Below are 128205 nucleotides of genomic sequence, written 5' to 3'. Positions count from 1 at the left end.
GAAAACTTGAGAGCACTAAAGAGCACAGCAAACCTTGAGCACTTGAGTTTGGCTGAAACCGTGTGTTTCGCATTTGTTACTCTTGGAGCTTTGGCTCCTAGATGGCTAAGTGTTGCCCGGCGAGCACCCAATTGTGTGGCTATCGCGAGAAGTTTGTAAGGGTCGGTTTTCACCTCCGCAAGGAAAGAGAATCAAGATAGTGGAAGGTCAAGGTGTGCTTGTGTAGCATCTTGGCGGGGAGGCTTCGCGGAGCTCCTCAATGGAGAGTAGGATTCACTGAGCTTGTGTTGCACATGCAGCGAATCCGAATTTTGGTAAAAGTTCTTGTGTCAATTATGTTCGATTTTATCGTGTGGATTTGAGAAGCTCTCAATTAAACATTTGTGTTCTTGGAGAGATTGTTGTTTTTTAATTTTGTATGGACCTATCCAGAAGCTCCACTTAGCCTACTCTACATCTAGGGTTTGAACTTGTATCCATTTACTCGCACTAGATTTATTGTCTTCACTCTGCTCTATGTGAACCCGAAGGTTCCAGTTTGTGCAACCCAGAAGTTCCGAGTTTATCTACTGCCCTGCTTAAATTTGGAAGTCCAGATTTGCTAATGCGGAAGTTCCGGGTTTGGAAGGCAGCAAATTTTATCCGCTGCTTTGGAGTGAAAATTTGTAGATGCGTCTATTCACCTCCCCTCTAGGCGACATTACTGTGGGCCCTATAGAAACAGTGGAGGCCCTAAGCTGCTACTTACTTCGAACAATCTTATGAGCAGGTCTCTCCCTTGGATGAAATAATTTGAAAAAACAACACTAATCTGCAGTGGTGATTGAGCATACAAAAGCCTCGCTCAAACAAAAATAATTCAAACCCCCTAGTACTATCTAAAATCCATATTATAGCTCATGCCATCCATTTTCAGGTTTTGCCATCTCTTACTCTGTAATCTTTTGAACAAACTATGGAAATTACTATAGCTACGGTCACTGGAAAGCTAACGGATACATTTTCTTTTGGATTTACCCTGCTCGCCATGGCTCCTGTAGCAAAGTGTTGGATGCTGGTTCCAGTGCTAGTGCCTAGCGCAACCATGGTGCAAGTGAGTTGATGGACGGCTAGCGCACCTAGATTTCCAGCGCTTGGCCTCTAGCTATTTGTGTGACGCTAGGGTGGCCTTCCGCTGAGATGACAGTCAGGTCAACAGGGCGCCGCACGCATAGAATAAATGGAAGGGGATGGATTGATTTAAATGTTTTTAGTCAGTGTTGGTTGATCCTTTGCTCCTCTGCATAACATGTCCTGGGCTAGCCTTGCAGGCTTCACTTTTCTTCATCCCCCTTCCTCATCGAGAGTCACTACTAAAGAAAATATTTATAGGGCAGGTAAAACAACATTTACAGGGGTGGGTAGATTGCTTGCCTCTCCTTTTAGCAGTTACAAATAGAGCATTTGAAAGGGCGGATCAAGACTCGTCCCTGAAAATAGGTGGCGGATCTAGGATGTAAATCTAGGGGGCTTATTTTCCTCCACCTCTTCCTCCTTCCTCTATTTTTCTTCTTCTTCTTCTTCTTCTTCTTCTTCTTCTTCTTCTTCTTCTTATTCTTCTTCTTCTTCTTCTTCCTCTTCTTCATTCATGTTTGAAAATTGTTGAGGGGCTTCATGGGCTGCAGAGGGGTAGTGGTGGCTACAGCCCTCCCCCCTTCCCCCTGGATCCGCCCTTGCCTGAAAATGTATTCGCGCCAAATTTTTAAATTTTTTGGTTCATGCTAATACTAATATATTTAAAGTTCATATAAGATCACATACTCAAACTAAATATATATTAGAAGAATTAGTAGTCCATACATCAATACTTAAGATCTCTAATATAATAAGCATCGCAAGTTCATACATCAATACTTAATGTTCTCAAATATAACAAACAACATAAGTCACATCTCACTACGTTAGATTTAGAACATAGTTAACATATCTCATTTTGTAGTCTAGCAACTCATCAATATAAACTAGAACATGAATAAGTGCACTCTCCTACACTTCCAAAAGATGACCAAGTATTTTTCCATAGTGCCGTTTAGCCCGTTTACATGCCGAGTAAATGCTAAACAATGCATGGTTAGCCGTGTATGTTTAATCAACCATTTATCCTGTTCAATAACCATTTAACCCAATTAAATGGTCGTTTAGTCCAAATAAGTAGCTAAATGATAGGTGACCGACTGTTTAGCATTTACCGTTTAGGCTAACACTGATTGTAGTAGAGTATGGCTCCACATGAAAGTGATATGTTTCTGCCACTTGTCATCTATAGTGCGGTCAATCTCTGAAGTGTGCCAAAGACACCTTATCATCTCAAGGGCTTGAGATAGAATAACATCAAAGCTCAATGACACAAGACTTTTCATAGACATATTCTCCAAGAGATGAAAATAACATGATTAATTAAAAAAATTGTAGCACATTGAAAATTCTATAAGACAAAAATAACCTGATTACTCAATTAAATACTCCATATCATATTATTGTGATTCTGCTATAGCAAACCTCTCATTGATCATGGTAATGTTTTCTTCATTCTCTTTAAGCGCATTTATGTGATAGTATTAAAAGTGTGGTACGAAATACCCATGCTTCATAAGCTGTGCTAGGTACGCTTGAATGGTGGATCTTTAATAAGTGCATTTTACATGTGCTGATGCACTGGTTACCACAATTTGAACCATACTGGACCACTCTCCTCATGGACATATCTTTTAAAAAATAGTAAATTGTATAAAGTTTTATGCACCAATTCAAATATCGTTGAGTGCACCACAAGAATTGTATCATCTAATGCTTCTTCTACTTCAGTAATCCGTCCAACAAGATTGAGAGCCTACATTAGATGTAGATCAAATTCAATTATCCAATATAAAAAATAATTACAATAAGATAAGAATGTTAGTATTAGGGGTGTTGTTCTGCTGACGCTAAATGGCCTCAAGTGGGGAAAATTATTTGGAAAGTGAGCACCTCAAGGCCGAGCCAAAATTAATAGGAGTGTCGCTGAACCAGCATCCACCATCACAGCCGTGACGGCTGCCACGTCCTCCCCCACGGCCACCACGGTTTGACATGACTAGATCTAAATTTCTACATATGAATTCCTAGGTAAAAAATTCTAGAAAAATGATAATGAGCACTACTCATCACTAACTATAACTTTCTAGTCTAATGCACTAATCATCACTAATTACCACTACTCAAGAATTTCTAGGAAAAATTCTAATGAACGCTACTCATCACTAATCACAACTTTCTAGTTTAATATACTAGTCACCACTAATAAAGAAGAATTTCTAGGAAAAATTCTAATGAACACTAATGCCACTAATTACAAAAACTAGTCTAATGTATTAATCACCACTAATCGAGAATTTGTAGGAAAAATTCTAATGAACACTAATGCCACTAATCAGGAATTTTTAGGAAAACATACTCACCTTGACAGCGTTGGAAGGGGATGACGAGGAGGGCCATGGTGCAACAGTGGCACGTCAAGGCGTTAGGGCGTTGAGCCATTTCATAGGAGGAGGCACGGGTGTGGGGGGAAGAGAGGGTGGCATCAGAGGAAGAGACGATGGCTAGGGAGGACTAAGAGATGGGCTAGGAAAGGCGGAGCGGGCCGGGGGAGTAGAGGCATGGGGAGGGGGTGACGAGAAGGGGACGCGGGGAGGGCGACACAACGTGGAAGGAACGGTTGCATGGAGAAGCGGCGTTAGAGGAGGCGCGGAGAAGGGGCAGCGATGAGGGGGTGGCGGCGCGCAGAAGTGTGCGCCTGTCAAAAATTTAGCGATGTTTCATTTAAACGCACGTGGAGACTGTTTCACTCCTGCGTGAGGGATAGGGTGGTGTTTACTTAGAAGGATTTGCAGTGGCATGTGACATTTTTACCCGTCCCTACAAATGTATTTCCAGGACTGGTGATATTTCCACCCGCCCCTACAAATATATTATATTTTCAGGGGCAAGTGACATTTCCATCCGCCCCTACAAATACATTTACAAAAGCGTGTGACATTATATAGAACTCATTTATACCATAAAATATAGCAAATCAGTTTAAAAATAATTCAAACTCATGTACTACAACTTTTATGTATGACATGACATGTATGGTGTATATGAGAAGAAATAGTTCTAGTGTGTATAAACTTCAAAGTTTACCTTAAGTTATGTGACACAACGTGAGAGATGTACTCATGTATGAACAATGTGTAGTCTAATCTTTGTAAAATGATTTTAATATTTTATTACAAGATTATGCACCTATAGAAAAAAGTCCAAGCCAATTTATGGAATTTTTCTGATGATATTTAGATATTATTAGTATTATTTGCAATAAAGATGTAACTTTGAGTTTCAATAACACATAACAAACAATGGAACCGTTCATCTATTTTCAGGATATGAGCTAAACTAATACATATTTTCTTAAATATATATTTTTCTAATATATTTTTGAATATGATTTGATATACCTACAGTTCAAATTGAAATTATTTTCACTAAAAATTCATGTAAGTAAAATAAAATAGCAAATAAGTTCAAAAAGTTATTGAAACTTACACATAATAACTTCTATTTAGTATATTAGATGTAAAAATATGTTTGGGATATATGAGAAAAAATATGTAGTTGTTTCAAAAAATAAATTTTAATTGTTTTCCATGGACGAACTGATTTCCAGAGGTGGTCCATAGTTTGAGCCGTCTCTGGAGATCGTTGTACTAACTTGGGGCGGGTCATGTTTTAATCCGCCTTGCAGTTCACCTCTTCACCCACCCCTGTAAACCTATATGTAAAGACGGATTGGGTGCTACTGTGCCATCATTGTAATTGGGTGCCAATGAACTTCTCAACCACGCCTTAAAAAAAACAGAACACTTTTACAAACTATTTTCTATAGTAGTGAGGCGAGACCTCCACTAAAGTGGTAGTAACTCTTTCATGCATTGATACCACACCGCCGGGTGGCAATGCCTGACAGCCTTTGCGCTAGGGCATACAGAGAAGAGTAGAGAGGGGGATCTCGTCGCTAGCATTATGTGTGGTGGCTGCGCTACCTTGCTGTGAGCTTGTGAGGACTGCTGAAGCGGTCAAATTGATAAGCTAATTATTACTCCGAGTATTTCACCAAACAGCTAATATGCATAGAATAAACTACCGTTTAGCATCAATACTTTCAAATAAGGTGATATCCAAACTTTACAATAAGCAATGTATTTGCAGCAATAGCTCACTAATTACACATCAGTACCCAATCATAAAATCATCAACATATATATCCAAGAACTTACATATGCCACATGTGCCAACTATACACCATCCAACATGAGAAATATCACAAGTGGCAAGCAAGATAGTGAGCAATGAACACATATGGCAAGAGAAATACAAGACGAATAAAGAGTAGACACCAGGATTTTTATAGAAGCCTCTTGCGGGAAAAAACTATGGACACCAACGAGCAAGCAATCCACCACTATAATAAAGGTGAAAGATACAAGAGGTGGGAGCCAACAAGGTTGGTGAGGCTCCAAATCCTCTCATAAATTTAACTCTTTAATGGACAGATTTGGTAGATCGAAGCCTTCCCTCTCATCTCCTAATCCTATGAATCCTTGTTTGACAAACCATAGTCTTCCTAGTGCAAGGTTTGGCTCGCTTCGTATTTGGACCACTACTTCACCTTCAATTTGGTGCCTTCCCTCTCATCTCCTAATCATATCTCTTCCTTGACAACGAACAAGTAAAGAAACAGATGAGCCTTGGTTGGTTTTGGGGCTGAATTATGACGATTTTACAACCATTTAAGCCTATTGTAGAATAGTGCAAACATTCCTATTTCAGCCTATTATATGCCTAATCACTATTTTGCACCCTGTATTAGCCAAAAAATAATGCACAAATGGTGAAAAATGGAGGTGCATATTCTGATCACACTTGCTCTATTAATTGGTGGGTCCACGTGGATGCAAAACCTTATACTCCTAATACGAGATAGCTAGTCACGGTTGGCCAAAAAAGAGAAATCTGCCTATGAGTAGTAGCGGGTTACGGGTCTGAGATGAACAGTTGCAACCCACACTATTGACACACAAATTTCTTTTTTTATTACATCTTGTATAAGTTTCCGTTGCATCTTAATTTTTGCATGATGGTAGAATGTGATATGAACTATCCATTCATATTTTTTAGAATTATTTTAAGTAATGTAGATGCACAAATTTGAAATGGTAATACGATGACACCCTAGCTAAGTGCTTGTAACACTGGAGATGTTCTCCGCCTCGTCCATATATATCGCGTGACCGACCTAGCACTGCCCAATCTTGTTCCGTTACGATTACCAACAACCCTTGGGATCCATGGGGGCTCGGCAACAGAATCCCGGCGCCGTGTGGAACTACTCCGGATAAAGATGTGCGCGTCGGTCCGCGAGCCGCAGCTCCTGGCGGCGGCGGCGGCGGCGGCGGACGATGGGTGCTGGCAGGGCCCCGCCGCGGCCGAGACGAAGCGGCTGCTGCGCCTCGCCGGACCGATGGTCGCCAGCTGCTTCCTGCAGAACGCCGTCAACATAATGTCCCTCATGTTCGTCGGCCACCTTGGCAAGCTAAATCTCTCCGGCGCCTCCCTCGCCATCTCCATCACCAGTGCCACCGGCCTCAACATCATCGTATGTACTGTACGCCGCCCTTGCTTGTATCGAGCGTCATCTACTACCAGAAGTTCATTCTGATAATTCTTGCTTCGATCGCATGGCTGTCGTCGCATCGCATCCAGACCGGTATGGCGACTGCGCTGGACACCCTCTGCGGCCAGGCGTTCGGCGCGCGGCAGTACCACCTGCTCGGCGTCTACAAGCAGCGCGCCATGCTGGTGATCGGGCTCACCTGCGTCCCCTTCGCCCTCGTCTGGGCGTACACCGGCCAGATCCTGGTATTCCTTGGCCAGGACCGCGCCGTCGCCGCGGAGGCCGGCGCCTACGCGCGGTGGCTCATCCCGTCCATCTTTGTGAACGTGCCGCTGCAGTGCCACATCCGGTTCCTGCAGACGCAGAGCCTCGTCCTGCCCGTCATGGCGAGCTCGGGCGCCACGACGCTCTGCCACGCCGCCGTGTGCTGGGCGCTGGTGTACAAGGCCGGCATGGGGAGCAAGGGCGCCGCGCTCAGCAACGCCATCTCCTACTCCGTCAACCTGGTGATACTGGCCGTGTACGTCAGGCTGTCGAGCGCCTGCAGGCGTACATGGAACGGCTTCTCCGTCGAGGCGTTTAAGGAGCTGCGGCCTTTCGCAGCTCTCGCCGTGCCATCTGGGTTCATGATATGGTAAGGTCATTAAGATGATCGACGACTCTCAATCATCTGATATTATCCTGTCCAGGATTCTGGATCTGATCTACTTTCTTTGATTTGGACGACACGACACACCTGGTGACAATGGTGCACGACCATGCATCCCTTGATAGAAACAATGTCTGATAGATTCTTTCTTGGTTGCAGCTTGGAGTTTTGGGCTTTCGAAGTCATCGTGCTGCTGTCTGGTCTCCTGCCGAATCCTCAGCTACAGACTTCAGTGCTGTCAATTTGGTATAGTCACATGTACATCAACCTGCAGGGGGAAAAAAAGACACGCTTCCATCTAGCAGCTAACCAACTGATGCATGTTTCTCAATTCTGCAGCCTTAACAGTACGATTCTGCTATTCATGATACCATTGGGGCTTAGTTACTCCGTTAGGTGACTGGTTGCCTGTCCCAATTACAGTTTACCACATATATATACAAGCATTTACATTCCTGTCATTTTGATCGGCCCATTGTCTTGTTCTTCAATTCCCTGCAGCACGCGTGTTTCGAACGAACTTGGTGCTGGGCAGCCTCAGCCAGCAAAGTTGGCGGCGAGGGTAGTCATGTGCATGGCCTTATCTTCAGGATTCGTTCTGACCTTGGCCATGGCCCTGCTACGCAACGTTTGGGGACACATGTACAGCAGTGATCGTGAAGTCGTGGCGTACTTCGCTAGGATGCTCCCGGTTGTTGGAATATCTTTCTTCATGGATAGCATTCACGGCACTCTCTCAGGTGGCCGGCCAAATCTGATACTATACTAGCTGAATACATCAGGAGTAAGTTTGGGGAATCCGAGTAGTAATCTTGTGTGTTTCAACTTCCCAGGCGTGCTCACAGGCTGCGGCAAGCAAAAGATCGGCGCAGCCATTAATCTCGGGGCGTTCTACTTGGTAGGCATTCCGATGGCCGCGGTGCTTGCGTTTGTCTTCCATATGAATGGGAAGGTATGTATGTCCTTGCTCAACATCTCATCTTCAAACCTAGCACAAGAACTTCTTTGAACCAAGATATAATATTGACATTACTAATACAAATGGTCATCACCAAAACAGCTCAAAAGTCATAATTTCCACCACTGATAATTATCCGTGATAGAAAATCGCTATTTGTCGTGACTCAAGATTAAACAGAGAGGGCTAAAATTTTCCGATAGACATCATCCCAAAATTAGCAAAAGAAAGAACCTTCTAGACCAAGGCTGCACCGTGCTACTCACCCGGTCAAGTCACAAACCACAGGTTTTTTATGATTCGAACTAATGCCATCGCATAATCCCTAGTATCATCGCTGCTATAAATAATTGCCAATAGCAATGGGATCTTTATTCTTTGTGACATATGTGGCTCCAAATTTTATTTGACTGTGCATCTAAATGACTTCAACTAAACAGTTATGAACTACATAGATCTTGTCGATCAATGGCTACAATATCCATATAGAAGTTTCTTCATCCTACTAATAAAGAACCCCTGAGAGATGAAGTACCCAGTCTAGTATTTTTGCAATACTCCTTTGGTTCAAAAGTATAAGACATGCACATTTGAAAATTTAAACTACACAATCTTTGGACAACAGTTTGTCCAAAGACATAAAAGATTTATGCTACAAAAGTGTTTAAATTGAATAAGTATTTAGAAATGCTTTCTAATGATGATCCAACTTTTGTTGACACAAAAGGTATACTATAAGGGAAATCAGCAGTTAAAAATCTGATTTTGAAGAGTGTAATGTGCTTCTAACAGGGCCTTTGGCTTGGCATCGTCTGCGGCAGCCTCACCAAGGTTCTCCTGTTCGCATCTATTGCGTGGTTCACAGACTGGAACAAGGAAGTAAGTAGAGTACACCGTGAAAGTTCTATCGATCACCATGCTCCTCTAGACTAGCCAGGGTGATATATTCTCATTCCTCTTGCAATTTCAGGCAGTCAAGGCAAAGGACAGGGTGTTCGGCTCATCTCTACCAGTGTCATGAATTGAAACTCGAAGCACCACGGTAGTTGTTGCAGCCAACTGTAAAACATACATGGCATGGTGGCAAAAAAAAATGTGGCTTTTGTTGTAACAATGAAACCATGCCAACCGCTTTTAACTACCAGTTTTGCTTTGTTTGGAGGACATGTCTACATTACATTTAACATTCCTCCAATCCTATACCAGTATTTCTCATTTTCCGAGGGGTTGGGCTATGTATGGAGATGTGATCTAGTGCTAGGTCACAAATCCTGACAGCTTAGACAACAATATGTTGTGTTTTATAGCTTAGTACAAATGAATTCGTTTTCAATGAACTCCAAGTATCTATAGGTAGTAATACTATGTTTGGACAAACTTAGCGGTTGAGTGCAACTACAGCACCATGAGGAGGACAAAGAATTGATGGAGATTTATTAGTAGAATTGGTTTCTGACAATAAGTTGTATCAGGGACGGAGTAGTAGGGGGCCAAGGTGGACCATGACCGCCTCAAGCTCCATGTGTACGTGTATTTTTCATGTTAAATTGCTTCGGAGGTTACTATTTGTCCATGCATTACACAAAATGACTACTTTAATCTATATATGTTATTTGTTCTGGTTGCGAAACGGAATGTACGAAGGGAGCTTCGAGAGGAGCTGGCTAGGACAAAGCAGGTTAATTTGATAAAGGTGGCGGCCCACCCGGACACAAATTTTCCTTTTATCTTTGTGTCTTTTTGTGTGGGTTTGTCTGCAACTTCCTCCCAAGTAGGGGATCCAATATACTGGAGGAGTCTCATCTAACTGCACATCAGTCTACTGAGATAAATAGATAGAGCTGTACCTATATCTTATCACGATCAATATTTGGTTCACAATCTACTATTATTTTGTGTGTCACGTTTAATGTTTCATTTTCACCAAACAATCATTTATTCCTGATGTTCAACCATTTGTTTGTAGGAGCCAACAAGTTCCAGATTGATTAAAAAATTATTCGTAGAAAATATTATCCAAACACAGTCTAGTGTGGTCTTATTTTAATAATCCTATCATAAAGAAATATAATGGTGCAATCAAAATTCAATTTAAATGCTCGGTTTAAAAGTTATAGCTTTTTTATTTCAAATCTACATGTGTGGAGTGATGTTATCAATGTTCATATCACGACGACCCAAAACCAGTTGGATCACTGGTGTGCTTTAAAAAGGAACTATTAGAAGGTACCGCCCATCGCAAATCATGTGATGGTGATTCCTTCATGTGCCAACTGATTTTTTTTATCACCTTATGTGACATATAACCGTGCCCAGAAAAGAAAGAGTGTTCTTCGTTACCTTGTTACTTTTTTCCTTGGCTAAGGCTCCAAGTGAGTTGGTCATAGTTTTTTCTTCGTCGTGTTTCTTTCTACTTTTCTATTTATTTCATTCCAATGATTTGACTTTTGTTTGCTTCTTCCTTCTAATTCTCTTTCTCTCTCTGTAAATATTTATTTATTTCTTTTCTCTTCCTTTCTTTTTTTTGTTTTTCCTTTAAAACCTTCGTTAGATATTCTATACCTCTCTATTTTCTATATAATATGATGAATCTCTACAGTGGAATTATTTGATCGCATTGAGGAATGATCGTGCTTCATGTATATTAAATTGTTTGCTTCCACACTGATTAGCTGTTATTAAACTGATTTAATTTTTAATTTATCTACTAACTTATGCACCATGCGGATACATTTTGTAATAATATTTTGTTGTGGACGCATTTATTTTCTTGTAGAGTAATTTGTTTGCGATGTTAAACTATTTCTTTTACTATGTAGATTAAATTGTTCGCGCACTAGAATAATTGGTTTGCGGTATGAATTCGTTTGTTCTCCAGGTACAATAACTTATTCGTGTGTGGACCAATTTTATTCACTTTGTAGATAAATTTATTTACAATGTTAAATTATTTATTTCATATCGTAGACTATACTGTTCAAGTGGGTCATCGTGCTGAATTCTTTGGTTCTTTCAGACGAGTGAGACAATCAATAAAGGTCGCCATGAATGAAACTGTACTAATTAAGGCTGGCACTAAGGCCACGTGACATGCAAATTTCTTTTTTTATTTTGATCGGTTGTCATGGGAAAAAAATCTACGATTGTGTGTAATGAGGCCAGATGTATATAATAAAAATAACCTAAGAGAATAGACAATAATGATCTTTTTTCAGAGGAATAAAAGGTAAACAATCAACAAAAGCATGCGCGTCACCTGCTGGTCCTGGCTTGCCTGTTGTTCATTGATGGATCCGGCACACGGAGGGTTGGTTGCAGGAGGCCTAACCCCGCCTCGCGAACAGCAGTTGATTACCTGGGCAGCCCCAGGCCCAATCCGACAGGAACGGCAGAAATGGTACCCTCAGCACGCGCTCGGGGAACGAGAGCATGCGCTGGTGTATGTAACTTGATACAAGTTAACCAGAAAGAAATTAAAGAACAGTCATGGAATGCAAGAACAAAGCACACGCGAGGCTGATGTGGAAACTTATTGTGTTGGGCCATTGGTATCGTCCTGCAAGAAGCGAAGACGAAGGCTGGCACCAGAAGAGAACAGTAGGAGGTGAAGGACACAGCCGCCAGGGACGACACGTGCCACCATATGAGAAGGGCCTGATCGAGGAAGAAGAAGAAGGGAGGCAAACCTTCCATCGGAGCCTGAAACCATGGAGGCCGCCGCGAATGGACGGCATATCCACCACGAGCAGCTGAGGCGGGAGAAGCTCATCATCGACACGGATCCCGGCGTCGGTGCGTACCTTGTCCTTCATCCCCTTCGGTTTCTTCAGTTCAACCAACAACTTCCTCCTTGGTTTTCTTTACTTACTCGTCGGCTCGTCGCAACATGGTGATGAGTACGTGCACAGCAGGCACAATCAACAACTAATGCTAGCCCACTTGGTTTCTTCATCCTTACTTACTTACACTAGCAATTTTGCTTCGTTCATCTCTTAAACTGGCAGTGCGAGAAGGCAGGTCATCCTGAGATTCCAGTAGCAAAGGGAAGCTCTGAGCCTCTCAAGGTATTGTTTTACAGTCATACTACCTGTTCCGCATTTTGATCGAACATTCCTTGGAAGCAGTTGCTAACTCAGGGAATTATGTGGCTATTCTGGACGTGTTGGTAGTTATACTGTTCTTTGTCCAACACTTGATTCAAAAATCATTGGAAACTAGACACTCTATTATAATACGTAAAGTTCTCTTCAGATTGTTCACGGTCGCTGAAATCATTTTGTACTGTGAATAGGGAGGAAAGCCGCATGTTGCCGACTTCGTTCATGGATCAGATGGTCTTGGGAACATAGAGCTTCCTGATCCAAGTATCAAGAAAGTTGAGCAGAGGGCTGATGAGTCCCTGGTTGATAAGGTCTCACAGTTTCCTGGAGAGGTCTCTGTACTTGCCTTGGGCCCTCTGACGAACGTAGCATTGGTACACTACTCTTTCTCTGACAGCGTGGTGTTTCAATGTTATATGCATGGTATATATGACTAGGTGCTGACTCTGGTGATTATGCTACAATGTTTCTCAGGCCATCAAGAGAGATCCCTCCTTTGTGAAAAATGTTAAAGAGGATTGTTGTGCTAGGTGGAGCTTTCTCCGCGGCAGGAAACGCCACCCCTGCAGCTGAAGCAAATGTAATGCTAAGGACTTGGTGTGCTGCAAGAAATCTGTTTGGCCAGTAATTTGTGGACCTAATGCTACTTTCTGCAGATCTATAACGACTCCGAGGCTGCCGATTTAGTCTTCACTTGTGGTGGAGACATATACGTGGTTGGCCTCAACATGACAATGCAAGTCATTTCTACCATGGTTTTAGATCGCCGGCTAAAGCGTTTAGTGGTAAAGCTGCCGTTACGGTATTTAGTGGGCGATAGAATTCTTCTATTACTAACAAAAATAATCATCAAAATACTAAACTAAATTTACCAAGTTACTAAACAATGGTCAGTAATAGCTCGCCGATTAGTGAATTACTGAAAACTTGTTCAGTAATTCTGCTCAGTTTAGCTATTGGTGTAGAATAAACTGCTACACCTAAGGTGTAGAATAGCATATGGGTATATATATTGATCAGAAATTACTTAGGATATTCTACCGAAATGATCAGCAAGTATATATGGTTAGCATGCAATTCTGGAAGCAAATATTCTGCATGAGACCGGGTGCTGCACAGAACCGACACTATTCCCTAGGAGGAAAAATGGAAAACTCTAGGCGCCATGATCTTCCATAGCTCTCGCCCTCCGGGATTGCTAGTTTGTCCATGGAAGGATGCTCGATAAGCGGAGGATGTGTACCGCTGGCACTGGAATAAGGACCATTGCGAGTCTGCCTGGTCCTAGTTCAGTAGTATATACAGATGCTCGATAAGCAAGCAAGGTTCTTAGGTACCGAAGGAAAGCCCCGCCAAAACCACACGTGCAAGAATCCACAGTGAACATTCTTAAGGTATAAGAAATACCATCCCAACAAACATTTTTAAGCCCCTTTATCGATGAAGTAGTTGGCCTAAGATACGGATAAATTTCTTTGATCTGTCACTAAATTAGTGTACCGCTAACTATTCTAGCTAGCAGGCTTATTCTTGCTCTGTTTCGTTTTGGAGTAATCGGAGCAGTGCATGACTAGTTTCGACTTTGTGGAAAACTATCACGACAACTCGGAATCATTTGAGAGGATGATTCACCTTCGAGTGATCCCTTCTCAACGACGTTTTCGACACCGATCACAAACCCAGTCGAACACACAATGTGTTAACCTTTAGCTGTAGCAACTATGGCTGAGAAGGCGATTTGTGAGTTCTTCGATCGCTCCCTCCATCTCCAATCTCCATATCACCGGACCCAACTTGAGCACTGGGGATAGAAACTTCTAACTCAACTTGAGCGGAATATGCATTCATGAATGGGAATGGTCCATGATTTCAGGTTGCAACACCAATTACTGTCCACATCGTTGTATAAGGACCCGCAGTATTAACTGATCGACCAACAGAAATTTCCCCTCTCTCTCTATCCTTTATCCTTTTTACAGAGCCTGCACCATTCACATTGGCTGGCAATGTACCAGTGCACTGGTCCATAATATGAGCATACTATGGTGCAGAAATTTGATGTCAATTCTGCACCACATATTCCAACAGCCACGGGCCGTCCAGTATCACAGCACTTCTAGTAAAAGAAACAAATGTGCAGGTCCAATATTTTTTTTTGGCGACCGTGCCTAAGCGCGTTTTTCATCAAGAGGAGGAGAAGAGTTTACAAACTTGAGGAGGATCGCGATAGCGAACTCCTCGAGAAAACCGGAAAAAACAGTCTTAAGCTGTTACATGGGGAAACGCTTGCGACCTAGTATCAGCTGCTATCGGAAACAGCCTTTTGTAAGCAAATAAAGGTGCAGGCCCAACTCCGGAAGCATCTCCAACAAACCACTTGCAATGTACTCTATTCTTACCAAAACATTTATTGCCTCTCTATTTAAACTCGATCAGATCCACCCACAAGCACACACGAGCCTAGTCAACTTAACTTAGGAATTGAAGCGCATATGCAAGCACCAGTAATGGCGAAGCCGCAGCCACACGTCGTGGTGGCGCCGCACCCGAGCTTGGGCCATGTCAACCCAGCGCTGCAGCTGGCCCAGATGCTTCACCACCATGGCGTCTTCGTCACCTTCGTCAGCACGGAGCACAACCACCGCCGCAGCGCGCTGGCCGCCGATGGCCTGTCGAGCCGGCGAGACGGGCCGCCGTCGTTCCGGTTCGAGACCATACCGGACGGGCTGCTCGACGCCGACCGCGGCGGCAGCACGCCGCTGGAGCACGACCGCGCCCTGTCACAGGCCACCAGCGAGCGGGGCGCGGCGCCGCTGAGGGAGCTCGTCGCGCGGCTCCGGGACGGGAGTAAGCCGGCGGGGCGTGCCGCCCGTGACGTGCGTGATCCCGACGGCGCTGATGAGCTTCGCGCTGGACGTGGCGCGGGAGCTCCAAGTCCCGAGCATGGTGCTCTGGGTATGCGCCGCCGCGTCGCTCTCGTGCCAGATGAGGCTCCGTGAACTTAGGGAGAGGGGCTACCTGCCACTCAAAGGTCGTAACCGCGCGGCGATGCATCTTTTAATTTAAAAAACGGATGCTGTCAATTTTAATTTAATTTTTCACCTTTAATTAGGGTGGAGATGATTATTGTATGATTACAGATGCGAGTTGCTTGACGAACGGCCACCTGGAGAAAACGATCATCGACTGGATCCCGGGCGTGCCGCCGATCTGCCTCGGCGACGTCTCCAGCTTCGTTCGCACCACCGACCCGGACGACTTCAGCCTCTGGTTCAACGACACGGAGGCCAACAGCTGCACCAAAGCCGGGGCCCTCATCCTCAACACCTTCGACGGCCTCGACGCCGCCGGCCTCGCCGCCCTCCGCGCCGAGTACCCGCGCATCTACGCCATCGGGCCACTGGGTCTGCTCCTCCGCCGCCACCTCCACGCCGACGCCGACGACCCGATCGGCCTGCTGAACCCATGGAAGCAGGACACCGCGTGCCTCGCCTGGCTGGACGCGCAAGCGCCGGGCTCCGTCGTGTACGCCAACTTCGGCAGCCTCGTCGCGCTCACCGCCGGGCAGCTGGCCGAGTTCGCGTGGGGCCTAGCGGCGACGGGGCGCCCGTTCCTGTGGGTCGTCCGGGACGACCTCGTCCCCGGCGGCCCGGCCGCGCTGCCGCCGGCGTTCCTCTCCCGGACGGCGGGGCAGTGCTGCTACGTGGCCACCTGGTGCCCGCAGGAGCGCGTGCTGCGCCACCCCGCGGTAGGGTGCTTCCTGACGCACAACGGCGGCAACTCCACGTTGGAGGCCCTGGCCGCCGGCGTGCCGGTGGTGTGCTGGCCCAAGTTCGCGGACGGGTACACCAACAGCAAGTACGCATGCGAGGTGTGGGGTGTCGGGCTCCGCCTGGACGCCGAGGTGAGGAGGGAGCAGGTCGCAGGGCGCATCAGGTCCGTGATGGAGAGCGAGGGCATCCGGGCGTGCGCGGCGAGATGGAAGGCGGAGGCGGACAAGGCCGTGTGCCCTGGCGGGTCGTCATACGAGAGCTTGCTGGCCATGGTGAAAGCGCTCGGAGTCGGCGGCTCACTGGACACCTGAAATTACAGTACCGACCTTCAAACAATCTTTTCTGCCCTACTAGCTTGTGATGAACAAGACAAGAGGGCTTCCATTGGCCAGGTGGAACGGAAGGCGAGTAATAAAAAGAGCAGTATATCCTGTCTGCTAATAAAGCCTAAATAAGGAGAAACCAGTTCATACCTCGTCAATCATATTGGTGTCTAATTATATTTGTATCCATGTATTATCCGCTCCACTCTGAATCCATAAAAAAATGGATTGGAATACGGGGAAGGTGTTATCCGGTCCAATCCGTTTGCATCCATCCCCATTAGTGCCTACTACCTCTGTTTCAAATTGTAGGTCGTTTTGGGAAATGTATATATATAGATTTGTTATGCATCTAGGTATATCTAGATACATAACAAAATTTATGTATCTAAATTTACCAAAACGACCTACAATTTGGAATGGAGACAGTAATTACCATGATATTTAAAGCAAAATCATTTGAACTCTGCAACTGCAATGAAGTGCCTTGGGTGGGCATTCAGGCTACCAAGTTATGTATATATATATATATATATATTGTAACATTCCGAAATTTTTGGAATATTATAGTTGTGTAAAATTTTGGGTTTTTAAAAACTTTCTGTGAAAGTGTTTAGCTATATATTAATTGTTGGATATTCTTGAACGGGTTCCAAGTTTGTTTGAATTAAATTGTATGGAATTTGAATTTGAAAGGGCTATTCAAATTCAAATTCAAACCCTATCTTTACTTAAACCACCTTGGGCCGAAACCCAACATGTGCACAGCCCACCGGCCCATGAGAACACGGCCAGCCTGTCAGGGATAGATCCCCTGGGTACCACAAGAAAGATACCTGTGAGGAAAAAGAAGTCTGATTTCTACTAGGATTCTACTGTAATCCTATTAGGACTCATACCTTTAATCCTACTAGAACTCCTACCTTGTAATCCTACTAGGAACCCCGTCCCCTGGGATATATAAGGGAGGGCAGTGATACCTAGATAGGCAGAGAACCAACAGAGAGCGGCCAATAGACAACTCAACGCCCAAGCGCAGAGCGCAATATACAGCTTCCCAAAATAAGACGTAGGGTATTATGCTACTCTAACGGCCCGAACCTGTCTAAATTTGTGTCTTGTGTCTTTACGTTCACCTTCAAGTTCTAGATCCGACGATCCCTCACCAAATAATCACCTACCTTAGGGTATCCCTAGGTAGGCCGACGGTAAAAACACCGACAGCTGGCGCCCACCGCGGGGCTGATCGTCGCGATCATTGGGCGAATTTGAAGGACCTCTTAATCAACATCAATCCACTCAAGGTGGCGGATTGCTACTTCGTACATATGCATCGGTGGATCGATTCATCGAGTTCGAGATCGGATCCTTCAGCAAACGGCTACATCGACCTCGACTACTCGGCTTGACTTCACCTCACGCTGCAATGTCGATGCACCGCGGCCGCCGACCTCGACGACCCGGTTCAACTTCGGCTTGTGCCGCAACGTCCGCGCGCAGCAAAGATAAGTTCGACTACTTTGACTTCACGAGGACGATCGGCGGCCCGCCGACGACCACATCAACTACTCGTCTCGACTTGAAAACTAGTCGGAATCGACTCCGACTAGTCAAGCTTCATCAACAAACCGTCGCAGCTCCATCAATGAGCTCCACGGCTTCGTCGATATTCGTCCACAAATCAAGCTAAGTGACTTATACCTTTTTCGACTTATTCTTCACAAGACGGCTACCTATCTGTGTATGTCTCTCGACGGGCATTGATACCCTCCAGAGCTGCACTTCGCCGACTACTTATCCGTGTACGACTCTCGATGGGCATTAAAACCCTCCAGAGCTACACTTCAACGACTGCTTTTTGCGCAACGCGCATTCATTCTGTCACAATGTCGACTACTTTTGCGCACTGCGCATCCTCTTTGTCGCATGACGACTACTTTCTGCTCGTTGTCTCCTCTTAACGGTCGCTAATCTACTCGAGTAGCAAATGCCTTAATCCGTGAAACCCTGAGTCTCCATTCATGACCTAAGGGACCCGTCCTGTATGAACGAAGGCAAGAGACCTAAGCGACTTGTACATGCTATGGGCGAAGGCTAAACTGGGACCGGGTGAACGTAAAGGGTGGACTACTCGGGAGATTTAAATGGCCTAAAAAAGAGCTTGACATAGCAACTTTTACACCGAATAAATTTTGGTGTCTTCATATTATTACTGAGTACTATTCGGTATCTTCGCATTATGCTACATAATGTATGCATTGTCTTTTTTCAGATCAAGCTTCGGCAACAACCCTCCAGGCAGCACAGCGTGCCATCACAGTTCCGCTAGTTAATAGGCTCGGGGGCTGGGCGATGCACATTACTCGACATGGCTCCTTCGGCTCTCCTGGCTCATAAGCTCGGGGGCTGGACGCTGCAAAACTACTCGAAGACGACTCATACGAAGACTAAGAGTGTAGAAGAAACCCTAAGTTACCGCGCGGTTAAATAAACCAGCGGGAGGCTTAATTTCACTATGTAGAAGGCAAAGAGTTTTTCTTGGGATTTCAGAGTAACACCAATGCCACGATTCTTGGATCCTTTTTCCAAACCTAAGGGTTTTGGATTCAACGCTCGGGGGCTGCAGGATATGTGTCATCGACTATTTATTTTTCGAATATATTCGAAGAGTAAGCAAGGAAGATTCAAGACTAATGTGACCCTCAACCTAATTCTTCGATTCAACCTAAGGCTCGGGGGCTACTCCATATGAAGTGCGATTTTCTATCGCACCCCATACAAAAGAAGACTTGAAGCTATTCGGGGCATGAGCACCTCATAGCCTCGATGCAACCAAGGAAGTACTCGAAGAAGACCTTCAAGATGGAGTTTCAGAAGAAGTCGAAGACTACTTCAGAAGTACTCGAAATGCCAGCAGTACTCGGTTATGAAGAGCTCGGGGGCTTGTCAGGGATAGATTCCCTGGGTACCACAAGGAAGGTACGCGTGAGGAAAAAGAAGTCTGATTCCTACTAAGATTCTAGTGTAACCTATTAGGACTCATAGCTTGTAATCCTACTAGAACTCCTACCTTGTAATACTACTAGGAACCCCGTCCCCTAGGATATATTAGGGAGGGCAGGGATACCTAGATAGGCAGAGAACCAACAGAGAGCGGCCAACAGGCAACTCAACGCCCAAGCGCAAGGCGTAATATACAGCTCCCCAAAACAGGACTGTAACATCCCATGTTAGTATTAATAGGGTTTGATTAGCAAATTTGTGAATTTCAAAAACTTTTGCGGATAAACTTGTTTTGGAGTTGCTATTGGGTTTTTCTTGATTGGAATCTTCCATTTGCTATTACAAATGTGTGGGATTTGAATTTGTTTAGGCCAAACAAATTCAAATCCAATCTTTAACTTCTAAAACCCCTAGTGGGCCACCAGCCCAACCGCTCTTTCCCTTCTTTTTCTTTTCCCCGCACGCGAACCAGCCCGAGCAACCCGGCCCAGCCCATCGTCGCGACCCATCTCGCCTCCGCCACGTCTTCCTCCGCCCGGGGCAGCTGACGTGCGGGCCCCACCCGTCAGCTTTCCCCTTCCTCTCGCCGCGCGCCCTCTCCTGGCTCGCGTCGCCCGTGTCGCCGATCGCCGCCGCTCCACGACAGAGCCCCTAACCGCCCGCTTCCCTTTCCTCTTTTCCTCCCCCGGCCGCGGCCCCGCTCCTTGCGTCACCTGCCATGCGCGCGCCCCTGTCCCCGCTCCGCGACAGCCGCCGCAACCGCCCGCGCGCGCTCCCCTTTTCCCCCGCGCCTCGGCCGCCCGCGCAGCCGAGCCCTAACCCTAGCCGCGTCGTGGAGCCGCCACGCGTCCCAGCACGGACGCCCAAAAGCTCCCGCCGCCGCCGATCCCGAGCCCTAGGGCCGCCCCATAAGAAGCCCCTCGGCCACCACCTCGAAACCCTAGCCGCCTACGCCATTCCCCCTTTCCGCCATCGCACCCGAGGAGAAGAGAGAGGAGAGGAGGAGAAGGAGGAGAGGAGCCCGAGGACGACTCCACCGACACCGCCCGGAGCCGCGCGAGGAGGAGGACGACGCCGCACCGGAGCTTCACCGAGCCGGCGCCCCGAACGTCTCCACCGGCGCTGCGGTTCTTCCTGCACGGCTACAACCCGCCGGCCTCGACCCGCCACCGCACCAGCCCTTTCCCCTTCAGCCCCTCCGGTGAGGATCACTGCCGCCGTCCCCTTCTTTCCCCTGCTGCCGGCGTGCGCCACTGGCCGCCGATGAACCCACCGTAGCACGGCCGTAGGAATCCTAGCCCCCTCCGGCCGCCGTGCCATCTGTTTCTGCAGGAGCCCGACGCGTCGCCTTGCACCCCGCAACCGCCGTCGCCCTTCCGCCGCCGCCGTCGTGCTGCGGGCCCGGAATGCCGGTGCCCCGCGCACGGCACGGCCACGCCGCGGCCCTGGGCAGCCAGGCTCCGCGCGCGTGCGTGCGCACCCACACCGCAGGGCCGAGCCACGTCCACCCTCGCCACACCTGCACCACGGCCTCGCTGTGCACGTCCACCCCGCGACGCGACCGCGACGTCGCGTTCGCGTCGCGGCCATGCCTTTGCGGCATATTCCCGAGCACACTTCGGGCGCTCTCACCCGCGCACACACGCACACACGCACACGCGTCTGCCACACCGAACCCGAGCCCCGCCACACCGGATCCCACCATGACCGACACCTGGGCCCGTCCTGTCAGAGATAAGAAGGAGAACGACGCCGCCGGCCCGCGAGGAGGAGAAGACGAAGGGGCAGCCCAGCCAGAGGAGAAGAAGAAGAGAAGGCCCAGCCCAAGGAGGAGAGGAAGCCGGCCCGCAGAGGAATCAAGCCGAGCCGAGTCAGCCGCACGCCCAGCCAGCCCACCTGCCGAGCCGGCCTGCTGAGCCGCAGACCGAGCTGACACCGCGAGCCTAGCCGAGCTTAGCTGGGCCTCGAGCCGGCCCATCACCGCTTTTGGCCCAAAACCAACCCAGACCGAACCCCTTTTTCCTTTCCCTGTTCTGACCTGACCCGTGGGGCCCGTCTGTCAGCCTCGTGCTGAGGCTGACCAGTGGGCCCCTTGACCGCTGACCCCGCCTTGACCGTTGACCGTTGACCGGTCAACGTTGACCGGTCAACGCTGACGTCAGCAGGGCCCATTGCTGACGTCATCATCCAGGACCCCCCTATGCTGACGTCATGCTGACGTCAGCATGCCACGTGGCACGCCCTGGTGCTGCCACGAGTCCCTGTTTTCAGGCCTTCTTTTCTGAAAATCTTTTATTAATTTCAGAAATAGGTTTTTCCTTAGAAAATTCATAATAAATTATCCGGACCTCCGAAAATTATGAAACCAGTTTCATAATTCTTCTAAAATCATGAACCACCTGTTAGAATAGGTGTTGTGGTGATTTGGATCTTGTTTGCAACCTTTTGTGCACTTTTGCACTTTGGTCCCTACTCTTACTCGTATTTACGAATAGGACCCGTCCGCGAGGAGCTGACCGACGACCAGGACTACCCGGAGGCTCAGGAAGACTTCGAGGAGACGCCAGGTTCACGCCCATCTACGAATTGAACTCCTACTTAGGCATTTGCCTGTAGAAATGCTATTGCTATATGTATATACTTGTATCGAGATAAACCTGCATGGCCCCTTTTATGTACCATACTCCCTGCCAACCTATCTTACTTGTTTAATATATATGCCTTGTAAATCCTTGTTTGCGTATGTGTGGGATATGGATGGATAGTCTTGGCGTGTGTGAAGTGGTTCTCTTCAGGAGTCGGTGATTAGGGCTTAGCCGGGAGTGGGCAACCTAGCTCGACCGTGGATCGAGGGCTTGGGGTGTGTATCTTGGCACACCCTATGGAGTACCTGTGGCGGGTACAGTATTGGCTATGTGACTGAGGTGTGTGAGGCACCCGTTATGGGTGCGGTTGCGGACCACCGTGGTGGATACGCCTTTGACGGAGACGCCCGCTCCGGCAGATAAGGACCGGGTGAGAGTAACCATGACTTGTGGGACTTTGCAAGCGTGCACACCACTTACCCATTATGAGGGTGGGCCCGGTCCGGACTTAGCAAGCGTGGTACCAAGCCGGTAGGAGGATCGAGTATCGGTGCAGGGGAAGGAGGTGCTGACCTCACGTTCCTCGAGACGCATGGGAGGCTTCACAGTCCCGGGGCGACCTCTCGCGGGAGGATGCGCCCAAGACCCGGGAAAGCCGGATGGTGCCGTGGCTCCTATTTCCGTTTCGTAGACCGGTGTTTCGTATACTAGTCGGCTGATCTCCGGCTAGTGTCGATTCGAGTGGGACCAGGTGTACAACCCCTGCAGGGTGAAAACTATACGTATAGCCGCGTCCTCGGTTATGGACATCCCTACTTCTCTGTTGCTCTTATTAGTTAGTGCTACTCATGATCTCTACCTCCCTCTAGAATATTGTCCTGCCAGGGGGCAGTTGAGATGCGAGGAGAGTGAGTCCTCGCATCGACTTGGTGGTGTTGGAAGGTGTGCGTGACCGGGAGTCCGGAATGCCGGAAGAGCCCGAGTCGGAACAGAAAGGAGATGTGTATTCTTATATATATATATATATATATATATATATATATATATATATATATATATATATATATATATATATATATATATATATTGCATGCATAGGAAAACCCCAGCTTTACCGTTTGAACTCTGTTACATCCGTAGTATAGAACACCTAAAGCTTGCATACGGATGGTGACGTGAACCTATCCCATTCCTTGGGGATAGCCTGGTACGATGCAGGATCCGACCCGGAATTCGACCCCAACGACGACGGATGGTACGACTGAGGCCCGAGCTACGCTCATGTCGCCTGTGGAGGTGGATCCCAAAGATGGAGGACGGCCGAAGATCTAGCTACCGCTATGCGCCTTCTGCTTGTTCGATTTAGCCGAAAGGCTTGTAATAATTCCGTACTACAGATCCTCTGGATTTATGTAATAATTAAACCCGTGATTGACCTCTTAATGAGTATGACTGTGATATTATGCCTGAAATGAGTTCTGTATGTGATAGCGCTTGATCTAGGGACTATCACGACGATACAGGGAGTCGGATTCCTCGATTTGGGAATCCGGTTCATTTCAGTTGGTATCAGAGCCATGCTTGACCGTAGCACGAGCCTTAGACATGGTCGGTAGACCTAGGGAAGTCTATACGATTCTATCCACTTATTATAATACCTTGGACTATTTTTCGTTGACCCCTTGACCCAGTTTACCTCCACTCTTGAGTTACTCTCTTACCTACGCTGACTCAATTCTCGCGTTCCTACGCAGGGTAGCAACCGCGATGGCAACTACGATGGAGAGCATGACCCACGACCTCGAGCTGTACGAGGAGTACCACCAGAGAGGCGTCTTCAGGTGGTTTGAGCGTGTGGTGGAGCACATCGGCATCGACCTAGCCTACATCAAGCTTTCCCTAAAGTCGACCACTGCTCCTCCATACTACTCCAAGATGGCCACGCTCGTCGTCTTGCCAGACCCCGCAGTGCCCGCCTTCGAGGGTAGGATGGTCCACAACTTCGGCGTACTCACCGAGACCGCTGTCCAGTCAGCCGCTCGGAAGATGACGATGGAGCTGCTCGCTCAGTTCTGGCAGACCAAGTTCGCCGACTCCTCTTTCCGCCTGCTACCTCGGTCTGTCCTGCCCAATGAGGATCCCGAGGCCGTCTACCTGGAGATGTACTCTGCCCCGGTTCAGGAGACCGGAGGGGACCAGCCCATGATCCACACCACCGGCTCTTACCTCTACGACCTGGACCACCTAGCTGTGAACCTCTCTTCGGAGAGCGACCAGCTACACCTGGGCTTCTACAACAGTGTGAGGCACATCCACATCCTGCAGCACGAGATTCAGGGGTGGAACCAGCTCTACACCACAGCTCAGAGAGAGGCCCGCCGCAACCAGCGGAACTACATGGAGGCGCATTTGATGTGTCAGGCAGAGACCCAGCGGAGGACGGCCGCCGAGGCCAAGCTACTCCAGACCGAGACCGAGCTCCAGAAGCTCCGGGAGGAGAAGGCCGAGTGGAAGCTCAAGGAGAAGGACTACCTCGACACCATCAGCAAGCTCAAGGACCGAGCCACCGACAGTGAGGCAGAGTGCCGCCAGCTGCAGACTCAGGTGGACGACCAGCAGGACTTCATGACCCTGCACGGTTACTTCGAGGCCAGGACCGAGGACCGGGTGAAGGAGCTGGAGACCCGGCTGGAGAGGAACAAGAAGAACATCGCCTTGCTGACCTGCACCGCCGTGTACCTCCGCGACAAGGCCGCACGCGCCTTACAGACGTGGGAGATTTCCGACTCCATCCGCGTCGATGAGATCCACGAGTTGAGGGACCAGCTACCCGAGGAGAGACAGCCCCTTGTGAGGAAGGAGGATTTCAAGCTCATTCCCACGGAGCTTCGCCTGCACCTGTGCCCTCACGAGGAGATGCCGCCCGCGATCGAGACCGAGGAGGTGGTGGAGGCCGTCGCCGCCATCGACGCCATCTTCCCGGAGGACTACCCGGAGGAGTACAAGCGTGTGCTGTCCTACAAGAAGCCGTGCATCACCTTCTATTAGGGCGTGAGTTAGGGTCTTAGGTAGGAGTAGATGTAGGGAAGGTAGCCGCCGATGGTTCATTCCGGCGAGAGTTTCTCATGAGTCGAGTTTTGGGCCGATGACATGTTCCCGGCTAGCGTCCTATGATGTCACGAGTCTAGGTAGACCCGATAGGAGTCACCACTCTTTTGTAAACATTCACGATGTATTCTTAGAGTGTGAGTTGGGGGCGTTATCTTGAAGGCTTTTGTGTTGACCTCGAGATAACACCGGTGATTCCTTGTACTACCTAATTGATGTCTGAATGGATGAATGTTATGACTCTTTATTCTCGCATTATTTTGTTCGACAATTGCCTTCGTTTTGAAATATTATTGCCGTTATTCTTGCATCTTTTTCGGATAATTGGCATGTTTGCCCATGTGTGAATTCTTTTATTTTGGGTGGTGAGTGCCGGCGTTTACGCAAGAGAATTTCCCCCTTCACCCTACACAGGAAATGTCGATCCGGAGATCCGACCGCTTGATGGCTCGTTTTGAGCAAGCCGCCCAGGAGGAAGCCGCAGCCGAGGCACGCGGACGAGGCCGCCTATTTGGCCGTGGGCGTGGACGTGCTGCCCCAGCACGTGCCCCGGCAGCAGGGCGTGGAAGAGGCAGAGGACCTGCCGCGGGTGCCGCACCCCGCGCCTTTGGGGAGGCACGCCGTGGAGACGCGGCCGATGAGGAGGAGGTTGATGAGGAGATCGACGCTGAGCCAGCACAGCAGCCGCCGCCGCCACCGCCGACACTCGCAGAGATCATGGACAGGCAGACGTAGCTACTTCAGCGTCTGGCTGAGTCAGTTGACCAGAGAAACCACGGGGCCAACCGCCATGGCCCGCCTGAAGAAGACCTCCAGCGCAAGATCGAGAGGTTCATCCGCCTGAAGGCCCAGACTTTCAGCTACGCCGAGGACCCCTTGGAAGCCGATGACTGGCTAAGGGTGATCGAGACCAAGTTGGACCTCACCAACTGCACCGACGAGGAGTGCGTCGCACTCGCCGTCCACCAGCTTGAGTGTACCGCCAAGTCGTGGTGGGACAGTTACTGCGACTCCCACCATGACCCAGCACACATCTAGTGGGAGGAGTTTGCCAGGGCATTCCGTGAGCAGCACGTGCCCCGGCAAGTGATGATCCAGAAGGCTCAGGAGTTCCGTACCATGACCCAGGGTACGATGAGGGTGGAGGAGTACGAGCGTCACTTCACCAAGATGATGAGGTACGCTGCAGACGACACCAACACCGAGGAGAAGAAGCAGTTCTGGTTTCTTCGAGGGCTACACCACGGCATCCGTCAGATCGTGACGGGATGCGAGTACCCATCCCTCCGCAGCTTGGTCAACCGTGCCATTGCTGTGGAGAAGGAGAGACTAGGATGGGAAGACCGTCAGCGCAACAAGAAACGCCAGACCGACCACCAGGTACGAGACCGGCCCTTCCAGAAGGCAAGGAACGCGCCACCTCTGCCACCGAGGAGCGGTTTCCGTTCTGGCTCCAGTCAGCCGAGCAGGAACTTCGGTGGGGGAGGCAACCACTACTCCGGCAACAGGACCCACGGAGGACAGAACCAGGGAGGAGGCAACTACCACCGCCAGCAGCCGGCACAGAGGACCAACAGTGGCTCGACGCCGTTTGTTTGCTTCACCTGCAACAAACCGGGCCACAAGTCCTACGAGTGCCCCGAGAAGAAGACCTCGACTCCAGCTCGCGCGCCTGGCTCCACCGGCAGGCCCGCTCAAGCTCCGCGCTCCGCAGACCGTGGCCGCCTCACCCACCTGACAGAGGAGGAAGCCCGGGATGCCCCCGACGTCGTGACAGGTGAGTATCTTATCAACGGCTCTAAAGCCTTGGTGTTGTTTGACTCTGGAGCCACTTGCTCCTACATCTCTTCCAAGTGTGTTGCACAAAAATCCCTTCCGATGACCCCGAGAAGCCATCCTATCATCACTAGCTCCCCGCTGGGGGATCATAGGTGCACATTAGCATGTAAAGGAGTGAAAATCATGATTCAGGGACTGCCATTCACAGCTGATCTGATAGTACTGCCGTCAGAAGGGATAGATGTTATTTTGGGAATGGATTGGTTGACAGCACATAAGGGTGTCATATCTTGCTCGCCCAGGTTGGTGACCCTGGAACACCCTAGTGGGAAGAAAATCGAGGTGGAACCGTTGAAGTCCCGAGATGTACCTCAGGTGTACAATCTGAACAGCTTGGAGAAGAGGACACTCGGGGATGTACCAGTGATTCGCGAGTATCCTGACGTATTTCCCGAGGAGCTGCCAGGTCTACCACCGGACAGGGATGTCGAGTTCGTGATTGACCTTGTGCCAGGAACGGCACCGATCGCGAAGCGACCCTACCGCATGTCCGCGGAAGAACTCACCGAGCTGAAGAATCAGTTGAAGGACCTGCTGGATAAACAGTACATCAGGCCTAGTGCATCGCCATGGGGATCCCCCGTGTTGTTCGTAAGGAAGAAGGATGGAACCATGAGGTTATGCATCGACTACCGATCGTTGAATGCCGTGACAATCAAGAACAAGTACCCATTGCCCAGAATCGATGATCTGCTTGACCAGTTGAGAAAGGCCAAATTCTTCAGCAAGATCGATCTGAGATCCGGATACCATCAGATGAAGATCCGGGAGAGCGATATCCCGAAGACAGCGTTCGTGACCAGATATGGCCAGTACGAGTTCACCGTAGTATCTTTCGGACTGACCAATGCACCCGCCTACTTCATGAATATGATGAACAAGGTGTTCATGGAAGAACTGGACAAGTTCGTTGTAGTCTTCATCGACGACATCCTAATTTACTCCGAGACAGCCGAAGAACACGCTGAGCATCTGAGGATAGTACTCGAAAGGTTGAGACAGAACCAGCTGTATGCCAAGTTCAGTAAATGCGAGTTTTGGCTAGAAAAGGTTGCCTTCCTAGGCCACGTGTTGACTGCTGATGGGGTTGCTGTAGATCCCGAGAAGATCGAAGCAGTGTCCGAGTGGCAGCAGCTGAAGAGCGTTACCGACATCCGAAGCTTCCTGGGTTTGGCAGGCTACTACCGGCGATTTATCGAGAACTTTTCCAAGATTGCCAAGCCTATGACCGAGCTACTCAAGAACAACGTACCGTTCGTATGGTCATCCAAGTGCGAAGCCAGCTTTCAAGAGCTCAAGTCCCGACTCACCACGACTCCAGTCCTCACCCTTCCGGACATCCGAAAGGACTTCGTCGTCTATTGTGACGCTTCTCGTCAAGGCCTGGGTTGTGTGCTGATGCAAGATGGCAAAGTTGTGGCGTATGCCTCCCGACAGTTGAGGAAACACGAAGAGAACTACCCCACCCACGACCTTGAACTCGCAGCGGTAGTGCACGCCTTGAAGATTTGGAGGCACTACCTCATTGGCAACAAGTGCGATATCTATACCGACCACAAGAGCCTAAAGTATTTCTTCACTCAGGCAGAGTTGAATATGAGGCAGAGGAGATGGTTAGAGCTGATCAAGGACTACGACCTGAACATTCAGTATCACCCCGGCAAGGCTAACGTCGTAGCGGACGCCTTGAGCAGGAAGCCCTATTGCAGCAATCTGCTGGTTCGAGAGGAACAGCCTGCTCTGTGCGATGAACTCGAGAGACTGAAGTTAGAAATAGTAGAACAAGGGCACCTGAACACAATGATAGTCAAGTACGATCTGGAAGATCGAATCAGGCAAGCACAGCGACGATGCCCGGAACTTCAGAAGCTCAAGCGAGCAATGCGAGACGGGAAAGCGACCGACTACCGGGTCGACGACCAAGGGACCATATGGCTGAAAGATCGCATATGTGTACCCCAGGATCAAGGGATCCGTGCCGAGATTCTGGATGAAGCGCATAACTCCAAGTACGCCATACACCCGGGATGTACCAAGATGTACCAAGACCTAAAGGACCGTTTCTGGTGGAGCGACATGAGAACGGACATAGCCGAATTCGTGGCTAAGTGTGATATCTGTAGAAGGATCAAGGCAGAACACCAGCGCCCTGCCGGTCTGCTGAAACCACTTGATATTCCCGTATGGAAGTGGGACGACATTTGCATGGACTTCATAACAGGGTTACCCCAGACTCTGAAGGGCAATGACTCCATTTGGGTAATTGTTGATCGCCTAACCAAAGTGGCACATTTTATCCCCGTCAAGACCACGTACCCCGTGAGCCGATTATCCGAATTGTACATAGAGAACATTCTGAAACTCCACGGGGCACCACGAAGCATAGTATCGGATCGAGGCCCTCAATTCACCGCAAAGTTCTGGCAGAGTTTGCACAAATCCCTAGGGACTCAGCTAGATTACAGCACCGCCTTTCACCCCCAAACCGATGGGCAGACCGAGAGAGTGAACCAGATACTCGAGGACTTGCTTAGAGCATGTGTGCTAGCCTACGGGAGTGATTGGGAGAAGAGTTTGCCCTATACCGAGTTCACGTACAACAACAGCCATCAGGCCAGTTTGCGAATGTCACCTTTCGAGGCACTTTATGGCAGAAAATGCAGAACACCGCTGATGTGGTCAGAAACCGGAGAGAGATCGTATTTTGGTCCAGACTCTATAGTAGAGGCTGAGGAGAATGTCGCCAAGATCAGGGAGAACCTGAAGATAGCGCAGAGCAGACAGAAGAGCTACGCCGACAAGAGGAGGAGAGACCTCTCGTTCGAGGTCGGAGACCACGTATACCTGAAGGTGTCACCACTCCGAGGCACCAAGAGGTTTCATGTCAATGGGAAGCTAGCCCCGAGGTTCGTTGGACCGTATCCGATCATTCAAAGGATCGGAGGGTTGGCGTACAAACTAAAGCTACCAGAAGAACTTGCTGGAGTACATCCGGTTTTCCACGTATCTCAGTTACGCAAATGCTTACGAGTACCGGATGAGACAATACCCCCAGAGGCAGTGGACTTGCAAGAAACGCTCGAGTATGTAGAGTATCCCGTGAAGATTCTAGCCCGGGCAGATAAGGAGACTAGAAGGACCTCCATTCCCTACTGCAAGGTTCTTTGGAGCAATCACACTGAACGGGAAGCCACTTGGGAGAAGGAGTCCGATCTGAAAGAGAAATACCCACACCTTTTCGAGGACCAGGTAAACCTCTAATCTCGGGGAAGAGATTCTTGTGAGGGGGGGAGTCTGTAACATCCCATGTTAGTATTAATAGGGTTTGATTAGCAAATTTGTGAATTTCAAAAACTTTTGCGGATAAACTTGTTTTGGAGTTGCTATTGGGTTTTTCTTGATTGGAATCTTCCATTTGCTATTACAAATGTGTGGGATTTGAATTTGTTTAGGCCAAACAAATTCAAATCCAATCTTTAACTTCTAAAACCCCTAGTGGGCCACCAGCCCAACCGCTCTTTCCCTTCTTTTTCTTTTCCCCGCACGCGAACCAGCCCGAGCAACCCGGCCCAGCCCATCGTCGCGACCCATCTCGCCTCCGCCACGTCTTCCTCCACCCGGGGCAGCTGACGGGCGGGCCCCACCCGTCAGCTTTTCCCTTCCTCTCGCCCGCGCCCTCTCCTGGCTCGCGTCGCCCGCGTCGCCGATCGCCGCCGCTCCACGACAGAGCCCCTAACCGCCCGCTTCCCTTTCCTCTTTTCCTCCCCCGGCCGCGGCCCCGCTCCTTGCGTCACCTGCCATGCGCGCGCCCCTGTCCCCGCTCCGCGACAGCCGCCGCAACCGCCCGCGCGCGCTCCCCTTTTCCCCCGCGCCTCGGCCGCCCGCCGCCGAGCCCTAACCCTAGCCGTGTGGTGGAGCCGCCACGCGTCCCAGCACGGACGCCCAAAAGCTCCCGCCGCCGCCGATCCCGAGCCCTAGGGCCGCCCCATAAGAAGCCCCTCGGCCACCACCTCGAAACCCTAGCCGCCTACGCCATTCCCCCTTTCCGCCGTCGCACCCGAGGAGAAGAGAGAGGAGAGGAGGAGAAGGAGGAGAGGAGCCCGAGGACGACTCCACCGACACCGCCCGGAGCCGCGCGAGGAGGAGGACGACGCCGCACCGGAGCTTCACCGAGCCGGCGCCCCGAACGTCTCCACCGGCGCTGCGGTTCTTCCTGCACGGCTACGACCCGCCGGCCTCGACCCGCCACCGCACCAGCCCTTTCCCCTTCAGCCCCTCCGGTGAGGATCACTGCCGCCGTCCCCTTCTTTCCCCTGCTGCCGGCGTGCGCCACTGGCCGCCGATGAACCCACCGTAGCACGGCCGTAGGAATCCCAGCCCCCTCCGGCCGCCGTGCCGTCTGTTTCTGCAGGAGCCCGACGCGCCGCCTTGCACCCCGCAACCGCCGTCGCCCTTCCGCCGCCGCCGTCGTGCTGCGGGCCCGGAATGCCGGTGCCCCGCGCACGGCACGGCCACGCCGCGGCCCTGGGCAGCCAGGCTCCGCGCGCGTGCGTGCGCACCCACACCGCAGGGCCGAGCCACGTCCACCCTCGCCACACCTGCACCACGGCCTCGCCGTGCACGTCCACCCCGCGACGCGACCGCGACGTCGCGTTCGCGTCGCGGCCATGCCTTTGCGGCATATTCCCGAGCACACTTCGGGCGCTCTCACCCGCGCACACACGCACACACGCACACGCGTCTGCCACACCGGACCCGAGCCCCGCCACACCGGATCCCACCATGACCGACACCTGGGCCCGTCCTGTCAGAGATAAGAAGGAGAACGACGCCGCCGGCCCGCGAGGAGGAGAAGACGAAGGGGCAGCCCAGCCAGAGGAGAAGAAGAAGAGAAGGCCCAGCCCAAGGAGGAGAGGAAGCCGGCCCGCAGAGGAATCAAGCCGAGCCGAGTCAGCCGCACGCCCAGCCAGCCCACCTGCCGAGCCGGCCTGCTGAGCCGCAGACCGAGCTGACACCGCGAGCCTAGCCGAGCTTAGCTGGGCCTCGAGCCGGCCCATCACCGCTTTTGGCCCAAAACCAACCCAGACCGAACCCCTTTTTCCTTTCCCTGTTCTGACCTGACCCGTGGGGCCCGTCTGTCAGCCTCGTGCTGAGGCTGACCAGTGGGCCCCTTGACCGCTGACCCCGCCTTGACCGTTGACCGTTGACCGGTCAACGTTGACCGGTCAACGCTGACGTCAGCAGGGCCCATTGCTGACGTCATCATCCAGGACCCCCCTATGCTGACGTCATGCTGACGTCAGCATGCCACGTGGCACGCCCTGGTGCTGCCACGAGTCCCTGTTTTCAGGCCTTCTTTTCTGAAAATCTTTTATTAATTTCAGAAATAGGTTTTTCCTTAGAAAATTCATAATAAATTATCCGGACCTCCGAAAATTATGAAACCAGTTTCATAATTCTTCTAAAATCATGAACCACCTGTTAGAATAGGTGTTGTGGTGATTTGGATCTTGTTTGCAACCTTTTGTGCACTTTTGCACTTTGGTCCCTACTCTTACTCGTATTTACGAATAGGACCCGTCCGCGAGGAGCTGACCGACGACCAGGACTACCCGGAGGCTCAGGAAGACTTCGAGGAGACGCCAGGTTCACGCCCATCTACGAATTGAACTCCTACTTAGGCATTTGCCTGTAGAAATGCTATTGCTATATGTATATACTTGTATCGAGATAAACCTGCATGGCCCCTTTTATGTACCATACTCCCTGCCAACCTATCTTACTTGTTTAATATATATGCCTTGTAAATCCTTGTTTGCGTATGTGTGGGATATGGATGGATAGTCTTGGCGTGTGTGAAGTGGTTCTCTTCAGGAGTCGGTGATTAGGGCTTAGCCGGGAGTGGGCAACCTAGCTCGACCGTGGATCGAGGGCTTGGGGTGTGTATCTTGGCACACCCTATGGAGTACCTGTGGCGGGTACAGTATTGGCTATGTGACTGAGGTGTGTGAGGCACCCGTTATGGGTGCGGTTGCGGACCACCGTGGTGGATACGCCTTTGACGGAGACGCCCGCTCCGGCAGATAAGGACCGGGTGAGAGTAACCATGACTTGTGGGACTTTGCAAGCGTGCACACCACTTACCCATTATGAGGGTGGGCCCGGTCCGGACTTAGCAAGCGCGGTACCAAGCCGGTAGGAGGATCGAGTATCGGTGCAGGGGAAGGAGGTGCTGACCTCACGTTCCCCGAGACGCATGGGAGGCTTCACAGTCCCGGGGCGACCTTTCGTGGGAGGATGCGCCCAAGACCCGGGAAAGCCGGATGGTGCCGTGGCTCCTATTTCCGTTTCGTAGACCGGTGTTTCGTATACTAGTCGGCTGATCTCCGGCTAGTGTCGATTCGAGTGGGACCAGGTGTACAACCCCTGCAGGGTAAAAACTATACGTATAGCCGCGTCCTCGGTTATGGACATCCCTACTCCTCTGTTGCTCTTATTAGTTAGTGCTACTCATGATCTCTACCTCCCTCTAGAATATTGTCCTGCCAGGGGGCAGTTGAGATGCGAGGAGAGGGAGTCCTCGCATCGACTTGGTGGTGTTGGAAGGTGTGCGTGACCGGGAGTCCGGAATGCCGGAAGAGCCCGAGTCGGAACAGAAAGGAGATGTGTATTCTTATATATATATATATATTGCATGCATAGGAAAACCCCAGCTTTACCGTTTGAACTCTGTTACATCCGTAGTATAGACCACCTAAAGCTTGCATACGGATGGTGACGTGAACCTATCCCATTCCTTGGGGATAGCCTGGTACGATGCAGGATCCGACCCGGAATTCGACCCCAACGACGACGGATGGTACGACTGAGGCCCGAGCTACGCTCAAGTCGCCTGTGGAGGTGGATCCCGAAGATGGAGGACGGCCGAAGACCTAGCTACCGCTATGCGCCTTCTGCTTGTTCGATTTAGCCGAAAGGCTTGTAATAATTCCGTACTACAGATCCTCTCGATTTATGTAATAATTAAACCCGTGATTGACCTCTTAATGAGTATGACTGTGATATTATGCCTGAAATGAGTTCTGTATGTGATAGCGCTTGATCCAGGGACTATCACGACGATACAGGGAGTCGGATTCCTCGATTTGGGAATCCGGTTCATTTCAAGGACGTAGGGTATTATGCTACTCTAGCGGCCCGAACCTGTCTAAATTTGTGTCTTGTGACCTTGCGTTCACCTTCAAGTTCCAGATCCGACGATCCCTCACCAAATAATCACCTATCTTTGGGTATCCCTAGGTAAGCCGACGGTAAAAACACCGACACAGCCCGGCTTTTTCCCCTCCCCTTCCTTTCTTCCCCATGCCACGCAGCCCACCGGCGCGGCCCAGCCCACCGACCGGCCTCACCCGCTCACGCGCCCCTTCACCTTCCGCTCGGGGCAGCTGATAAGTGGGGCCCGCTTGTCAGCTTTCCCCTTCCTCCCGCAGTCGCCTGCGACCCCGGCTCCGCTCGCTCCGCCCGCCGCTCGCCCCGCTCCGCGACAGGAGGCCCTAACCGCCCGCGCGCCCCTTTCCATTTTCCTCTTTCGCCTGCGCTCCTACCTCCGCCCCCGTCACTGGCCGGCCCCGCACGCACCGCCCCGCTCCGCGCTAGAACAGCGCAACCGCCTGCGCGCCTTTTCCCACCGCGCCTCGGCTGCCCGCGCCGCACCGCCGTGATGCCGCCACGCGTCCCGGCCCGGACGCCGAGGACTCCCAGCCGCAGCCGCTCCCGAACCCTAGCGCCGAGTATAAGGACCCTAGCCGCTCCCCAAACACTAGCAGCCCCCGTCTTCCCTTCCGCCACCGCCGCACCTGAAGAGGAGACGAGGGAGGAGGAGAGCACGGGGAGGAGGACGCCGCCGCCGCCGCCGGAGCATCTTCACCGAGCCAGCGCCCCGATCTGCTACACCGATGACCCTGCGCTGCCCGGCCCTGCTCCACCTCGCCACGGCACCGCCTCTCCGCCGCCCCAAGCACCATCTCCTTCAGCCCCGCCGGTGAGCAACACCACCGCTTCCCTGTCCCTCTGCTGCCGGCGTGAGCCTCGGGCCGCCGATGATCCCTCTGTAACCAACCCTAGGACTCCCTCTCCCATCCGGCCGCCGTGCCACCTTTTTGTGCCGGAACCCGTCGCGCCGTCTCTGCAACCCGCAGCCGCCATCGCCCCTTCACCGCCGTGTCGTGCCGCGGGCCCGAGATGCCGGTGCCTCGCGGACGGCACGGCCACGCCGCGGCCCTGGGAAGCCAGGACCCGCGCGCGTGCGTGCGCACCCGCGCTGCGAGCCGAGCCGAGCCCCTGCCTCGCCGCGCCGCCGCTAGACCGAGCCATGCCCCACGCCATGCCCCCGCCACGACCTCGCCGTGCGCGGCTACCCTGCGACATGGCCGCAAATTCGCGTTCGCGTCGCGGCCAAGCCCTAGAACATTTCCCCGAACACCCTCCGGGCGTAGCCACACACACACTCTAGCACACACGCACACGGGGCCACTTTGGCAAGAGCCGCACCGGATCTAGCAGCCACACCAGATCCGGGTGGGTGACCGACAGGTGGGTCCCACCTGTCGGGGGAAGCGTAGGGCCCGTCTCGTCAGTGAGAGGGAGAGGGAGGGGAGTGGACCGCGAGCCGGCCCACCGCGTGTGGCCAGTCCAAGGACCGAGTCGGCCTGTTGAGCCGCAGGCCGAGCCAACCCAAGAAGCCTAAGCCGAGCCTAGTTGGGCCTCGAGCCGGCCCAGCACCCTTTTTGGCCCAAAAACCGGGCCGGGCCCCTTTGCTTTTTCTTTTTACCCGGCCTGACCGAGGGCCGCACCCGTCAGCCTCGGGGTGAGGCTGACCAGTGGGACCCACTGACCCCCTTGACCGCTGACCGTTGACGGTTGACGTTGACCGGTCAACGCTGACGTCAGCACGCCCTGACCCACCAGTGACCTCATGCTGACATCAGCATGCCATGTGGCACGCTCTGGTGCTGCCACATGTCACTACCGCATGTTTTTTTTCAAAATTCTTTTATTAATTTCAAAATTAGGTTTTTCCTTAGAAAATTCATAATAAATCGACCGGACCTCCGAAAATTGTGAAACCAGTCCATAATTCCTCTAAAATCATAAACCATCTGATAGAGTAGGTTTTGTGGTGGTTTGGATCTTATTTGAAGAGTTTTGTTCATTTTTGCACTTTGGTCCCTACTCTTACTCGTATTTATGAATAGGAACCGACTGCGAGGAATTGATTGACGGCCAGGACTACCCGGAAGCTCAGGAGAACTTTGAAGAGATGCCAGGTTCACGCCCATCTACGATCTAAATACCTATTAGGCATTGCTTGTTAGATATGGTATCGCTATGTGTGTAATTTTTTTATCAAGATGAACCTGCATGGCCTATCTTATTTATCCGTACTCCTTGCAATCTTATCACACTTGTCTACTATATGAAATGCCTTGTCAATCCTTGAATGTGTATGTGTGGGAATGGATGGATAGTCTTGGTGTGTGTGAAGGTATACTATTCAGGAGTCTATGTTTAGGGCTTTAGCCGGGAGTGGGCAAAACTAACTCGATTGTGGATCGAGAGCTTGGGGTGTGTATCTTGGCACACCCTACGGAGTACCTGTGGCGGGTACAGATTTTTGGTTATAAGGTTGAGGTGTCAGAGGCACCCGTCAAGGGTGGAAACGCGGACCACCGTGGTGGAGACGCACATGACGAAGATGCCCGCTTCGGCAGAGTAACTATGACTTATGGGAATATGTTAAGCGTGCACACCACTTACCCATTATGAGGGCGGGCCCGGTCCGGGGCTAGCAATCGTGGTACCAAGCCGGTAGGAGGATCGAGTATCGGTGCAGGGGAAGGAGGTACTGACCTCACGTTTCCCGAGACGCATGGGAGGCTTCACAGTCTCGGGGCGACCTCTTGTGGGAGGATGCGCCCAAGACCCGGGAAAGCCGGATGGCGTCGTGGCTCCTAGTTCCGTTTCTGTAGACCGGTGTTTCGTCTATTAGTTGGCTGATCTCCGACTAGTGTTGATTCGAGTGGGTCCAGGTGTACAACCCCTGTAGGGTGTAAACTATACGTATAGCCGTGCCCTCGGTCATGGTCAACCCTACTCCTCTGTTGCTCTTATTAGTTAGTGTTACTCATGATTTCTACCTCCCTCTAGAATAACTTCCTGCCAGGGGGCAGTTGAGATGCGAGGAGAGGGAGTTCTCGCATCGATTTGGTGGTTTGGAAGGTGTGCGTTGACCGGGAGTCCGGAATGCCGGAAGGGCCCGAGTCGAGGATGGAAGAAGATGTGTATACTTATATATATATACATATATTGATACATGTTGCATGCATAGGAAACCTCAGCTTTACCCCTTGAACTTTGTTATACCCATAGTATAGTCCACAATAAAGCTTGCATTCGGATGGTGATCTGAACCTATCCCATACCTTGGGGATAGCCTGGTACGATGCAAGATCCGATCTGGAGTTCGACCCTAATGATGACGGTTGGTATGACTGAAGCCCGTGCTACGCTCGAGTTGCCTGTGAAGGAGGACCTAGGAGATGAAGGACGGTCCGAGGACTAGCTACCGCTTTAAAATTTCTGCCTGAACCGCTCTAGCCGAGAGGCTTGTAATAAAATTTCGTACTACAAATCCTGTGGATTTATGTAATAATTAAACCCATGTTTGACCTTAAGCAGAGTATGACTATGATATTATGCCTGGAATGAGTTCTGTATGTGATAGCATTTGATCCATGGACTATCACAATAATATAGGGAGTTGGATTTCTCGATTTGGGAACCCGATTCGTTCCATATATATATATATATATAAGCATCAAAAATCATATATATATATATAAGCATCAAAAATCCTTTTAGGTGGTCAAGATGAAAACAACGCTAAAAATGACACTGTTGCTCACCATTTGCAGTTGCCCTCGCATAGTTTTGATACAACACTATTTATCTCTACTACTAAAAAGACCCTAAGCGGGACATTACCTCCGTTGGTGTGTCGCTCGGTGCGGCCATCTTCGCCCCGCTGATAATCAACTTCGAGCGTCTGATGCTTTCGTCCAGCCGCTGATCAACGTAGGGCCTCCGATCTCGCCCTTTGCCTTTGAATTTGAAAACCCGCAAACCTCGTGCCTTCTCCCGTGATTAGCTCAACTAATTCGCAATCCCTCTTCCCTAACCCGTCTTTATCTTGCAGCTGCCGTGATCCCCGCCGTCGGGTCCCTCGGTCGTGAAGGCGCGACCACCCACCGGCGTGATTCCACGGGAAGCTGCGACCACCCGCTGGCTGGATTAACTTAGCAAGCCTTGACCGGCAGCCTCCGTCGCGACCACCAGCCTCGCCTGCTGTGATCTGCCGCCGTCGAGTCCCTCGGTCGTGATTCCACCCGCCGTTACTTGGGAAGCCGCGACCACCCGCCTCCGTCGTGATTCCGCAGGAAGCCGCGACCACTCGCCACCGTCGTGATTCCGCAGCAAGCCGCGATCACCCGCCGCCGTCGTGATTCCGCCCACGGCTTCTGCGTTTTTTTGTCGGCCAAGGTACATGCCTTATGTTGATCATATTGCCGTTTTGATTGACGTTGATCAATCTTATTCGTTCTGTGATTTGCGGCAGATCATGCAACCTTCGGGTAGGAAGCAGGGTAGGGCACCTTTTGGAGATGTTTCAAACAGCAATGCCTTAGGTGTTTCCCTAAATCATCAGATCACCCGCTGCTCGATGTAACTATGATCACCGCATTCTTACTAAATGCTTGATTCGTGTCGCAGACTCCCAAGTTGTAGGTTATAGAGAATTGAAACGGGAGAGGGACAGAATCAGGACTGCATCCATGACTGACGAAAAGAGAAGTGAACGGAACAAGAAGAGGCGTGAGTCTTATAGGAGGAAGAAAACGGAAGCAGCCAATAAAGAAAACAATATAGGTATATCCATTTGTATTGCTTTCGTATATATCATGTGTTGATCCTTCATCTTCATTGCCGTGGCCTGTGCAGAAATTGATCAACCCAGTGCAAATGACATTTGTCTCAATGTGGGATGCATGGATCACACTAAAATTGATCCCAGTTATGTTCGTCCGACCATTGCATCGGGTTAGTGTCGACAATTATCATATTTTTGTTATCTGCAATTTATGAGCATCATTAATGAGTAGTTTCCATCTGGTATATGGTTGCAGCGCTAATATTCGCACTAACTCCAATTTGAACCATGCATGATAGAGCTGATAGTTCATAGTGTTAAAGGTGCGTGTTATGGTGCATGAGTAGTTTAGCTTCGAAAGTAGAGGGACTGATTTTCACCTTGGTGATTGCAAATTAGCCATAGTTACTTAGATGGGCTTTCTTAATTCTGGAAACAGCCAACTTAACATTGTGGGTGCGTGTTTAACATGATTGGACAGGGTCTAATGTTTACGATGAGCTAGGCATCCCCCACAGGTGTGACGAATAATCCCATCTCCGCCACTTCGTAAATTTCTGTTTTGTTGTACTGGATTTGGTGTTAATGTGACCAATAATATGCAGACATAACAGATGTAGCAACCACACCGTCCGACGCTTTTTTCGACGCCATGGTCATTGCAGACCAGAATGAGAACATCGAGATTGGTGAAACAGGTACATGTTTTCATATCACGATTGCTTGTGTTGTTCCATCACTAATGAACGCAGTTTCATTATTGAGATTTTATTTTACTGGAAATCACAGACATACCAGTCACAGCTGATGTAGATGCCAAACGTTTGTGGATTTGATACAACACATGGTTAGTACAGATGAGGTTCACAATGCCCAGACGGGGGATCTAGGTACATATTTTCATATCCAAATTACCTGTATTGATCCATCACTGCATTATGATATTTACTTCGTTAAGGCTTCCATTATGTATCTCTTTTTTGGATTTATTATTTACTTTTGTATATAATGATGGATACAACATTAAGGCTTCAGTTATATATCTCTTATAATGGTAGTTTCTATATTAATTGCTTACTTTGGGATTAGGTAATTCTCAGACGTCCGCACTACAGCATCCATCGGTAATGGATCCTGCGGAGTGTCATCGTGCAAGAGTCAGAACCCGTAGGCAGGCAATTTTAGCTGAACAAAGGGCTCCTATAAATTTGCAAAGGCGCGAGGCGTATCACGCCAAAAAACCTTCAGCGGGTGTGAAAGGTCTCGAGAAAAAAGCTAAACGGAATTAACGTGACCGCGAAGCCTACCATGCGAAAAAGAAAGAGCAGCAAATGCCAGCAGTGAGGGGGCGACCTAAAAGTGGAGCGAAGCGGAAGAGGTTGCTCAGAACGAAACAGAAGGAGTATCGAGAAAACAACTTGCATCCGGATTCCATAGCGATGGCAAATCCAAAATTCATCCCCAAGCTTATTTAGCGACTAAATCTGTATTAAGTGCCGCTAATTGGCCTATTCCAGAGGTACATGGTACACCTTTGAACGTCCAGTCAGCGTCAGAAGCAGAATCACCATGTATGACCGACGATGATGTAGATGAAGTACCCATTGCTCACTCGACCACCCGGAACCCGATTACCCCAGGCAACAGGCAATCACTAATAACCTGACGAAATCGTCAATTTGAAGCAATTATAGGGAGAAACACATGTGGTTTGGGGTCGCCAGAAGCCGCAAATGAACTTTTAAACACGACTCAGTCTACTATCGTTAACGAAGGTGAGGATTGTCACCTATAGTTTATATTTACAACAACACAGGTACTAGACTCTATGAAACTAAGATGATAATTGTGTAGGTTTGTGCACTGGTGGCGCAGATATAATGAAACAAATGGAGCTAGCATTTGTAAGAAGTGGTACAGACCATGCTCGCCCGCATGAATCAGATCCACATACACAAATGTCTATAGTCGAGGACGGTAACTTACTTGATCCATTACCTTATGCTAAATAAAGAATTTGTGGCGATATTGTCCTATATCACACACCTTCTTTGTAAAAAATGCACCAATATCTTAGACGGTGATGAGGACATTATTTTTGAGAAGGACAAAGAAGAAGATGAGGGCTACCTTTTTGCAGGCCAAGGTAACCCCGTCGCGATCTTTAAAACCCGAATACGATTAAGTTATTTCTAGATTTTTTTAAAGATTCATTTATCCATGTAGAGGAAGAAGATGACGTTGATGTCGATCTCGATTTGGCTGATGAAGATGACTCAATTCCAGATGTTAATGATCCTTTCAAAAAAGTTTATGCCAATATTCGGTTAGAAACCCACTTACTAGACCCCGTCGCAAACTGCGAGCACTACAATGCCAAGAAGTTTGTATATGAGCCCCCAGGTTTCTGTTGCCGCAGCGGCAAGATACATCTGTCTACTTCAGACACACCTTCTGAACTTATGAGGTTGTGGACAAGTCATATGCTGATGCGAGGCACTTCCGTGCGAACATCCGATTTTTTGACGGTCATTTTTCATTCACCTCACTATACTGCCATCTCGATAGGATGACCACCAATATGCGTAATGGTGGTGTCTATACTTTCCATGCCCACGGTTAAATTTACCATAATATAAGATCGTTTGGAAAAGAAGAAGGTCTGGATCCAAGACATCTCGAACTTTACTTTTATGGTGATGATCCTTCTCTTGACCTCCGGTATCGCAGGTTGCCGAGAGGAATGTGTTAAAAAGGACAAGGAAGTTATTGATAAGTTGGTTGCAATACTTCATGGGAATCCTTACTCTAACCATCTTAGGATGATGGGTGCTATTGAGAATATGGATGATTACCGTGTTGAGTTGAATCTCGACCAACGGTCATATAATGTTCTGACCACATCAGAGGTAGCTGTTGTTTGGATAGAGGGAAGTGAACAACGAGGGCAATTCCAACATAGTGTTGTTTTGCAAGGGAAGGATAGGTCTGTACATGGTATCCGATCATACCATGGTTGCTATGATGCTTTGTCATATCCATTGTTCTTCCCTAGAGGCGAACTAGGGTGGCACAATTGTATTCCAAAGGTTGGTGTCACAATGGCTGAGGTTGACGCAGCTCGTGCTATCCGCAAGGCCCGTGTAGAGAGTGATGGAGGCAATGATCTAGGTACGTAATATTGTGTTAGTTTAATAACAAGGTATTATATACTTTTATCATTATATTGATATTGATACATGTATCATGTAGGTTTTGCCGGGAATAAATATGTCTCGGTGCATGACTACTATTGCTACAAGTTCCAGATGCGTCCTGGTATATTTAATCCGATTCTATTTGACAAATGACTCTTTCAGCAGTTTGCTGTCGACACGTACATCAAGATTGAGAGTTCACGATTAGACTAATCTGAAACAACCAAGACAGTTTAAGGGCCGACTGATATCAAGGTTTAGTTGATAGTATGCATGCAGGTGAGAACTGTACCGATGCCGTTGGAAGGTGTACCGTACTTTCTATCTCATTCATCAGAGGTCCCCGCGATATGAGGAGACGGTATATGGATGCCATGTCCATCGTAAGGAAGTACGGTAAACTAGATATATTTCTTACCATGACGTGCAATCCAGACCTCGTAGCTCGTGTGTTCAGGGCGAAGCTTGAGGAACTAAAAAGAAGGCTGCTGAAGAAGGGTATACTTGGTAAGGTTAAGGCTTACATGCATGTTCTAGAGTTCCAGAAGAGGGGTCTACCACACGCACACTTCTTGCTAATCATGAAAAGAAAGTATAAGCTCACTTGCCCCGATCAATACGATTTGCTGATTTCGACAGAGTTTCCGAACAAAAAAAAGTACCCCGAGTTGTATAAAATGGTCACCAAACATATAATGCATGGCCCATGTGGATTGCTAAACCCAAATTGTCCTTGTACTAAAGGATGATCTTCATGCAAAAATCGATACCCTCGACCTTTTTGCGAGGTCATGTCATAGGGCAAGGACTTATACCCTGTTTACCATCGACGTGATGATGGGTGTAAGGAAAAAATACGCGGTCATGAGCTTGATAATAGATGGGTTGTCCCTTACAACCCATACCTATTCCGACTGTTTAACCGTCACATTAATGTCGAGCCATGTGGGAGTATCAAATCAGTTAAATACTTATTCAAATATGTATATAAAGGTCATGATCGTGCCTCGATAGCCATCAGAGAGTCCGACAAGCCAATGATAAAGGTAACGTTGACAAGATCAAGCAATATAGAGATGCTCATTGGGTGACCCCTCCCGAGGCAATGTGGAGGATTTATGGGTTTGAATTAAGTAAGAACTACCCTCCTGTAAAGCAACTCCAACTTCATCTTCCCGACATGCATATGGTGTCATTTCACGAGCTTGATAAAATAGAGAGAGTTGTGGACCGTCCAGGTGCCGATGAATCAATGCTAACAGCATATTTTAAAGCTAACAGATTGCATGAGTTTGCTCGTGGTATACTGTACCATGACTGCCCAGCGTACTTTACCTGGCATTCTAATGGTAAATTATGGCATCCAAGGGAACAAGCAACTGGTGGGTAGGTGGGGAGAATTGTATCATCTCATCCAGCTGAAAGAGAACGATACTATCTCCGGGTACTTCTGAACCACGTTCCTAGTGCCACTTCATATGAGGATTTAAGGACCGTGGATGGTGTGATACAACCTTCATTCCATGAAGCTGCCAAGAGAAGAGGTTTGATTGAAGAGGACAATTCACTTGATGTTTGCCTTACCGAGGCTTCTACGTACCAGATGCCAACTTCGTTGCGTAGGCTTTTTGCAACTCTTTTGGTGTTTTGTGAACCGAGCGATGTACTTGGATTATGGACAACACTGTGACACAATGGTGGAGGACTATCGTCGCAACAGTCCATCAGAACTTCTCGCACAACAGATGGTCTTGATTGATATTAGAATTATGTTGCAGTCAATGTGTAAGGATATTAAATCATTCCCGCTCCCTAAGATTGACACCACGTATGATGCAACATGTGGTGTTCCGCGGGAGATATTTGAAGAGGCAAGCATAGAGAGCACCAAGGATGATGTGGCTTTGATTGAATCACTTAATGATGAACAGAGGTATGCCTATGATGAAATTATGTCTGCTATTGACACAGATGCAGGTGGTCTATTTTTCGTGGATGGACCTGGTGGCACTGGCAAGACATTCTTGTACAGAGCTTTGCTCGCCAAGCTACGCAATCAGCAAAAGCTTGCTGTAGCAACAGCTACATCTGGAGTTGCTGCATCTATAATGTCCGGTGGTAGAACAGCACATGCACGCTTCAAGATCCCACTAACTATTGATGATGGTGGTTACTGCAGCTTCACGAAACAAAGTGGGACTGCTACCCTGCTACGGACAGCATCTCTAATTATTTAGGACGAGGCTTCTATGATAAAGAGACAAGCCATGGAGGCGCTGGACCGAAGCATGCGGGATCTAATGGATAGGTCAGATTTGCCGTTTGGTGGAAAGACTATTGTGTTTGGTGGAGATTTCAGGAAGGTACTACCTGTGGTTAGGCGTGGGTCGAGAGCTCAGATAGTGGATGCTTCACTACGGAGGTCATATCTGTGGGAACACATGCGACACCTAAAACTTGTGCGCAACATGAGGGCGCAAAGTGACCCATGGTTTGCCGAATATCTATTGCGCATTGGTTGATGGCGATGTTTGTCTCCTAGATGATATTTTTGTGCCATATACTGCGCATGGTAAAGACCTTGATAGATTAATCAAGTGCATCTTTCCAAAACTTAATGAAAACATGACAAACAAGGACTACATTACTTCTAGAGCCATTTTGTCGACCCGTAATGATTGGGTTGATAGAATTAGTATGAAGATGATTGATAGTTTCCTAGGTGGGGAGGTGGAGTACCATAGTTTTGATTCTACCATAGATGATTCACACAACTACTACCCATCAGAGTGCCTTAACACCCTGACACCCAATGGGTTGCCTCCACACGTGTTGAAGCTCAAGGTTGGCTGTCCAATCATATTGCTTCGGAACATCGATCCTACGAATGGATTATGTAATGGTACGGGACTTGTCGTTCATGGATTCCAAAGAAATACAATCTATGCAGAAATTGTGTTGGGTCAGCATGCCGGCAAGCGAGTTTTCCTCCCCCGGATACCATTATATCCCTCTGATGATGAGATATTCCTGTTCCAATTCAAAAGGAAGCAGTTTCCTATCAGGCTTAGTTTTGTCATGACAGTCAACAAGTCATAGGGTCAAACCATCCCTAACGTTGGTGTTTACCTTCCTAATCCAGTTTTCTCGCACAGACAGTTGTATGTTGCATATATCGAGGGCTACAGCTAGAAAGAACATCCAAATTCTTGCACTTCTACCTAATGCCATTGAGCTGGAGGAGGAAGCAAAAAAAAAAGAGAAGAAAAATTTGAAAAAAAGGTAAAGAGAAAGTAAACAAGAATGAGAAAAAAAGGACTCCATTGATGAATGGTATGTTTACGAAAAATATTGTATGCAAAGAGGTCCTAACGTCGTAGTGCAAAGGTAACAAAACTTGTGTTAATTAGTTTTTTCAAACTAATAGTGTTGTACGGAAAGTTCAAACTTTATGCACTAATTTTTTTCTTTGATTCATCGCTGCAGATGTGTGTGGTTACTCAGATAATATCATTTTTGAGTAATTATGCTAATTATTGAAAGGTACACATATAAGTATTGGTAGGCATCTATTAGCATGGCCATGTGAACTGTTTTATGATAAATTGGACTCATTATACTACAATTTTTGGCTTTGTTTCAGGTTTGAAATGGATTGGTGAGTGTCAGCTCAGAAGTTCACATTGCAGCATGGCCACCATGTTGAGTGTCCGCTAAAACAAACTGCAGATGTTCAATGTTCAGTTGGATCAACAAACCACTGTTTATCAATAACAGATTGAAAATGGAGCTTACGATTGCTAATGTGTTAAACTTTGACTTTGACTCACTGAAATTTCAGCTTAGTATAGATGAAGAAATAGGACTTTGAATTTGTTTTTGAGGCTAGCCAGTTCATCTTGGAAAGCAAAGGGCCATGTATGATGGCAGTGATGACCTTTTATGATGGCTTGCACTAGATACTTTCAGTGATGTTATTTTTGTGTTGTAAGAAAATTGTAATTGGTTATTCTATTTCATGTCATGGTGATGAGAGATTGTAGTTGCTGCTCTGTCAGATGGTTTCAGTGAAGCTTGGTGAATTGGGTCTACTTACTGGTTCTAATTGTTAAAATTTGTTGTGTAAAATCCTATTGAATTGAACTTGGGCTGTATGTTCTAATAGTTTTTGCAGATGGCATTTTCTGGGCCATGTTGCAACGCCAATTTGAAGAGCATGGATTATTTGGTGGCTTGTAGGATGGGCAATCTGCTATGTTCAATTATCTCCGCGAGCATACCAGGTTACATTGTGGTTTCTGAGTTTTCTCATGCGTCATGATCTAATAGTTTACATCCACAAATTGAAGCTTATTCTTGGTCACTCTAACAAGTCCGAAATAGTTAAATTTAAATTTATGTATTATATGAGATTGGGACCCAAACCATTATTGTCTTATCTGCAGTTATGTTGACCGGTTCATGTAAACTAACAAATCTGCTGGACCCACACCGTTGGCGCGGACATAACAACATCAAAATAATTAGTGCTCAACGATTAGTAAATAAACCAAGCTGCTCAATGAGACAATTGGATATTATATAAAGGCACGTTTATTTCCTTCATATCAGAGCAAATGAGGATGAGCGACAGTAAATAAGCAAGAAAAAGAAGTATAGATAAATCTTTAAGCTTTAACTCTCTGATGGGAAATTAAATGTGATTACAATACCACTGTTTGTAACGTGCTTTCAAATAAAAATCTATCAAAATACCAGCTAAACCTTTTATTCCCCATTGATGCCAATGTAGGACGGAACCTACGGATTTGATTTATCTCATATTTGTTTGGAACGATGTTATTTGATGGTAGTTTTTTGGATATTTACCCTTAATTTTTACTCCTGTTGCAACGCATATGTATTTTTACTCTTGTTGCAACACACATGTTAAATCTCGATGCACCGTGAAGAATTTCTCCTCTATTTTAGAATGGGGATGGATAAAAAAAATAGGGAGTATTTGTTAGAGATTGAGATGCTGAGCACTCATGAAAATTGTCCCCGTGAATCAGTGGCTATCCTGGTCGGGCCATCAGGACAATCCAGTTTGCTCGCACACACTGCCCCCCATTTCACTTTAATCATTGATATGTGAATATGTCCGAGCACTTCTATTTCATATTTGATCAATGATTTTTTTATTGCATGTAAAATTATACTTGAGCACTTATAGTTATCTCAACCGTTTATGTGTACATTCATGAAAAAATAAAGTTTTGCCCGTAGCAACGCACGGGCACGCACCTTGTCACTCCAATTTGAATAAAACACTACTTGAAGTGTTGAATGGCCAGCCACCCCGTCAGCATGGCGCCGATCAAGTGGAGTCTTGTGCTATGGTTGATCTGGGTGCTTGGTTCAAGTGGAGAAAATTGATGGTTCAGTTTTTGCAGCAAAAATTGATCAGAACACAACAGTGGTAGAAACATTTTTTTTCCCAACGAACTGTTAGAAACATTAATCAAGAATAACACAGAACTGAAAGATCATTTGCAGTTGGGGATTCTGTTTATTTGAAATTGCAACCTTCTATCCAAGCTTCTGTCGGGAATGAGTCGATCACAAACTACCTTGTGAAAGATTGGGGCTATAGCATACAGATTGCAGTTACGTCCTTGTAGCACACCCTGTCTTCCACGTTTCATTCCTGAAGAAACCTGTTGGTCCTCCGCACCGCATCAGGTGAGTTCTGTACTGCCTTGTTTAAACGATCAGTTTCAGTTCCTTGCCAAAAATATTGCAGTGTCTGTCTTCAGAACCAAGAAGGTACCACTCCTCTCAACTGAATAGCCAAGGAAGCAGCAGACCATGCTGCTATCTGAACCTGACGACGGTGTTACGGTGATAAGAACCAAGATGGGCTTAGTTCGGCCCACCATGAAGCTTGACGCGTGTCCAAACCCAACCCAAGATACTTTGGCGCTGAATGGGCCCGAAGGTATCACGGCCCATCCGGTGGCGGCCCTGGACTACAAGAGGGATTTCTTCCTAGGAGAAGGCAGCTAATATCCGTCGAAGCATGGATGGTGATTCACTCTTTCAAGCAGCTCCACGTTTGCAACTCTTATGATTGATTTGGCCAGATTAAATATTTCTTTGCTCGACTTTTAATTAGACGTGGTCACCAAATTAGGATGCGAGGGGGAGTGGGAGAAGCACAAGATCACGAGAAAATTCTTTTAAAAAAAAAGAATTTCATACTAACAAGAAATGAAACGAGAACTACTGAATAAACGTACAACCACACAAATTAAGAAACTAATCATCGTGATGAGCAGCTAGCTGGTGCCGCCAATCCAATCGTCGTCCTCAGAAGCACATGTCGAGGAGGCAGCAGCAGCAGATGGCGGCGCAGCTGAGACGTACATCCACCAGTTAGCAAATTTAATTTAGAGGCGCACATGCATCTCAGGCATCATATCCCCCTGAACCAACATAGATAGTATACTCTGAACCTCAGCAAGAAATTCAGCTCACCATCCTTTCCAGAAGCCGTCGCCGCCGCGGCTGGTGGTCTCCGGCTGCTGTTGCTGCTGCTGGTACCCGCCGTCCTGGGTGGGCGGGTACGCCGGCGGCGGCGCGACGTAGGCCTGCGGCGGGGGCGCGCCGTAGGCCTGCTGCCCCGGCGGAGGGTACGCGGCGGTGCCCGGCGGCGGGTAGCCTGCTTGGTAGCTCATGGCGGATGGATTCGATCGATCGATCAGCTGCTAGCACACTGCACCGTCGCGGGACGGATGGATGGATGGATGATGCGTGTGTCAAGCAAGAACTTTGATCTTATCGACCATCTGGTCCCTGCAGATTATATAGAGCCCCGCGCACGCGTTTTTTTATAAAAAAAAAGAATGGGAACGCGTTATGCTCAGCAGCTTTTGCTTAACCGCGTCGCCGTCGTCGTCTTCCGGATGCGCACGGGACGCGAGACGGCCGCTGTCAGCGGCCGGCGGCCGGCTGCCTAGCCGTCGTCTCCCAATTGGACGAATTTTTCAATTCGACTCCGTCTTGCCATGGACGTTCCTTGCTCGCCGGAAGCGCGTGAGGCGGCCTGTTGCCGGGTGGGTTGCATCGAGCCAAGTGGCGCCGCCGGATTGCACGCCGCGGTGGGGGTTTGCCAGGCCAGGACGGCACCGGCACACGCCTCTTTCTAGTGCTGACCTGAACCTGCGCATAGAGAGGAAGGGTGGTCGGTTGCTCAACAACCGCAGGGGAGGAGGAGCAGGGCTGGATGACTACTGATGATGCCCAATGGAAACCCACCAGATTTCATCTCCACCGAGGATCGAACCTGTGAACTCCTCTTGGACCAGGGTGCTACTGAGTTCCTGCTTACCAACCCGGTCACAGGCCCATCCGCTCGTGTTTCTTTCTTTGGTTGACCACGACGGGTATTGTTGGTAGGCAAGATCAAGACAAGTGTGGAATAATGGAAGTTAAGATAAAGATGGGGTTCGCATAGACGGCGGATGGGTGATGGGTGAAACAGTTGAACCACAACCGGGCTCTTCTTTGTGCAGTGCTGCCCCCTCTTACTTGGGATAACCAAGCATCAGTGACTAAACGCTCCGGGTTATTAATCCAGCATCTGTGCTCCCAGCTGTGATGAATCATGCTCACAAAGAAAAAAGAGTATGTTTTTTGTCTGAAAAGGCAACAAAAGCTTTAATTAGTAGAAGAAAAAATAACCTAATTAACATCTGTGTTACTCGGAGGCTGAAAAATAGCTAATTGGACCTGTTTGGGATCGCGTTGGCAATCGCGTTGGCAATGCTTCGCGTAGAAAGAAAGCGATAAAAGCCTACAAAACACTCCGCTTTAATTAACTGGGCTCCAGAAGACAGGTGATGTGATTGTTTGGTGTCACCTGCAACTGCCGGTGGATCTCCAGATGAAAATCTAATTCTAGATTGTTGTCTTCTTGAAGCATAGTTTTAGAGGTCTTTTGGTCTGACTTTGGTACTTCAGCGGCATCAGAGGATTCGGATATCAAATTTCTAAGATAAGTTATGTGATGTTTGGTGAGGCGTAAAGATTTTGCAAGAATGAAACGGAGCGAAAAAGAAAATTGAAATTTAGTCCTCTAGTTTTTTTTATTTTAGAGTTTTCGTTCTTATATTTTGATATCCTCATTTGAGATTTAGAGTTTAAGAACTCTTATAACTCTTGGCTATATATATCCACCAGATGGGTATAGAGACAGGTTTATCCTTTGTTAAAAAAACTGGGCTCCAGAAAAACCCCGAGACGCGGCTCGGCGACCGCTTCTCCTTCTCCGAGACTCGTTGGTTCAACACTCTGACATGGGACTACAGCAGCAACATGTCAAGCGCAGGCACCACCCTGGATGAACAAAGCTACTCCTAACCTGAAAGACGCTGAACCAACTGAACTTAACTGAATGACAGGGAAAACAAAGACAGATAACTGAACACACGAACAGGGATTATTAGCCTCAAGATCAGGCTCTTAATCATCAGTGGATGGAGTTTTTCCCTTGAGCTTTTTTTCTCAAGTCTAGCTTGTCTGTTGCCTTTTCTTTTTGATGACTTTGTGTGCCTCGGTTTGTGGGTGGTATAAGATGGAATCTTGCAAGTTAGTATGAATATGTGGTTCTGAATGGGAATGTTGTGCTGCAACTGCAATCAGAGATCCAGAGGTGATGGCAAAGGAGATGAAATGGTTGTATTTGTATCTCAGTCTACTGGATCTAGATGTCGCTGCGGGCTGCCATGGGCCTAATTTTTCTATTGGGCCCCAAGGGCAGCACAACAACTTCACGATCAGTGTGTCTCTCCACCTCAGGCATACTGTGTGGCAGGCTGTTCAAAAAAATGCTCCCTGCACCAATTGTTCAACTCTGTTCCCTGTTCATCCTCTTCCTGCTGCTGTCTAGTGCTGTTTAAATGCATGTACTAATTTTTAGTAATATTTGGATGACAACTAGGGGACTAAATATGAGCTAACTATAAAACTAATTGTATAAACGGAGACTAATTCACGAGACGAATCTATTAAGCTTAATTAATCCACCATCAGCACATATTTACTATAGCACAACATTGCCAAATCATGGACTAATTAGATTTAGTGGATTTATCTCGTGAGTTAGTCTTTATTTATGCAATTAGCTTATATTTAATATTTCTAGTGTTCAAACATTCGATACGAGAAAATTAAAATTTAGTCCGAGAATCCAAACGACCCCTCGGCCTCGGCTTGGTCAGGTTGCAGGGAGGGCTCAAAGAAGCGTGCCGATGCTTCGGCCTGCGGCGAGCCAATAATGGATCCCAACCGGAGTCAGGCCCAATCCAATCATCCATGGCAGCAACGTGATCCTGCAACGAAGATACGGATCGCGTCTCAGGTGTGGTCGCTCTCCATCCTCTTCTGAATTGTGATGTGATTGGTATGGCCGACACCGTGTCGCGTTTGTGCCACCGCTGTCAGCCCCATGCTGCTACCCATGGAATTCGCTCCTCATGAGCATGTCCGATCGAGTTTAAAATTGTGTTGGAAGTGTGCTAAAATTACAGCTACAGCATAGCCCAACCCATCAGCTCACTGCATCCATTCCGGAGCAGAGAACTGATCACTGTCATGGAAGTAACATATATGATGTCGGATGACATGGAACAGACAGAAAAACATACCGTAAAAGAATAATGACTCAACAAATTTTATATTCCTCAATCCGAAAAATAAGGAGCGATGATTATAATATGTAAAGTCTGTTTGGATGAACTAAAGTTGGATGCTAAACTTTAGCACGTATTAGCACTCATGCTTCATTCATGCTAAATTTTAACCCGCCACAATAGCATTCGTATTTGGAGGAGCTAGTGTGGATAGTGTGGATATTAGTACTTGCATCCAAACATCCTCTAAATCTATCGATGTGACACAATAGAGCAGACCAAGGTGGCATGAGCATCCACAAACCATGGCTCAGCATGACCCGGTCACGGCGATCGACAAACAAACCGGCGTCCATCGCAACCTCCACATGCAGCTGCTGGTAATATGAGCTAGCTGCCTCTGGGAAGAAAGGCAGATGGGCTGCCCGGAAATAAAAAAAATCATAAATTTATTCTTGCTCCGCTTCAGTTCATCTGATACATACCCTTCTGGATGTCCTTGAGATTGGTGGTGAGATTGAGCGATGATGACCCCAGCTTCACGACGCTGTGCATGCGCCTGAAGTCGCCGAACGTGACGGTGCGGTAGCACGGGGGGTTGTCCTCACTGAGGAACTCCTCGGCGGGGCCGACGAGACAGTCCTCCTTGGGCTGTATGAAGATCGCCCTCGACGTCCGTGCCAGCGTCGCATTGGTCATCACACGGTGCTCCACGCTCTTCAGCATCCCATTGGTCACAACCTGCAACGACCAATCCAAAAGAAGAAAAAGAAAAGAAACAAAGAAACCAAGCCTGATGAGCTGGATGAACAATTTCACGAGGCGGCGACCAAAATAAGTAAAGGTGGCTGATACTCACCTCGAGTTGGAGGCCGAAGTTGACGACGAAGGCGCCGGGCACGGGCTCGACCTTGATCCAGTCGCCGTCGTAGACAACCTCGAGGCCATGTACGGGGCCCGTGTGGAGGAGGGTGATGAGGTTCCGGTCGCAGTGCGGCGGCAGGCCGAGGGCCACGCTTGGGTTCGGGCACGGCGGGTAGTGGTTGACACTGAGGATCACGTCGCCGCCGCTGAGGTCGCCGTCGAAGTAGTCCGGCCGGAGCCCTAAGGCCTCGCACAGCAGCCGCAGCAGCTCCATCCCCACACCTCTTGTCAGCACGGCGAACTTCTCGAAAACCTCCCTGTTGCATTAGTTTTATCCTAAATTAAAACTTTTGTATGTAACTTATACCAAGATAAAAAAAATACTACACTAATTAGTAATTAACATCCGTGATTCAATTCAATATAATTACCTGAGCCTGTGGGGCTTGTGGGGCCATTCGCTGGTGCTGTCGCCGACGGGGAAGGTGAAGGCAAGGCGGAGGCAGTCCATCCAGTACTTGTGGCCGCCGGTCTCGTAGGTGGTGCCGGAGAAGAGCCGGTTGGGCTTCTGCTTGTCCTCCGAGTACAGGTGCGCTTTCTCTGCCGCCGGCAGCTCGTAGTAGAACTCGTCGCACACCGCCTCCATGTCCCGCAGCAACTGCTCGGGCACTCCGTGGTTCACCACCTGCGATGCAAACAAACTAACTGAGATTGGCATCATCGAGGAATTAAGGACGATCAGTGCTTGGTTTGGAGTTTGCTGGACTTGCTTGCCTGGAAGAAGCCGAACTCCCTGCCGGCATCGAGAATGGCTCGGCAGACCTCGGCGCGGCTGCCGGACATGTCGACGACGGGCAGGGACACGGCGGCGGAGGCGGCCGGCGGGAGCTGGTCGGGCGGGACGACGAAGCAGTCCGGGACCGATGCATGGCACGGCGCTAAGTGGAGCATGTTCTCCATGGATGAATAGGAATGAAGTTGCCCAATGGGGGGAAGGACCAGGATTATGTTGTTATCGCTCGTGTCCTTTACACAAGGCTAGCTTGTGTGCCTTCTTATAGGCCGGCGGCCGGATTGAGATTTTGGAGGGCCAAACATTTTTGCCGTGAAAGTAACGTCCTACATGTGCAGGGTGCGCTTAAGCAGGTAGCCAAGCCAACATTTGACTACAGGGACTAATTGTAGCCATCATTTTGTCTTGTAGCGTTGCTGGAGACGAGGCTGCTTTGATTTTCACATTGTAAGTTATTGTTCCTGTTGTTGTTCTTTTAAGTTAAGTTTGACATGTGGCAAGATAATATGTTACATTGTAGTTGTGATGAGATACGTACCGCCTCCGTCCCAGAATATAGCAATTTTTGAACTTGATCAGAGTTAAATATTTTCATCTTGATCAATAATATCTTCAAAAATAATTAAATTTCAAACAGAGAAGGTTATTACATGCTATGATAATTGGTTTCATTACATATGAATCAACTAATATTATCTTTTTATGTAATCAATCTTTATAATTCTTTTACTACCTATGATCAAGTTTAAAAGGTTTGATTTGGAAAAAAAAACCTGAGACTAAGAGAGTACTACTTATTTAGTTAAGTTGAGCTGAGTTGAGTTTCAAAGGACACATGCGGCATCCAGTGGGAGTCCGGCCGTGGCGCACGGGGCACCCCCTCGGCATTGGAGTGGACGGGGGAGCGAATGGCATTATTAGGTGGCAAACGTGTCCACTCGATTAACCAATTGTTGGTCAAACTTTGCAAAATTTGTCTTTCTCCGATCAAAATAGATGTTACATTTTTTTTTGACAGTGACATGGACATAATGCCCGTCACCGTTCACCTGTGTTTCAGGATTTATCTAGTACAAGCTGCTAGTAGTTGGCACGTCTGTTTTTCATTGGAAAAATGTCACCAACATGACTTGAACACACCCAACACTTTGACACATCTATTGCAAAGGTACACATGCATTGAACTGCAGGCCCGAGAAAGGCAGGGAGCTCACAGCGTCAAGGGACGAAAAATTCCCCACGGGAGCTTCGTATCTATAGACGCGGAGAATAGACGTGGCATGCAGAAGTCAGCTGGTGTCGTGTCAAAGCAGCAGCTGCTGGACAGAAATAAAGTCTGCCCTATGCCATGTCTAGGATAGGTTAATAATTAGTTTAAAACAAATCTATTGTTATCCTAAACGTCACACGTACGCATGTATAATATATTGGAGCAAGTACACGCAGTAACAACAAGTATAGGAGGAAGAAGAAGAAGCAAATAAAGAATCTTATCCAACAGCTTGCAGTGGAAACAAAAGTCGCAAAAGCCCCTGCAGATGACTGATTCTACCCGCCACTGAAGGCTGACCGTGAAGCAGTACTGCCCACTGGCCAGGCAGTGCATGTGTTCGTGTCCAAGACGCAGAAGCAAAGCAACCCTGAGACACGAGATAGAAAATAGAAATGAAGAATGGATTCAGACAGGTACCTGGTGACAAGCTGTAGAAACAGCCTTTCTACTGTCTGCTGCCAAGTGGAATAACGAGCGAATACAGTTAAAGGGCAACTGATCGAAAGCCAAAGATACGATCTTTTTCAGTGAAGCTGACTGCTGCTCATAGATAGGGTCCCTCGACATGCAAATCTGTGTGATTGTTGGCCCGTGCATAAAGCCTCTTGTTTTTTTCTTCTTGTAGGATAGGGATAGGGTGCCTGCAGTTTGCCAGGTTCCTATTCCGCTATTCGCTAGTGGATCATGGGGCCAAGGAAGGGCTGGGCACCAATAATGGTCAGGTCTAACAGTGTCATTCACAGATTCACAGTTCTTTTTTTTTTTTTACAAAAAACATTCAGGTCGAAGGGCTGCAGACTCTGCATCTGGTTGCAGCTGCAGCTGAATGGTTTGGCCCTGCAGCAAAAAACTCTTGAAACTTATTTGGGCTGTTATTTTATTTGCATGTTTGAATTTCATGTATTGTTAATATTGCAGCCAAAAACTCAGCCTAGATAAGTGTTCCTGGAAAGTTTGTATGGAATTTTGAGGAGCTTCAAGATTGATTGATCAACAAGCTAATAGCCCAACCTGCCTCTTAGGTTATGAAGCCGCAGCCCAGGCAAAGATGGAAGGACAGGCCGCCCGGCAGAGGAAGAAGCCCAAATCGCCAGCCAAATAGAAAGAATGCTTCAGCCTTCAGCGTACAATACTCGTCACTCTTCCGTACAACCACAGCAGGGAAAAAAGAACATGTAACACGGCAGACTGCACGAGCATCATCATTATCTATAGGCGATCGCCGTCCTCCTCCCTGCTGCTGATGGCCGGGCGAGAGCGGAAGGTCGGCAAGCAACAGGGTTCGCTGTCAGCCGCGGCGCCTGACGTCCGGCCATCGCCGACTAGTCAGTCATGCACGCAGAAAGAGCTCCTGCTCTGCTTCGTTCTCTGATTCCCCGGGCTTAGCTTTTTCGCGACAAAGGAAGAACAAGGCTGTGTCTGTATGTGATTTTCTTCTGCTTTTAAATTTTGTGTGAAAAGAAAACAACCAGCACGTCACAACAAGCTTTTTCATGATAATTATAGGCTCAGATGAAACAGAGGCCGGATTTTCTAAGCATGGCCAAGATTACGAGCTTGGGATCGCATGTTGATTGAAAACACAGGCCGAGCTATGCTCGATTCCATTCAGTAGACACGAAATGCAACGAGATGACGGAAGCAACCACAATGTGGAAAAACTAATTTCTAGCACACTGTAATGCTGAAACTAGAGTCATCATCACCCTTAAGTACATGAGCTTTCCAGATTCGAATCACCAAGGGGGAAAAAGTCAAGGTATACAATAAAATTGTACAGCCCAAATAGGATTTTCAAACACAGCACAAGGACCGCCTGCAATATGGTATTCCATGAGCAACCATACAAGTTCCTGCCTTCAGGTGAATCGAAGATCGAACCCATTCTTTTGTCTGCTAACCAGCTCAAGAAGAGGGGGTCGCCAAGAAGAAGTCCTTCGCCAAGTGTTCTGCCATAAATTATTTGCACATCAGACAATCGGCAACACAGTTATTTTGCTCGGGCTCTGTTTACAGCCAATGTATGCAGCTATTTTCCCTAAAAAAATGTAACACAGCTAATTTTGTAGCATAATGCAATGCAGGCACAAGGGCTATGCCTAAATTGGTTAAGTTTATCATTGCAAATTTTATTATCAGTGTCATTCAAGAGGACAAACCATTAAGAAAAATTTGCAATTCCCATGCCTAAATCTGTTCAAATCAGATATCTCACTGGAAACTACAATAACATGAAACACCATCTTGACACTCCCTACCACTTGCTTAACCAAGCCTGTTGGAGCCATGGTCTTTCCGTGCAATATCATATCATGTCTCAACCTTAGACTCCGGGCACAGTCTCCCAAGAAAATATTGCAAGTACACACTGCAGTAAAAAGCTAGCTTATACGAGCAAAGCTTCAGACACAATGGTCTGTGGCACAGTGTGTGGCAGAACTAACACTCTAACAGTGGAGGATTATGCAGGTTAAATCCTGAAACAACATTAGGTCAATAGTGTGCTGGTAAATACAAGCAGAATGGAACCAGTAGACAGAAAATGAAGGCAATGGCTACCCTGGTAGCAGATGGCTGATGGTGGTCACTTACTCACTTGCCAATAAAAATATTAGACCCCAAGTGAGAGAATTAATATCGGTGTGACCATATTGCCAAATCAAGGGAATAGTCATATTCACAGGATGCAACAAGGAGATATTCTGAATAGTAAGTTTCAAAGGTCAAATAATGCATTTGATTATTCTAAAAGAAAAGCCATGCCAAATTGCCAATTATAACTTAACTCCTGATACTGCCCCCTTTTCCTGAATTGAATTTAACAAGGGAATTCAGAGAGACCATAAAAGAAGATCTATGTATTTTGCAATGCGAAAGTTACCTAACAAAATTGAGGTAGATTAAGATTATTGATACATGTTTAAAATTGCAGCCTAATCAAATCATTACATAGATTCTCCACATCTGCAAATCACTGACTGAACACTATTTTCTTGAACTGTGTAAGATATTAAATCGAATGATAGAGCACAACTAATTGTATGCTAGCTTCAGAAATGCTACTAAAGATGTGAACATAGCAAAATCCCAGAGTAGTAAAACAAGCTACAGGTAAATGTTGCAGAAAAGCAGAGGGATGCAGCAAACTCTTACCCATCAAAAGAAGCAGAGATCAGATCAGTATGCTTAACTCATCCTAATGGACCATGCCAGAACCGCCCTCATCAGGCATGGCGTCCTCTTCCTTCCTCAGCTTCCCACAGAGATTGCATTCAAACACATGGGACAGCTCGCCATTAGGTGAGGGTGGCAACGGAGCAAGCATTCCCCAGCAACCCTCACTGTCACACAAGTACCTCACAAAGAAGTAGGCATGAGGGAAATCATCATCGCCATCAGCATCACCATCCCCCTCCTCCTCCATCCCATCATCACCTCCATCTCCACCATCCTCCTCCTCCTCCATGGCGTCATCCCCATCATCTCCATTGTTATCATCATCATCATCCTTCCACCGGCTCTCCACCTGACACCGATCACACTCGCACCGGAATCCATAATCCTCAAGCAGCCTGCGCTGCCTGTCTGCGTACCTCCAATTGGCCGCGAAGTAGCTGATACAGACCTCCCTCCCCTCTGACATATCATGCAGCGCACGCACCACAATGTCGGTGTTCCCCGGCCCCGGCCTGTCGGGATAATCGAAATGGCACGCGTTGGGCAGACAGTCATGGTTGAACAGCGACGCCCGCGGGTACACCGCGTAGGCGCGCGCCTTCAGGAGCTCGAGCGACATCCCGGGGCGGTACGGCTCCATGATGGCGAAGCTGTTGCCCCGGTCCTTGGCGAGGAGCGCCGCCGTGAGGTCCGGCGAGAAGCCAGCGGGAAGCAGGTGCGGCGGCGCCAGCGCCGCCACCGCGGCGTGGAGGCCCGCGGCGTCCTGCGCGCCCGGGGGCGGGGGCGGCGCCGAGGAGAGGGAGAGGACGGCGCGCAGGGCGGGGTCCGGGAGGGAGTAGGCCGCGAGGAGGAAGAGGAGCGGCTCCTGGACCGCCTCGGTGGGGGCGGCTGCGGCGAGGCCGGCGCCGCCGCCGTGGGAGAGCGCGGCGCAGAGGACGCGCGGGTGCGCGGCGGCGGCGCAGGCCGGGGAGCAGAAGGCCGCGGCGCGGCAGGAGGCGCAGGGGACCGCGGCGGCGGCGGGGAGGGCGCGGAAGCAGGCGGCGCAGTAGGCGCGGAGGGAGGCGAGGGTGGACGGGTAGAGGAGCAGCGCCGGCTCGGAGAGGAGCACCTCGCCCTCGCGGACGCTGCGGGCGGCGACGAGGCCGCGCCCGCGGCCGGGGAGGTCGGCCACGCGGAGGGCGTCGCCGGCGGCGGCTGCCGTGGTGGGGTTTTGCGGCGCACTCGCCATGGCGGCGGCGGTGAGGGGAGGAGGTTTTGCGGGGCGTTTCGGTGCGCCGTGCGCGTGCTAGAAAACAGTTTGCTTTAAATGACATGATGGGCTAAGAAATCGTGGGCTGAGCTTGGGCTTTGCGTGGGGAATCATCAGCCCAAGGTTTAGCAGCACATACGTAGCAGTCTTCTTGGACTAGATCTGAGCCTTTTGTGGGCTAGATCAGATTTGTGGCCCAAGGCCAGTATCATGGACCAACATCAGGGGCTGTTCTTTTTAGGCCCAACTCGGACTCTCGTTGGTTTTTATTATAGTTGAAAAGAAATCAGGTGGGCAGTTTCTTTGGCCCCTGTTCCGTGCACGCAAATAAACATTCCGCACGTGACCGCGGATGCTTCACGGCGCGGGCGCTGCGAGAGTCTTGAGGTCCTGGCTGGGGTCACTTGTGATTTGTATAGAATCTTCAAAGGATCGCGCCCAATGTGTCCTCCAAAAATACTCTGATGGGCATGAGCACCATCTGCCCATTTTTTCAGCTCGTCGTATCCTCCTCTCCACCACCTAACCCGCATGCAGCCTTGCTGGCTCGCACGACTTGAATATCCACAAGGAAATGGGTATTGTTTGTTTCCAACTATATGCATCTATATAAGGATGCGGAATTATCCTGTGGACAAAATTTTTAAAATTATCACTTCCTCCATTTAAAATTGTAGATTATTTTAGTAAATCAAGGTACGTAGTCTTTACTATGCACTATTTATATTTACCTAGATGCTATGTATTTAGAAATGATAAAATAACCTACAAAATTTAAAACGGAGAGAGTACTAACAAAAATATAACAATATTTTAATATCAGCACCATCGTCGAGTCAAAATAGCCCATATCCTCGTGGCCAAAAAAAAAATATCCCGGCAAAGGAATCACACTCCAGATACCCATCCCTGTCGGAGGGCCCACCCCACCCCAACCCCACCTGTCAGTGAACCATCCGCACTGTCCATCCACAAGTCCCAAGCCCAAAGCACAAACCTCTTCAAGTCCACACACAAGGGGGGTGAGAAGCAGCAAACCCGACGCGAAAGCAACCACCGAAAAGGAGAGCCCACCCCACCCCGCCCCACCCACCCGAGATCCCCCCCAAGCCATGGCCGGCGGCGACGTCGAGGCCGCGGCGGCGGCGCCGCTGCTGCCCCATCCGGCGTCGGACGAGCCCTCCCCGGCGCCGCCCCCCGCCGACCGCTTCGGCGTCGGCTACCTCGTCTTCTTCACCCTGGGCGCCGGCTTCCTGCTCCCCTGGAACGCCTTCATCACCGCCGTCGACTACTTCGCCTTCCTCTACCCGGGCGCCCCCGTCGACCGCGTCTTCTCCGTCGCCTACATGCTCTCCTGCCTCCTGCCCCTGCTCCTCATCGTGCTCTGCTTCCCCAAGTCCAGCGCCCCCGCCCGCATCAACACGGGCCTCGCGCTCTTCACGCTCGCGCTCCTCGTCGTCCCCGCCATGGACGCCGTATACGTGAAGGGGAGGCCGGGGCTCTACGGCGCGTTCGATGTCACCGTCGGGGCAACCGTCCTGTGCGGGGTCGCCGACGCGCTCGTGCAGGGTGGGGTTATCGGATTCGCAGGGGAGCTGCCCGAGAGGTACATGCAGGCCGTCGTCGCCGGAACCGCCGCCTCAGGTGTGCCTTCTCCCTCTCTTTCTTTCTTTCTTTCTTTCTTTCCCACTTAACTCCCCTCTGTTTCTTGATTGGATTTTTCTGTCGGTGTGATTGGAGTCCCCCCCAAGTCTTGAATTGTTCCCCCCAAAATTGGTTTAACTGAACTGGCAATTGGAGCAGCTTAACCGAATTGGCAATTGGAGTACTTTTGACTCGATTGGCAATTGGAGCAGCCTGAATTTTTAGTTGTTCATTCACGATTCCTCTCATCCTGCTTCTAGTCAAAATGGTCAATTACCGGTTGCCTGGACGTGACATGAGAAGTTGAAGCAGAATGTGTAGTGTATAAACCTACAAACATTAAACTGTAGAAACTCAAAATGCAGGGACAAAGAACCAAAGATCAATTTGAAGAGCCAGTGTTAGATTTACCACTCTTTGAACTCACCAGCAATTATATTCTTCAAGATTCCTCTTATCCTGCTTCTGGTCAAAATGGTGGTTGCCAGTAGCCAGTAGGTGACTTGAGAAGCTGGTGTTGGGCCTATTGTGACTGACTTACTGTTGCTTAAAACTAAGGTGGCTCTGTATGTAGTGTGTTTGACCAACGAATAATAGTGAATAGGGTTAAATTGATAAAAACAAGAGTATGGCTTCACGATGGAAACTGAAATTGCAGGAACTTATGAACCGAAACTTTTATGGCTATTGGAACCCTCGAGCACCTTACCGATATACTTGGTGGACATGAATCTTTGTTGTATGTCCCAAAGTGTATGATGTTTTGAGGATTTACTAGGCGGCCATATGCTAATGGGTTACATTTCTGGATGAAACTGCATTCTGCAGGTGTGCTTGTCTCAGCAATGAGAGTCTTTACCAAGGCACTCTACCCACAAGACGCACATGGGCTAAGGCAGAGCGCAATCCTCTACTTCATCGTCGGCATTGTGGTCATGATCATGTGCATCGTGTGCTATAATGTGGCTGACAGGCTTCCAGTCGTCGTGTACTACAAGAACATCAAGAAGAGAGCTCAGAAGGCAGAGGTTGGCGGTGGCATGACAGGTCCTGCCTGGAGATCAACTTTGTGGAGCATCGTTGGGACAGTGAAGTGGTATGGAATAGGAGTGATCCTCATCTACGCGGTTACACTCTCCATATTCCCAGGATACATCACAGAGGACGTGCACTCTGAGACACTCAAGGACTGGTATCCCATCCTCCTCATCAGTGCCTACAATGTGTTCGACCTAGTTGGCAAGGCCCTGCCGGCTGTTTACCTCCTCCAGAATGCCAACATCGCAGTCGCAGGCTCCTTCGCTAGGCTTCTGTTCTACCCCCTCTTCTATGGCTGCCTGCACGGCCCCAACTTCTTCCGCACCGAGATCCCAGTCACAATACTGACATGCCTGCTGGGCCTCACCAACGGGTACCTGACCTCCATCCTCATGATCCTCGCGCCCAAGGCCGTGCCCATCCACCACTCGGAGACCGCCGGGATCGTCATAGTGCTGTTCCTTGTGGTTGGTCTCGTCATCGGTTCATTTGTATCTTGGTTCTGGGTCATCTGATAGGAGTTCCTCTGTGTATTCATGCCAATGTATCATAGCACCATGTCCAAGCATCCTGCTTGCTGCTGTTTCATTTGCCAACTCAATGGCCATGGCCCAAGGGTACCTGTAATTCATTAGTGTAGCCCAGGTGAAAGACTGGGCAAATGTGTGTAATTTACATTCTATGGAAGGCAGCCAAATGTTCATATCAACAAACCTCGGCTCCCGTGAAGTTCTTTTCGTCTCCATTTCCACTTCCACTTCATGGCAACACGATACCCTTGCGCTATTGTGTATTGCTAGTTACTGACTTTGTTCTATGTGATTCATCATGAGCAATTCGGATGTTGCTCCAGAAAATTTAGTGCCTAACTAATTCTTAACCTTATACACTTGAGGACCTTTCCATGGCATGCCACTATGGTCTGATGGTACTGTCAGGTAGATATCTGACCAAATAAGAGCTAAAGTTTGTTGGTGTTGTTAATAATTGGTTTACTTCACCTACGGTGCTCCTTTAGCTACTCCTATATTGATAATTTGACATGCCACCAAACAAAGGGACAAGCCTTGGATAGTTCCATAGTGAAAATCACATGTTTCCTTTCGAGTTTTGCTTGTGCAACAAAAGCTCTTTTGGAATAAAGGATTTTTCTAACGGAACTGCATGATCAACTTTACGAGCGGGCGGGTTGTTTTGGGGTTTAGCCGTTAGGGGATGTGGAAAGCTGGACAGGCAAAAGGAATTTTTGGTACACAATTTATTTTTATACTCTTGCAGGAATTCGGTAGAAAATTAAAATCTTGTTTGGAAAACCTCCAACTCCAAGAATTTTTGTAGCTGGTCAAGCTTCATCTTGTTGCTAAAGCTGTTGTTAGATAGAAGGTATTGGCTATTGGGTTGAGCTGAAAATGTCCTTAGTTTTTTTATCAAATAAATATATTTAAACCAGTTTAAATTTAATCAAGAAAAGTCACTTTCAAATTTAATTTCCTATCAGTTTCATGTGTTGCAAAAAGGAGATCAGCAAAAAAAAATTAGAACGGTTCATTCCATTCCATCAAACGTGTAGCTTCCTCAATCCTCAGGTAGCAGCCATTTGGAGATTCAAAATTGGAGCTCGAGAGAGAAGCTCGCCAAGCACGCCAAACCCGACCATCGGGGGCGAAAGCGAGACGCGGCCCGACTCCCTCGCCAAACGCTCCGCTCCTATCACTACCTCCTCCGCGGCTCCCCCGTCGTCCGGCCGGCCGCCCATCTCGTCCTGGACCTCGGCGATGGCGGCGGCTCAGCCGAAGCCGGCCAAGCGGCTGGGCGGGATGGCGGAGGCACTCGCCATCGCCGCCGACCTCGGGTTCCCCGCCCCTCCCCCGCAGGTTCGTGGCCCCCGCACCCCCCACCGCGCCGCCCCGATCTGTCTCGCCGCCTAACCCTGCCGCCCAACCACCGGGTTCGGCTCGTTCACGCCGCACTTCAACCAGATCCGACCCTTCCGGTCGGATTCCGGTTCGTTTGTGAAGCGCAAATTGTAGGGATTGGTTCGCGGAAGCGGAGGGTACTGGAGAGGTGATTGCGGAAAGGATTATGAAATGTGGGTTTGGATAGTAGCGTTGCTGCCGAAATCGTGTCATGAGCTGTGCGATCTCGTGTGCTTGGGTGGGCTTAGTAGTTGGGTAGCTTAAGAGTTAGGGATGGGTATTCTTGCGAGGAAAACTTGTGGGATAGGCTCTACAATCCGGATGATCCTGATATAGCGTTCTTCATCTTGAAATTTTGCAATCTTAGAACAAAATGCGAATATGATGGAAATTGTTAGGTATGAATGAGTGCTGTGTTATGCTGCATCTGTTTGTTTTATCTCACATTACTTGTACAAAATTTAGTGTTTTATATGCCATTAGTGCGGAATCGGCACAGGACACTTGTAGTGCAAAGGGTCAGGTAGTCAATAGATGGCCTTCTGCATTTCAGCTAGGTACGATATGATTTAGAAAGTGTATTTCACAAGTCCTTATTATTCCCTGCTCTCTCTTGTTTCAGGAGGATCAGGGTAGCACAGACAAAAGCGATGATTTAGTGAGGGTTTTGAGGGAACTGACTGTTGTGCAAAGGAACATTGCCAACTTGCAAGTAGAGCTACAGGGAAGAAAGGTGATGTGTTGATATCCAGTTGTTAGGCTCTATATGTTTGCACCAGTTCCGCACACCATGCCAATGCTCTCTTAATTTGCCACCTTGTGTTATGTTTTTAAGATCCTGTGCTACATGTTAATGATTCCACAGTTAAACTGTTTCATCATGTTTTTTAGTGAGCACCCTTTATATTCTCTAGCTATGGTAGTCAGATTATGATTCTTTTTGGCAAGTGGGCCATTTCACACTTGGGTTGCTCGTGAAAGGAGATTCTAGGCAGAAATGGGACTTCCTAGGGAATTACAGCATTCTGGGGATACATTTTGTTTTTCATATCAGGTATCTTCATTTTGACTGTTAGGATGAGCAATTTCTTTACCATGAATTCTTATGGTCATATCAAATTGAATGCCTTTTCTCTTCTATTTCAAAATTAATTTTGTCTCAGGATTGATCTGGTAGTGGTAGATACCCACATTTAATGGAACTAAGTTTGATTCTTGAAGGATGATATGAAACACCTGCTTATCCTTAAGAGCTTAAAGCTTAACCTTTTTGAGTCTAGAAGATGAAATAATGCTGTTTATGTTAGAACCCATAAACTTTCCAGCATGCCATTTTTCGATAGTGCCATATCCATTTACATACCTTTTCTTTTCAGGGCTTATGTTTTGATTTTGCGGCATTATCATTGGTCATATTCATAAAGTTTTTGTTTGCCACAGGATGATAAAAACATTGCTCACTTGACACATGTTAGTGAGATGGAAAAGAAATGCGAATCTTTGGCCAAAATAACTGCTATTTTGAAAGATGTTATTCAGAACAAGGTAATGGAAGCCACATGTTTTTATTTTCTTCTCTTGCATTCTGCTTTTCTTGAGCGACGAGGCTACACATTGTTTGGCTCAGTTGCTTCAAAAACAGCTATATATGCATTAGCCAATAGTACAAGATCTACATATCTAACATTGCAGCAATTTTCTATCAGGATCGCATTATTGCCCGGCTGCAACAACCTTATTCCCTTGATTGCATACCTGTTGAAGCTGAATACCAGGTAGTTTTTCTTGATTGTTTTCATCTTGTTATTTGTATAGCAAACATGCTATGCATGAGAATGTTGGCTTACACCTGTTTAAGCATTTTCATTACTAAGGATATACATGGTGTTCTGGAGTGAATCTCTCCTTCCTTGTTTAATGTGCCATTTTCTTCTCAGAAACAATTCTCAGAGCTACTTCTGAAAGCAGCAAGTGACTATGGGGCACTGACAGCATCGGTCGGCGATTTCCAGTGGAGCCAAAACTTTAGGGAGCCACCTGCTGTCTGGGGGGTAAGTTGAAAGTATTTTCTTCTAATAAATTAAATAGTAGTCATAACCCACTCATCCTTTGAAATGCTTTCCACTTGGATAAATATACTCATGCTACCATTCTCATGTTTAGAATGGCATATGGTTAATCATGCATCCATGGCAGGATAACAGTGCACTTTGGTGTATGTTGTGATTGACAGGCATTACAACAGCTCAAATTTCTTTTGGTACATATGTCCTCTTTGTCTTTACTCATAGGTTTAATTGCTCTATTTATCTTCATGAAGGAAATGCTGCGACCGATACCTGCTGCACTTGCTTCCTGCACCCGGTTCTTTGAGGCCATGTCCGCAATGAGGGAATCCTTCTCAACTCTTCAGAAACTACGCGTCGGCCATTCCTCTCTATCGATGACCCCAAGCGGCTCTAGCGACGATTCAAAGTTCTTGACACCAACCCAATGGAGAGACAGCTCAATGCTCGATAGCTGGAAGCAGGTGGATGACGTCAACTCCGAGAACGACGGGCTCGACAGTATAAACCAGAGGAGGTTGTCATTTCCGTCCTCCATCAAGAGGGACTCGTAAATCACTGATCACCCACGTTGAACTTGTGTTGCTATGTTGTATAAATAGGATATATACCGTCTTGTCTAGTTTGTCTTTCATTCTTTGTGCTTTGGGCCCGATTGCTTTGATCCATTTGGCGTGTTCGAGCTAAGGGAGAGATCATGTTAGAAATGATCTGTTAAGATTCTTGCTAAAATCGATATTCTGGCACAATTCAATGTTCGCATAATGATACGCACTCAGTCGTCAAGGATCAGGAACGTGTGCGATCTTTTTTTAGTAAAAGAAAATCCCAGCTTTGAACATTCACCGGTGAATGTCTACAGCCAATGGTTACAAGAGTTCTTCGACTCTAAATTTTATTGAACGAGGATCTAAAAACATTAGAATGAAAACTCTAAAATAAAGAAAGAAATTAAGAAGACTAAGCTTTAATCCTTCTCTTTGTCCATGTTTCATCCTCGCACGGTTGTAAAATAGTATCAAATCATCACATCTATCGTCTTCTTAAAAACTTAATGTTCGAATTGTTTGATGCCGCTAAGGTAACAAAGTCAGACCAAGGGACCTCCAAGACGACGCTCCAAGAAGAAAATGACATCAAATACGCCATCGCCGCCTCATCAAGTTAGGTTTTCACCCAGAGATCCACCCGACAGTCACAACGCCGATACGAGATCGGGGAAGGCTTTCGCCCAGAGTTCCTGCCTGGCAGCACCATCACCCCGCCATGAAGCAATGGTGGTGCCACTATCGAGATCGGCCTGAACGATGAGGCTGTACGCCACTAGCCGCGGCTTGCGCATCAGCGCCGCCCTGCGAGCCGGCATGGCCTGCGTAGCGGCGCTCGGTCGGAGGTGGAGCGGAGTGGCTGCCTGGGGAGGAGGGGGCACGGCCTGCGTGGCGGCGCATAGGGAAGAGGGGTCCTCCGGCCGGCCGGGCATTAGCTCCGGCGGCGCCTCCACGGCCGCGGCGTCCGGGGCCAGGTGTGCGATCTATCTAGCGTACCTGATAGCTGAGTTCATCTCTGGAAGAAATGTCAGGGAAGGAACCCAGGACATGTGCTATGCGCATGAAAGATGGAATGCCAGGTTTTGACACGCGTCGCCACATGCCAAATTGCATCAAGTATTGAGGACGGCAAGATTGAATTTGAAACCTTGAGAGGGGAAAAAGAGAGAGAAATACTTTTGTTTCCCGTTTCTTCCTAGCGACGATGAATCAAGCATGCGTCAGGCTTGATTCTGCGCCTCATACTAACATGAAGATATGAAGCCAGATGTAATGCGTATTTAGGCCTTGTAACCTTGCGGATCCAGGTTTGGCTTGCAAACGAACAAAAGACAAGACCGTAGGCTTTCAGGCTTTCAGCAATCATTAGTCCTAAATGTTATGAACAAGACTTGTATCCAATAATAGTTCCATGGGACAATCTATACGAGTAGAAGAAAAGGACCCTACTAACGTAAAGAAATTTTGTATCCTGTCTTAGGTGATTGCCTCCATTATGCTTGAGAGTGATTAGTGAATAATTTGATTTGTCGTCGCCTGAAATGTCACGCACGGAAGTGCTCCGCCGAGAGGGCCTCAATGTGTTTCGGGCCCAGTGATATTTTTGTCCATAATTTGGGTTTATTTATGATAGGTGTTTCCAGCCGATAACAAAAAGTTTCGGCTCCCTTGAAAGTTTTGACCCACAATACAAAATATAAATTTTTTTTAGATATCAGGGAACGATAAGTTTTCATTACCAGAAAAATCTAAAATACACCACATATGATCTTTCACTATTAGAACATTCTGAAATATGACACGGGCAACAAACTTTTTCCTACTACTCCCTCCGTTCCAAATTACATGCCGTATTAGCAAATCTAGATGCATAGCTTTGCACCTAGATAAATATTATATCAAGATACATAGTGAAAATTATATATTTAGATTTGTCAAAACGAACTGCAACTTGGAACGGATGAAGTAAAACAATCTAAAATATAATAGTTAACAATAAATTTTCACCGTTGGAAACAAGCCTAAATATACATGGAACAATTATTTCCACAACTAGAATAATGCAAAATATACCGAAGAACAGTAATTTGCTACCATAATTATTTTCAAACAGTTAATGATTATAGACTCGTTTCTCATCGGCGTCCATCACCTGGACCGACGAGTGTACCTGGGCGATCTCTCCTCTGACGCTGACGCCGCTACAGATCCAATATGGGCCAACATAGCAGCCCTCGAGGCCCGAGGGCGGCATCCTCGGCGGATGCCGTGCCGCAGCCGTGGTTAGGGGATACGGTGAGCTCCTTTAGTATCTAGATTTGCTAAAATTATATACAATTCGGAAGGGAGGGAGGAAGTAGTATTCAGCTAAACTCTTTATCTAAAATATATATTTAACTAAATACTAAAAGATGAAGAGTTGTGGTTAATGCCCAACTAAAAGATAAAGTGTCCATGGAAACATCTAAATGCTTTATAATTGTGGTTAATGCCCAAACTATATTGCAATGTTAGTGGCAACTATATTGCCATCAATACTAATAGTTGTGGTTAATGCAATATTACCCTTTGAACAAAACTCTTCATCCACGTAGATGAAAAACCATCTAGGAGTTATTTAAACGGTTTTGGATAGTTCGGATTGTAGAATATTCGTTTTTAACTTTTTATAGTTAAGAGGATAAAGTAGATTTATTCCCGCAACTATTCAAATGTGAGTGAAAATGGTAAAAAAACAACTGAGAAATGTTTAGAGATCCCTTTTCTTCTTCTTGTCTCGTGCAACATAAACATCTGTGACAAAGTCAAGATTTCCGGACCGCATTCACGCGTGCCAAGATTTCATTTTGGGCAATACATTATCCGACCTAATCCAGCAATTTCTTAATGTTCATGGTGAAATATGAGCTCTGCACTTTTGCACGCACCATGAGGCCAGCATTCTTCCAGCAAAAATACTTTGCATCCATGTGTGTGTATATATATGTATATATATGGTGCTATCCTGCTATTTTACATATGCCATATAATACCTATCTTTTGGATGCAGCTCGACTAGGGATGTTTTTACGATGGCTCCGCCCGATGGGTGGATGGGTGGGGAGGGGGGTGGGGTTCAGCTTCGTGCTGCACTGTAGCATGGAGCTAAAACAAACCTCGAGATGCTACAGCTATTTGCACAGGAGAGAAGCCAGCGAAGCTAACAAAAGTGACTTCCCCGGCTCCACGCTATAGGATGCTACAGTGCGGCGCCGGAGCAGCAGGCGCCATCCCAAACGAGCTCAGTTCAGTCGTCTCACAATCGTCCTGCCTGACATGTCGTATGCAGCACTTGTTTTCCTTTTTTTAGCTTATATTATTTTTTAAACAATATAATGGTGGCCAGATTATGGGCCCAATGCAAAATGAACTCCAAGGGAAGTGCATATTCAGGCCCAGATAACTCCTAGCCTAGTTTGGTGTGCACATCGGCCCATAACTTCTACTTGGGTCGTCACCTTCCTCGTGTCGCGTCGCGTGCCCAAATCCTCTCCTTCCCGCCGCCAAACCCCATTCCCCTCCCAGGCTCCCAGCCACCGCCGGGTCGTCGCCGGCCGTCCTGCCCCCTCCAGCGCCGTCCGCGGTTGGCGATTCCGCCGCATCCTTCGTGATTCGCACCTTTTTCTGGCAGTCGGGGATTCAGGGAATCTGTTGGTGAGATGTCAGAAATGGATGCGGCGGCGGCATGCGTCCCGGCCCTCCCGGAGGACGTCGTTTCCGAGATCCTCACGCGGGTGCCGGACGTGGTGTCCCTCTTCCGCTGCGCCTCCGTGTGCCATCTGTGGCGCCCGCCTCGTGGCGGATCCGGCCTTCCTCCGCCGCTACCGCCTCTGGCCGGCGGGCGGCGGGACCTCGCTCCTCGGGTTCTTCGCCCAGCGCCACCAGCTCAGCGTCAACGCGCGGAGGAAGGTCTCCAAGCTCTTCCCGTCCCGGGCGCCGGTTCCTCAGCTCCTTCGTCCGCGACGACGCCGGCATCCTCGACCAGGCCAAGCCGGTCGCGGCGCGCGGCGGCCTCCTCCTCGTCCGCGTCTCGCATCGACCCAGGGACAAGATCACCGTCCTTCGCCTCTGCGTGTGCGACCTGCTCGCTGGGAAGCGCGACCTCCCTCCGCTGGATGTTGCTCCCTTCGGTGATGAGGGCGTCAGGGGGTACGCCGTCCTCACGGCCGCCGACCACGGAGCTGGCCACCACCAGCCAGCGGATGGCTACTCCACCTTCTTCCAGGTCCTGCTCACCGGCGTCGATCACGAGGATGGACGAGCGTTTATCCTCAAGTTCTCATCGGCAGCTGCTGCGTCGAGGAGTTGGAGCTGCATCCAGGGAAGTTTGGCAGGGCCCTATGGTAGCCGCGTCGCTGCAGTTACCCGAGGAACTGCACGCTGGCTCTTCCACGGCAACAGCAGCAGCCCAAATGGGCCGAGCTTGTACACTATTGATGTCGGCGTCGGCATCGGGTCTGTCTCTGCAACCAAGCTCCCCCTCGACATGCTTCCACGCATCATGCGAGTGGACCGGTCCAACGTTTGGCTGTGCCTGAGCACCGACGAAAGACTTTCACTGATTTATCTTCACAACAACCACCTATGGATTTTGACCAAGAAAGATGGAGATCTAGGAGGCACTGGGAACTGGATGTGCACTCGAGCAGTCCAGGTCGGTGTGGAACTGGGGCTATTCGGAATGGAGTCACTGTCCATGGTTTCTGTTGGGGAGAAGAGTGGCACTGTGCTCGCGTCATTCGGATCCTGACAATGCATACGTGCTCGACCTCCAGTCAGGTTCAACAACCAAACTAGCAGGCTGGAAACGGTCGTTCAACTATATGACGGCAGTGGCCCATGAGATCAACTGGCTGGAGTTCTTTATGTCTCGGCTTGGTGTCCGTCAGTAGCTGTGTGATCAACTGGCTGAAGTTCTTCATGTATCGGCTTGGTGTCCCGCAGCAGCTATGTTGCATATCTGGACTACGGTACCCTGCAATTTGTTTAACTATGTGGAAGTTCATAACTATTTTTCTCATGCATCGCTTGTTAATTGATTAGGTCTTGTAATCAATGGGTCCAATGTGGCTATGGCGTGCCGTCCCTAGAAATGTAGAAAAAGAGAATTCATTCTCTTGAAGTACTGTTAAATTAAACTATGACCTTTAGCCATGCCTTGTTGTCATCATTTGGAAATCTTTACTGCTTCGTGGATATGGCTGTGTGATCAACTGGCTGGAGTTCTTTATGTCTCTTCTTAGTGTCCGTCAGTAGCTATGTTGCATGTCTGGACTACGGTACTCTGCATTATGCAATTTGGTTAACTACGTGGATGTGCATACCTATTTTCTCATGTCATCTCTTGTTAATTGATTACCTTTGTAGTCAGTGGGTCCGATGTGGCTACGGCGTGCCATCCCTAGAAATGTAGAAAAAGAGAATCCATTCTTTTTCTCGAACATAGAGAATCCATTCTCTTGAAGTACTTAAACTGCATTGTTAACTTAAATTATGACCTTTAGCCATGCCTTGTTGTTATCATTAGGAAATCTTTACTGCTTCGCGGATATGGCTGCTTAAAGATTTTTTTCCTTTTTGTGGTGATGTGGCTGTGGCATATTTAATCAATTCAGTACAATCCTTCCACAAACTAGCTGTTACCAGTAGTTTCTTCGTGGCACCTAGCAAGGAGAAAAAGATGTATGTCACGACTTCTTGCATTTTTTTATAGTAACATCTAACATGAATTTGGTAGTGTTGGAGATGCTTTATCATTTGACAGGATTAGCTCTTGCTTGGAACTGGTTATCTTTTAGTATTTAGATCTACCCCTATAAATCTTCATTTGTAGTTGCCATGAGTTGCTACTTTAGAGTTCACATGTACCAGTAAAATCAGATACTCTTATAATCTGTTTCTATTTTCTTATATTGTTTTCACATTTCACGCTCATTCTGAGTTTTACTTAGTTAAATCATAAACTTGATTTTCATTTTTTTTCACACATATGTATTTCTAGTTAATGTATGAAATAGCTAGGTTGTAAATAGCACACAAAGTGCCCTTGTTTGTTGTTTCATTTGTAGAAAGTTATTTGGTGGTCTAAACTTTGAAAGGGTACTGTACTAGCTACAGTTGGAAATTCATTTCGTGCAACTAGATATTTCTGGACCTTACTATTATCCTGACTTTCTTATGGTATTATGTGTTTCGAAGCGATTGCTCTTGAAATCTTTTTTTTATATCATCGGTTTATTGCTTAATCCAAAGGTCATAATGTAACTAACTCTTCAATCCGTCTGAACAATGTTTTCCATTTGTGAAGGTCACACTGGTGTCTTCCAAAAAAACAAAAAACAAAGAAGTATTCTTGTACATGCCTTGTGATCTACGGCGTTCCTTTTTCGGAATACACAGCAAAAAGCTTTTGAAGATAAGACAGAAAACTCTGCACTTTTGAAAGCGACTTGAACTGTTCCGATTATGCACCAATTTTCTTTCCATTAGAGTAAAATGTTCTGTGAGTACCAAAACTCATCTGGTGAGTATGTACACCTTGCGATACAACTTGAAAACTCGGCAAACCTGTCATTGATATTGATTCTGTGGAATCATTTTGGGTTGTAAAACGTGCCTGCTTGGACATTTAAGCCAGTGTAGAGCTGATTCTATGATTTGTCCATTTTGTTCAAGAGAGCATCACAAAATGTTACTAGGATTTCTTCCATGGTTTCAATGAACGAAGAGAGGTAGACCATATTCGCACATGTTCAAAGAGTTCATTTTAAGATTACATGCAGCCTAATGCCAGCAAATTTACATTCTCCTGTTATATCCTTTTGTTGTGTGACTTTTGAGGTGTCGGCGTTCTTGCAGTCAAAGCTTGTTCGTTCATATGATACAACAGATAACTTGTGTCGTGCTCTTCAAAAAAAAAACAACAAAAAAACAGAGAACTTGTGTCTTGCGAAATGCCTCACTTGTGGATGTACTTTGATGGGTACCATTATTTCCAATCAGTTGCCTCACCATTGTCCTAACCGATACAGCACATCTTTTTTCTCCTTCTCATATGACACTGATTAAGGATAACTTGATTACGGGCCCAAACAGAACTCAAGGGAACACAGATTTAATACATGTTTAGGCCCAGTAATACATCATTAAGGATTACCTGATTATGGGCCCAAATAGAACTCAAGGGAACACAGATGTAATACACATGTTTAGGTCCAGCAATACATGATTAAGGATTACCTGATTGGGTTTGGACCTCAGCTTTGGTTTTTAGTAATGATTAGTACCATACTGCTGCTTCTTTGCACATGGCACAGCGACTAACAGCATTATAATGGGAGCACGGTTCCTGATTGAGCCATTGAGTTGCGTGGTAAACGCAAAGCGAACTATTCTTTCAATTTTTACTAAAGAATACCGTGTGCTCGACACATCAAGCAGCTACTGCTATTTTTGAGCCATGGATATTTTTTAATTTGCCACTTTTAATTGGTAAGCCATACCTTTATGCAAAAGGTCTACATGTGACCTTAAATTACTTGACATATTTAATTTAACCTCATTTAATATTACTTATGTCTAAGTCTTATGAAGCACCTTCATACCAATGATGTTTAAATTTTTATAATTGAGAATTAAGTTGTGTTTTGATACTTTTATCCTATGATGCTAGCGATGGGGATGGATGCCCGGTCAAACAAGCTTCAGTGATGTTCCATGGGCAATGGCATCATTGCTTTTGTTTTAATTATTATGTACTACCTAACATATATTAATTTTAATGAACTAGATATACAATGTGAGAACTCATGTTAGTCAAATGTGTGCTCTCCAACATAAATTTTAGCATGTAGTACCTTTAATTTGTGGTTTGCCATGTACTCAAATCTTGTAATATAAGCTTAAATTCGCTCTCTATATTTCGTCATGCGATGATGATAATTTTGCGTGAGTGGTATGTGTGTTGGTGTTGTGTGTCATTGATCATTATGAGGCGTAACAACCAGGACGATCGGGATTGTCTTCATGTTCATTAAATTTGGACCATTTTCTCTTACATTATTCAGTTGTGTGTTAGTATGTGACACATTGAATGACAAATACATGCAAGCTCTCAAGCTTATATGGACAATCAACGATTCATTTATTCTGATTGCAATTTGAATGGTTCCCACACCCATCATATATGATCAATTACATATGGCCAAACAGTATCATAATTTCATTGCTTAAAAGTATCAACAACTATAAGCTGCAGAGCGCCATTTAAAACCTTCTCGTGAGAGAAGCACTCACAAAAACCCTGTCACCAACAAGGTAAGTGTGATATGGGCTTGCTGGGGTCAGTTGCTGCTCCAAAGTCCTCACAAACTCATCCATAGAATCGCTGGACAGTCCAAAATGCTGCACTATCATTGGCTCGAATACAGCTCTCATGGCACGTGCCAGTGTGTTTGGGACAACCAAGGTTTTGTCCACTTGATGCACCTGCATCTCATTGATCTCGAAGGAACCGTCATCTTGTATGATCTCCCGCAGTTCCGTGTCCGAAGGCCCGTACATCGGTACGTAGAAACGATCAAGCATTTCTCTGCTGATTAAGCCCTGCTCATCAGAACATTATGTGTCAATTGGATATAGCGAAACCCTATCTGTCTGATCATCAGCTAAGATTACCAAAGTTGTGCCGACAAAAGAAGTAATAATAAGGTGAAAGAAATGCACACACCCTTGAAGCCATGTCGTTTAAGGGGATAATTATAGTATCCCAAGGTGTAATGCACAGATAGTCACGAGTACCTAGCATGGAAACCACCATCCGACCCCCAGGGACCAATTCTTGAGCCCTCAATTTCAAGAAGAGTGTGAAATCCTTTCTGAATTGTTCATGATAAGCCTGAATGACCAAAGGGCGCCTTGCTCGCCTAAGGCCCTCGTCCTCGTCATACAAAGGGATCATGTTACTCCTCAGTTCTTTAGGTACCTGTTGTTATTATATATGTAAATTACACTCAGGCATACACTTCTTGAGTTGATAATAACCGCATACTCCCCCCTTTCAAATTATTAGTTGTTTTGATTTTTTATAATACATAAATTTTGCTATGCACCTGGATGCATTACAAAAACTATGCACCTAGAAAAATTAAAACAACTAATAATTAGGGACGGATTGAGGGATTATATAGCTTATTTACCTCCGATATCCAATGCAGGCTGTTGGACGATACAATTAGATCCAGGAAGTTGCTAGGGAAGAGCCTCTTGTAGAACGACCCAGGCACAATGCCAGCAGTCAGAAGCAAGCCAGAGCTTTGGGTGCTTTGCTGAAAGGAGACAAGGCGCTTTGCAACATCCTTGAAGTCATTGTCAGGGAGGTCGTTCAAAAGCACGCGGACCTCTAGTGGTCCCTGATCATGCTGTGCAGCATGGCGATGATGGAGAACTGCATCAACAGCCGTCGAGACTAGCGCTAGCGCGTTAGGGCCAGCGGAGCAGCCCAAGTCGGCGATCACCATGCTGTTGGGGACATCGGTAGACTTCAAGTTCAGCAAGCCTATGACAGCCTCCTCAATGGCAGGTTTCATCCAGTTTTGCGCTGCACTCTGCAAGCAAAACATGCACACTATTCAGATTTGTAATGACCAGAACCAGAGGACACTCACTGCTGCAGCCAAGGAACAATGTATTTTCCAACAAAGTTTGCGTGGTAGAACAGCAGTTTAATTAGTTTGCCGAATCCAAGATATCACACCAAATCATCTGAAGAAAATACAGAGGATTGCAATACATGGTTTAAGCAGGGAAAGTGTTGTGAGCTGGGAGGAGACCTGAATAGCAGAGTTACGAGCATAGCCTGCTTCTCCATCTGCCTCATTCACGCACAGACGTTGTTGCTTGGTGGCCATAGCACTCTTGCGTCCAAGACCTTCTGATGGAAGCTAGCTAGAGCCTAGAGGTCACCCCTCCTATTTAATCGGCTCAAAGTCAGAACTACAGAGGCCAAACCACCAAATTCTATTTGATTTAAGTGATCTCTGGGTCTTTTAAAATCAGCTGGCATCACTGCTGGAATTGATCGTGGCTTGGTCTAAAGGACCGAGTTCTAAGGGGCTAATGGCCACCCACGTTGCTCTGATTTGGGGCAACAGACCAACTAACGGTCTGGCTCCAAGGATGGCTTGTGCTATAAGAAGAGGCTCTGAAGACCTAACAGAAGTGATGAATAAATGATCTTCTAAGTTAACCCTCTCAGCTCAGGCACGGACTTGATAGCCACCGTCGGCTACAACCCATTCTGTGATGGTGTTCTTCGCGGATGTACATCTACGCCACACCTGCATGGAGCAGGCACGGGGTCATCAGCACCGCTAAGGGGATCTACCCATCTAATCTACATGTAAGTGATTGAGTTCTGATTATTTGCACTTCTTAGATGTTCATGTCATTAGGCTACCACATCCTAAAATTCAGTCATGAAATTTTCTAACAATCACACCTGTATACAATGTATTTTCGAATCAAACCACGTGGGTCGATCTGCATTTTTTTTGTGCCTTTAGTTTGCCGTATTCTTGGTTCGTAGTCATTCACTGCAATAATCATGTCAATGACTTGCTTTATTGTTTTAAAAATCTCAAAAGTCATCTACAGTATTTTCTCCGTTCCAAATTATAGTTTATTTTGGCAAATCTAATTATATAACTTTTGCTATGTATCTAAAAATAATGTGTATATAGGTTCATCCTAAAATTTATATACCTAGATTTGCTAAAATGACTGCAATTTGAAACGGAAGAAATATCATTCTTCGACTCTTCCAGATCTTATTAGTTCCTATTATACTGACTGATAAGAGAACGAGATCCACGTGATTTTCTACATTACCTCGCTATAATGCAAGGGAAGGAAGATGATTACTACTTGATTAGCCATAAGCAACCGATCAGTTTTTAGTTTATTCACTAATCAGCTGAGGTCAGCAATGTATCCTTGACTGAACACCGTTCTTTTTTTTCTTTAAATCTATCCAAATCTCACCGGCAGCCGCACGTGGCTCAAAGCCTGCAATCTCTTTGACGTCAGTGATTTCTAGAAGACTCTCAAAATTTATAATTCCCGCAAACTACTCCTCCATTAGAAAATATAATTTACTTTTAAAGTTTGATCAAATTTATATATTTTTTAATTACACAGTACAACTCAGACACTCACAACACACGCAGACTTACCCCTATGAATACACGTAGTAAACCCTACCTCTATCAGTGTCTTCGAAGATTGAGCCAGCAAAACATCGAACATATAACACCAAATAGGTATACTATCAAACTTTATTTGATGATAAATCTGATGATACTTATTTAGTGTTATAAATGCGGATACTTTTATCAATAAACTTAATCGAACTTAAATAATTTGACTTAGGAACGAGCTTCTCCCACCAGCTCCAGAGTTCATAGACTGCGAGCACAAGTCTACGCTACATGCAGTGCGCTGCTTCTGCAAACTAGCAATGGTTTCCAAATAAATGATAACCACCAGCTACGGCTGAGGTTTATTGTTTAATTTAACACTGCACTTATTAAGACACCAAGATAACGGATGAATTCTCTTTTTTTCTACATCTGGACACCAATGCAAGGCGAGACATGATGAATAACTCTGTCCAGTTGATCTCGCAGGGCATGGCCGTCTTATAGTTGAAGGGCCCATTCCAGCCTGCTACCTTGGTCGTTGACCTGGACTGGAGGTCAAGCAAGTATGCACAGTTAGGGTTTGAACGGGAAAGCACAAGCATAGTGCCGCACTTGACCTCTTCGACACCGGGACACACTCCGGCATCCGGTGTAGGGATGACAATGGATACCCGAAATCCGACAGCCGGCGGATTTTTACTCCGGCGCTGACGGCGCCACTGCTACAGCCGCAGCATCGCTCAGTTTCTGACGGATCCCCCCGCTGTTCCCAGATGGCCCACGATGCAGCCCAGTAGAGATGATGTGAACCAATTATAATTAATGATGACGACTGATTTAGTTTGTTGGGCCTGGCAGTTGGTTAATTAGTTCTAACACGGTGGACAAGGTTCTGTTTGGAACATGGAGGAAAAATAATTCTTTTTTTTGCAAAGAAAAAAAGTATGTGATGCTATTGAAGAAAAGAGGCATACGTTTTTGTTTGATGAGCCATCCGATTTAAAAGCTTTGCTACTTGAAACTCACATGCACATATAGTACATTGTAGCAAAGACTTGAACACAAAGTTTCTGTCTTCGTTGATGGATGGAGAGTTCATGTTTGATCTTGTCGCTGATACTGATGTTGATGTATAGTCTAGTTACTGTCCCCTTGTCTCCAGTAATTTTGGCCACTCACAATCCAGTTTGATGAATTCAGTAGACAAACCGCGTCACTGAAACAATCGACCCATTAATCCTGTACGTACGGATCATCACCATCACATCAACTTGGCAACTTGCCTTTGGCGGAAAAAAAACAGGCTACTTGCCATGACTCAAGAAGCCTGTCACTTCAAGAAAGAAAAAGAAAAGGAAAAGAAAAGGGAGAGAAGCCTGTCACTTGACTCAGGGAAAGCCAGGATCGTCACCGTACCACAGTACCATCGTCGGCTCGCTCGTCACTGTGTGGCCGTGCCGCCTGCACGACGCAAGGTGAGAACTGAGAATGTGTTTGATGGAAAATTAGAAATAAAGCGTCGCTGGGTTAGACTGCAGAGCAATAAACAAATTGTGGGCTGTGGTGGGCTGTTGCTTATTAAGATTATGGACTACGTGAATGGCAGATTAGACAAAAGCCTATGGAAACACGTCTAGCTGCTGGCTTGCCGGTGTTAACATGATTTTTTTTGCTGGTGTTAAAGCAGGTAATAAATATACGAGTGATGCAAGGTAGACATCGATGGTTGCACGTAGCTCCGCCCCTGCTCACTTCAGGGCCCTTGGCTCCAGTTCAATGTGATGTTAATGGCGAGTGATGCAAGGTAGATATGATCTGGACATCGTTCATGCTTGAAAATTTGAGATTATGGGGCTGCGTGGTGAGCGATAGCAAACTATTTTTTGCCCTTTTATCCTTGCTATACCACGCGGCATACTCTTATTTTTGGAGGGATCTCTCCAGCCTCCAGTTTAGAAGGTACCAAAACAACTCGTAAGATTAAAGTTTTGTATTAGTTGATTACAACTCTGTTGAAAATGATAAAGTCACATAGGCTAATAAGGCAGACATAGTACATGGCTGAACTCAAACAAGCAATTATATTTAGTTCAAACTACCAATTAGTCACAACATGAAAGCCATTTTGATATGTACATGAAAATTAATCACATGAGATCAATATAGATAACAATATAAATGAATCAATTCTTAAAAAAATTGCAGCACTTCATATATTTTGTTTTCATGGAACAGAAGGTAGCTCAACTCAATGCATCAATAAGATCCTGTTGCTAGATATGTGCATAAAGTTCCATCAATCAAACAATACTAACATGACGTACATCTAGGCATCGTTTTCTAAAAAAAATTATTTTGCAAACATGTCGTTGACATGATGATGTAATAATCAACAATTTCCATATGCATTATATTGGATGATGCAAAGGCCGGAACTTTATCTATTTTCTAAAGAAAATCTAGCCATCTTTTAAAAGAGCATCTCATGGTATAATACTTTATCAATCAAACAAAAATACTGCCATATACCTTTCCTCATAAAAGGACATTAAAAAAAGGGGCAAAGCTAGCACATTATTTCGTCTTCCACAGTTGACATGACACTGTCCAATTATTTATGAAGATTTGCAGTTTAGACCAACTCCAGCAGCAGCCTGCAATCACCTACCCTCATCGATAACTCCAGTCGTTGCCTGTGATGGGATGAGAGGTGTAATCGTCTCCCTCTGTGCGCTGAACTCCCTAGTTGTATCACTGGAGTAGTCGCTGGTAACATAGCTGGTGTTCCCGCCCCCGCGCTGCCACTCAGTGATGTAGCTTGGCTTCGTCACCTCCTCAGTCACCTCATTGTCTCCGGTGAGCATCTTCACAACCCTTGACATCGGTGGTCGCTGGTGAGGTGAGCCCTGACTGCAGAGTAGCGCGATGCGGATGACTCTGAGTGCCTCTTCACCATCAAATTCTTCAATCCTTGGGTCCAAGATGCCTAGTGCTTGGTCCCTTTCATACAGCTCCCAAGCCTGGATATCATTGAAGTCAGGAACAGAATGCTTCGGTGATCAATAGTTTGACAGGAATGAACTTATATGTTTTCCTGGCCTTGGAGATATCTGATCAGCTTACCCACTCAAAGAGATAGATCTTGTTCTCCTCCAGGGAATTGTCGGTGTTTGATCGACCGGCGATAGTCTCCAGTGCAACCACCCCGAATGCGAAAACATGGGCCTTTTCAGTCAGATGACCTCTCATTGCATATTCAGGCGCCAGGTAGCCACTTGACAATAGTTAGGCAGATGAAATAAGATCAGGACGCAGGAAACACACATAAGACAGGACAATAGTGAAATGCACTTACAATGTGCCAGCTATCTTTGTGCTGACATGAGTCTTCTTCTCATCGAAGAGCTTGGCAAGCCCGAAGTCGGAGATCTTAGGGGTCAGGTTAGTGTCGAGTAGGACATTGCTGGCTTTGATGTCCCTATGAACAATGCGTACGCTGGACTCCTCATGGAGATAAGTCAGGCCTCTTGCAATGCCTAAAATTATCTCAAAGCGTGTTGGCCAGTTGAGGGTCATGCCACTGTCCCCTGCACATTTAGAAAGAAAACCTTGAGGAAAACAAAACCCTGAGAGTTGATATCAATTGACCGGTGCTGTTGATGAGCAGAAGTGAGCGCACTGAGGAATGCTCGATCCAGACTTCCGTTCATGTGGTACTCATAGACCAGCAGGGGAGTGTTACTGTCAATGCAGCAACCATACAGCTTCACCAGATTGCGATGTTGAACGGAAGAAATTGTGGCCACTTCTGTCACGAACTGGCTTTTCCCCTGATGAGATGTTTGAGAAAGTTGCTTCACAGCTACTACCCTGCCATCAGGTAGCTTACCCTGCAAAATAACCTTTGTAAGCTTATGTATATGTTCGACGATCTATGTTTCTACCAATTCCCATTTGCTGCAAAATCGATAAACATTTATTGAATTTACGGTTTCACATGAGTAAATTATGTTAGAGTACCCAACCTTATAAACTGGTCCGTATCCTCCTTCTCCAAGAATGTTTTGAGGACTGAAATTGTCTGTAGCTAACTTCAGTTCACCACTACTGAAGACATTTGGTCTTCCGACCATGTTGTATATCTCTGATAATTTTTGTCATTTCACATGAATAAGAATCAGAATCAGTCAATTGTAAGATTTGATGTTCAGTTATTATAACAATGTGCCTGGTACCTTCTTGCTGCTGTGCTATTCTTCTTCTCTTCTGTACCAGCATAAAGATTCCAGTCAGAAATGCTAATCCTAAAACCGAAGCGCTAACAACTATTCCAGAAATTGCACCTGCTTTACTTTTCTTTTTGGGCACACCATTTCTCACATTAGGAGTAAAATCTGAAAAGGGAGGTTTCACGTATTAAAGTCCAGTAAAATCCTCGTTTGAAGCTTTTCTAGCAACATTTAAAGTCAAATGTTTCTTATATTGGGAAGTACTTGGAGTCACGCTTAATGCAGAGATCATCGGTCCATAATATCCTTGAGTAGGAACGCAACAAGTGCCTTTTCCAGCCCAGAAGAGATGAATCTCGATAAAGTTTTTGGACACAGTTGCATTGAATTTTTATACACTGCAGTATAAGATTTTCCACCGACCGTTTTCCTCACGTCAAAATTCTTTTCTTTCAGATCTCCCTATTACAAATATAAGTCAGAGAGAAACAATTTATTTTCGTTAGAGAACAGAATTCGTTGAGCAAATAACTGTACATTGCACCGGATGCGTACCTGGAGATATATGTCAAAAACTCTCCTTCCTGTGCTTTGCCAAGTTGGCGAGTCTGGATAAGCAAACTCCCCAAACTGAAGCTCAATAGTGTAATTGCCATTCTCAAGTCCAATTCCGTAGTATCTCAGCGATGATGGTGACATCCTTGCTGTCTGGAACAGTTCTGAATTCAGTGCATTCTGAAACTGCTGGGAGCTACGCATTATATAGCTTCCATTTGGGGCCTCATTAAATTTCCCTACATTGCTAACACCCCATCTTGTTTGACCAGTAACATAATATGATGCAGTTCTGTAACACCCTAAATTTTACAAAATGCAAAATTTAATAAAAGGATGGGTTAGAGGAGTCATTGGATTTTGATAAACAAATTTTCTTAAAGTATAAAAATAAATATAGGCAAAGACATATGATTGTGCATCTCATGCTCTCTGCATCATTTCATTGGTTGCAATTTATTTGGATTTAAATTTGAATTCAATTTTCATGTTCAAATTCAAAAGCATTTGCTCTCCTTCTTTCTTTTTCCCTCCCTCTCTTTTCTCCCCTTTGGGCCCAGCCCAACCGGCTCTTTTCCCCTCTCTCTTTCTCCCTTTCTTCTCTTTCTCCCCCCTGCAGCCCGGCCCATGGCCTTTCCCCTCTCCTTCCTTCTCTTTCCCGGCGCGCGCAACCCACTCCCCGGTCCAGCCCAGCTCCTCCCGCACGCGGCCTCTTTTCCTTCCCTCTCTTCCTTCCTTCCCCCGCGTGCGCACGGCCCATTTCCCCAGCCCATCGGCGCGCCCGCGCCCCGCTCCTCCCTCGCGCTCTCTCCCTTTCTCTCCCTCTGGCGCTGGCAGGAGGGCCCCACCTGTCGGGGTCTTCTCCTCCCCCGCGCCCGAGTCGGACCCGAGCTCGAGTCCGAGCTCGACCCGCTCCTCCGCGCCGCCTCCGCCTCGGGCCCGCACGCCCAGGCGCCCGCGGCCGCCCCTATTTAAGCGCCGCCAGCACCCCCGCACCCCAAAACCCTAGCCGTAGCCACCGCCCGCTCTAAACCCTAGCCCGAAGAGCTCCGCCGCCATCACCGCTTCGGGCCGCCGCCGCACTACCGCTCCGCTGCCGCCTGCCGCCGATCCACCGCCCCCGAGGCTCCGCGCGGTGGCGAGGCCCCTCGCAGGCCCCTCCTGTTCCTTCCCCGTGGCTTCCCCGTGGCCGCGCGACCTCGCCGGTTCCTCCGAGCCGCCCCTCGCCGCCGGCCGTCGCCCTCGGTCGCCATCTCTCCCTCACGAACCCCTAATTGGATTCCCCGTGTCTCCCTCTACCTTCCCGTCCAAACCCCGCTCGAAACCGAGGCCGGGAACGCGTTATCGCGTTTCCCGGCGAAGTCCGGCCGAGCGCCGCCGTTCGGGCCGCCGGCGAAAGAGCCCCGCCGCCGCCCCGTCGTCCCCTCCCCCCCCCCCCCCCCCCCGCGTCCCCACCGTCGGATCGGCATCCGACGGCCCGGAACAGATCTAACCCGCGAGTCAATCAGACCCAGTACCGGTCAACCGTGGCAATTTTGCAGTTGGGCCCTTAAGTTTTCCAGAAATCAATCCGCCATCCTTTCCAGTTCAAAAGTATTCGCGTTTAGGTCCTATTTCTTCTGTTTAGGCCCCTGTGGTTTTTCAAAATCGAACCCGCCGTCCTCTAGCCTTCGGTTTTGCGTGCTAGCCCCTCTGTTTAGGGTTTATTTTCAATCTAGCCCCCGGTTTCTTCTGTCAGAGCCCTTATAGATCTAGATTTATCACAGATAGGTCCCTGGAATCCTGTTTTAACCCTAGTTTCTTCGTTCTAGCTCCGATTTCATCGATTCTTGCGCTCACGCGATCCTTACGACTTATACAATGTTTCTAAAATATTATTTTGTTCTGTTTTCATTGATTGGTGTACTGTTATTATTTTATTGTGTTTGTTTGTTTGTATGTGCTCGTGTGTCGCGATAGACGGTGCGCAGTTTGAGGATCCGCAGGGTCAAGACTTTGAAGAATTTCCTGAGCAGCAGCAGTTTGCTAACGAAGGCAAGTGGTCCTTGATCATGTTTCAGTCCTATTAATATCACAATTACACCTTTTATTTTATATGCATGCATGTGTCTAGAATATGATGGAACCCAAGTTAAGGACATGCCTAGTTTCAATATATCTTCCTTGATTAAACATGGGTGTTTACATTTATGTTGTAGCTACGCTTATTGCTTCTGCATAGATTTAGGTTGGATAACTTGGATATCAATGATGATGTTTTACCTTTTCTGGAATGCTGTTTGGTGATAATTAAGAATATTGAATCAATTGGAACATGGAGAACCACCTAGGAAAACAGTACAACCACAGTACTATATGGCTCTGGTCTTGGCTAATTAATTAGAAACTTTAGCTTATGATGATCTTACCGAAAGGGCAAAAGGGGTTGCATCGACGGGGTATAGGTCGGTCCTTTTGAGGCACATGGCTATGTGGTCCTTGGCTAAGGCATTTTCTCATTAGGGAGGGTTATGACCGCTTTGGCTTGAAACTTTAGCGGATTGTCATAAGTTAGGGAATCTTTGTAAAGGCCTCGTAGTGAATCCCTGCCACTCACCTCGGAAGTGTTTAAGGGCCTTGCAAACCCGGGCATCAAGGGAAACACGAGCTGTGGGTAAAGTGTACAACCTCTGCAGAGTGAAAACTGATATATCAGCCGTGCTCACGGTTAAGAGCGGCTTGGACCCTCACATGATAATTGAACTTAAAGATGACTTAAGGTGATGTTCTTTATTTGTTGATGTTGCTTATTTACTCAGTCTTTTATATAAGGGTTGGTATAAACTTAAACCTAGCTAATGCTTGCTAAATAAAATTTGACCAACTAAAATGCTTATCGCAGTCCAACCATGTCAGCTTATCCTTGCTTTGGCCTTGCATGTCATATTATTTCCTCCACTTGCTGAGTACCAACCATAAGTGTACTCACGCTTGCTTTATTAAAACAATGCTGCTCAGAACAAGATAACTTTCCGGAGTTTCCTGAAGATATTGGAGAATTCTAGGCGAGTGTCTCCCAGTCAACTGCCTGTGAAGTTGAAGTCCGCTGCTATTTATCGACGCTTATTTATTTGCTTAAGATTAAGACTGTCGGACATGTAATAAAGTACTATTATACTCCTTTCCGTTAATGCATTGTTTCGGATATTCGCTTGTGACGTCTACTGTATGTGCGGAACTTGATCCTGGCACACATATGGGATGCACTCGGTTATTTTCCTAAACCGGGTGTGACAAGCTCCAAGATTTGTAGGATCAATTTCGTAAAAAGTATTATCCGAGCCCCTCATAGATCTATCACTTCCACAGTCTTCTGCAAAGGAATAATCTGCATGCAGTTAAGTTGTACAAAATATTATTGTAATTTAAATCCCAGAGATCATTTCAATAGCTGAAGATGGAATAGTGAGAAACATACATTCCGGAGAACCACGGAAACAAGGAATATCTTGCTGGAGACAGTTGAGGCCTGAAGGTAAAATGCTTCGCACAAAATTGAATTGAAAATGAAAAATTATAAATATACCTTTAAAAGATAAACTCTTTGGAGGGTATATGTAACTGAACTTAGATATGTATAGTACCTGTTGTTACTGCTACCAAGAATGAAGTTGTTTGCAACCAAATTCCTTTTACAAAAGAAAATATTTTACTCCTTAAGAAATGGGTTGATAAATTTTTTAACATGTCCATGTTTTTAGAACATTTTACTTACAATTGCAAATTGTTGCCAGGAAGCCAAGACGGAAACATACCAGAGAGCTGGTTGTACGAGAAATCCCTGCAGACAGTCCAAAAGTAGTAGAAACATATGAATAGATCATTGTAGTACTGAAAATCATTAGTTTTATACTGACTTATTAAAATCCATTGACATACATATTCTTTAGTGAAGGCATTTTCAAATCAGGCAATGTTCCAGAAAGGGTATTATTCCCAAGAAACCTGAATTTGTTAGAGTTCATGACCAAATCGAACAATCATCAGCAGAAGAGATTTTCTATAGTGCAAACAATCTACATAGATAATTCCTTAAAAGAATTCAAGTTTTTCCAGGTTCAGGATGGATTCAGGAATTTGGCCTGTGATATTGTTGAAACTCAAGTCCCTGCAGATAGAAATAGTAATTGAACAGATGCTTCACAAAATAAAGAAAACCAATAGCAACAGAATATTATACTATGCCGCATAATGAAATACTCACAGTAAGGTTAATCCCGCAAACTTAGAAAAATTTACTGTAGCAAGATTATCAGATATCCTGCAGTTCCTCAATATTCTGTAGAAAAATATATAATGTCAGTACCCTACGCTGCCACATATTAAACTGTACATCCTATAGTTTAAGCATATAGCATACAGGAAATTCAAAGATGCCAAGTGTAACATTCCATGTTAAAGTTTATAGGGGTTGTTTAACAAAATTTGTGAATTTCAAAAACTTTTGCGGATAAACTGGATTTGGAATTGTTGACCGGGATTTACTTGATTGGAATTTTCCATTTGCTACTTCAAATGTGTGGGATTTGAATTTGATTAAGCCAATCAAATTCAAATCCAAACTATAAACCCTAATACCCCCTGATGGGCCACCAGCCCACCGGCCTACGCTACCCGAGCCCAACCTTCCCCTTCTCTTTCCTTCCCCGCACGCGCACCAGCCCGCGCAAGCCGGCCCAGCCCAGCTCGCAGCCCGTCGCGACGCACCGCCTCCTTTCCACCCGGGGTAGCTGACGGGCGGGACCCACCCGTCAGCTTTCCCCTTCCTCTCGCCGCGCCCTCTCCCGGCTCTCGCCCGCGTCGCCGCTCGCCGCCGCTCCGCGACAGGGCCTCTAACCGCCCGCTCCCCCTTTTCTCTTTTCTCCCCCGGCCGCGGCCCCGCTCCCCTTGCGTCACCTGCCATGCGCGCTCCCCTGTCCCCGCTCCGCGACAGCCGCCGCAACCGCCCGCGCGCGCTCCCCTTTTCCCCCGCGCCTCGGCCGCCCGCGCAGCCGAGCCCTAACCCTAGCCGCGTCGCAAAGCCGCCACGCGTCCCAGCACGGATGCCCAAAAGCTCCCGCCGCCGCCGATCCCGAGCCCTAGGGCCACCCCATAAGAAGCCCCTCGGCCACCACCTCGAAACCCTAGCCGCCTACGCCCTTTCCCTTTCACCGCCTCCGCACCCGAGAGTGAGAGAGAGGAGGAGGAGGAGGAGCGCCCGAGGAGGAGGTCACCGCCGCCACGCCGGAGCGTCTTCACCGCGCCTGCGCCCGTACGGCTACGTCGACGTCCCCGCGCGTCCTGCACCGCACCGACCCGCCGGCTTCGACCCGCCACCGCACCAGCCTCGTCCCCCTTCAGCCCCTCCGGTGAGGACCACGGCCGCCGCCCTTTTTGCTTCCCCACTGCTGCCGGCGTGCGCCACTGGCCGCCGATGAACCCACCGTAGCACGGCCGTAGGAATCCCAGTTCCCTCCGGCCGCCGTGCCGTCTGTTTCTGCAGGGACCCGACGCGCCGCTGTGCATCCCGCAACCGCCGTCGCCCCGCCGCCGCCGCCGTCGTGCCGCGGGCCCGGGATGCCGGTGCCCCGCGCACGGCACGGCCACGCCGCGGCCCTGGGATGCCAGGCCCCGCGCGCGTGCGTGCGCACCCGAGCCGTGCTGCTGCCCTTCTGCCTGGCCCTCGCCGTGCCTTGGTCTAGCCTCGCCGTGCACGCCCACCCCGCGACGCGACCGCGACGTCGCGTTCGCGTCGCGGCCATGTCACTGGGGCATTCCCCCGAGCACCCTCCGGGAGCTCGCACCGCACGCGCCCTCGGGCGCCACACACACGCACACACGCACCTGCACCGCTGCACCAGATCCGGGCCGCCACACCGGATCCCGCGGACGCTGACGCCTGGGCCCGTCCTGTCAGAGAAGAGAAGAGAGCGACGCCGCCGGCCCGCGAGGAGGAGAAGGCGAAGAGCCGGCCCAGCCAGAGGGGAAAAGAAGGAGAAGAGGAGGCCCAGCCCGTGGAAGAGAGAGAGCCGGCCCGCGGAGGAATCAAGCCGAGCCAGACCGCGTACCCAGCCAGCCCGTTCGCCCGAGCCGGCCTGCTGAGCCGCAGGCCGAGCTGCCCCTGTGAGCCTAAGCCGAGCCGATGGGCCTCGAGCCGGCCCATCACCTCTTTTGGCCCAAACCGAATCCGACCTTTTTCCTTTTGTTTACAGCCTAACCCGAGGGACCCACCTGCCAGCCTCGTGCTGAGGATGACCAGTGGGGCCCGACGCCGCTGACCGACCGTTGACCCGTTGACCGTTGACCGGTCAACGTTGACCGGTCAACGCTGACGTCAGCAGGGCCCACTGCTGACGTCATCATCCCGGACCCCCTCTGATGACGTCATGTTGACGTCAGCATGCCACGTGGCATGCCCTGGTGCTGCCACGTGTCTCTGTTTTGTGTATTTCTTTTCTGAAATCCTTTTATTAATTTCAGAAATGGGTTTTTCCTTAGAAAATTCATAATAAATTATCCGGACCTCCGAAAATTATGAAACCAGTTTCATAATTCTTCTAAAATCATGAGCCACCTGTTAGAGTAGGTTTTGTGATGATTTGGATCTTATTTGCAACCTTTTCGTGCACTTTTGCACTTTGGACCCTACTCTTACTCGTATTTACGGATAGGACCCGTCCGCGAGGAGCTGACCGACGACCAGGACTACCCGGAGGCTCAGGAGGACTTCGAAGAGACGCCAGGTTCACGCCCATCTACGAATTGAACTCCTATTAGGCATTTGCTTGTAGAAATGCTATTGCTGTATGTGTGTATATATATATATATATATCGAGATAAACCTGCATGGCCTCTTTACGATCCATACTCCTTGTCAACCCATTTTGAATTGTTTATTATATGATATGCCTTGTAAATCCTTGAATGTATATGTGTGGGATATGGATGGATAGTCTTGGCGTGTGTGAAGAGGTTCCCATCAGGAGTTGGTGATTAGGGCTTAGCCGGGAGTGGGCGACCCAACTCGATCGCGGATCGAGGGCTTGGGGTGTGTATCTTGGCACACCCTACAGAGTACCTGTGGCGGGTACAGTTTTGTTTACATGTTGAGGTGTTTGGGGCACCCGTTAAGGGTGCAGTTGCGGACCACCGTGGTAGATACGCGTGTGACGAAGATGCCCGCTCCGGCAGATAAGGACCGGGTGAGAGTAACCATGACTTGTGGGACTTTGTAAGCGTGCACACCACTTACCCATTATGAGGGTGGGCCCGGTCCGGACTTAGCAAGCGCGGTACCAAGCCGGTAGGAGGATCGAGTATCGGTGCAGGGGAAGGAGGTGCTGACCTCACGTTCCCCGAGACGCATGGGAGGCTTCACAGTCCCGGGGCGACCTCTCGCGGGAGGATGCGCCCAAGACCCGGGAAAGCCGGATGGTGCCGTGGCTCCTATTTCCGTTTCGTAGACCGGTGTTTCGTATACTGGTCGGCTGATCTCCGGCTAGTGTCGATTCGAGTGGGACCAGGTGTACAACCCCTGCAGGGTGAAAACTATACGTATAGCCGCGTCCTCGGTTATGGACATCCCTACTCCTCTGTTGCTCTTATTAGTTAGTGTTACTTATGATTTCTACCTCCCTCTAGAATATTGTCCTGCCAGGGGGCAGTTGAGATGCGAGGAGAGGGAGTCCTCGCATCGACTTGGTGGTGTTGGAAGGTGTGTGTGACCGGGAGTCCGGAATGCCGGAAGGGCCCGAGTCGGGAATGAAAGGAGATGTGTATTCTTATATATATTATATTGCATGCATAGGGAAACCCCCAGCTTTACCCTTGAACTCTGTTATATCCGTAGTATAGACCACATAAAGCTTGCATACGGATGGTGACGTGAACCTATCCCATTCCTTGGGGATAGCCTGGTACGATGCAGGATCCGACCCGGAATTCGACCCCAACGACGACGGATGGTACGACTAAGGCCCGAGCTGCGCTCAAGTCGCCTGTGGAGGTGGATCCCGAAGATGGAGGACGGCCGAGGACCTAGCTACCGCTATGCGCCTTCTGCCTGTACGATTTAGCCGAAAGGCTTGTAATAAATTCCGTACTACAGATCCTCTGGATTTATGTAATAATTAAACCCGTGATTGACCTTTTAATGAGTATGACTGTGATATTATGCCTGAAATGAGTTCTGTATGTGATAGCGCTTGATCCAGGGACTATCACGACGATACAGGGAGTCGGATTCCTCGATACGGGAATCCGGTTCATTTCACCAAGTTACTGATAAAAGACAATGAAGAGCTCCCATTTACAATATCACCAATCCGTCTGTACATGAAGATATATAACTTATCAGTTTCAAGGACAAGCTTGACCTTGTCCACTATCAAGCGAGCTGGGAAACCAAAGAATAAATACTTACAAGCTTGTCAATTTGGTTAGATTGTACAAACTTGCTGGGATTGGGCCTTCAAAAGAATTTCCTTGGAACCTCCTACAAGTTCATAAATTTTGGTTCCTGATCAACCAGTTTCATCAGATCACATGAAAACGTGTTGGATTTCTGTTAGGAATCAAAAATGAAAACAAAACGAGATCTAATCTTGGAGTCTAGGCTGTTTTTAATTAAAAATAATAAATATATATCCAAATTCGAGTTGAAGAGGATTCAAATATGGGTGGTAGGGATGCATAACCATTCCTCGTGCCCCCCACCAACTGAACTAGGATCAGTTCCTAATGAATGAAAACTAAGAAACATATGCAGAAAGCTTCTGTGTCATAATTTTCATTCCTAGTTCATAAATTTTTATAGAAAATGATCATGTCAAGAAATTGATAATAGTCTTACAAATCTTGCAAGTTAGTCAAGCTCCCAAAATAATCAGGTATTTTTCCTGTAAAATCATTGTCCGATGCCCCCTGCATGCACAAGAAAATATATTACACTAAGTGTGTGATATCACATCAGATCAGACATAACAACTGTGACTGTGTTATTGTGCATACAGGATCTTCAAGTTCTTAAGCTTTGAGAATGTAGAAGGGAATAGACCACTGAAGCCAGAGCTATCAAAATATCTGCAAAGATTGTTGCTTATATTTTAGTTCTTTCAAAAATGAAGTTTGGAAAGTTCAAAAGATGCGTTTTACATTTGTTCCAGTTTGGTCAAGTTGCCCAGTTCAGTAGGAAGTTCACCAGTAAAATTGTTCACGCTAATGCCCCTGAAAGAAAAGGTAAATAGTTCATACTGAGATTACGCATATGTATGTAGTGCTATTAGTAATAGAAAAGATGCATGTCTTTCTGTTCGATAAGACAACTGATCTACAAGATTCACTAGATGAAACTCAGATAGAGTATATGGAATACCATATAGAAGGGGAAATATAACTGACATGCTAAATATCTAGTATTTAAGGATGTGTTTGTTTTATCTGTATTACTACTAAACTTTAGTCCAATGTTGAGTAGCATACAAGGTTTGGAAGTTTCATGTTGAACTTAATAGCCAAAGTCAATAAGAAGAAGAGCTTTCTCACAGTGAAAGGAGATTTGAAAGATTCCCAAGCTCCTTTGGAAGTGTTCCAGATAGTGGATTGATCGACACCGCCCTTGTAACATTTACAGAAAAAATGGTTAAGGACGACAAACACTAACCAATAAATGGTGCAGACCAATAAATTGAAATTTTACTCTTACAAGTGCTGCATGGCAGTAAATTTCCCAACGAATGATGGCAGAGGACCTGTCAAATAATTTTGCTGCAAGTTTCTGGAAAAGTACCAAAGCAATTAGCCTAATCCAAAGACTTTGTACAACTGATGAACACTAGATTCTTGCCAGGTAAATAGGGCACTCAAAACATGGGACTGAATTTACATTTACTGCAAAAAATAGTGGTCTATACGGCTTAATAGTTGTTGGCTACAGTGATTTCTTCAGACAAAAATGCAACTTGAAGATGGAGTAGACACGAGTGAGACGCCATACAGGTTATTGAGGTAGGTGCGGTTCTGCAGCTCGGCCGGTATCTGACCGACCACATTCAAGCCGTACACCCTCCTGAAGAAACAAACATGTCAAAAGAAAATCCCTGAGTAAAAAGGATCTGCGCCGAGCAATCTTAGCGACCTCCGGGGTCAAATCAACGGTAGCAATTATTCTCAAGCCGCATCTCAGACACAACGCAAGCCCCTCTCTCTGAGGCATCTCATCGAGCAGGTTGGCAGCTTGGGTGGTGTGGGACTAGGAAGGAAGGGGAACCTACAGCGTGGTGATGTGGCAGACGGTGGATGCATTGTAGGAGCAGTCGCACTTGATGCCCGGGTTGATGTTGCGGCTGTTGTCGACGTCGGTGTCGTCGACGGCGGCGCCGCTGCAGGGCTCGCCGCTGATGTTCCACGCCGTCGACGCGCGCAGGCCCCATCTCCCCAGGATGGTGTTCAGCGCCGCCACCGCACATACACGAAACGCACGCGTAAGAGACTTGTATAGCTTTTGCATATCTGTGGAACCAAGAATTGTGTCACTATATATATCAATCATGCTCCACTGCGATGGATCATGGATGATAGAGTACGTAGTATGTGTTAGGCTGTTAGTAAAGCATGGCTATAGACAGTCCGTAGCTGTTGCATGTACCTTCGACTGGATCAGTTCTTGAAGCTTGCTGAGCTCGAGCAGCTGCAACCCATGAGCAGGCAAGCAGCAGCCAAAGGACTTGCCCATAGCTGCGGTTGCTGCACCTGGTCATCTCTCTCTCTCTCTCTCTCTCTCTCTCTCTCTCTCTCTCTTTTTATATATATATATTATATATATATATGAAACAAATGAATGACCACAAGGAGTATATATGTATATAAGCTAAGTTGTTCATAGCGACGGCAGGGCTTTTTGTGTTTTAATCTGAACAGTAGTCGATCACTCTGATCGTTGAGACGTTACCAACTATCTAATGCTCCCTCCGTCCTAAAATATAGAGCATTCTTGTATTTTCATGATAAATTAAGGAGATAAGAATATGACGCATGTACCTTAATTAATGTCTTTTTTTTTTATCATTTTGCTGATTTCATAACCGGTTGGGAATAATTACTTTTCAAAACACCCTACGATACCTTATATTTGGGTACAAATTTTGAACACTACGATACCTTGTATTTCAGGATGGAGCAAGTATCAACTATGCGTGCCCACTCTTTGTTGCTAGTGTACTCACTCTACTCCGTGGATTGCATTGAATGCGGGGAAAGTGAAACAAGATTTTTCTGATTTTGAGAATGGATTTCAATTCCCCCACCCATCATCAATTTTAATTTGGAAAATTCCCCGCCCATTATATAGGTAAAGTATTGGTTTGATTCTAGAATTACTTTTGTTTGATGGTCCTTTTTTTTTTGAGGGCAAATCAGAGAGCTTCATTAATAAGACTCAATATTACAATCCTAGTTCGATGGTCCTTTTGAAGACGTCATTTTGATCTTTATCGCGACACCAATGGAACATGCATGCATGCGAGTCAGCAGCGATACACCACCAAGAAACGCTACTACAAAAACAATTTGCATGAACACTTCATTTTTTCTGGAAGCGGCTCAAAAATAACCCGCTCCTATAATATAAAAGAAGTAGGATTACAAAATATATTTTTAGGGATCGGTGATGACGTCACCCGCCTCTAGAAATGACCACCATTTTTCAGGGGTGGGTGACGCCATCACCCGTCCCTAAAAATAGCATTTCTCTAGGGACAGGTCATAGCATCACCCATCCCAAGAAATCGATTTTTAAGGGCGGATGATGGCATGATCTACTCCTACAAATGGTTCCACGCAAAAAAAATTATAACTTTTTCATATGATCTCGGACGAAGTCAAACTTTATATCAAAATTATAGAGCTTGACGAGTCCTAAAACTTTTTAGACTTGTAGTTGATAACTTTTTCATTTAAGGTCATTTGATAGTTTAAAAAATTATTATAAATTCTCTAATTTTAAAATCTAGAAGATTTGATCTTTTCAAACAACATCGGATGTAGAATAGCTTCATATCAAAATTGTAGTGGTAAGATCTAAAATTTTATAGTTTATACATTATTAATTTAAGATCTTTTAGAATTATAAGATCATTTAATAGTTGTGCTCTACACATGACTATAACTATATATTATCTCATACAACTCAAGTCATACTTGGAGGTTTTCAAAATCTTAACTTGTATATACACTGAAATATATTTAGCATATTTTTTCTGTATCTATAGTTTACAATAACCATAGTGTAGAAGTTTTACTTTTTTATTTGTTTTGCTATATTTAAAGACTTAAATAGGTTTTTGGAATAAAATAGAGAAATATTTTTAGGGGTAGGTGGTGACGTCACTTGCCTGTGGAAACGGATTTCTAGGGACGGATGATGGCGTCACCCGCTCCTACAAATCGATTCAGAGTTAATACAAAAGAATAACATACTTCGTAGAGTCCAAGTGACCGTGTAATGTGGTGGAGATGAGGGTACGTGCGAGGCTTCAAGTAAGCGGTTCGAACCCTGGTTGATGCAAGTGTTCATATTTTGTAAAAAAATTGTGCCTCTATAGAGAGTGGCTTGTGGTGGTGTCTGGTTGGGTCATGTCATGACCCGTCTCTAGAAATCGGGATGGGCAAGTTACCCGCTCCTATAAATAGCAATGTGTAGTTGCGAAAAGCAGGAGCGGGATATCGCACCCACCTCTACACATTTTTGTAGGGTTCCTAAAAATTATTTCTGTAGCAGTGAAATTTCCTAAAAAGAGCTAATGGCCATAGGAACAGTACTAAGCCAAACATGGTACTCCCTCCGTTCTAAATTTATAATTTATTTTAATTTTTTTATATAGTTTTCACTATAATATATATCTAGATGCATTAGACATAGTGTATATATATAGATGCATAACAAAATATATGTATCTAGAAAGGTCAAGATAAATTGAATTTGGGACGGCGAATTGACATTGCTAATAATTGCTGCGACAGTGTCATCTAGCTAGTGACTTATGGAACAAATAAAACCCGGCCCGTACATTGTACTTCGATTTTGTCTCGAGATTGACAATGCGCAAGTAGTAACAACTTTTTTTTTAATATTTCCTCTGCCATCTTCAACTACCATTAACACTACTACAAATACATTGTAGCTAGCAAAGACTTGAACATAAAGTTTTTACTTCATCGACGGGTGGAGTGCGCGCGCTTGATCTTGTCGCTGACACCGATGTTGATGCTCTTGTTGTCCCGTTGCCTCTGTTTACCTTTCAACGCAGCATCTCCATCATTTCTTCTTGGCCAATTAGAGTCCAGTTTGACGAATTCTCGGTAGACAAGATAGAGCCATTAATCCTGTATGTAGTGTACGGACCATCAAGTCTTGGAGGTAGAAAGTCGAGAGAGAGAGAGAGCAGTATGGAAATTACTAATTAGATTGCAACCAAACAATTTTGTAACTGGCTCGTAGCTAGGATTACAGAACTGGTGGACCTTCACTCACCAATCACCATCGCATCAACTTGGCTAGCTACTTGCCATGACTATATTCAAGAGGGCCAGTCACTTCGGGCCCTTGTCTCAAGTTCAATGCGATGCTAATGGAGTGTGATATATGGTGGGCATGCTATACGAGTCGCCAAGACTAATCGGACTAGGAATTTGCAAACAAACAAAGCATAAATTATTTTTTTCAGATCTGGAGAGCCATGCCAAGCTACCCTTACCATCGCAAGTTGCAAGTAGCATATTTTTCACGTGAAATACGCACGCGTGAGGTATCCAGCCTTCAAACCCATGACCTCCCCTATTGCACAATCCCTTAACCATCGTACCTATATGTTGTTGTTGCATGTAATAGGTAGTTCTACTCCTTTTGACCCATTATTGGGATATCTAAATAGCTTCAAATAAAAAAGCTTTTAACTACAAAGTTGTAGATTTCGTTGAAATCTACAATTTCTATATAAAGTTTGTATCCATCCAAATTCCTATGCAAAAATTACAAATTTTATAATACAATCTGAAATTCGAATTACAAAGACAGGAAAATTATCCATGATGGCTCTATATAGAGCAGACGCGGTACGGATAGAGCTGGCTCAGATAATCCATTATCCGTGCTGGCTCGTTTGCAAGCCAGCATGGATGACGTATCCATGCCGGCTCTCAAATGGCCGGTACGGCGGTACAGGTGAGTGTTTTGGTAACAGTACAATTGTTAAGTTTAAAATTTTATATTAATTGATTGGTGTGTTCAAAATGGTAAGTCACATAGGCTAAGCTCATAAGAGCAAACTGTACATGGGTGAACTCAAATTATTATATTTAGTTAAAACCAACAATTAGTTACAACTTGAAAGCCACTTTAATCTGAACACGAATATTGACCATATCAGAACAGTATAAAATGAATCACTTCATCAATCAAACCAGGCCATTAGATATGTCAGAAGTACCTGAATATTGCTTTGGCGGAAAAGAATGTAGCTCAAACTTCTCAAACTTAATGCATCAACTATATCTTGCTGCTAAATATGTTTATAAATGTTCCATCAATCCAACAATACTAACATTGAATACATCTAGACGTCATATAAAAAGAGCATCTCATCAGGTTATAATGCAATATCAATCAAACAAAATACTGCCATATACCTTTCCTCATAAAAGGACATTAAAACAAGGCAAAAGTCTAGCGCATTATTTTGTCTGCCAGTTCACATGACATTGTTCAACTATGTATGAATATTTGCTGTCTAGACCAAATCCAGCAGCAGCCTACAATCACCTTCCCTCATCGATAACTCCAGTGATTGCCGGTGATGGGGTGAGAGGCGCAATCTCTTCCCTCTGCACGCTGAACTCACCGGTTGTGTCACCAGAATAGTCGTTGGTAACATAGCTGGTATTCCCACCCCTGCGCTGCCACTCAGTAATGTAGCTTGGTTTGGTCACCACCTCAGTCATCTCCACTTCTCCGGTGAGCATTTTCACAACCCTTGACATCGGTGGTCGCTGGTGGGGTGATCCCTGCGTGCAGAGGAGCGCGACATGGATAACTCTCGAGGCCTCTTCACTGTCGAATTCTTCGATACTTGGATCCAAGATGCTGAGTGTTTGGTCTCTTTCATACATCTCCCAGGCCTGTATAATCATAGGAAGTTAGGAACAGAATGCTTCAGTGACGAGTAGCTTGAAAGAACTGAACTGATGTGTTTTGTTGGGCTTAAGGATTGAGCAGCTTACCCACTCAAAGAGATATATCTTGTCTTCCTCCAGAGAATTGTCCGTGTTTGATCGACCGGCAACAGCCTCCAGTGCGACAACCCCAAATGCAAAAACATCGGCCTTTTCAGTCAGATGGCCTCTCATTGCATACTCAGGTGCCAGATAGCCACTTGGAAATGTCAGGTAGATGCAGTCAGAATAGGACGCAGCGCTACATTCATAAGGGAATGGTGAATTTCACTTACAATGTGCCTGCAATCTTAGTGCTGACATGAGTCTTCTTCTCATCGAAGAGCTTGGCAAGCCCAAAATCGGAGATCTTGGGTGTGAGGTTGGTGTCAAGTAAGACATTGCTGGCTTTGATGTCCCTATGCACGATGCGCACACTGGACTCCTCATGAAGATAGGTTAGGCCTCTTGCAATTCCTAAAATGATCTCGAAGCGTGTTGGCCAGTCGAGGCTCAAGCCACTGTCCCCTGTACATTCAGAAACAAAACCTTGAGAAATGTGTTTAACAGACAGGTGGTGGTGAGCAGAAGTGTGCGCACCGAAGAGTGCTCGGTCAAGACTTCCATTCTCGTGGTACTCATAGACCAGCAGGGGGGTGTTACTGTCAATGCAGCAACCGTATAGCTTCACAAGATTGCGGTGTTGCACAGCAGAAATTGTGGCAACTTCTGTCACGAACTGGCTTTTCCCTTGATGAGACGTTTGAGAAAGTTGTTTCACAGCTATTATCCTCCCATCAGGTAGCTTACCCTGCAGAAAGAACTTAACGTCACATAAATGTTTGACCATATAGGTTTCTAGAAAATTGCATTTGTTACCAACGTCTATAAAAGAAGTATTTACTTTACTGTTTCATAAGATTAAATTGTGGGGGAGTACCCAACCTTATAAACTGGACCATATCCGCCTTCTCCAAGAATATTTTGAGAACTGAAATTGTCTGTAGCTAGCTTCAGTTCTGCGTTACTAAAGACGTTTGGTCTTCCGACCATGTTGTAAAGCTCTGTTTTGTTTTCCATTTCACATGAGAAAGAATCGGAATCAGTCAAATTTTAGATTTTCTTTCTAAGTTACTGCACAAATATATATGATACCTTCTTGCTGCTGTACCACTCTTCTTCTCTTCTGTACCAACATAAAGACTCCAACTAGGGCTGCTAGTCCTAAAACTGAAGCGCCAATCACTATTCCAGCAGTTGCACCTGCTTTACTTTTCTTTTTGGGAACACCGTTTCTCACAGTAGGAGTAAAATCTGAAAAAAGGTTTGGAATTATTAGTATCCAATAGAATCCATATTTCAAGCTAATCTATTGATAGATTGGGGCAGACAGTACTTGGTGTCACACTTAACGCTGAGATCATCGGTCCATAGTACCCTTGGGTTGGAATGCAACAAGTGCCTTTGCCAGCCCAGAAGAGATGGATCTCAAGGAAGTTTGCAGACACAGTTGCATTGTATTTCTTATACACTGCAATATAAGATTTTCCACCAGCTGTCTTCCTTATGTCAAAGTTCTTTTCTTTCAGATCACCCTGTACAAATGTCAAGTAAGAGTACAGAAACTTTGTTTCTAGGAAACAACAAAACTCTTACTCTATGATGCACCAGATATGTACCTGGACATATATGTCGAAAACTCTTCTTCCAATGCTTTGCCAGGTCGGTGACTCTGGATAAGCAAACTCTGCAAACTGAAGCTCAACAGTGTAATCTCCATTCTCAAGTCCAATGCCATAGTATCTCAGCGATGATGGTGACATCCTTGCTGTCTGGAACAGTTCCGAATCCAGTGCATTCTGAAACTGCTGGGAGCTATATATTATGTAACTTCCATTTGGGGCTTCATTGAATTTTCCTACATTGCTCACACCCCATCTTGTTTGATCAGTAACATAATATGATGCAGCTCCAGTATTTGTTGGATCGATTTCGTAAAAAGTATTATCCGAGCCTGTCATAGATCTGTTACTGCCACAGTCTACCGCAAAGGAATAATCTGCAGTTTAAAAAGATCTATTAAATATTTAACCATATTGAAATTGATAAGATCATGTCAACTGCTGCAGATGGTAAAGAGTGAGAAGCATACATTCTGGAGAACCACGGAAACAAGGAATATCTTGCTGGAGACAGTTTAGGCCTGAATGTGGAATGCTACGCATATAATTGAATTGAAAATTAGAAGTTAGAGCTCTTGATTTAAATTAATCTCTTGTATGGTTAACTCGATTTAAAACGTACCTGTTGTTGCTGCTGCCAAGTACGAAGTTGTTGGCCACCAGATTCCTTTTTCGTTAAAAGAAATTCAACTTGTTAAACAACAGAGAGATGCAACCTCGAGTAATTTATATTATTTTTACACAGAAAATTTTGAACTTACAACTTACAATTGCAAATTATTCTGGGTAGCCCAAGAAGGAAAGCTACCAGAGAGCTGGTTGTATGAAAAATCTCTGCAAAATAAATAAATAAATACAAATTACTACAGATGAGATGAATACACTGTTTTAGTAATGAAAAAAGAAACAACGTATTAAACTACAGTTGAAATTGCCTGACATACAAATTGTTTAGTGAAGGGCTTTTAACATTAGGCAGGCTTCCTGAAAGGCTGTTATTCCCAAGAAACCTGAATTTGGTAAAGTTCATGACAGACAAAACATACAACTGTCAGCTTAAGAGGTCATTTTTATTATGAAGATGATGTCCAAAAGGAATCCCTTACAAGAATCCAAGATTTTCCAAATTCAGTATGGATTGTGGAATTTGGCCTGTGATATTGTTAAAGCTCAAGTCCCTGCACCATTAGACAGAAATATTACCTGAAATTTGAAAATATGCTCCTAGTGGAAGTTTGTGAAAGAAAAGCAACAGAAACAGATATTGGTACTATGGAGAATAATGCAATACTTACAGTAAGGTTAATCCTGCTAGATTAGAAAAGTTCACTGTTGCAAGATTATCAGATATCCTGCAGTTTCTCAATATTCTGTAGAAAGACATCCAACGTCAGTACCTTACTACGCTGCCAAGATATGAAACTGTACATTTGCAATGAAAAGTATGTAGCATACAGGACATTCAAAGACGTCAAGTTACTGATAAACGACAATGAAGAGCTCCCATTTACAATGTCACCGATCCGTCTGTACATGAAGAAATTTAACAAACAGTTTCCATGATAAGCTTAACCATGTCAACTATCAAAGGAACAGAGGCCACATTACAATGAATGAAGTACTTACAAGTCTGTCAATTTGGTTAGATTGGACAAACTTTCTGGGATTGGGCCTTCAAAAGAATTTCCTTGGAACCTCCTACAAGTTCATAAATTTTTGTACCTATTAAGCCGGGTGCTGAGACATTCATTTGTCATTTTAACATATGCAAAAAAAGATCATGATTCATAATGATCATGCATAAAGAAGTTGTACTAATTTTTTTCCTTGGAACTTCTACAAGTTCATAAATTTTTGTTCCTAATAAGCCAAGTACCGAAAAATTTATGCATAAGGAAAGAACATATGCAATAAAGTTCCATTGAAAAATTTCGAAGAAATCATGATCCACGAAAATTTTTACTAAATGATCATGTGAAGTAATTAATAGTATTCTTACAAAACTTCTAACTTTGTCAAGCTCCCAATAAAATCAGGTATTTTTCCTGTGAAATCATTGTCTGATGCCCACCTGCAAGCATAAGAAAATATATTACAATAAGTGTGTGATTTTACATCTTATTTATAACAATTGTTGCTGCGGTATTGAGCATACAGTATCTTCAAGTTCTTAAGCTTTGAGAATGTCGAAGGGAATGGACCACTGAAGCCAGAGCTATCGAAATATCTGCAAAGATCATTGACTAAATTTTAGTTCTTTCAGAACTGAAGTTTGGAAGTTCAAGAGATTGGTTTTACATTTGCTCCAGTTTGGTCAAGTTGCCCAGTTCAGAAGGAAGTTCACCAGTAAAATTGTTCAAGCTAATGCCCCTGAAAGAAAAGGTAAATAGTTCAGGCTGTGACATATATGTATGTAATGCTATTTAGAGAAAAGAACTATGTTTCTTTTTGTTTGATGAGCCATCTGGTCTACAAGATCAACTATTTGAAACTTACTTAGACATATAAAACACCATACAAAAGGGAAAAATAATACTGACGTGCTTGTTTTCGCCTATAAGTTATAGTCCAATATTGAGTAGCCGTGCAAGATTAGTAAGTTTTATGTAGAACTTAATAGCTAAAGTAAGCAACAAGAAGAGAATTCTTACAAAGAGATAAGATTTGTAAGATTCCCAAGCTCCTTTGGAAGTGTTCCAGACAGCGGATTGATAGCCAGAGATCTTGTAATATTTTCAAAAAAGGATGGTCAAGACAAAGCACTTACTAGTAAATGAGGCACACTCAGAATTTGAAATTTAACTCTTACAGGTACTGCATGGGAAACTTTCCAATGAATGATGGCACCGGACCTGTCAAATAATTCTGCATCAGGTTCCTGAAACATCAGCAAAGCCGCCAAACCCATCAGCCAAATAAAGAATACCTGATGACTGCTATTTACTGATTCTTGCCAGGTAAATAGGCCATCTGAAACATAGAGAAGAATTTGTATTTACTGCACAAATATTGGTGTACGACTTAACAATTGTTGGCACTTGACAGTGATTTACTCAGGAAAAGAAAAACAGCTTCGAAACAGAACAGATACAAGTCAGAAGCCATACAGGTTATTGAGATAGGTGAGGTTCTGCAGCTCGGCTGGTATCTGACCGACAACGTTCAAGGCGTTCGCTTTTCTGCAGAAGCAAACATGTGAAAACAACACCTCAGAGAGTAAAATAAAAGGAGAAAAAAGTATGAATTTGTGCAGAATCAGATGAGCTGGACTTGATCTCGGGCAAGGAGCTGAGAGCCTGAGACGCAAGCCCTTCTCAGGCGTTCCGTCGAGCAGGTGGCGAGAGCAGCAGCGGGCGGTGGCTCTGGGTGGGAGAGGGAGCTTACAGTTTGGTGATGTGGCAGACGGTGGCGTTGTCGTATGAGCAGTCGCACTTGATGGCCGGGTTGATGTTGGGGTTGTTGTCGACGTCGGTGGTGTCGACGGCGACGCCGCTGCAGGGCTCGCCGCTGATGTTCCACGCCGGCGACGCGCGCAGGCCCCATCGCCCCAGGATCGTGTTCAGCGCCGCCACTGCACAGTTGCACACACACGGAAACTTTTATGCACCCATGCTCTAACGGAAAATTCTCGAAGAAAAATAGAATTTTTTTTCCCAAAGAAGTTACCACATCGAACTCCTACACTGAAAATGATGGAATGGTGAATCTATAAATCCTGTCATCAAAGTATCTACCGGATTAATTTAAGGTAGAGCATGCTTTACAGTTCTCATCTAAAAAAAAAAGTCTGGCGTATTGAAATTTGTGCATGCTATGTACTGATGCCAATGCTACCTTATACGGACAGCTGGACGACGTACCTTCAATTGGATCGGTTCGTGCTGTCTGCTGGGCTCGCGCTGCCGCCACGCATGAGCACGCGAGCAGCAGCCAGAGGAGTCGCCCATGGCTGCCGCTGCATCCGCTGGTCATCTTGCTCGCTCTCTGTGAAGCATGCAAATGACCCGACCTCTAAAGGCGTGTTTAAACTCTAAAGATCAGAGCATCACCACCAATCACCTTCATGCACACGTGGACACGGACGAAAACATGCAGATCAGCAACTGTTTAAAAGTTGACTCGGTCGTCCCTTTTCTGTCTGAATGTCGCCGTCTCCTCCTGCCAATGCGACATTGTATGGCGACGGCAGTGCTGTTGTGCTTTTGTAGCTAGTGTGGAAGCACAAGGCTGAGTTTCTACCAGTAGCCAAAGCCAACCACTTTGAACATTGACCAGTTAGTCCATGAAATGGTTGTGTATTTGCAGCTTGCTTCATTGACAAATTAAAGGTAAAGTTGAATAAGCAGGATGTGTCGTCGCTGATGAACTCCTCGTTGCGATTTGGGGGCTAAAACTTGTCTCTATTTCCCCCCTAATAATGCAAAAAAAGGATCAAGTGCATTACTCCAAAATGACTTGTTGCTCGTTACTTTGATCACCATTTGTAATAAATAAATGAAATCATGAGTCCAATATATAGTAGTTAAAGTGGAACTATATACCACAGGAATGAGAAGGAAACTCCCTATATAAAGACATGGTTGCTATTACAAACTACAATGAAATCATTACCTATAAACATCAACTGCTGGTAGGTGCCGTATGCTGGAAATATCAAACGTTTGCAAGTTGCAAACAACGACTTCTCCGAGCAAGAGCGAGCGACGTTATAGCGATGTAAGTAACGCATACAAATCACTCTCTACTACCTACTTGTCTCTCTTGAGGTTGACATTTAGGACGAGTACAAATTAAAATACCACTTGGAACAAGTACCTCAGTCTCCTCCTCGTACCATTGCTCTCCCATCCTCAACTGCCACTGATGCCAGATACAATAAAGGTGCGTGTAGAATAGATTTTTTCTTCCTATATATATATACACTCAATTGTGATCGCTGCAGACTACGTGCACCGAACGCGATGCGACGAAAAAGATCTCCATAGCTGCTCAACGAGACGGTAGCGAGAGGATGGTAGCAGTGAGGACTGTCTGAAGAGTAGGATTGATTGAGATTTGTGTGATCTTGACCAAGACTTGTGTGCACCAAAGCAAAGTAAAGTGGTCAACCAAACTAAAGTGATGAAAGCTTTCCCAATTGATTGATGCATGTGTGCTCCCGGGAAATGTTGGGCTGACCATAAGGGCAGGTTGCAGACTGGCATTAAGAGGCTTTTCTCCACATCTCCCATTGGAGTATTCATATGCATGGCATGCAGACATGATTTTTAACTGACAAGTATACACGGTAAATACTTCACTTCGCCTAAGAAGCTTGTTGGTTTATACGTGCAGGACACTTGCATGCCGTCTTATTATAACGGAGGGGCTACATATACATACATATATATACTGTATATTTATTAGGTCACGCAAAAAAAACTGTGTATTTAGCCATTTAGGACCTGCTGTCAACTGCGCGAGTCTGTGATCGAGGCACTGACTACTGGATTGATGCCAAAGCAAGACGCTTTTGCAGCGGCACGGTGCAAAATGTGGACAAAAAAGTCAAAATTTCGCTGTCTCGGATCGACGGCCTGATTTTTCTTTTCTGTCTCGGATCGACCTTTTGCCGATCTCTCATGTTTGGGCGAATAGCATAGCACTCAGGGAAAAAATTTCAAACCAGTCTGAACTCGTTTTGTTTGGCCAAATGGTCTGCGTGTGCGTACGGATAATATTAATCATGAAACGGAATTTGCCCGGAACAATTGAGAGCAGCAGCAGATGGGTGCTGGGCTTGAGTGAGGCCCGCCCGAAGGCGGCCCACGAAGGACGAGGCAGATGCAAAGAATGGGCTATAGCTAGGTTGAGTGATGATGATGCTGGGTTCGGCTGAGAATGGTGCCAAGTTGAAGAATGACCTCTAACAAAAAAAAAGGGGGAAAGAAATAAAAAATAAACGACCACGATGGGACTCGAACCCACAATCTCCCGCTCCGGAGGCGAGCGCCTTATCCATTAGGCCACGCGGTCATCTGGTAGCCACATGACTCTATTTATTAGATGAAAACATCAATGCACGTTCTGCAGGTAGTGAGGCACTGTCGTCGATGAAGAGCCGGACAGGCTAACTAACCCCGGCCGGCTCCAAGAGCACCTCCACGGCGATGTTGGGCCTGTCCTAGCTGATCCTCATAGCTGCCGCCGGGGTCGCCGGGGCGCCAAAACAGCTCCGGCCACCACACCTCGCCGCGCGCAAATCGATGGCTAGCTCTCTACGGGGTTCTTTGTTGGTGGAGGGTACTATTTGGAACGAAGAAGCACCACAACATCATGTGGAATGAATACTGAAAACTTGACATAAGAAAGAGACACCTTCGGTAGGGACAAAATAATTCTCTATTCAGTGGGGATCCGTCCCATCAACTACAGTTACAGGGGTATTTATAGGGAACGGTTCACCTACCCACCATTATAATTACATCTTTTTACTCCCCAACAACTATATTCCAAGGACCTTTGGGTCCAGCATGACACTCTCATCTCCTTCGTTGCGGGCCTTCGGCTGTCAGGCTTTTAGGCGCCTTTGTCAGCCTGGTCTTGGCGCCGTCTTCGCTTGGCTCACCCTTCGGGACATCTTCTTCTTCGTGATCCTTCGGCCTTGACCGAAGACCCTTGATTCGCTTTATGAAATCAGGGAGGGTCACCATCACCCTTCGGCTCTTGACCCTTCGGCGCGATCTGAACATGGCGGCCCCGAACAGTAGCCCCTCGAGGGCGAGGGCCTTTCCTCGGAAGACCCGAGGCCTCGATCCTTTCATCGTGTGCAACACGGCCCGAAGCGCCACCCCTCAGATCGCCGACGCTGTGCGAATATATCCACAGTGTTGCTGCAGAAATAGGAAAAACAAGAGGATGAAAATAGAATAAAAAATAGTAATGAAAATTAACGGAGAAGACTGAAAAGCCCCTCAGCTGCTAATGGACAACCAATGGCAATGGTTGGAAATCGAGGGCAAAGACGTCCTTCTTCGCAGCCGTTGTGCTGGCTTGCTACGTATAAATGCCACCCCCCGTCCATTTCCTCACGCCTTCTGACACTTTCACGCTCTACTTCTCAGCTCTCGCCCGAACCCCCTTTGCTATTTGCTCGCTCAAGTCTTCGGTCTCCTCTTTCTTCGGCGTTGATGGCGCCTAAGGCTGACCGCGCGAAGCCCCCTCTGACCCGGTCTCTTGGGGGGCAGCGGTGTCACCGAGGCCGTGCTCACCGATATGGTCCGCCGATGGCTAGTGGCTGCTTATGCTGTCCGTGCCCCCAAGGAGGGCAAGACTTCAGCCCACCCGGAGAAGGATGAGGTCGTTGTGTTTTGCGACCTGTTCACCGCGGGGCTCCGTTTCCCATTGGACCCTGTCTTCATGGAGACCCTTTGGTCATTTGACATGTTCTTGCACCAACTGATGCGAACTCAATTGCCCGCCTCAACTTGTACTTCTGGCTAGCAAAAACTTGCCGCATCAAGCCTTCGGCCGGGGACTTTGCCTTTGTGCACCGGGTCCACTACCATCCAAAGATCATTGCAGTGACGAGGGCTGACGGCACCGAAGGCGAAGCCGAAGCTCAGTATGGTGCCACAATTTCATGTACCGGGAGCTTGTTTTGAGCCTCGTTACTGCTTACAAGAACGAGTGGCCTGGGGATTGGACTTCGTTTTGGTTCTACCATAAGGTCCCCTTGGACGCTGGCACCTAAAGCCATCCCCTTGTTACCTACAAAATTCAGAACCTGGGTGAAACTTCCCGGGTCGATGTCGAAGACACAGAGGACCATCTAGCCTTTGTTGCTATGGTCCGAGAGATGTTGAAGGTATTCAGCACCCACGACATTACCGAAGAATATGTTGCCTGCCGCCGCTGGCCGTTGAAGGCTGGATGGTCCATCAAGGGCTGGTTGCCGGAGGCGCAGTGGGCCGGAGGAATTCCTATGCCTGACTTCGCCACCTCCTTCAATCTTAAGAAACATCATATTTCTTTGACTCTACGCTTCAGTTCCTCTACTTCGTTTTGTATTGTGACAATAGTTCCTTTTGTGCAGAGATCGATGCCAACTCTATGGAGATTTGGCTGATGACATTCTTGGGGCCGAGTCCATTGACGAGTACAAAGCTATCTTTCAAAAACTAGGCGGGCCCCACACTAACTATGTGTTCCAAGCCTTGGGGATCGAGGCTCCGCCTCGTGCCGCCACTCTTCGGCGCCAAGCAGCCGAAGAGAAGAAGTTGAGGAGGGAGAAAGCCCAAGGGGTGAAAATTGCCGGTGGTACCTCGGGCACCACACACCTTGAGAGCAAGAAGAGGAAACTTGGCCCGAAGGCGGGCGGTCCGCCCAAACTATCCAAGGCTGCAAAAACCCTATTCGCCTCGTCGCCTCTAAAAGCTACTAGGGACTCCGAAGACGCTACCAACGTGGAGGCAAGCCCCCTTGCTGCATTGCCGCTGACATCTGTGGAGCCCCCTTCGGTGCATCCAAAGGTGTCCGATAGCGGTTCCGGCCGTCTTGCCGGTCTGGATGTCAGTGACCAAGAAGTTGAATGTGACAAAGGCGCCGGTGGGCACATCGACGTGGGCTTACCGACGGGGGGTGCCGGGTCTCACGACGTTGCTGTCGCTGAAACCTGTTTGAGCCCTCACAAATCACTGAGCGGCTCGCGTAGCTCTTCGCGGTTGTCGTCTTCATCAGGTGGTAGCGGCAAAGAGGCGTCTTTCGCAGGGGATGATGATCAAGAAAACACCATGCGTGCCCGCGCGACAGCTGGCCGCGACTCCTCATCCAGCTCCTCCAAAAGCAATGGCTACTTCATCTTCCATGAGGACCCCGTTGCTGCTGCTGCCAAGCTCGGGGCTTCGGGAGCCAACCTGATTGGAGGCAACAAAATCGGGAGCCTTCGGTTTGAGAGTTAAGATCGAGAGCGCGAGTTCTTAACTCAATCCGGGGCCTCATTTTGCTTTTCTCTAATGGAGAAGGAGCTGATGGGAATTGATGTGCCCAATATGCTTCAATGCGCTCAAGACCTGGCGCTGAAATCCTTCGTGGCTGCCCGATGTGCTGCCCATCACGTTCAAACCGATGCCTCATCAAGCACCCGCATGTCCAAGCTTGAAGAGAAGATTGCTACTAGAGCGTGAAAAGCTGGAGCTCTAGAAAGCATGCGAAGCTAAAAACGCGGAGCTTGTGTCCGTCCGTGCCGAAGTCGCCAACGCTTTGGCGCTGAAGAACAAATATTCTGATGACCTAGCCGAGACGTAGGTGTGCCTTAACTTGGCCGAAGCCCACGCGGTGAAGATTGTGAACAAGTTCAACAAGTCACAGGACACCTTTCGTCGCTATTGAAAGGCCCTGACGATGGGCATTGGATATCTTCGGCTGGCATCACGAAGGTTCATCTTCGTCAACTATGCGAGCGCACCTTCGCTTGGCCTTCAGAAGAAGATGTCATGCTAGAGGGGCTTTCCCCCATGCCCAAGAACATCGCCTCTTCAAGGATACTTTCTACAAGGAGAAGGGGGTTGTCCTCGTTGAGCGTCAAAGGCTTTGGGTGAAAGAGTAGGTACGAAAACCGTCCTCGATCTCTTGTCAATTCTAGACTTCACTTTGTAACTCTTCTCCCTTGGTGCAGCTACAACTTAAGGCGGAAATGTACGCAAAGGAAGTGGTACATGATAACCGGCCATCGAGCTCGACCGCTCCTGCTTCCGAAGACCCTTCGGCCTCCACTCCAATGAACGTCGCAATCAATCCTGAATTGGTGCGCAGCGAAACCGAAGATGGCACCGCTGGCAGAGGTGGTGCAGAAGTCAGAGAGGTGTGAGGGAATTGTTATTTGAACATGTGATTGATGCGCTTGTAATATATTACTTTCGGATGCTAACACCTTTGGCCCTCATAGGACCCTGCGGTGGAACCTGCGCAGGTTACCAAAGGTATTATTCCTCTCTGAATGAATAGGGTTACTTCTATGTTACTGGTGAATCGTGGTCGAAGTTCCATATGGCATTCCCTTCGGTTACCTTAAGCAAATTTTGGGAGAATAACCTTCGTTTGTATGAAAAACGTAATGCCGTTGCTAAAGCATTTTTCACCAAATTCAAACGCGACCCTGTTCGTCACGCCAAGATCTTGTCTGACCACGCCCTTCGTCGGGAGATCCGAAGGATCAGATGTGGTTCTAGTGTTCCATACGTTCCACCCGAGTGGCTCATGGAACCGTAACCATAGCCCGTGGAAAACAACACCGAATCCCTAGAATTCATGTATTGTATTCCAAGTGATCAAGCGAAGGGGCCATAACATCTCCTGACCCTGCGTTGTCTTCGGCTGCAGGGATGCCTTCGAAAGACTCCCTTCGCCGGATGGCTGAAGACATCATAACCACTATTGTGCGAGAATTGATAGATGAGATGGACCGTGTTGTATTCAACGAAAAGCAATGAATGTTTGTGCTTCTGCAAATATTGTATGTAATTTTGGCTTGTATGAATTGCCAGGCCACTTTGTTCGCCTTTGGCTTCGATTGTAACTTTCTTTGTATGAATTTGTTGAAGCAGTATGTGCCCGATTGGACTGAGAAAATATTGTTCGTGTGTATTTATTAAGAGAATTTGATGCGTATTTTTTGCGAAGTGGCACCCCCCTTGCCCACTGGCGGGGCCGAAGAGGTGCAACAGGCCCTTGCATGTGATCTTTATGCTGAAGTGAACCCCCTACGTTCACTGACGCGACGCCATGATGAAGCATACAACGTTTGCGAAGTGCCACCCCCCTTGCTTTAGCAGGGCATCGGGGGAGGTGTACATCCTTTTTGCATTTTTTTTCGGATGCCTTCAGCCTTTCGCTCAAGAGGGCTTCATTTCTCATTTCTATGAATGCCTTCGGCCTTTTGCTTGAGAGGCCTTTATTTCTCATTTTTATGAATGCTTTCGGCCTTTTGCTCGAGAGGGCTTCATTTCTCATTTCTACGAATGCCTTTGGCCTTTCGCTCGAGAGGGCTTCTTTTCTCATTTCTACGAATGCCCTCGGCCTTTCGCTCGAGAGGGCTTCGTTTCTCATTTATGTTGAAGTGAAGCTAAGGGACGCCGAACCCATCTTGCTCACTTATTCTCCAGCATTCCCTGGATGCTGTGTGCCCATGACAACCCCCCTTCGACCGAGGCGGGTAGTTGCTTCGGCACCTTTTCACCCCTTCGGGCACACATTTTCTTTGGGGGTTCCTTGTTTATACTTCACAAGGGGTTACATAGGACATCCGCCTCGTTAAAAACCTCACACCTTCGGTGACCATGGTGGCCGCTGCGAAGGCTTCTCCTGCGAGGAAAAGAGTACGGGTCCTTGGTACATGATGGATAAAAATAAAAAAGGAAAGTACAAAATGAAACATCTACGAGCCCCTTTGGTTATTTTTCCTTCGGTGGCCCTTACATTTTTCCTATACAAAATACTTTTGCAGCATGTCCTTTCCATGAGTATGGGTCATCGACCCCTTCGAGAGTCCGAAGCCTGCAGGCCTCCGGTCTTGACATCTTCGTTACTAGGAACGGTCCTTCCCATTTACTGTTCAACTTTCACTTCATCATCCCTTTTGGTATGCGCCTCAACACGAGATCTCCTTCTTTGATCTCCCTTGGCTTCACCTTCTTTTTCTTCCATCTTCGGGTCTCATCTTGGTACTTGCTTAAATTTTTGGCTGCTTTCAACTTCACTGTCTCTATGATGTCAACGGTTGCCGCCATGTCCTCGTGCGTAGTGTTCTCCGTTCACCAGGAACCTAGTTTGATCTCCTCCAGAGTCATGCATTCTTCTCCATAGAGAAGCTTGAATGGTGAGAACTTTGTGGTTTTGGATTCCGTTGTGTTGTGACACCAAATGACCCTCAGTAGCTCATCCACCCACTTGCCCTTCGACTATTCTGTGATGTTCTTCTTGATGCCTGTGAATATGATGCCATTGGCTCTCTCTACTGCTCCATTGGATTGAGGGTGATACACCGAAGCAAAACACAGCTTCCTTCCTAGCTGATCACAGAATGCTCTGAAGGTGGCGCAATCGAATTGTTTGCCGTTGTCCACTGTTACCTCTCTCGGAACACTGAAGCGGCAGATAATATTTTGCCAGAAGAATTTTTACAAGACTTCGGCTGTGATGTTGCGAAGAGGTTTTGCCTCCACCCATTTGGTGAAGTAATCCACTACTATGGCTGTGTATTTGTAATTGCTTGGTGTCGTTGGCAGGGGCCCAACAATATGAATGCCCTATCGGAAAAGAGGCCACATCGGAGGTATGAGGTGCACCTCTTTGGGTGGGAACTTGCTGTAGTGTGCGTGCTTCTGGCAGTCAGAGCTTGTTGTGACCATTTCTTGAGCTTCTGCCACTGCCGAAGGCCAATAGAAGCCTTCTCTGAATGCTTTGCCCATGAGGGCTCTTGTGCCGGTGTGAGATGAACACATTCCGGAATTAATTTCATTGAGGAGCTGTTTGCCTTCATCTCTAGATATGCATTTGAGGAGCGGTGCGCACACCCCCCTTCAGTACAGGTCTTCGTTAATGATTGTATAGTTCTTGGCCTGAAGGGCCATCCTCCTTTCTTCCTTCTCATCCTCCGGAACGAAGTGTCCCTTAAGAAATGCCATTATAGTCGCCCTCCAATCTTCACTAGTGATTGCATTCACAAATTTCACCGGGGCTTCGTCACTTTTTATGGAGCCATACTTCAGTGTCTCAAAGAATACATTCGAAGGCAACAGGTTTTTTTGCGCTGCTGCCTTGGCCAGTTCATCTGCCTCTTTGTTGAGAGGCCTCAGGAAACTTCTCACACCGAAGCCCAAAAAATATTTCTCCATGCCCCTGACCGCAGCCAAATATTTGACTAGCTCTGGGTGTTGTGCCTTGTAAAATTTGTCCACGTGCCTCGTGATCAACTCGGAGTCGGATTTGACAGACAGCCTTCGGACCCCTAGTGCTTTTCCCTTCTGAAGGCCTAGGAGTAACCCTTTGTATTCTGCCACATTGTTCGTGCATCCACCGAAGTCCACTCTGATTGCATATTTCGAGTTGACACCCGAAGGGGCCACCAGCACTGCCAAAGCGCCTGCACCTTTCTCACAATAAGCTCCATCACATGCCATGTGCCATATGACTTCGATCATTAGCTGCTCCTACCCCTAAGATGAAGGTGTCCAATCTGCCATGAAGTATGCCAACACTTGGGACTTGATTGCGTTGCGTGAAGTGAAGTTGATTGTGTCTTCCTCCAGCTGAGCTGCCCATTTGCCTATTCTCCTGGAGGCCTCCCTATTTTCAAACGTGTCCTGAAGGGGGTATGAAGTTGGGACTGTTATTTTGTGAATCTGGAACTAATACCGAAGCTTTCTTGCTGCCATCACCATCTCAGAATACAAAAATTTAGAACCGCTGAGAGCTTTGGAGACAAAGTATATTGGGACTTGTTTCAGAACCCCTTTGATCTTGCACTCCTATACCAGCGCTGCACTGCTCCTGATGAAGCAATGTACAGGAGGAGCTCGGCCTTCAGTAATGGGCTTGACATGACTGCCAAAGTTTCAATGTACATTTTCAGGTCCTCGAAAGCAGGCTGCTGCTCTGGCCCCCACTGGAAAGTACCGGAGCCTTTTAGTGCCTTAAAAAAAATGGAAGGCTTCGTTCCACAAACTTCGATATGAACCTGTTCAGCAAAGCCAATCTGCCTGCTGGCTTCTAGACCTCCCTTTGAGTTTTGGGAGCTTTCATGCACCTGATAGCTTTGATCTTTTCTAGGTTTGCCTCAATGCCTCGTTCTGATATCATGCAACCAAGCAATTTTCCCCTTCTCACCCCGAAGACACACTTCTCCGGATTCAACTTTAGGCCGTGCCGCCGAAGGTTGACGAATGTTTCCCGAAGGTCTTGAATGTGATCACCCTTTTTCTAGCTTCATACAACAACATCATCCACATACACTGACACATTCCTATCCAACTGCGTTTCGAGGATGATGGTGGAATTATTCAACATCATCCACATACGCCTCCGGAATTATTCACCTTCGGAGACCACTCAACCATTTCTGGAGCTTGGCCTGGCTCTACCTTCGGAGCTGGTGGAAGATGGTAATTTACTGGGTCGTAACCTTGGGTGGACGCCCTTCGTGCCCAGCAATGATGATACGCCGAAGGAGGTTGATTGGGCTGCGGTGTCATTGGAGCTGGCAGTGACAAATACTGCGGTATGTATGGCAGTGGTTGTAGTTGAGTGCTAGGAGACTGGTGGGCCATTGGGGGACTGACGCCGAAGGCCTGGCTTTGTCTCCCCCGGAAGTGTAGTTCATAGACTTCGGTGGCTCCGAAGGTTTCTTTTCAAACTCATCCTTCTTCTCCTTGGCGAACAGGCACTCATTTGTCCAATGGTCTTGGTCTCTGTCGTGAAACGGCACCCTCAGACCACAGCCTCCTCGACTTCCTCGGCCTCCTCTTCCGCTTCGACCCCCTCTATTCGAAGGTCCTTGACCGTCGTATTGCTGTTGGCCTCCTGAGACTTTGTTCACAGGCTTCTGGCTTTGTTGCTTTTGTTGGTCCGCATGCTAGGGCTTCGGCTACGACCATTGATTTTATCTTGCCTTCTTTTCTTGGTTCATGGCTTCGATCCTTCTCCTTCTTCCCCGATCAAACTTGCAATATTCTTGCATAACGTTGAAGAGTTCTCTGTGTTCGATTTGCACCTGTCTAGGTAATCTTGGCAAGACCCTACTCGTAACCCGCTTGTTGCAGCTTCGATCACTGTCAGGTCCGCCACATTCTGAGCCTTGGCCCATAGTTTGATGATGCGCTGCATGTACTCTTGCAGCGTCTCCTTTTCCCCTTGCTTATAATTGTGGAAGTCACAGGATGTCAATTCCTCTATCTTCAGTCCTCGGAAACTGGTCAACAGCTTGGATCTCAACTGGCTCCATGAGTAGATGTGACCCTTTGGGATGATGGCGAACTCGTGTTGCGCAGAGCCCTTTACGGCCATGATGAAGGATTTTGCCTTGATTGTTGAACCCCCTCCGTTGGATTCCATGGTAGCTTCGTACTTGAGTAAGAACTCCCTCGGGTCTGTCTCCCCATCGTATTGCAGTAGGACGACCGCGTTGAAACGAGGTGGCCACGGTGTCTGTTCAAGTTCAACTGTTAATGGCGTCCATGGTTCCTCATGTCTCCTTGACCTCTGGTGGTATTCCCTTCGGTCTCTGTGATACTCATCTTCAGAACCTTCATCGGGATCATCTTCGATGCGAATGGTTCTCTCCCTTGGCCTTGCAACTTCGGAGCGCACGCGATCCTGAGGGTGCCTTCGGGGTGGGGGTGGGCTGTCTGTTTGGGTTGGGTCCTTATCCTCCGAATGGCATAGCTCCAACAACCTTCTCTTCTCTTGTATCTGTTGTTGCAGCAGCTGGCAGCACAACTCGTCTTCTTGCATCTATCGATACTGGTTCATGGCTTCGGCTTCCGTCCCTTTGGGTGCTTTACCTATCGATCTTGTTTGCACTTGGGATGTTGACGACGGTGCCGCTCGAGCAGCCTAACGCAGTCTTGTTCTTGCTTCGGCCAACCTTGTCTCGATCCTTCGGTACACCATGATGTCCTCCGTGGGCACTCCCATTTGCTCGAGCTGGACCTCGAACTGTCCGTCCGCCACATCTTCGACTTCCACCTCTTTGTTGCTTGTCTAGTTCTGCTGCGGCACGAGGACGAGGGCTTGAGTGTCCTTTTTTTGCCTCTCCGAAGCGCTGGAACTCTTCTTCTTCGGTGCCATGCGGTGTGTTGGGCTGAACCACGGCGGGCACCAAAACTGTTGGTGGAGGGTACTTTTCGGAACAAAGAAGCACAACAATAACCCATGAAAGGAACACTAAAAGCACGATAGAAGAAGAGACACCTTCAGTAGGGACAAAACAATTTTCTTTTCAGTGGGGATCCGTCCCATCAGCTACAGTTACATGGATATTTATAGGGGGCGGTTCGCCTACCCTCCATTGTAATTACACCTTTTTACCCCCAACAACTATATTCCAAGAATATTTCCAAGAATATTCCAAGGGCAAATAGTAATTTTCTATCTAAACCCTTTACAGCTCGTCACGCTCTTTGGGTCCAGCTCGACACTCTCGTCTCCTTCGTCGCGGGCCTTCGGCTATCAGGCTTTTCGGCGCCTTCATCAGCCTGGTCTTGGTGCCGTCTTCGCTTGGCTCGCCCTTCGGGACGTCTTCATCTTCGCGACCCTTCAGCCCTGACCGAAGATCCTTGATTCGCTTTATAAAATTAGGGAGGATCGCCATCACCCTTCGACTCTTGACTCTTCAGCGCGATCCGAATGTGGCGCAACCCCCCCCCCCCCACCCCCCAGCAGTCTCGCTTGCTCCGATCCTCTCTCTCTATCTGTCGAGCTTTGTTATTTGTAGACCACCGCGTACGTGCACGTGTTGCATTGAGAGTAAAGTGCGGTGATCATTTGTTCCCAACAAACATGCGCATGTTACAATAGTGGAAAGTAAAATACGAGTATGGTGTGTGCACGTAGAAGATTTTGGTAAAAAAAATGACATTTGGATGGAAATATTTTTCTTCTAAAAAAATGTGGGACTCTACTCATTTCCTCCAACCTCTAGACCTGATAAGTGGGTGCTCTGTGAGGGATATGATGGGTCTAATTTTGATGGAAAATATTATAATAAATAAATGAATATATATAGAAAAAATTCATTCTACACGTGCTTGTAACTACTTCAGCATGTGTATCTCATGATATAGAACGCATCTAGCCGAACGAAGAGAACGAAGAGTATGTACATAGTGTATGTGATCATAATAGAATATCTATGATGGTATATATGTGGGTATGTGACCATATGTAATATACTTATTTTTATATACTAATAGTAAGAATAGTAAGGTATAATGATGATATATTTTAAAAATAGAAATGCTTTTCAAATTTTTCATATCTATCATATGAACATCTCAAGTGATAAATAAGTATACGGACGTACGCACGATGGTATACTGATGATGAGAGTAGCTACACGCGAGTGTAAAAAACTCATCATATATATATATAAATATATATATATATACACACGACGAGCCTAAAATGCAACAAGGTGTATTCTCTGTATCATACCCACTCTGCAGTTGCAACCGAGATAATACACCAATTGCAACTGGACACTAACCAGTTGTAACTCAGACTGATCTGGTTGCAACTGGACGCGAACTGGTTGCAACTCAGACCGACCTAGTTGCAACTTGATGCGAACCGGTTTCAACTCAGACCGACCCGGCAAGCTATTATCCTGTGAACTAGCTCACGACAGCCATGATGTCCTGCCATTTCAAGCATCGTTGCTTAATATATAGTAATGTCGTCTTAAGCTATACCTGTCGCAGGTGTGTATATATCCTGTTTAGAGCTGCTTTTTTTTTAAAAACAAGCTTGTTTGGAGCATTATTGTGTTCACCTTGTGAAATTCTTTTGGCCGGCAGAATACAACCTTGTTTGGAATGAATAATCCACGATGCCTCCAGCGGTCCTCGATTATTTACACGACTTTTGCGTCCCATAGAGATCTTGGCATGTATTTCGCCCACCCGCCCTATGAAAAAATGCCGCTTGGTGAAGCATTCCACAGATACTTCTCTCAGAACATTTTATTGTCAGTTTCATAATAAAATTGTTCTTATCAGTATCATATCCGGGTTCACGGGACTGCGCACATGACCTACATCTTACAGGATAAGAGGTGAGATATGACTCACGCTCTACTCGTAGTGTAGCAGAACTACTCATACAATAGTAAAACTAGTCGGAGACAATAGGAAACTACCCAAAAAGTATTAAGGTAGAACTTCTGGACTCATATCCGATTAGGACTTCCACGTAACCCTATCCCCCAGACTATATAAGGGCAAATAGGGACCCCTCTAAATAGGAGATCATCCGAGCACCACCTAAGGTAATACAAATCACACAGAACATAGGATATTATACTCTCGGTGGTCCAAACCTATCTTTCTTGCACCTTCAAATTCCTAATCTCGGCGACACCATACCTACAAACTCAACACCTCGGGGGTACCCTCGATGGGTGTGGCGGTAAAATATCAGCAGTTCCCTTCAGAAAAAATTGTTCCACCTAAAAGTTATTTATATATAGTCAACTGTGATATCATTTTGAAGATTTTACCATAAAAAATCTAATGGTGCAATCCGAATTTGATTTGGACATTTCAGTTGAAAATTACGAATTTATTTACTTTCTAATCTTTCTTTTATACCTCTCCTTGGGAGGTGCGCACGTGGGCCGCCCCATGATATTCTTTGTGCAATAATAGCGCGAATTTTTTTTAAAAAAGGGTTAAAAAATTAAAATTCGAAAAAGGGGTGCCGGCTTAGAACAATTCGAAAAATAGGTGCTTCCCGCCCAATCAACGGGCGGGATGAGACATCCCGCCCATCCAACGGGCGGGGGTCGAAAAAGTTTTCACACGCCCCCATCAGGGGCCTCTTCGCGAAAGTTACGCACCATCCCGCCGCCCGTTGGTCTTCCGAGGGGCCTCCCGCCCGTTGGGAGGGCGGGAGGTTCCCCCGAGGGGCATCCCGCCCTCCCAACGGGCGGGATGTCACCCCCCCACTATTTGAGCCCCCCACCCACCCCTAATTCTCATATTATTCATCAAAAATCAACAAAAAAGAAAAGGAGGAGAGGAAGAGAGGAGAGGAGAGGAAGCGGTGAAGCCCTGTCCACACGTCGGTTTAGAGATATATTCTCGTTATAATCGTATAATTATTAATTATTTTTACGAATATTTGTTAGGGTAGTTATATGTAGAATAGTTTTCAGTATTTTCAATAGCTTTTAGAAATATTTGTTAGTGTAGTTCTATTTTAAATAGTTTTGAGTATTTTTAATAGTTTTTAGATATATTTCTTAGGGTAGTTATATTTTGAATAGTTTTTATAATTACAATAGTTTTCAGATATATTTCTTAGGGTAGTTATATTTCGAATAGTTTTCAGTATTTTTAATAGCTTTTAGAAATATTTGTTAGGGTAGTTCTATTATAAATAGGTTTTAGTATTTCCAATAGTTTTTAGATATATTTCTTAGGGTAGTTATATTTTGAATAGTTTTTATAATTTTAATAGTTTCTAGATATATTTCTTAGGGTAGTAATATTTTGAATAGTTTTCAGTATTTTTAATAGCTTTTAGAAATATTTGTTAGGGTAGTTCTATTATAAATAGTTTTTAGTATTTTCAATAGTTTTTAGATATATTTTTTAGGGTAGTTATGTTTTGAATAGTTTTTATAATTTCAATAGTTTTCAGATATATTTCTTAGGGTAGTTATATTTGAATAGTTTTTAGTATTTTTAATAGTTTTTAGAAATATTTGTTAGGGTAGTTCTATTATAAATAGTTTTTAGTATTTTCAATTGTTTGTACGAATATGTCTTACGGTACTTATATTTTTCATGCAGATATGGCGGAGACATCGGAGCTCCTTGACGCGAACATTGACGAACGGCACAGATCGTACCTGGCAGCGGTGGAGGGGCAAGAGCTTCACGAGTTGCGCCCTCGTGTAGCAAAGGAGTTGTTGCACCTGGACGACCGCTGGCTTGACGGGTGATACTTTATATTTTTTTACGAAACTAATGTATAGCTTATATGATAATTGTAACCACAATGCAAAATATACAGGTTACATGAGGCTGGTTTGCTGCCACTCGCACGTATGCTTCAGGCCGGCGACGGTCAAGACGGTGGCGCCAAGAAGCGGATGCAGCTGGACCGCTCTCTACTTGCAGCGTTGGCAGACAGGTGGCGTCCGGAGACGCACACGTTCCACTTGCCGTGTGGGGAGATGGCCCCCACGTTGCAGGACGTGTCGTACCTGCTCGGGCTTCCCATTGCAGGTGAAGCTGTTGGCCCGGTTGCTGTGCCACCTACCTGGAGGGCGAAGCTGCAGGAGCGGTTTGCTCCAGCGAACCCGCCACTTATTGTGAACGTACCTGATTTGCCCGGCCCCGCCAAGAGTTGGGTAATACAATTTAGGGTACGTTCAGTTATTTTTTAATTAATTTAATTGAATCATATGTGACTACCTCTAAGTATTGAACAAATATATTTCAGGCTCAGGATCTGCACCCTCTGGTTGGGCAGTACGAGGTGTCACGATGTCTGGAGGCATATCTGTTGTGGTTGTTCGGCTGGACTCTTTTCTGCAACTCTACCGGCAATTATGTGGACAAGGTGCTCATGCAATACGCGCGCGCGATTGCGGATGCGGAGCCGGGCCAGGTACCTGGGTGGAGCTAGGGATCGGCAGTGCTTGCTGCCACGTACCGAGGCCTTTGCCATGCCTGTTTGAAGACGGAGAGGACTGCCGTCATCACAGGCTGCCCACTTCTGCTGCAGCTATGGTCGTACGAGCGATTCGCCATAGCACGCCCCCTAATCAGCGAGGAGCCTTATCCGCCCGAGATGTATGGGATGTGGCCCGAGGATAGCCCCACGATGGGTTCGCTTTGGACCGATCGACGGGTATGCTTTTTAATTTACTGTTGTACGTTTCTGTATATGCAAAGTACCGATGCAGTTGTGTAATTTTGCAGATGAGCTGGGCACATCGGCAGGTCCGAAAAGCATACCTACAGTTCGTGTCCGAATTTGATCGGATGCGGCCACAGGATGTCATCTGGACCCCGTACACCGCTGCGGCTATCCAGACACGTGCGCCGCACGGGTTGTCTTCCCTCTGCACGCGTGACAAGGAGTACTCGCTCACAAAGGCGAACCTAGTGTTCGATATTCTCATCGAGCCGTACTGCGTCGAGCGAGTGATGAGGTAGTTCGGGCGACGATAGCACTTTCCTCTTCTACCTCGAGCGTTGCAGGTCGTGCCGCGCAATGTACACGAGTAAATTTGTGATAACTTGATTTGTATTAATTATATAATCATTATCATAAAGTAATGTTGTCTTTCAAATGTTTGCAACAGATATTCGCGCAGGGAATATCATGCCAATGAGGTCAACTGGGTCGTCAAGCTGCAGGAGTACGTAGAAGGGTGGCTTGACGCACGTGACGATGTGTGGGACGAGGGGCAGCCACACACGGAGGCGTCATACGGCGCATACCTCCGCTGGTACCTCACTCGCACGCGTCCGTACGTCACTCTTTCACGTATTGATGACGCGGAGCATCAGCACCAGCCGACCATCTCGGACACGTATCCCTCACACCATGATCAGGCGCATCGTAGCGCGGTACGTCTTTCGCAACTTGAATTATTAAATCTTTTTTTATAAAAGATCGATAACAATATTACTCTGCATCCCATTACATATGCAGATCGATCTGATCAACTTCACGGAGGTCGAAGCTACATCTCAGATCATGTTGCTTGAACGTGGAGTACGTGTACCGGAGGCAAAGTACAAAGACAGCTTGCGTAAGATTCAAGACAACTTGACGCGAGCATTACGTGCACTGACGTGTCGCGGCAGAGATGACGTGGGGGCCTCCAGTTCATCTCATGCGTCCGCCCACGTGTACACAGCTAGCCCGTCGACCTCTGCAGCACCGCACGCAGCGTCCAGCGGTACTGCCGCTAGTTCAAGCTGTAAGTCCTTTATAATTGTCATTTCGATCACCTTTGATTTACACGACTAATTTCGTTTGTTTTTATAGTCATGCACTCGACGGCAATGGGACCTCCTCCTGCAAGAATGGAGCCTCAGACGTTTGGCGCCTATGCTCCAGGAACGTCTCTCCCGTCGGGTTCGATGCCAGCTGCACCGTACTCTCAGGGCTATGCTCAGCATGCATGGTCGACGGGAGCTCCTGCATACGGTGGTCCATTCGGTGTGCCAGACTGGGACGACTGGGAGGGCGGCTCCGCCACTTGGTCAGAGTTGGTGGGCGGCGGCGCCGAGACTGACATCATTGGTCCATCCCAGACGTATGACGCTCCAGGTGCACAGTCGCAGGATGACCCGTTCACGCCTGCACCTCCTCCGCCTCATCCTCACCGTGCTCCAGATGCATTTACGTACTCGGAGGACCACATACGCCGACGGGCTAGGACTAGGGGGGAGAGGACCAAGAGAGCGCAAGGTCCGGGACAGGCGGGGTAGATACTCCTTATTCGGTGGACTTTTTATATTTAAACTGTTTTTGTATGATACTATTTTCTTTTTAATTGGTTGATGTATCGTAATATTTGGATTCTATGTTGCAAAACGTTATCGTTTAACCATCTTCATACGAGTTTTAGATACAACAATCTTCTTCGTAAAATTGAATTAAAATTTTATATGTATATAAAAGAGTATGGCGAATAAATATTGTATTTGAAAATAGTTTGAATTTCAAATAGTTTGTAAATCATAAATTCCAACAAAAAATAACAAAAAAATGCAGTGAACATCCCGCCCACTAGCCGGGCGGGAGGCTCTGGCCGGGCGGGATTCCTGTCTCAGGGACCTCTTCGCGAATAAGAAACTTTCTTATTCGCGAAGAGGCCCTCGGGAGGGGCCTGCAAATATTTTTGGAACATCCCGCCCGCTGGATGGGCAGGATGTCCCCGGCCCCACGCCTCCCGCCCGATCACCGGCGGGAGGCACCCATTTTTCGAATTGTTCTAAGCCGGCACCCTTTTTTCGAATTTTAATTTTTTTAAACCCTTTTTTTAAAAAAACTCATAATAGCGTTGCCAGTAACGCGCGCTGCTTGGAATAGCACCCAAGCATTCCCAACTAGGCTAGCAAATTAATCCTACTTTGCTTGGGTGAGCGAAGCCCACCAACCTCGGCTGGTGAGGCCTTCTTTCCGGCCTTTCATCATTGAACCGTGAAGCCTCCCTCTTCTTTGGGCAAGGGCTGCTTAGGTCCCACACTTCCTAGAACTCAAAGAGACAAAGACAAACATATCAACCTCTTCATAGAGGAAGGAGGTTAGGTGAAGATCATTTTCCCAGCATCTTGTAACTTATTAGCATGCTGAGTCGTTTCATATGTAGCAGAAATATACTACTTTGAGCTGGACAAGCCACTATCATTGGGTTAGATGGGCTGGTGCATCGGCCTGCTACCAAAGGAAGACCCATACATTTCACACCACGTTCAAACATACCATTCGGGCACGCTAATAAAATAAGAAAGCATTGAACAGCCATCTTCCTTTTCTTTCTTTTTTTGGTTGCTCCATGTACATCCCCGGCTGGCTCCCATTCCGCAGCATCCCACCGCCGCAAACTCCTCCCTCCTCCTCTCGCATTCGCACCACAAGCCGAAACCCTAGCTGATATGGAGCCAAACACCCCCCCCCCCCCTCCTGCTCTGCCGCCGTGACCTCCTCTCCAATCATCGAGCAAGGACAACTAATAAAACAAGAAAGCATTGAACAGCCAGCTCCATTTCTTTCCTCTTTTGGTTGCTCCATGGCTCAATTTAGACCCCCCCCCTCCCATTTCGGCCCTCCTCACGCAGCATCCCTCCGCCGCAAACCCTTCTCTCCTTGCATTCGTACCACGAGCCGAAACCCTAGCTGACATGGAGCCAAACACCTCCTGCTGCTCCACCGCCGTGACCTCTTCTGCAATCGTCGAGCAAGGACGACTAACCTCCACGCATGCCAAGAGCCTCTTCTCGCTGTCATCATCCTCCCGACCACTGTCTCATGGCCTCATCTCTTCGTCTGGCTCCAGATCCAGGTCGCTGGCGGTGGGGGATGGCTCCCTCTCCGTCCACGAGCACGCGACATCTCAATCCCTGCCCTCATCCTTCTTGCTCGCCAAGCGCGTCACAACCCACATGACCAGTGAGGATATATCCAACAGTCTAAGAGCACCGGTGGCCACCCCTTCCATGGCACCGCTCAGTGGCCAGTCGTGGCCCGGGTTGGTGCCGCCGTCATCGTGTACAACCTTGGGATTGCCCACGAGCCCCAGCCAGGGCGCCCCCTCATGGTTTGCTGGCCAGTCGACGGCAGTATTGTTGGAGCAGATCTCGGCGTGGCCAAAGAGTGAGATTTCCTTCTTGTCACCGACATCTGGCTCTAGCCTGCCACCACGGAGCAGCGTCAACAACTGCTACGGGTTTCCACAACTGGCATCGGGTAGTGAGCTGGCCCCGTTGCCGGCGAGCTTGCGCATACCTTCGCTGGAGGAGGCAGGCACGCACAACATGATAAGTGCGACCGGCTTGTCCGTGGACGTTGGCAGCTGCATTTCCTCGTTGCCGAATCTGACCACTGGAGCAATGAAGGCACCCATGCCATCGCTGAAGCCACCATCGTCCCAGGGTGCAGGCGCTAGCAGCAACGTCATCAGCTTTGCTGCGTGGCCATCCTCAAATTATAAGCTCGCCACACTTCCGGCAAGCCTGCAAGCACCTCTACTGCCGGAGAAGCAGGGTCCCATCAATGCCACAGCCGCATGCCGAGACCCTAACTTCATAATTCTTATCAACAGCGAAAAGTATGAGCTAGATCAGGACAACCCCAATGCCAGGGACGTGAGCTGGGAGTCCGCACTGAAGCATCCGGAGGATACCAGGATCACCGGGAGCACACCTTGTCACCATGGAAGCTTGTCCATTGGCATCAACAATTCCAGCTCTATGCCAAAGCTGTCACAGCCGCTGCCACCATCATCACTAAGGGCTAGCAGCAGCCGCAGCCCTGTCACAAGGGTCATTTTCACTGATGCTGAGGAGGAGATCATCAGGAAGGACAAGAACTTGCAGGAGCTTGTGAACACAGAGCCCAAGAAGGTGAAGAGGTAATTGGATTTTCAAACTTCTATTACTATATGTGGTCACCAGAGAGAAGGCCATTAACCACGGCTTGGCTGGGACTAATCGATCTGATTTCGTGTAAACATTTTGAAGGTTGCTATCAAACCGGATATCTGCAGCAAAGAGAAAGGTGATCAAGGATATCAACACCCTTGAGCTCGAACTAAAGGTTGAGACACTAGAGAACAAGTACAACACTTTGTTTGCAGAATTTCAGTTGCAGCAGGTTTGTTCTGCACTTTGCACAAGCCTCATCTGCAGGGGTTCATAATGATCATTTCATTCTCATGACATTAACTGTTTTAGTGTATATATTCGTATGATTGCAGGAGCAATGTGCTGAGATAGATAAACAGAACAAGGAGATGAGCATGCTGATGCAGGAGCTGGAGAGCCAGGCGATGCTCAAAGATGGTATGTTCAGTAGCTTTATGCCAGCATTAGTTTGTGTTTGGTTCTTGAAGGTGGTAATAGAAATTTATGGTGATGCATGATGCAATGTTGGGAAATAATGTTTGACATATATAGTGTAATAATGTTTCATGGTAAGGTGCAGCATGCAAACTAAGTTTGCTTGATAATAATAATAATAAAATCTGTGGACATGGAGTGCACTTTAATTTTGTTCGATAATGAAAATATGTGGTGAATCTGCCATCCACATTGAATTCCTATATCAGGAGATCAGGCTTTTCAATTTATTTATCACATTATATCATTTCAATTTCATTCTTAACAATTGACTTGACCTGTATACAGAAAATAAATGCTAACAATAGGGCATTAGGCTTTATCTCAAGGACTTACAGTCCCTTCATAAGCTCCTAACATCGCGAATATTCTTTTTTGAAATTAGCGCTAAATATGTTGACTTGATGCCTTGTTTCATCCATGAGCGCAGTTGCAATTTCTCTCCTTTATTCTCCTATCTGTGACTACCTTAACTTGAGTGTAATTGTGTTACATGCAGCTGTAACTGAAGCACTGCAAGCCAAGATCCAGGCTCTGAAAGTTGTGAAGCTCAATGCAGTGCAAATGAGATCCAAAAAGAACAAATGTCCGGGGTGCTCAAATTTTACTCCAACAAAACAGAACACAAATAACTGATGGGAGTGGCTCACACATGCATGAATGCTCTACACCCAACAGATGAGCCCAGATATGGTTCAAATGCAGCAGTTAGCAACCATCAACATCAGCAAGCTCCGACACAACAGCTATTATACAAAGATGATCAATTCATGGGTGAAAAACTGCACCTGGACTTCTAGATTTGTTTCTCAAACATCCTGATAGAATTTTGGATATTTAGTTCCAATGTTATCTTGTTAAACATTGCTACATTTACTTTCATAGAGTTTTAGATTACATTCTATGCTTGTTTCACTACAATGGCGATTATTATGGTACATCTGTATTTGGTTTAAGTTGATATCCCTTATTTCATTTTTATCATTTTGCAGCAGTTTTCTTGCAGTCATATGATTCTCCTAGATTTTCGTTTCAATGCCTAGATTTAATTATGTTAGTTTGATATACATTTTTTCAACATTAAGAAGTACTTCTCAGTTGTATTGCCCATTAAAATTTCCGACCACAACTAGACAATACTTCCTCAGTACAAAAGCGAACATCCATTCTTAAGCTCATCCGCCTTGTTCATCAAGCCCAATTCAGATCCAATCTTTAAAACTCTCCAAACAATTGTTCCCTCAACTTTATGAGTGCAATCTCCCTAAGCGTCTCTGGTTCACTAGTACTTTCCAAAAGTATCTTACCGGATGGCAAGAGATGAAGATGCGACTTGGGTTGACTTATACAATGTTATGCATCGAGGTCAAGAGAGTAGTTAGATCATAGTCCTATTACAATTGTGTGATCGTATATGTCAGTATAGAAGATGGAATTAATGATATTTTTATTGCGACGACTTACATACCAAGGTTTTCAGAAAGCCGCACGCTCCCTCACTAATCGGAGTCACTTTTAATCAGCAATGCCGCATGCATCATCTAATCGCCACTAGAAGCAGGAAGCAGCTGCCTGTGGGCCCGATTGGCCAGCGCCCAAGCAGTGTCTAACACTCCCAGGATCGAATTGACCGTGCGGTCTATGCTTGCTTGGCAATGGGTCCCTTTGGTAGGGAGAGGGCGTCGTGTGGGAACCGTGCTCCAGGAACCCCACCACCAGCCACTACCGGAGACGGCGTCTTTGCCGAGCGCCATTTTTCAGGCATTCGGCAAAGACACTCTTTGCCGAGTGCAACGCTCGGCAAAATAAAACACTCGTCGAAGAGGTATTTTGCCGAGTGCCCGACAGTCGGCAAACAAAAACACTCGGCGAAATGCGTTTTGCCGAGTGTCCAGCACTCGGCAAATAATAACACTCGGCAAAGCTCCACTACAGATGGACGCCAGCAACCAGCCGTTTGATTTGCCGAGTGCCCACCGTCAGGCACTCGGCAAAACATATTAATTTTTTTCCCTTTTTGCCCCCAAACTTTTTGTGTTGTGATCTTACATTATCTTGAACTACATATGCAATTTTGGCTCATTACTTGAAGTGTTTGCTATATTTAATCAATTTGTTTCATTTGATTGAATTTCTTAGGATAATTGAAATTTGAACTGCAAGTCATTACAAGAATCGAAAAAATGAATCGAAAAATAATATTTATGTCATTGAGCATCTATTTCACCATATACACGAGAAGACTAGAAATTTTCAATCATCTTGTTCACTAAACATGACGACGAACTTGTGGTCTAGTTGTTTTTTAATTGTATAAAAAGCAAATTTGTTCCGAAAATCATGAAACTTGTCGATATGTCATGGTACCATATGGGAAGACTGTGATAAAAATTTAAAAAGGAATCGTGAAAGTTTGTCAGCTACGGTGCATAACACTAGTCGACTTTCGCATGAAATCATGAAACTTAGTTGGATGTGCTCCAGATTGTAAGCATCGTATGTTACAACTTTCACGAAATTTTGTTAAATTTTTATCACAGACTCCCCATGTGATATCATGACATCTCGACAAATTTCATGAATTTCGGACCACATTTGGTTTTTATGCAATTTAAAAACCGCCGGATCCCAAGTTTGTGGCCATGTTTCGCAAACATAATGTTTGAAATTGTAGTTCTGTTCGTGGATAAGGTGTCAACAGATGCTCAATAACATGAATACTATTTTTCTATTTATTTTTTCTCATTCTTCCAGTGACTTATAGTTCAAATTTCAATTATATAAAGAAATTCAATCAAATAAAATAAATTGATTAAATATAGCAAACACTTCGATTAATGAACCAAAATTGCATATGTAGTTAAAGGTAATGTAGCAACACATAAGAAAAAGTTTGAGGCTAATAAAATAAAAAATTAAAAACGCTTTGCCGAGTGCCAGAACAAGACACTCGGCAAATAAAAGTTTGCCGAGTGTCCTTTTCTTTGGCACTCGGCAAAGATGTACAAAAATTTAAAAATTTTAAGCGGCAACGGTACGGTGTAAAAGGGGTAAAGACTCCTTTATGGATGGCCGTGCAGAAGGTCTACCGTAAGGCCATCACGTGGATTGCTACTGACCACATGCTTGTTGTGGTCATCGAAGCATCATGTGCCATGCGGTGGACTGTATTTTCACTTCTCTCCCGCACTGACATACTGCTGCATGTAAAGGCAAGTACAATCACATGCAAAATGGTTTTAAAATAAAAGTACTATAATTTCAAAATCAAGCATCCGAATGAAAAACTGATTACACCACTGTGTTCCTCTTAACGGGAACTTCAAAACAAGGCCCCACTTGCATACGTATGTTTAGATGGTAATTTATTCGTTGTAGAAAATTATTTTGTATTTGTTCTAATTTTCTTATGATTTTTTTAGAAAAAATGCTTATGTTTTTCTAAAA

The 128205-nt window shown here is 46.9% G+C and overlaps 8 protein-coding genes, 2 non-coding genes and 2 pseudogenes across 15 annotated transcripts; 6 read left to right on the top strand and 6 right to left on the bottom strand.

The window, feature by feature from the left end:
* Positions 1 to 6496: 6496 nt before the first annotated feature.
* Positions 6497 to 9358, top strand: LOC112897642 (protein DETOXIFICATION 16-like). Its single transcript, XM_025965993.1, has 8 exons — positions 6497 to 6712; positions 6820 to 7364; positions 7539 to 7625; positions 7719 to 7775; positions 7881 to 8119; positions 8213 to 8331; positions 9130 to 9216; positions 9308 to 9358. The coding sequence occupies exons 1-8, from the start codon at positions 6578 to 6580 to the stop codon at positions 9356 to 9358; spliced, it is 1320 nt and encodes a 439-aa protein (XP_025821778.1). The 5' UTR covers positions 6497 to 6577.
* Positions 9359 to 12044: 2686 nt separating this feature from the next.
* Positions 12045 to 13010, top strand: LOC112898046 (probable uridine nucleosidase 1). The gene is made up of 4 exons (XM_025966461.1): positions 12045 to 12140; positions 12342 to 12401; positions 12629 to 12811; positions 12912 to 13010. The coding sequence occupies exons 1-4, from the start codon at positions 12045 to 12047 to the stop codon at positions 13008 to 13010; spliced, it is 438 nt and encodes a 145-aa protein (XP_025822246.1).
* Positions 13011 to 14896: 1886 nt separating this feature from the next.
* On the top strand, positions 14897 to 16608 carry LOC112897641 (annotated as a pseudogene).
* Positions 16609 to 48363: 31755 nt separating this feature from the next.
* LOC112897064 (2'-deoxymugineic-acid 2'-dioxygenase-like) lies at positions 48364 to 53841 on the bottom strand. Of its 4 annotated transcripts, none has more exons than XR_003229577.1 (5): positions 53564 to 53840; positions 53221 to 53474; positions 52785 to 53106; positions 48771 to 52666; positions 48364 to 48648 (listed from the first exon to the last, which is right to left on the bottom strand). XR_003229577.1 is itself a non-coding variant. In XM_025965254.1 (4 exons), exons 1-4 carry the CDS (start codon positions 53747 to 53749, stop codon positions 52391 to 52393), a joined length of 1038 nt encoding a protein of 345 aa, XP_025821039.1. In that variant the 5' UTR covers positions 53750 to 53840; the 3' UTR covers positions 48364 to 52390. The 4 variants fall into 4 exon arrangements, 2 of the variants coding, with proteins under 2 accessions (XP_025821039.1, XP_025821040.1); XR_003229576.1 differs by having other exon boundaries at positions 48364 to 49454; positions 49551 to 52666; XM_025965254.1 differs by having other exon boundaries at positions 48364 to 52666.
* Positions 53842 to 56429: 2588 nt separating this feature from the next.
* Positions 56430 to 59298, bottom strand: LOC112896373 (histone-lysine N-methyltransferase ASHR2). The gene is made up of 2 exons (XM_025964312.1): positions 58009 to 59298; positions 56430 to 56804 (listed from the first exon to the last, which is right to left on the bottom strand). The coding sequence occupies exon 1, from the start codon at positions 59258 to 59260 to the stop codon at positions 58052 to 58054; it is 1209 nt and encodes a 402-aa protein (XP_025820097.1). The 5' UTR covers positions 59261 to 59298; the 3' UTR covers positions 56430 to 56804; positions 58009 to 58051.
* Positions 59299 to 60347: 1049 nt separating this feature from the next.
* LOC112897426 (equilibrative nucleotide transporter 1) lies at positions 60348 to 62700 on the top strand. The gene is made up of 2 exons (XM_025965716.1): positions 60348 to 60925; positions 61754 to 62700. Exons 1-2 carry the CDS (start codon positions 60394 to 60396, stop codon positions 62476 to 62478), a joined length of 1257 nt encoding a protein of 418 aa, XP_025821501.1. The 5' UTR covers positions 60348 to 60393; the 3' UTR covers positions 62479 to 62700.
* Positions 62701 to 63554: 854 nt separating this feature from the next.
* LOC112896276 (AUGMIN subunit 2) lies at positions 63555 to 66737 on the top strand. Of its 2 annotated transcripts, XM_025964201.1 has the most exons (6): positions 63555 to 63837; positions 64502 to 64612; positions 65320 to 65424; positions 65586 to 65654; positions 65817 to 65930; positions 66200 to 66737. In XM_025964201.1, the coding sequence occupies exons 1-6, from the start codon at positions 63739 to 63741 to the stop codon at positions 66497 to 66499; spliced, it is 798 nt and encodes a 265-aa protein (XP_025819986.1). In that variant the 5' UTR covers positions 63555 to 63738; the 3' UTR covers positions 66500 to 66737. The 2 variants fall into 2 exon arrangements, with proteins under 2 accessions (XP_025819986.1, XP_025819987.1); XM_025964202.1 differs by lacking the exons at positions 63555 to 63837; positions 64502 to 64612 and adding an exon at positions 64638 to 64933.
* Positions 66738 to 73895: 7158 nt separating this feature from the next.
* On the top strand, positions 73896 to 74012 carry LOC112898623. The gene has a single exon (XR_003229885.1). It is a non-coding gene; the product is annotated as a U5 spliceosomal RNA (small nuclear RNA).
* Positions 74013 to 74714: 702 nt separating this feature from the next.
* LOC112897849 (salicylate carboxymethyltransferase-like) lies at positions 74715 to 76459 on the bottom strand. The gene is made up of 4 exons (XM_025966243.1): positions 76363 to 76459; positions 75730 to 76137; positions 75261 to 75515; positions 74715 to 75136 (listed from the first exon to the last, which is right to left on the bottom strand). Exons 1-4 carry the CDS (start codon positions 76438 to 76440, stop codon positions 74798 to 74800), a joined length of 1080 nt encoding a protein of 359 aa, XP_025822028.1. The 5' UTR covers positions 76441 to 76459; the 3' UTR covers positions 74715 to 74797.
* A 3776-nt stretch (positions 76460 to 80235) lies between these two features.
* On the bottom strand, positions 80236 to 93298 carry LOC112896597 (annotated as a pseudogene).
* A 3764-nt stretch (positions 93299 to 97062) lies between these two features.
* On the bottom strand, positions 97063 to 103431 carry LOC112896596 (probable LRR receptor-like serine/threonine-protein kinase At1g56140). Of its 2 annotated transcripts, XM_025964617.1 has the most exons (24): positions 103279 to 103430; positions 102803 to 102989; positions 102526 to 102597; positions 102228 to 102296; positions 102070 to 102141; positions 101717 to 101788; positions 101574 to 101645; positions 101418 to 101489; positions 101045 to 101116; positions 100874 to 100945; positions 100714 to 100788; positions 100525 to 100596; positions 100363 to 100428; positions 100187 to 100252; positions 100041 to 100085; positions 99889 to 99953; positions 99416 to 99795; positions 99133 to 99331; positions 98892 to 99050; positions 98682 to 98800; positions 98337 to 98547; positions 98033 to 98264; positions 97806 to 97956; positions 97063 to 97703 (listed from the first exon to the last, which is right to left on the bottom strand). In XM_025964617.1, the coding sequence occupies exons 1-24, from the start codon at positions 103388 to 103390 to the stop codon at positions 97344 to 97346; spliced, it is 3072 nt and encodes a 1023-aa protein (XP_025820402.1). In that variant the 5' UTR covers positions 103391 to 103430; the 3' UTR covers positions 97063 to 97343. The 2 variants fall into 2 exon arrangements, with proteins under 2 accessions (XP_025820402.1, XP_025820401.1); XM_025964616.1 differs by having other exon boundaries at positions 98033 to 98547; positions 103279 to 103431.
* A 1929-nt stretch (positions 103432 to 105360) lies between these two features.
* On the bottom strand, positions 105361 to 105433 carry TRNAR-CCG. The gene has a single exon. It is a non-coding gene; the product is annotated as a tRNA-Arg (tRNA).
* Positions 105434 to 128205: the final 22772 nt, after the last annotated feature.

This window comes from Panicum hallii, chromosome 6 (assembly GCF_002211085.1).
Source record: "Panicum hallii strain FIL2 chromosome 6, PHallii_v3.1, whole genome shotgun sequence".
NCBI lineage: Eukaryota > Viridiplantae > Streptophyta > Magnoliopsida > Poales > Poaceae > Panicum > Panicum hallii.
The sequence above is the reverse complement of the archived record's forward strand: the minus strand, read 5'-3'. Positions and strand labels throughout refer to the sequence as shown.

Coding starts and splice junctions, on each gene's coding strand:
- LOC112897642 (XM_025965993.1), top strand. CDS start 6,578: ATGGTCGCCAGCTGCTTCCTGCAGAACGCCGTCAACATAATGTCCCTC. Junction 8,332..9,129: donor TCTTCCATATGAATGGGAAG/GTATGTATGTCC, acceptor TGCTTCTAACAG/GGCCTTTGGCTTGGCATCGT. Junction 9,217..9,307: donor TCACAGACTGGAACAAGGAA/GTAAGTAGAGTA, acceptor TTGCAATTTCAG/GCAGTCAAGGCAAAGGACAG.
- LOC112898046 (XM_025966461.1), top strand. CDS start 12,045: ATGGAGGCCGCCGCGAATGGACGGCATATCCACCACGAGCAGCTGAGG. Junction 12,141..12,341: donor CCGGCGTCGGTGCGTACCTT/GTCCTTCATCCC, acceptor TTAAACTGGCAG/TGCGAGAAGGCAGGTCATCC. Junction 12,812..12,911: donor CTCTGACGAACGTAGCATTG/GTACACTACTCT, acceptor AATGTTTCTCAG/GCCATCAAGAGAGATCCCTC.
- LOC112897064 (XM_025965254.1), bottom strand. CDS start 53,749: ATGGAGAACATGCTCCACTTAGCGCCGTGCCATGCATCGGTCCCGGAC. Junction 53,475..53,563: donor GGGAGTTCGGCTTCTTCCAG/GCAAGCAAGTCC, acceptor TTTGCATCGCAG/GTGGTGAACCACGGAGTGCC. Junction 52,667..52,784: donor ACTTCGGCCTCCAACTCGAG/GTGAGTATCAGC, acceptor TGGTCGTTGCAG/GTTGTGACCAATGGGATGCT.
- LOC112896373 (XM_025964312.1), bottom strand. CDS start 59,260: ATGGCGAGTGCGCCGCAAAACCCCACCACGGCAGCCGCCGCCGGCGAC.
- LOC112897426 (XM_025965716.1), top strand. CDS start 60,394: ATGGCCGGCGGCGACGTCGAGGCCGCGGCGGCGGCGCCGCTGCTGCCC. Junction 60,926..61,753: donor CGCCGGAACCGCCGCCTCAG/GTGTGCCTTCTC, acceptor TGCATTCTGCAG/GTGTGCTTGTCTCAGCAATG.
- LOC112896276 (XM_025964201.1), top strand. CDS start 63,739: ATGGCGGCGGCTCAGCCGAAGCCGGCCAAGCGGCTGGGCGGGATGGCG. Junction 63,838..64,501: donor TCCCCGCCCCTCCCCCGCAG/GTTCGTGGCCCC, acceptor CTCTTGTTTCAG/GAGGATCAGGGTAGCACAGA. Junction 64,613..65,319: donor TAGAGCTACAGGGAAGAAAG/GTGATGTGTTGA, acceptor TGTTTGCCACAG/GATGATAAAAACATTGCTCA.
- LOC112897849 (XM_025966243.1), bottom strand. CDS start 76,440: ATGGCCACCAAGCAACAACGTCTGTGCGTGAATGAGGCAGATGGAGAA. Junction 76,138..76,362: donor CTCGTAACTCTGCTATTCAG/GTCTCCTCCCAG, acceptor TTTTGCTTGCAG/AGTGCAGCGCAAAACTGGAT. Junction 75,137..75,260: donor TAAACGACATGGCTTCAAGG/GTGTGTGCATTT, acceptor TCTGATGAGCAG/GGCTTAATCAGCAGAGAAAT.
- LOC112896596 (XM_025964616.1), bottom strand. CDS start 103,390: ATGACCAGCGGATGCAGCGGCAGCCATGGGCGACTCCTCTGGCTGCTG. Junction 101,646..101,716: donor TTGACCAAACTGGAGCAAAT/GTAAAACCAATC, acceptor TGATCTTTGCAG/ATATTTCGATAGCTCTGGCT. Junction 101,117..101,417: donor TTGACAAAGTTAGAAGTTTT/GTAAGAATACTA, acceptor ATGAACTTGTAG/GAGGTTCCAAGGAAATTCTT.